We start from the raw sequence: 144,179 nt of genomic DNA on the forward strand, positions 1-144,179 counted from the left end.
ACAAGCATGTAGAGCAAGAAAAATTGAGCGATTTTCCTTTTCGGAGTGCCCTTAAATTCTTCCTAGATCAAGAGGTAGGACTTGATCAAGGTGGAGGGGCAAAAATGGATGAAGTGTGATGTGGCAGATGGGTGCACATGCAAAATGCACAATGTGCCCATGGAGAGGTAAGTGTGCTTGGTTGGCACTATGTGTAATGTGGCAGATGATGTGGCTACTAATGTGGGCTGATGATGTGGCCCTAATGATGTGGTAGCTGAGATGGCACTACTGACACCAACATCGTCTACACCTACAGTCATGCCATTGCCCGAGAATAGGCAGATTGGGATAACAAAGATAAGTATGCATATCATTTGATCAACAAAATGTGCAAGATGTCATGCTTGTACAAGTCAATACAATCAAGACATCAAAAGAATCATGGTATATGTTCACAGCTCTTTATGAGTCCAAGAACACTTCCAAGATTCTAACACTGAGAAACCAGATCAACTAGGAGAGGGATATGAGAATCTAGTCCAAAGTATTATCATTCAAAGGAAAGTTTTAACACTGAAAGAGATATAGTCACTGTTACTTGGTGAGGACTCAGGACGCAAGCCATTCAAACACTAAAAGGTCATTCCAATGATCAAGCATTCACAACCTCAAATAGAGGTAGAGTAAGAGGCAGAGGCAGAGGCAAAGGAGAGCATCTCACAAAAGTGGTCATCAGCAGCAGCAAACAAACTCAATATCCACATCAACATCAGTAGTAGCATCAGCATTCAAGAGGAAATCATTTCAATAGAGGGAGGTTTCAAGGAAAAGAGAATGCATCCATGTCAAACATTCAATGCAACTACTATCATAAGTTTGGACATTGTGAAAGAGATTGCTACTGCAAGAAGCATTATGACTAAGGAGATCAATCTAGCAGCAATAGAGGGAATTTCCATGGAAGAGGAAATCAATGTGGTGGACATCAAAGTCAATAATTATGCCAATGAACCTCACACAATGTATCTTGCAAGTGAGGACATGCAGAAGACACAATGTATCTTGACATTGATTGTCATTCCAAGAGAGAATGCAACAATCAAGTTGATCATACTAATCAAGGTCCTTAAACATCAACAATGGTGCATTATCTCACATGACAAGGCATCAAGAATAGTTTACAAAGATGAAGCCATTAGAAGGGCTGAAGAATATTATCTACATTGCAAATAACATACCAAATCCAGTTCAAGGGAAAGGCACGTCCCTATGAACAATTTCATTGGTATAAAAGCATTGATGAAAGATGTCCTCTATGTACCAAAGCTCAGCAAGAACCTCGTCGTTGGACAAATAACAGAACATAAGTACGAGTCTTCAATGGAGATGCATGCACAATCAAAGAAAAATCCAGAGGATATCAGCTAGTGGAAAAAGCAGTCAAATAAGGATGCTTGTTCAGAATGATAGCTTCAGTTCCAGACTTGCATGCCATGTCATCTTAACATCAGCCAATGCCACTTTCCGCAATATGACACAAGAGATATTGTCATGTCAATTTCAAAAGCTTGATGCAATTGAGAAACCATAATATGACACTTGGAATTCCTAAACTACAGGTTCTTGGAAAATTTTACGAAGCATGTTGCTTCGAAAAACAAAAAAGAGCCAACTTTGGGAGAAGCACCGCTCGAGTAAGAGGAATTATTGATTTGATTCATACAAATGTATGGGCTTATGAACAGACCCATAGCATTAATGGTTCACTCTACTATTTGACTTTCATTGACGACTAAAATAGATATTGTTGAGATTTCAAGCCATGATAGAGAACCAAACAAACAGAAAGATTAAAGTCGTCAAATCAGATAGAGGAGGTGAATACATATCTGCAGCATTCATGAACTTTTATAGAAGTAATGGCATTCGAAGACGATTCACATGTATAGATACTCCTCAATAAAATGCAATAGCTTAAAGGAAGAACGGGACTTTAGCAAATGGTGCTAGAGCAATGCTCAATGAGAAGCATCTTTTGAATCAATATTGACAGAGCAATACCCACTGCAAACTACTTGCTTATTCAGCTTCCAACCAAACCAATTCAAGGTATGACACCTTATGAGGCATTCACTGGATACAAGCCACACATTAGGCATCTCTGCATATTTGGTTGCATAGCATATGCCCACATACATGACGATCATCGCAAAAAGTTAGAAGTTAAGTCACACAAATGTACCATAGTTGGCTACAGTGAAGATAGAAAAGCATACAAGTTGTATGATCCCATCAGCCGAAAGGTCATAATCTCCCAAGACGTAATTTTTTATGAAGAATCGAAATGGAAAACATCAAATACATAGGAGATGGTCACACTGACTACTTAATCACTTACAAAGAATGTTGATGAAGAAGAGCAAGTATTGCCAAAGAATCCACCAGAAAAGCAGCAACTTAGATGGTCTACCAAAGAAAGTAGGCCACTAGCAAGGTTGACATATGCTCAGACAGGCAAAGCAATTCAGATTGAAACTACTAATTATGCTCTTATGACTACCATCATGGCTATAAAAGAGCTAGTGTACTTTGAGAATGCAATTGCTAAGCCAAAATGGCAAGCTACTATGAATGAAAAGATGAGAACTTTGTACAAAAATAACACTTGGAATTTATGTGACCTTCCACTAGGAAAGAAGGCCATTGCAAACAAATGGGTTTACAGAGTACAATCCATATTGCAACACTAAAAGATACAAGGCCAGACTAGTTGCACAAGGTTTCTGCACAGCAATATGGTCAAGATTATGATGAGACTCATGCTCCATCAGAGCAAAGATGGATTCCATAAGATTTTGGTATAACATAATCAACAACTATTTTGGTAATCTAAGATACATCAAATCCATGCAAATCATACCCTTTACTATAAAGTTCAAGGGAAAAATATTACTTTTGCACTTTTGTATGTAAATGATCTGATTGTTAGGAAGCGATGATAGCTTCATTAACAAGTTGAAACAAGACTTATCTACAGAGTTCAACATGAAAGATCTTGGTCTTATGCATTATTTTCTTGGTATTGAGTTCTGGAGAGACTCAGGCAGCACCTTCATGAACCAGCAAAAATATGTGGATAGTCTCTTGAAGAAGTTTTCTATGGAAAATTGCAAGATTGTAGCCACTCCCATGGAGCAGAGTTTGAAACTTACAGAAGATCTAGAAAGCATAAAGTCAATATTAGCAACTCATTAGATCTCTTAAATATCTGACTATCACAAGGCCAGATATTTGTTATATAGTCAGCTCACTTGCACAGTTAATGGTAAATCCAAAACAGTCTCACTGGAATGCAGCCAAGAGAGTCTTAAGATAATCAGAGGTACAAGAGAGTCTTAAGGTACATCAAAGATACAAGACAATTTGGAATAGAAGATAGAGGAATGTAGCTAAGAGAGTCTTAAGGTACATCAGAGATACAAGACAGTTTGGAATATAATACACCATCCAAGGTTGCATGGATACTGTGACAATGACTATGCAAGAGATCATGAGACTAGGAGATCCACACAAAGAAATGCATTTTTCCTTGGTCAGGGTGATATATCATGTTTATTAAACAAGTAGCCAACTGTTTCTTTGTCTTCAACTAAAGAAGAATAAAGGGCACTCACAACAGGTGCATGTGAGGCTATATGGCTCAAAAGACTATTGTCAGAAATAGATTACTTTGATGAGTCAAAGCCAACAACAATATAATGTGATAATCAATCGACTCAAGCATTAGCCAAGAACCTAGTCTATAACTCTAGGACAAAGCACTTTGATGAGTCAAAGCCAACAACAATATACTGTGATAATCAATCGACTCAAGCATTAGCCAAGAATCCAGTATATAACTCTAGGACAAAGCACATTGATGTCAAAGAGCACTCCATCAAAGAAAGAGTGTAACTTGGTGACATCACATTGCAACATTGCGACAGCAAGAAGAATGTTGTAGATGTCTTTACCAAACCGCTTGGGAAAGAGCTTTTGAAGAAACACTGTCAACCTCTTTGTTTGAATCAAAGGAAAGACATTCCCATTAAAGGAGTGTGATGGAATATAATGCTCAAACCTCCTTTCATTCCCCATAATCATCATCTTGAGGGAAGGCCTACTTCTTGATGTTGATCTTGAGAGATTATATTGAGGATTCATCTCAACATCATGTGTTAATATGTGCATAGCACTAACACAAAGAGTACTAAAAAGGCACAAGGGTTGAAAACCCTAATCCTAACCCTAAAGGAGTTTGTAAATATTGATTCTAATCTAGTATATAGTTAGTCATTTTGTAGTGTGCTCTCTAGATGTTCCCTCTCTCCTCATCTCCACTCTTCTCCTCTCCCTCTCCATGTTTGCTCAAGATGTGTGCATTAACGGAAGCAAGGACATACTTCTTGACAAGAGCAAGGGCTTACACTCTCATAATGGAAAGAGCATGAGCGGCTCTGATACCATGTTGGAGGATCGAGGGGAGAGAGTGGAGTGCACAAGATAGTTAATTATACACTATGTTGTATACATGAATCTCTTAGGGTTAGGGTTGAAATTTTACTGTATGTCCTTGAGGCAATTTACAACCATCCTTAACGAGCCATTCAATCTAGTGCCCCAACATGGTAGGACTTCTGAAATGTGTTGCCTCGTTGTATTGTTTCGCATTTGCAAATGAACACTCGGCTACTTAGGTAGGACCTTTGAGCTGCAAGATCAGAAAAACACCGTCCTTTTGTAAAATAGCTTTTAGATCTTGTGTGGACTCCCTTAGGAATCCTGCTATCATTTTTTTCAAGACCTAATAGTAAGGTTGCAATGCAAGTCAACTCACAGAGCACCGTCCACCATTACCATATATGCCAAAACGCGGTTTGGGAAGGAACAAGTCTAAATAAAACACAGCTAGAGATGTGAAGAGTAATACGAGTTACAACCGAAACTCAATCATTTTAGTGAAGTGTTCAACCAGAGGCCAGAGAATTTGTACATAAGCGACACCTAAACCAAACCAACGATTGGCTCATCGGCCCCTGTTTCCCTTGTCGACTGCTCAATCAAGTCAGCACAAACGGCATTATCTTGGCAGATTGCCTCTCGCTTGCACGCTGTTCAACTCAATTTATAAGTTGAGTCAATACACAGTGATATACCACTTTTGTTTATCTACTCTATTTTTGAAAATTATTCTCTCCCAGTTTCAAAATTGTTGGTAACAACCTAGTTGCACAAGGATGCCGTTCATTGCATATTTCATAGCTTCGTCGAACTTTGGAGCCCTCAATTGACTGTTTTGTTTCTTTCTTTCTGGGTTGCTAGACCAAGAAGGACGGGCTTTGTTTTTGGGACGACTGCCCTACATGCATGTGACCGGGTCGTTCATGGAGCGCGACTTGTTTGTGGACTTCATGAGGTGCCTCAACATACTTGCCCGTTTATAAATATGGCTTCCCTGCTCATGCTGCAATTTGAATCTGTTGCTGTGGGTGTTGATCACATAGAGCAACGATTTGACGAGCTTGAGGGGTAGCCAGAGGAGGGATGCTACCCAAGTCCATCCTACCAAGGTACATCTTAAAGGGATGCTACCCAAGTCCATACTACCAAGGTACATCTTAAACAACATGAGGGCTAGACTTTTCAATTGCTTAACTATGTTTACCTTCTTCAAAACACTCTTAGAGGAGGTGTAGCCTTTTACACTCAACTAGTGCAACAATATGTCCCGATGATTGACGAAAGAGTAAGAAAGGAGGAGGATCTCAAGCACCGAACAAGCTAGGCCAATAAAGTACACTTCTTAGTTGCAAATGCATCTTTGGGGGGAGGAGGGAGCAAAACTATTACACAAGCTGCAAACCATTTTAGAGTGGGCAACTCAACGATAATTGTAGGCCTAAAACATGCCTTTGAATTTCATGCCCCAAGGTGCGTGCATACATGCATGCACATGCACATGCACGTGTGAATCGATGCGAGTTATCAAACCTTCTCCAATTCTACTTTCTCTTATTAATTTCAGCAAGCTTGATAGCCTTGATTTTTCCAACTATAACAGATACTTGGCTTAGGACTTGTTGCATACGGACAAGTTTTAGTCATGCTCTCTTTCTCGTATTGCCTCTTCTTCTGACATTTAAAGATAAGATCCTCCCTATATCTCAAGGAGAAAAGGTTGCTTTGAGTAACTCCATAAAATCCTTCCATTCTTTTATAGATTGCTTTTGGGTTTGGCAAACAAACCACCTTTACACGGCATCTTTTTCAAGATGTAAGGTTGCCAAGGCAAGCATCTCTTGGTCTGCTTTGGTTATTTGAGGAAAATTTACGTCAAGTGCCTCACCCAATTAGGAAGCTCTTCCCGATCTCTACTTCCATCATATTTGGGAAATTTATCTTATCTTTTGGTTTCCAAACTTACGCTTTTTGGAGGTAAAGGATCCACAGATAATTCGTGTTTGGTATACATATTTCTCTTGAAGATTGTTCAACAACACTCAGAATCTTTGGGCCAGCAGAGCAACCGATGCAAGAAAAAGTAGAACTTGAATACGTAATGGATCATGAAGTACAGTCTCTACCTCTGCTTGACCGCCCAAGCAGAGATGGTTGAGAATGGTGGGAGTCACCGGTATGTGGGAAGGTGTCACTTCTTCACGAATCCCTACTGCAGAGTATTCAAATGGCTCACTAATATATCAAACTGATCACTCTCATGAGGTGGAGATGATACACTCGGTGGTGGTTCAAGAGACAAGGGAGGCACACTAGAAGGAGGTTCGGCACAGAATTAGAACATGATCATTTGTAAAGCCTTCCACACTATGAAGGGGTTTACCTTCATTATTATTCCCATCCATCCCTTCCCTGGATGCCATTGCGATGTGCGCTTGTGTAATACAACTAAACATCCATAGACAAAACAACGAGCCATGTAGGAAAACGACGCAGCAAGACCCCACGCACAAGCAAGCAAGCAAAAAAGAAAACATATCAAGCAGTAACAGTGAAGCAAAACTCAAAAACTAAGATGAAAAACAGCAAACGCAAATGGTCCGAGATGGCCTCCCCCCATTAGTGAAGAGCAAAATCAGGAATGGCTAAGTGGCAGACACCACCCCTTCACATCTAATTACAACCAAAAACCTAGTAGACTTATTGTAGAGACAGATAGGGTCTTCTCAAAAAAGCCATGGAAACCAACCTGAACTCGCAGCTATCTAGAACGGTCAGCAAGTTCACTCGTCTCTACAATCCGTCCAACAGCTGACCACTCTACAGTTCATCTGCAACGTTGAGTAACCAAAACTACAATAGATCTCCAACCCAGAACAAGACAAATGCAGAGCGAGACACTCAATTGACCCAAACTCTTGTCAAAAACACCTTGAAACTAAAAACAAGGTAAAGACCAATTTTAGCTACAGACACAATGATGTACAAACACAAGACAAAACCCAAGACACTGATAGCCGAACAAACCAGAAAGAAAAATCAAAGAACAAAACACTCAACTACACAATACCTACACAACACATTCTTAAGCATAAACATGAGCAAGCCAAAGATTGTGAAAATGCACACCCAGACGACTTTTTTTTTTTTTTTTTAAAGACCAGACCTAGCTATATCAACAGCTATTATTGATTAGCATCTTCTTCAAAATTAAAACACAAGTGGAAAATTCCCAAACCCACATCCAAGTCCCCACTAAAGCAGTCCCTTGAAGAGGAGGTGCAGAGTGACACAGAGAGAGAGAGAGAGAGAGAGATTAAGTTATTTATTACAATAACAGCAACACTTACATACACACAAGGGATTCCCATGCCCCTAAAGACCCAAAACTGATCCAAAATATGTAACGGCTACAATGCAAAACACAGACGACTTTCTTCATTACTTTTTTCAAATTCTAGCCCATACAAAGAAGATTGATCAATTGCAAATTTGAGACATAAAAGCAATTTTTCCAATACAAAGAGAGAATTTATAAAATCGAGAAATAATCACTCCATACTTAGCCATATAAAAAAAGGTTTGTATTCATGTGAGCCATTCTTATGATATTATAGGTAGTATACACAGACCATTGCCGTTTAACATATGATATCAACCTTTAGACCCAAAGAAAACAACTTGACATGCAGCCTTTGCCTACATTCTCCAACTCACTCAATACATCTCTCACTAAGTAGATAGCCTCTGAATAACTCTCCTCACATGGCACCTTTTACTTCATCATTAGATCTTCTACTTTTACTGGGCAATCCTCATTAGATCTCCTACTTTTTTGGGCGAACCTCATCGCCCATTCTACTTTTTTTGGGCAATCCTCATTCCCCCTACTGCATCACCACCAACCATTCAACTTATCCGTGTGAGAAACAGGCACTTCAACTTTGCTAAAAGCCATTCCCCAAGAAAGCTTGCTTTCAGACAACTCGCGTACACCATAGATACCTCACATCAATTCAAAACTATCAGAAATCCCACCCATTCTACGTAAGCCCATAACCCTAAACGTGAATTGAATTTGTAGCATAGTGCTGATTCAACACCTTTCTTAAAGTCTGTGCACTATCAAAATCTTTAAAAAAATCCTTGCAAACTTCACATTCCTTTATCAATGTACATGTGGAGGAAATAGGGAGCATCAAAAAGTGCCAAAAAATGCAGGAACTTATTCTTATGGAGTGTAATAGCACGTATATTCTCCTTTATTGAATCTCCATGAAATAAAAAACTACTCATCAGTGTCCAGGACACATTTAAGGCTACCTCTGAATAAAATGTCGTGGACATTTCATCTTCTGAAATGTGTATCAAAGACACTGGGCTTTTGCCTTAAAAGCAAAAAAGCATGGACTCCCCCACAGGGGTGCAGCTGGAATTACATTATCCTGGATTTTATACAGCCTGGACTTTTTAAAAAATGTTCATCACTTGATAATCCAACACTGAAGTACAAACTACCATGCTGGGCATCTCTTGGTGTCTTACTAATGGAAGACAGCTGCATAATGTTAGCGAGGACCAGACATATACCCAATGCTTACAGTCTGCATGAATACTAAATCCATGGGTCTGAATTCAAAGCCCTATTTGTATCAAAACTGAAATACGTCTATACTTTAGACACATTTTTGGCCCAAAAACCAATTTAATTGTAAAACCAGCGCTGTGCAAACCCCAAGGGGCTTTCTAAAAAGGGAAGGTATCGATGAATTATAGGATTTACTCTCATCCCAATCCTCGTCCAGGTGCTTCTATGAGAGGAGGCTGTTGTTGGCGCATGATACATGAGCTTGAGCAGCTAGCCAAGGAGAACAAGATAGAGAAGCATTAATGAAACAGCAGAGAATATTGAGAAAATTTCTGTAGACATAAATTGTAAATGTTGGAAGAAAAGAAATGCTGTATCTAAACATCGAGTTAAAGTTTCAAAGCAAATTATATCCTTGCAGACTTATTGCATTCATGTCCTCCTTCAAATTTCCTGTGAGATAAATTACACAAGCAGAGCCACAAAAACGATAACCCTAAATAGCAAGCTTTATCCAAAGAGTGGTATGATGTGATGTGACACGACAGAGTCAGGGCTAAAGGGTAGTGTGGTTTGCTGTATTAAGGGGTAGGGGCCAAGGAGAAAAGGCTTACCTGCCAATATACCAAAAGCTGTATCAAGTTTCTCTGTGGTCTGCATGATCAATTAACATTACATATCAGTAAACTTTTACAATCTTCCCCCGCCCCCTCTTTTCGCTCCTCCTCCATTTTAATATTTTCTCTTCCCCCAAGCTGAGAAAAAAAAGACCAAAAAAAAGGATGTTCTGCCTTTAGGTCTCAGTTGTTTGATGATTGGGAAATACTTCCTTTCAAAGTCTCAGATAATGATGAGCAGCTCATAGATGAAAAACTGTAGAAATGTGGTGATGCCTATGGACCTATCTGCAATGATTCATTGATGATTTTGACATTAAATCGATATTGGTATCCTACCCTAGTGGTTACAGGTATCTGGAAGATGACTTTTGCATGTGGGAACTGCAGAGAAGGAGATGTTGAAGGTGGAGTTGTAGCAGATCTGCAAATCATCACTGAATTTCTAGCTCTGGTAGAGTTTTATCTCGTCTGGGCTAAGATTGGTGATTCTTGGCATTAGTTCTTAGTGAAGTACATAAATAATTGTCCTGTTTAAAGAGTCATACTCACTTCGTATCTCCTATGTGGGATGAAGGATAGCAATACACCAAGGTTCATCCTTGGAGGGAAACGTGGGAGAGGGTCCACACCCCATCTAGAGCACTATCCTTTCTCTACACTATCCTTTCTCTAACCCTATACTTTTGTGTGGTTTATCTTTTGTAAGATTTTATATCTCCCTTCAGTCATGGCAAAATATAGGATTAATCGTTTTAAATTCTAAGTATTGTGAAAACAAATAACCTACACACGACGTTGTACCCTCTGACAATATCAATGCTCTTTGGGTTCTAGGTCAGTCCTTAGTTTCTCAATCTGTAAGGCCCCTGTGTGAGGAGAAGCCAATGAATGTAAAGATTAGCTCGGAAAACTATCTTGGGGGCACATCAACAATTATGCTTCTCTGGATTCACACCTTGGGAGTTCTGTATGCTACAAACCTCTAGTCTTGAGAGAGTGTCTTGGGCAGGCATTCAGCCTGCTTTGCAGCAGCACCTCACTAGAAAATAGATCTACTCTCGTTGATGCATTATTTGCTTCCACTTTACGCATATGTGCATGCTGATTCTCACATATTGTGAGACAAGAATTACAGAATATGAACATTTATCCATTATGTTCTAAGTATTTGTAGAGCAGCCCACTAAATTAATGCTTGATGTACTCAGAGTTCTCCATAGGTCAGTCCTTAGTTTCTCAATCTGTAAGGCCCCTGTGTGAGGAGAAGCCAATGAATGTAAAGATTAGCTCGGAAAACTATCTTGGGGGCACATCAACAATTATGCTTCTCTGGATTCACACCTTGGGAGTTCTGTATGCTACAAACCTCTAGTCTTGAGAGAGTGTCTTGGGCAGGCATTCAGCCTGCTTTGCAGCAGCACCTCACAAGAAAATAGATCTACTCTCGTTGATGCATTATTTGCTTCCACTTTACGCATATGTGCATGCTGATTCTCACATATTGTGAGACAAGAATTACAGAATATGAACATTTATCCATTATGTTCTAAGTATTTGTAGAGCAGCCCACTAAATTAATGCTTGATGTACTCAGAGTTCTCCAATATCACGCATCACATTATATTCTCCTGTTATCAACATGAGGTAGTGAGAATGAAAGCTAAAACCAGCCTAAAGGTATTTCACTTGTGAATGTAAGTACCACATCCACGGGACCTGTTTTACTAACTGCCATCCATATTTCAAAGTAGAGGGCATCATTCTCATATCTACCCTTTATGGATTACAGAGTAGGAGATTGAATACATCTCATAAACCAATCAATCATAGGCAACCAGGCAACAACATCTGCCACCAATCTATAGTTATATTTCAATATCTAAATTGGAAATCAAGGTCTTGCATTGATTCAGCCCACCTTGCTTTCTAAACTTAACACATAACACAGAATTAAACTTTCGTAATCGTAGACAACCAGCTGACAACGTGTGCCACCACATCAAAGTTACACTTTCAATGTCCTCACATAAAGTCAAGCTCTTGCATTGATTCACCTCACTTAACTTTCTGAACTTATCACACAGCCACATGAAACTTGCATAACCGATGAAAACCTCCCTTCCCCATGCAGTCCATCGATAAAACCATGGTCTCCAACTAAAAGACTTACGTGAGTAAAAGGAATAGCAGAAGAAAGCCCAGCCCTATTTCACAATTTGCACTTAGTAAACGTAGTGTCCCATTGTTGGTCACCAACCAGCGACAAGGCTTCTCCAAATACTTCCTGTTTGAAAATGGGGAGTTTTTTTAAATAAAAGATCAACGATTAGGAAACAAAAAGCAATTAATGTTCAGAATGCACAAATTAGGACACTGGCAATGCTGCAAGCCCCACTGTCTAGCTTATACTATAACACAAAAAAACATTTCAATGATTTAAAAATAAGCCATGCCCTAGGCAGCCTCAATAATAAACAAACAATTATAATGGGAGAAATAACAAAGATAAACTTTGGTCCCAATTGTCAACCCTTCATCAAAGAGAACCAAAATCTTTAAAGCATCAGAGAGAATCTTCCAGAAGGAGGAGGTTGGGGAGGCTATCTCACATATATAGGCTGTAGAGGTATCCCCCCATAGGACTCACTCGTTCAAAGGGACCAGCAACAGAACCAGAAAAGGTACAAAAAGAGGGGTATCAACTGGACAGACCAAATTTTCATTCGGTTGTCCGCAACTGAAATGCTTCCTCATAAGCATCCAGGATTTCAGGACACTCCTGAAATGTAGCTCTGTCCACCCATTGGGCATCGGTGGATGGGAGCCCTCTGAACTTCAAAAGGTACATTTTGCGAGTCGTGCCTCGACGTCCCGTAGTGAAGTTATGCAAAATAATTTGCTCTGGGATCAACAAGATCTCAGTGTCCTCTACTTCAGGTGCATCGTCCAGTGTGGGCTCTTGAGGTGGTTCCCCAATGAAGGGTTTCACCAAGCTTACGTGGAAGACATTGTGGATCTTCCAATGCTCTGGAAGTCTCAATCGGACTGAGACATCATTTATTACCTGCAACACCTGAAAAGGACCATAATATCGAAAGGATAGCTTGAAGTAGATGCGCTTTTTGCCCACTTTGGTTTTTAACCGGGCTTTTTCAAATTTCAATAAGACCCATTGGCCTTCTTTCACTGCAAACGCCCTCCGTCTTTTATTTGCAGCTGCTCTTTGTTTCTCCTGTGCCTTTTGAATGGCTGCTCGAACCGTGGCATAAGCAGAGTCATAATCCTCCACGAATTGATCAGCGGCAAAGATTTTCTCTTTTGTTTGCATGAGTGGAGTTGGTAAAGATCTACCATATACAATTTCGAAAGGAGCTTTTCCAGTGGAGGAATGAATTGTGTTGTTATAAGCAAACTCCACAAGAGGAAGGAATTTCTCCCAAAAGGTTTGCTGGTCATGCACATAAAATTTCAGCAAATCCAAGAGTGTACTATTCGTAACTTCAGTTTGGCCATCCGTTTGAGGATGAAAAGCTGAGGAGAAACTTAGAAGAGTTCCAAGGTTCTCAAACAAAGCCTGCCAGAAGTTACTAGTGAACTTTGAGTCTCTATCTGATACTATAGACTTGGGCATGCCGTGGTGTCTAAAGATGTGTCTAATAAATAAATGGGCAGCTTCAGGTGCCTTGAGATTCTTTCTGCAAGGAATGAAGTGGGCTTGCTTGCTGAATCGATCTACTATCACCCAAATCATGTCATGATTTTGATTGGTCCTGGGAATTCCTGTAATGAAGTCCATGGTGATGTGTTCCCATGGTCTCTCAGGAATGGGTAGGGGCTGAAGTAAACCCTTGGGTTTTCCTCTCTCATACTTAGCTTTTTGACATGCGAGACAAGCTGAAATGTAGGCAGCAGTGTCCTTTTTCATATTAGGCCAGTAAAAAAATTTATCCATGGCTGAAAAAGTGGCCACAATACCCCTATGACCAGCATAGGGTGGGTTATGGCTTTCCTCCATCACTTTAGATCTAAGCTGCTTTGTGATACATAGTTTGTTCTCCATGAATAAATAGCCATCCCTGATGTGGTAGGCATGATGGGTGCCTCCATCTTTCAAATGTGCCCATGGCTGAGCAAAATCAGCATCTCCCTCAGAATTCTTTGAGGGCTGTTAGCTCATCATGATAGGGAACTGAAATATGGTGAAGCCGTGGTCTACGAGAAAGGGCATCAGCCACTACATTCTCTTTTCCAGGAGTATATTGTATCTGAAAATGAAATGATTGCAGAAAGGTAGACCATTTCATATGTCTCTCTCTGATCAGAGGTTGAGTTAGAAAATATTTAAGACTTTCATGATCAGTTTTTACAAGAAAATCTATCCCTAAAAGATAATGTTTCCAAAGTTTGAGAGCATGAATTACAGCTAAGAGTTCTTTTTCATAAATATCATAATGAAGTTCAGCATCTCTTAGTCGTCGGCTTTCAAAGGCCACAGCATGACCATCCTGGGTAAGAGAAGCCCCAAGGCAATCACCACTGGCATCAGCTGCTACTAGGAATGGTTTCCTTAAGTCAGGAATGATAAGTACAGGAGCTGTAGTCAGGGCATGCTTTAGAGCATTAAAAGAGTTCTTTTCTTTTTGGGTCCATCTGAACTTCAGATTTTTCTTAGTGAGATCATGTAGAGGGGCTGCAAGTTCAGCAAAATGCCAAATAAACCTTCGGTAATATGAGCATAGGCCTAGAAAAGACCTTACCTCATGGGCATTCTTCAAGTCAGGCCACTCTACAATTGTCTGTATCTTGGCTGGGTCCATACGGACACCTTCTCGTGAGATAATGTGACCAAGATAGTGAATCTCAGGAAGAAAGAACTCACTTTTCTTCTCATTGATGTGAAGAGCATTTTCAGCTAAGATTTGAAATACAATCTTTAGATGTTCCTTATGCTCTTCCTCATTCTTGCTGAAAATGAGGATGCCATCAAAGAAGACGGCAGTGAACTGTCTATAGTTCCTGAACAACTGTTCCATCAGTCGATTGAACGTGGCTGGGGCATTAGTAAGGCCAAATGGCATTACCATATATTCATACAGCCCAAATGTGGTTCGGAAGGCTGTTTTATGAATGTCCTCAGGTACAACTCGTACCTGATGGTAGCCACTCTTAAGATCTATACGGCTGAAAATTTCAAATCCTCCTAAACGATCAAAGATATCGTCTATACGAGGAATTGGGAAACGATTCTTAACCGTCTGTTTGTTTAAGGCTCTATAGTCTATGCACATCCTGAAGGTTTTATCCTTCTTTTGGACTAGTAAGACAGGAGAGCAAAAAGAAGAACTACTGGGTTGGATCAATCCCTTGTCCAAGAGTTCTTGGACTTGCTTGAAGATTTCATCTTGTTGAGATTGACTAACTCTATATGGGGGTCTATTTGGAGGTGAAGACCCTGGAACTATGTCAATTTTGTGATCCTCTGGTCTCTCAGGAGGGAGGTAACTAGGAAGTTCCTGAGAGAAGCAACTAGAGAATTCCTGAAGGAAATCTAATCTTTCTTTTGTGAGAGGATCTGACTTTTCTTCACTTGGTTGCTTATCGCGTACAAACACTAGAAAAGAACATACTCCTTTCTTAAGCAAATTGGGAGATCGTGCATGACTTACCATAGGAATGGTGTTTCCTGAAACTCCCGCTGTAATGCTCACATCTCTACCCTTATGTTGGAGGGTTAGAATATTCTTCACATAATCGATTCGGGGGTTGACTTGCTTATGCCAGGGCATGCCGAGAATTACATCTGATCCTTGAAGTGGTGCCACCATGAAGGATAGATGATCCAAGTACCCCTGGATGTGTACCCGAAGCTTGCTGATGATGGGGTACACCTTCTCTTCTTGGTTCTTGAAGGCTGCACCAAGGCTTCTCCTTTATCCTCTGGGGCTATCCCGAGGTTCTGTGCCATCTCATGAGAAATAAAGTTGTGAGTAGCTCCACTATCGAACAAAAACAAAGCAGATTGATCCTTTACCTGACCCCATGTTTTCAACAAACTATGGGTGTCGTTTACAGCTCCCTTTTCTGGAGGTGCTTCCACCTTGTTGACTACCAAAACTGGCTTTTTGAGGGCTGCTTCTTTGTTGCTGCTGTTTTTGGCAGCTTGAGGGCATTCGTAGAAGTTGTGGCCTTGATCGCCACACTTGAAACACCGCCCTTCGGAGTAATACTTTTGCTTCTGTTGTGGAGACAATGAGCTGAAAGTGCGGGCTGCTTTCTTCGAAGGAGGCTGGCTGGCTGACTTTTGCTCTTTTGGTGCGTCCTTTGCTGTCTCCTTACCCTTTTGTTCCTTGGAAGAGGTTCCCTGGGACTTCCGCTTGTTGTTGCTGCCATTCCGCTTGTTGGAGAAAGATTGTTTCTTCTCCACCTTCAAGGCGATCTTGATGGTGTCTTCGAGAGAAGTAGGAGTGGCAATGTCCACCTCATGCTGAACGATATACCGTAGGCCAGCAAAGAACTTCCTTTGCTGCTCTTTTTTATCCTTCCTACTGAATGCTTGAACTTTTAACAAAGTATCCCAAAAACGATCAACATACTCACTGACTTTCTCTTCTTGGCGTTGGCGGAGGATGTCCCACTGCACCATTGTATCTCTCTTAAACTCCTTAGGCAGGAAGTGCCTCATCAAGTTCTTCTTGAAGTGCTTCCAGGTGTGGGCTTGCTGTCCAGTGTTGACCATAGCTGCCCACCAGAGTGAAGCACAGTCTTGCATGTGCAGGACGGCAAACCGGATCTTCGCCTTGTCTTCATACTCGTCCCCCTCAAAGAAATACTCGAGGTCTTGGATCCAGGCCAGCAAGACCTCGGGCTTGTCCTCTCCCTTGTACTTGGTAAACTTGAAGAGCTTATCTCCAAGAGGTACCTTATGCTTTGCATACCTTCGTCTCCGTGGACGTCTCGAAGGAGATGGACTCCGATGACGCCGTCTACCTCAAGGAGGGGAAGAAGAGGATGATCTTCCCTCCTTGTTGGAGTTGGTGTTGTCCGCACGGCCTCTTCCTTGGGATTGGGGCCCTATGTCATGAGTTCCTGCTTGGCTGCTTTCCAGCACTTGAACCTGTTGAGCAATGTTTGCCAAGAGAGCACTCAACTCATGCAGGTTAGGAGGAGGGTCAGGTCCATTGGCTGCCATGATGACAAGATAACTCAATGAAGGAGAGACTCAACAAGAGAAAGCACAGAGTACAGGACCACTGCCTAAGCTCTGATACCAATGTAAACTACTCGGTGCTTTCTATCAATTCAAACAACGGATTTTGCAGAGGCATTTGAATGAGATGATTGCGAGTTGCCAAACACATATACTTGAACTTAAGAGTTTGCAATTAAGCTGGAATTAAGACTTATACAGCTTAAACACAAAGTGACATCATTGGAGAATGCAATATGATTGAGGGGCCAAGACGGGGCCCCCCCCCCTTATCCAGGCTCACTTTATTCTTGAAAATGGAGATACAAGACCAAGGTGCAATGCACCTTCCAAACTGATGAACTCAGTGAAAACCTAGGACCTAGATACAAGACTCAAGAGCATATGTACAAGGTAGACAACAAAAAGGAGGACTCCAAGCTCAGGTTTCAGCTCTTGGCTTGCCCAATCCACAAGGAAGAAGCCTGCAACAATCACCACTTACATCCAACATTAGAGACAAGCACTAGTTTCTAGAAAGATAGTAGAAACAACATGAAATAGTGCTGTAAATGAGATAAACTTGACAATACAGGCTCCCTTCGTGACTTGGCCCTTTTGTAGATGAAGTCCTTGATGCCTCTGAAGCTACCTTGGGTGAGGAGAGTGTGGAAATGGGGCTGGAATGAGAACAGCTTAGAAAAACAGCCTGTAGGCTAGAGAGAGAAAGACTTTATGGAGTGATAGCTGTAGAGAGAGAGTGCCTATGCTGATCCCAAGGGAGGAGATGTAAGAGAGGAGCTGCTGCTGTTCCAGAGGTGCACAGAAAGGCAGATTTCTGCAAGGGAAATGGGCTGGAACAGTAGAGAGAGAAATTCTGCAGTAGAGAGAGAAAGACTGCAGCAGGAGAGAGAAAGGGGCTGTGGCTGCTCCAGGCTAGGTGAAGCAGAGAGGATGCTGCTGCTGTTCCAGAAGAGCTGAGAGGGGGCAGATTTCTGGAGAGGAGGGGCTGGAACTGTAGAGAGAGAATGTGCTGTTGTAGAGAGAGAAAGTGCTGCTGAGGTGAGAGAATGGCCTGGGGAGAAGCTGGCTGCACCCAAGGAGCTGGAGAGGTTCTGCTGCATCATCTAAAAGGAGGGAGAAGAAAAGTGACGAAATTTTCATGTGTGGAATGAAGGGGAGAGGCCTTCTTTTATAGGCTCAGCCCCCCCCCCTAGGCCTAGAGTGGAAGGTGGACACTTGTCCCAGATTTTTGGTGGGCTGCAGTCCCAAAGAGGACAGCCCACAACCTGCCCCAAATCTACCAGATTTGGGGCCAAACACTTGGCCTGCATGCCCTGCCACTTGCCATGCATGCTGCCACATGTGTGGGACAGGTGGACTGACCTGCCAGCTCAGATTCCATGTGGCAGTCTGCCACATGTCAGCTGCCACGTCACTCCCAAAAACCCTAAAATTTCAAAGTTGTCAGAATTTAATTCTGATCGCACCCACGGGTTCCTAACAGCTTAGACTATCTATTGACGTACTCTAAGGTCATAACTGAGCCATACTGAGCTCATTTGTTTGTCGTCTTATCTTGTATCTCCATTACTCTTGGCATGCTGCCAGGCCCACACCCAAAGCTCAGGGAACATTCTCTTGAATGGTTCCTAGGTCGGTATGCAATCTGTGCATTTGATTGGTCCCATGTTTGGGTACTCAGGTGGGGTGTGGTTCCTAGATGTTCCTCTCAAAGAGAGGCCATCACTCTTGTGGGTCACTAATGCCCATAACCCCAAGCAAGGGGGTCCACCCTCAAATGCTAGACCTAGTCCCCATTGTCCGTAACTGAACAGAAGGAAAACATTTCATTCCTTAATAAGCATACTATTGAAAAACAAAAAGAAATAGTACCAAGCAAGTGGATACATGTTGAAGCAGGATGACACAAATCTAGGCTGTGGCAAAATAGCAAGGGAATGGAAGGGGAACGTCACCGCAGTAGAGTTCCAAGAAAAGAAGACCGAGCAAGCTCCAGGACCAAGGAAGCTCCAGAAGTCCAAGCAAAGCCTAGCTTGGCTAAGCAACAAGCAAATGCATCACCAAGTACTGCAAAGGATCCGAAGCTGAGTCAAGGAGAAGAACCAAGCAAAGAAGCATCAAAGGCAGGAAAATATTCAAAGACCTGAAGTTCATTTTAACATTGGAGCAGCTATTGCAGCTAGCTGCATATTGAGGAGAGTTCACCTACCAATGCAAATCCTGCTGGTCATACAGAGGCCTAGCCGAGAGGGGCATTAGCACGGTGGGGTGTACGCATGCATGTCTGAGAGAGGGGCTTGCACGGCTTGGTACGCACGCATATCTAGATGGTTTGCCAGATAGACCGCCTCCCCCCCCCCCCCCCCCCTCTAGTACAGCTTGGATGCCCCTAATCACCTGATCTTGCGTGATGAGATCAACTGTATCATACGATTGAATCTACTCCAGCTCTATACATTACGGAGGAGTTTCCCACCAAGTACCAACCTCGGTAGTCTCCAACTAGGTAAGGCCCAGACCCTGTGAAGATATGTCACCGTCGGAAAGATGGCATAAATCTAAAGTGGTGTCATGGCAAACTCTGCCTGTATGATCTGATGGGACGATCTCCATCGCCAAGGTTGACTGTCAAGTCTCTCTCTCTGCAAAACACATATAGGCCTCTAGATGTCTCTGTAAGCTTGCTGCTGAAGAGGATAAGAGGATTATGGCACCTGCGTACAACAATATCTGTATCATCAGACTGGCCAACAATGATCCCTCATCTCCTAGGCATTCAATGAAGGTCGTGATCTCATCAATGTATAGCACGAATAGAGTCAGTAAGAGAGGGCACCCAATCTAAGAGGCCTCCAGGGGCACATACTCGCCTTCTGACTAACTCATACAAACTCATCACCCCCCAAATCATGTTTCTTGGGATATGCATCTCATGAAATCATCTAATCATGTGGGATCATAGGACTGAGTTGAAGGCCTTCTGAAAGACTATAAAGTAAGCAAAGACTTTCTAGGATCTCAATCTCATCTCCTCGATGAGGGCCCGTAGTGTGAAGATATGATCAAGAATGGAATGCTGCCTCCGGAATCCAACCTGTCCCAAAGTCCATTGTCTATGTGTCTCTGTGTAGGAGCTAATCTCTCTCTCTAGTATTGACCCATAAACCTTGGCCAACAAGAAACAGGCCTTCGGTTTCCTAAAGGGAAGTAAATCATAACTAACTTGCATACATTTCAATTACAGCCATGTTAATACTTACTACAGCCACTGAGAAATCGATCCAGCAAAGCCAAGCACATACTGAAACAATATTCAAGAGCTAGATTGTACCTAAGCGCAACACCAGATTGGCCCCAAAATCGGCCATGGTTGCTGCTTTGCTTAGTTTGCTGCAGCCTAGTATAGCCGCTATTGATAAGAGGGAGGACACTAGTTGTAGCAAACGGCTCATTGGCGCCCCTTTCGGTATTTCTTTAATTTATTCAAAAGGCAACCAATACAACAAGGTCACTAACTTGCACTTATCCAAAGCAGCAAACCGAATCTTATCTTGGCACGCATTCAACAACCTGCAATCCCTGGCTTACAAAGGCATCCAGCCTCAATGCATAATTCCATAGCACAAGGCATCCAAAATCCAGCACATATCCAAGTGCATAATCTATGGCCAAACTCGCAACCATAAGCAAAACAAGTTCTCTGGCAAGTTGACATCCAAATCAGCAAATATTCTCTGGCAAGCTGCTCCAGGAATCCACATGAACAAACTAGGCATTGTCCAGCATCAATCCCTCTGGCACAGAAAGTTTGCGCACAACCCGGAGCTGTTTCCAACAACTAGCCTCAACAACACAACTCTACCCAGGCTAATACCCATGCCAATCCTTTGCTGTCCAGCTGTGGATATTATAGCTGACCGGAATACAGAAGGAGATCCAGCAGTAGTGGGAGTAGAAACTGCAAGTGCATCATCTACTCTTTTCTCAAAAACATCAAGCTGAAAAAGACCACGAAACAACATGCCAGATAGTCTCAAGGAATAATCATCTTCCCTATCTCAGACTGCACACTTGTCATCTTCAAAGACAACCTGAAATCATCGTTTATTGAGAGAGGACACTGAAAGTAAATTCTTCTTGATTCCAGGTACATAAAGCACATCATGAATTCTAAAATTTGTGCCATCTGTGGTTGTAAGTACAATCTCACCAATACCACGATCTGAATAGGAAGAATCATTTGCACAAGACACCCTTTTTCCAACGGGTGATGGATACAGAGAATCAAACAAACACTTCCTAGAAGTGATATGTTTGGTGGCACCACTATCAAAGTACCAATTATTCAATGTCTCATTGACATTGAAAGCATATGAATCCTTAGAAGGATCATAACTGCAAGTCAGAAAAGCATAAGAGTCATCCTCAGACCTGGCTGTAATACCTGGAGCAACCACCTGAAAATTAGGACTGCAAGTCAAAAAGGCACTCTTCTTCCACTAAGTTGGCTGAAGCATCGCCACCATCATGTCCATGCAAGTCAAAAAGGCACTCTTCTTCCACTAAGTTGGCTGAAGCATCGCCACCATCATGTCCATGAGGAGCTGAATCTGTGACAGCCATAGCTGAATCCTTTTTCTTTTCCTTGGCAATTCTTTTCTTGCATTCTCTTATGTAGTGACTAGGCCTCTTGCAATAATGACAAACTCCCTTTCTCTTGGGCTTCTCTACATCATTATTCATTCCTTAGCAGAGAGGCAACGACAATAACTAGAGGCTACCTCGAACATGGATCTCCACTCGGTCACTGCAATGTCTCCGTGAATAGAAAGCCAGAAGAAGAGTGATTTTCTGAGGGATTTCCAAGGTCTCTTCCGAAAGGATTTCTGCAAGTCTACAAAAATCTAGAAATTCTCCCAATGAGGAGCTCTAGTGGGCTTCTAGCTTCTAAGGCTGAGCTGAAATCTCCAAGCATTACTGACCATATTGTGAGAGAAGGGGAGGCTCTTCTATCAATGCCTTGCATCAATCCACTCCCCTCCCACTCCCACTCTCTCACTCCACGGGATCCCACTCCAAATACTTTATGGGAACACCTCCATAGAGCAAAATCCTCCATGAACCCAAGTGAATGTGATCTAGGTTAGGGTCTAGATACCATCCTGAAGCCAAGAAACACTGGCCCAAAAACCCTAACAGGCTCAAAAACAACGTCCACAAGGATATCATCATCTCTAGACCTGTACAACCTGCCCCTAAAGTGAACATAAAAAACCAAGATCCCCATCTGAACCTCATTGTAATCCTATGATTTTTGAAAAGGAATACTTGACCTCATAAAATCCCCAAGTCAAGTAGAGCAATAGTGAGGCATGTCACTTTTATCAACCCAATCCAAGGGTATGGCTGCATCAATATGGTCAATTCTCTTTGCATTTCCCTATGAGGTACTTACTAATTGTTGTTTACTGTCATCTAGAAGGTTTTTGAAACCTTTCCAAGAGCCCATTGAGGAAGCGAGGCATCTCTCACATCTAGACCACTGCATATACTGAGAAGTACCAGAGTGGTCTGCCATGATCATCAAGTATATTGTCATTCCACATGACAGGCAGCCTACTTTATCTTCTAGAGAGGAAGGGGGAACTCTCTGAAGAGTACTCTTGAACTTGCCCTAAGCTTTCAGGATAGTAGCCATAAGAGGGGACGAAGGAACCTTGAGAGGAGATGGAGTGAAGATCCACCCAATGCTATCTATCCAATCCTCACCTACAGAAGGAGAACAAGATTGTCTGCAACGGAAAAAAAACCTTCCAATATTCTTGTCCTGGCAAAAGCCCCCTAACCACCACCTTGCATAGCAAGGCCTTGCACTGCAAGTCTAGATCAATGATACTAAGGCCCCCTTCGTGCATGGGGAGAATCAAGGTCTCCCAAGCCAGCCTGGCTCTGGTGTTGTCTCCCGAACCATCTAGCTTGCTCCATAGAAATTCCTGATAGGCCTTTTGAGTTGAGAGATGCAATCCTAAGAGTCTCACCAACAAGAGCAAATAAACCATACTGTAGCCAGGAGTAGCTAGTTATCAACCCTTGGAAGTTTGACTAAACTCCAAAAGAGTTTCTCCTGATACTTAAACATAGGAGCAAAGTATTGTTGTGGAGAGATACCCACGCCAACCTGGCAGCCCAAGTACCTGATAGAGACTCCCCTGTGAATCCAAGTAAAACTATAATCATCAAGCCAATCTAGAGTGTCGTCATCTAAGCCATTGGATTTATTCCAATTGATATTTGCCCTAGTCGCTGAACAAAATCGATCCCAGACTGCCCTAAAAGAATTGAGTTTGTGGAGTGGCATCCAAAAATATAGCAGTGTCATCCACAAGCTCATGTCCAAGACCTCCTCATCTTGTCCCAGGGGAAGTCTTAGCCCAATAATGCCAGCTTGAGATGTCAAAGAGATGCTCATTGCTTCATCCATAAAGAAATGCAGGAAAGGGACGAGAGGCCATTCTTGTCTGACTGCTCTAGAAATCAGAAAACTCTCTCCTTTGTCCCTCTGATAAGCACCTGGCTGTGGGCTAATTTGTACAAAGGAGAGACCCCTCTGATCCAAGCATCTAAGAATCCAAAATATAAAAGGTAGCCTTCAAGAAACTCCAATCTACTCTGTGACAAGATTTCTCGAAATCCAAGGCTAGAATGGCTAGCCTCTAGCCACTTTGCAGAAGCCTTGCAAAATAAAAAGATCATGTGGCCATGCACAAAGCCCATCTACATAATGAATGAGGTTTGGAAGATTAGGCTGCAAACAAAAACTGATAGCTTTGGCCAAAATCTTATTAAAGGTGCCCAAATGTGTGATTGGCCTCCATTAGGAAGTCAAACTTTTGCAACACACCTTTGGGTGAGCCCAGGTGCCCTTATGGAGAGTAAGAAGTGCAGTCCTAAATTCCAATTGGTGAAAGATGCATCAATGTCAAACTCCCATCTAAGAATCTCATGTCTCCCGGTACCAGTGACAATGGTATGATAGAAATCACTAAAACCAGAAAGGGCTGCTGCCACATGTGAAGGAGATGGCACTCCACCTTGCATACGAGACACCCAAATCTGTAAGACATTCTTTTTTGGACCCTTATCTGCATGCAAAGCATCTCGAATCCTAATACTAGCAAAACAACGTCTCAAACGAGGCCCTTGAATCATCATAACCACCGTGAAGTGATCCAAGGTGGAAACTCCTAGTCAAATGTATACTAAGCCACCTTGACCAATGCCCAACCATTACCTCGAAATTTGTCTATTCGTACATTCATGGGCATCTGTCATCTCTTGTTCGACCATGAGAACAAGAGTGAATAAGGTGAAGTGTGAAAGGCATCATCTGACAAAGCATCTCTCCACCACCTCTTCCTCTTATTTTGTCCAAGGGCAACTTCACCATGTTGAAGTCCCTTTTACCAAACCGGATTACCTTACCTACCTATCGTATTTGGCATACAGTAACACTTTTTTTTTTAACTTACGGCTCCCCACCAGGGAGATATCCCTTTGGGCTGCTGAAGGATTTGGCATGGGGGTGTGCAATGGGACCCCGGGGAATGGGAGAGGTTGATGCAAGAAACCATAGGAAGAGTCTCCAGTTTTTTCATTACACTGTTAGCAATGCCAGGAGATTCCAGCTTGTGTTAGAAGTCGGAAGCCATCCAGAGCCTCTCACTGGGACAAGTTTCAAATTTTTGCAGATTTGCAAAAATGTTTTGAGAAAAGGCTCTGGAAATCTCTTGGAGTAGAAAAATTACTCTTTCCTTTTGTGCTTCTATTCACAAAAGGATTGCAGTAAATCAGTAGAGGTCCAAGCTTGGGCTTCCTCTTCTTGTCCACCTTGCCTCTCTGTTGAGGAGTACATTCAGCATTGCCTTAAGAATCAAATAGGCCAGGATTCTTTGGAAGGACATTGTGAAACCCTTATGCTCTTTTCAGTTTGTACTAGGTTCTCTATTGACCCGTTTTGGGTGGTCTTTTTCTTCATGCCATGCATGATGTACTTCCGCTTCGAGCTTGCTCTTGCGGGCTTTTTTTTCATACTTAAAGAAGTCTTTTGCATGGGGAAAAAAACCATTGTGCAAATTTGTTTCCTCTCCCTTTTCCATCACATGAGGCTGAATGGCTTGGCTCTCCCTGGCTGGGCCTCACAAGTTTTATGAGACGCATAGCTCCCCTTGGGCTTTCTCAATTCAACGTCATTTTGTTGAAATGACTCTTATCCCCTACTCTCCCTACAATCTCGGTGGTGTTACAATTAAGAGATAGAGAAGCTAATGAGGAATATAGAAAGAGAGACAAGATGTCACAAAGCAACACAAAGTTTCTATTGTTCACAAAGGTGTCTTACACACTCATGTACAAGACCTTAAATAGACAAATGGAAGAATCCACTTGTTCTAAGTGTCTCACATGCAAGAAGGTGATTCCGACTTGTTGCCACATAGCACTATATGTGTCATAAGCCTAGCATACAACTAGAACCGTAGACAACCCACTCCCAGTTAGGTACACATCGCCCAATTGGTATTGGATGCTATGATCATCTATTTCTCAACACCCTCTCTTGATCAAGCATCCTTCACTAAAAACAAAAAGCCCACTAGCTAAAGAGAATGTTTACAAAATAATCACACGAATGTATATCAGTATGTTGCCACTCATGCCATGTCGATAAGGAGCCACCAAGATTTCGCACAAAGCCAATGTAGTCCACCAGGTTGGGTTCACACTTAGAACCATGCAGAGCGCACACACATTTGCCCATGTTTCCACAAGTTGTCGATGATAAAAGTAATTTCATCTCACACATGGAATATGTAAAGTCACCATAAGATCATCAAGAAACAAAGAAGGATGCATAAGATACATCCTTACGAAGATTTCAATGCTTTGTGTTCTTTCCAACAAAATACTTTCCCTCAGGAGCCATTGAACCTTCACAAAGATGATGCTTGCTGCAAGTAAAGGAAACAGAGCTGAAGCTGCGCTCAATACTCAATGAGTTGAACTACTCGGGTTAGACTTGCAGTTAGAACATAACCATCACCAGGAGAAAATGGCCTTTGCTTCTGCGATTTGTATTCACATAGAAATGCACAATTGCTGCAAATAACATAGTCAAGAATCTCAATAATACCAGCTCTTTCAAGTGAAAAGTGGACCAAACATTTGGCCATATAAAGTCAATGCTCTTGTTTGACCAGTTTTAGACCTTTGAGAAGGGAAAAGGGCTAAAAAATCAAGGTAACAAGTGTCATACAGAAACGCCTTATCTCTCACTTTGGAAAAACTTCAGAGAACCTTTGTTGAGATTTCTTCACGTCGCGCTTCTTTGGAAAATCTCCACGTACAATTCTCTCACAGAAACAAGGATTGCAGATAGAAAGAAAGGGTTTTGGACCCTTTTGAATTTCATGAAACAGACAGATTTTGAAACAGAGGCCTCTTGAGTTCATCTCCTGCACACGGCTTGAAGAGGCTCCCTGTTCTGTCACTCTATTGCTTGCTCCTTTACCTCAATGCGCTCTCTCTGTTTCACTTTGTTTGACTTTCTCTGGCTTTCTCTCTTTGCTTTATGCTTCTTGATAGTCTCAAATACATCCAAGGAGAAACGTGATAAAGGAAAATGAAGTGACATTCAGGAGGCAGATTTGACAGAATCTGATAGAAAACTCAGATTGAAGCGATGTAGAGCAAAAATATAGCTCTTGAAGTCCTCTATAACTTCCATGAAGACTCCAAGTCAAGATCCTGCCTCGAACTCCAAAGATCAAGAAGACTGCATTACAATCTGCAACTTGACTTATGCACTCTGACCACCAAGAATAGAGAATAGGCTCCTCTCTCTCAACTAGAAACTACACTCCCAACACAATCAGCCTAGCAAAGGAATCTCTCTCTCTCTCTCTCTCTCTCTCTCTCTCTCTCCCCCCCCCCGCCCTCCTCCTCCTCCTCCTCCTCCTCCTCCCTCCTTCAGTCCTCCTCCTCTACCCTCTCACTCTCCGTACAGCCGCTCAGTACCGTACAGCCCGTCCGTAACCTTTGTCGCACCTCCATCCGTACCTTCGTCGTCACTACCATAGCGCATCGTCCGTACCCTCCATCCATACCTTCATCGTCCGTACCACAGCCCGGAGCCGTACCTCCCTACCTCCCCCGTCAACAACTCTCCATACCTCCCGTCTGTACCTAGTCCTAGTCCTCCCGTCCGTACCTCTCCCCCGTCCGTACAACCCGTTAGCAGCAGCCCGTACCTTACAATCCATCAGTAGCAGCCCGTACCTCCGTACCCGTTAGAAGCAACCAAACTAACCCTAACCCCGAGTTGGGCTAAACCCCCAACCCAACCCAGGGGTTAGGTTAAGCTAGGGGGTTCAATAGACAGCCAATTATGAACTGGCCTACGCTCTCCTCCAAGTCCCCCTCAACTCCCTCAACTCCTTCAACATCCATCAATACTTGGTACTCCACAATTGCAGCCACGACACCCTCTCCATATGCACAGAATTACCAACAAGAAGGCTCAAAACGACCCATCCTCAGGCAACAGGATCAGATTTTTTATCTACAACAGGAAGTGAGAGAGCTATGATTGGAGCTGGCAAAAGTAAAGGCCCGACTTCACATTCCGGAAGGGCCTGGTAAACAGGCAATAAGTGATGAGGCTGTAAAACCTTGTAAGGATTCCCCCGCTACCCCGCAGCTAGTCTCTACAGTTAAAGATCTTGTTCACACTAAATTACAAACTGCTAAGAAGGAAGTGATTGTGGAAGTGGACAACAAAGCAAGTTTGATATTCAAGCAGAGATTAAAGAACACGAAGCTAGATGTGATAATGCGCTGAAGATTAGAATAGAGGGACTCCTAGAAGATTGGTACAAAGAGGAGCACGCATATAGTGAAATATTGGCAAAGATCAAAGCAAGCTTGCCCAACATCCAATGGGTGAATGATGATGAGCAGGATGATGACAACAACTCCAAGCCAGCTTCTATTTTGCACTATAAAGGTCATGCAATCCTTACATTCAAGTCAAAAGATATGCGGATTAAGCTTCTTCGACAATCTTACAAGCTGAAGCGCACCAAAGTATGGATAGCAGAGGAGCTTACACAAGCTCAACTCAAGATTAAGGCAACTAAATTAGCTAAAGTCAGGGCTGCCAGAAAGGATGGAAAATGGACAATTTACCGTAAGGCGTAGCACTAATCAGAGAGTTTAAATCAAAACCAAAAGGCTCTCCGTCTTAAACTGATGTATGGATGTTTACTCTTCCAGACTATCGTGTAGGTACTCATGTTTACTCTTCCAGAATCTCTCTCTCTCTCTCTCTCTCTCTCTCTCTCTCTCTCTCTCTCTCTAACACCACTTCACATCAATGCCATCTTTCAAACAGTGACTTTTATGCATAGAGTCTGGCTACCCAGCTAGAGATTGTCGAGAATAGCATTTTATATGCGCCTGCCCAGACTAATATGAGATCCGGGGACGATACCACTGCCGCTTCCAAGAGGGACAGGGCTTTGGTCTACTCGCGCGCGACACATCCAATTTCAAGACCAAGTCTCTATTGGGCTATACCTGATGGAGATGCGACTCTGAGAGATCCTACTGCGACAGATCAGAGAGCAACAAGAGATGGCCATGCCACAGGATACTGAGGCAGACCGAGCACAAAGGCAGGTCACATATTTCTATGCATTTGAGTCAGCTCCAAGGCACAATGGAGTGGAGGAGGAGGAGATAGTTGATATGAGGCCAATAGGGATCAAGGGAGAGAGCAAAAACGATGCCACCAAGTGATGTGCACATAGACTGACACGGAGTGGGACCAAAGCACGCACGATCGAGGTATGACCTATCTCAACTCTCCTCAGAGGAGATCACTAGAGACGAGGCATCACCCTTGATATAGCACATCGGATTAAGCAATCAAGGAGACCACGTCCTCCTCCACAGCGCGAGACAACCCGACAAATACCGATCTGAGAGATCTTCGCAGCACATCGAAGAGCTACCACGGCGCTGGGTTTTGGTTTCTGAGTCTCAAACCTCAACTCAAATTTGAGGTTGTCTTTGAGTTTCTTTGTTTGAGCTTTTGGCTCCATATTTTAGCATAGCATTCAGCAAAAGGGCCTTAGCATAGCCTTTGCTTTTGCTTCAGCCCCGTGAGGCTTGTATGAGCTATCTTTTTTTTTGTGTACTTTATCCCATAGGCCCACAAGGTCTTCCGAGGACGTTAATATATCTTTCTTTCTTTCTTTCTCTCGAGCAAGAGAGGGACAAAGAAAAGCTCGAACGGTGAGCCTCAACCCTGGCTCTCATACCATGTTACAGTTGAGAGAGAAGTGCATGTAGAATGTAGAAAGAGAGGCAATATGTCACAAGTAACACAAAGTTCTTATTGTTCACAGAGAGAATACAAGTCACGAAGGTGTCTCACACACTCATGCACAAGACCTTAAATCGACAAATGGAAGAGTTCACTTGTTCTACTCTAAGCACTCCACCTCCAAGTGTCTCACTTGCAAGGAGGTGATTACAACCTGTTGGCACATAGCACCTATGTGTGTCATAAGCCTAGCATACAACTAGAACATTCGACAACCCACTTTACTTAGGTACACATAGTCCAATTGGTATTGGATGCTATGATCATCTATTTCTTAACAGTGGACACTTGGTCGGGGATTGTATTGAGCATTTAAGCCTTACAAATTTGGAGATCCAAATGCACAGAGGCCCTCTCCACTCACACCACGGCTAGTATATGGACAGACATTGGACACACTTTGATTGTCATATGATAAGTATGCAAGGCTGCTTCTGCAAGGAGAACTTTCTTCCTTAGAGTGGAAAGGCTGTCCCTTTTTTTCCGAGAGTTCTACAAGTTTGAGGTGGCACTTTCAATCTTAGTGCTTTTCTTTTGTTGAGTGGGGTTCTAACCCTCCATAGTTTTCCTCATGCTATACATGATGTACTCTTACCTTGAGAGCATTTTTCTCTTGGGGCTTTTTCATAATTAATAGAGGTCGTTTTCAAGGGGGGGTTGGGTGGTGGTGGTGGTTGGGGGGGGGGGGGGGGAGGGGATGCTGGGGGGGGGGGGGCTCAATAGGCAAAATATAGATGGTCCATGTATCATAAGTTTCATTACATATAGCTAGGCTGTTAGAGTCTAGAAAACCTTTGTCTAATCATAGTCCTCTCTAGACTCAAGGGCCTAGGTGAAAGCCTAGACTCTAGACCCACAGCCTACTCCAAGGTCTATTGTAGCACTATAATCAGATGTTCTCTCCTTTGAATAAAAGATGGAAAAATTTTCCTCCTCAGACCAATCCTTGGCTCCCATGTTGGCAGTATCAGTATATTAAGGCAATGCCAATGTAGTAGTTAATTAGCAGGTTTGGGCACTTTTTCCCTTATCTAAGGTTTTTTCTCCACTTAGTTGAGTGATGCTTCAGCAGTCTGGTATTTTGACCCCTAGACACATCACTGCTAACATCTACAGCCTGCTCCACTTGGCAAGAGAGTATCTTATGCCAATAATTCTTCATACCGTGTGAACAGACTTGGAAACATTTTGCTATCATCAATTAATGGGCCTGATTTATGCCTTTCAGATCGTCTTTATGTGCCATGGATTAAGAGGACGTTACTATCAGCTCCCTCTTTTGGGAGAAGAGGTTACGCTTGGACAAACATGACAGCAGCCTGTCAAAATGCATGTGTGGCAACAGTTACTTCTGCAATAAAAACTGCAGAATTATGGCATGCAAGATTTGGCCATGTGAACTATGGAAGTTTACAGTTATTGCAGAGACATAGGATGATACAAAATATGCCTTCATTGAAGACTCTTGCCATGTTCAGAAGGGTGCATTCTGGGAAAGATGCACAAGAACACCTTTCCGAGAGATGGATCCATTAAAATTGAAACAAAATTGCAGCTCATGCACACTGATCTGTGTGGTCCTACCAGGACACTATCTTTGGGACAGCATTTGTATTCTGTGACCTTCATAGATGATTTTTCAAGGTTCTCAAGGTTTTGTCCTTTAAAAGAAAAATCTGATGTGTTCCAATGCTATGGTTGAGAATGAGTCACGACGCAAAGTGCAGACTTTGAGAACAACAGAAAATCAGATGCCTTCAAAGATTTCTAAAAGTAGAGAGGGCAGTTAGCATCTATGTAAAGCTCCATATATACCTCAGCAAAATGGTGTTGTGAAAAGAAAAGAAGGTCTCTCAGGGAAATGGCAGATGCATGATTAAGGACACACATTTGGGACGGAGGCAATAATGTGTGCAGCACACATTTCGAATAAACCAAGGTCTTAGAAACCATTACTTCGTTTGAGGCTTGGTATGACAAAAAACCCAAGGTTGACTACCTCAATTTGTTTGGCTGCACAGCCTATGCACATATGCCTAGTCAGTCGAGAAGCAAGTGCACCTCGCCTTTGATCCCCTTTATACACCTCTAACTGGCAACAACCCCAACATTGGCCACAATATCAAGACTGGGCCACGCAAACAGCATGGATCGCACCCAGTCCGATAGTGCCGAGTGCAACCATCAGACAACCAGAAGCGCCTCAGACCAAGGCATTGCACTGTGCTGTAGACAACACAGAAGACAGACTACTTGCGCAAAGAGGCGTAGACCTGCGCTGAGATCTCCCCCATCTTGGATTGCCTTCGATTGCAGTAGACGCAATCAAATCACACCGGATACCTAGAGTTAGGGTCATCGTTGATGATCCGAACATATCTGATGACAATATCATGCTACAATGCCCAAATGGTTCCTCTTTTCGACAAAGAGTTGAAATATCGGGCAGACAGGATTAGTGTAGGATCTGTAGAACCTTTGGGCACTCCGCTAGAGATTGTCCCAGAAAGAAGAAGAGGCCAAAAAAGCCTTCTCGTACAGCTCCTCCTCGACCTCCTCAGAGTGCTCCACCACGACAGAGTGCTGGTACCCCTCCTCCTAGATAGAGTGCTCCTCCAGCACCGACCTCACTACACAATCAACACCTATGGCACCTGTGGTCCTTCGATGGGCTCTGTTCTCAATCCGAGCTCCACCACCGACAGATTAGATGACTGTTGTTTCACGGCCACTCCGTTGGAGACCATGGACATTCCCGTTCTGGTGGATGGTCCCAATGAGGCTACTGTTCATGTTCATGTTGGGACCTCCATTGCTACTTCTTCTGCAGTTCCAGAGGCTATTGCTCAGGAGGCTGCCCAAACTTCAGTCCCCCTCCCAGTGGTACCTTAGGTTACCCCTTTGCTTACCTCAGGATTCTGCTCCAGATGCTGTCCCGATTGCAGCTCCCTCACCTGACCCTATTGCTCGTAGTCAAGGTTCTCAGGAGCAAGCTCATCCTTCTTCCACGTCTTCCTTTCTGAATAGAGGGAAGGGGGTTGCATCCACAATCTCTCCAATTTCAACTGCAGGCATCTTACGTACCCTGATGCCAAACTTGAACCTCATGGATTCTTTTTTCGGCCTAGCAAACCTTCCGAATGAGGATTTTGATTTCGTGCCTTCCACCTTCGATAAGGCAGTGGTTGGCATTCCTTTTGATCCCGGGTTGACTCCCTCCCCAAGTGGAAGGGTTCATTCACTCATGGGTTTTCCTCCGCCTACTTCTCCTCGAGCAGGAGGTCTTCCCCCATTGAGGGGTTTGTTTCCGCCACCACATCGGGTAAGGCGTTCCACACTACTTCATACCGCCGCCGATGAGGATTGTTAGTTGGAACATACAGGGCCTCGGTGGCATACTTCATCGCCGTTGTAGGCATCTTATCCGTACTCAGCTCGGTGTTACACCGGGCTCTATTGACATTCTTCTCATTCAAGAGCACAAGATGGATGCCACAAATTGTTCTAAGTCAGGGAAATTCCTTTCACGTCACACGTTTTGATTACCTGCCTTGGGTACTAGGGGGGCAGTCGGGACATGCATTTCAGTTTCAGATCCCTTTCTCGCCTTAGTGGTTCGACACGGTATCATTGTTCCCTTCAAAGCTCAGTGCATCATTCTTTTGATTGGCGGACATAAGGTTGGTTTTCTCAATCTTTATGCCCCTAATAATCGAGGAGACCGTGTCCTTCTATGAAAGGAACTTCTTTCTTGGGACTCCATTGCAGATTCTTGGGTCATAAGGGGTGACTTCAACATGGTGGAGTTGCCTTCTGATAAGAAGGAGGGGGTAGAGAAGGAGGTATCCATTCCTTGGAGAGAGCAGCTTGGAATGCCTTTTTATTTCAGTTCAGTGATAGAGATGTTTGGTTGGATGATGCTTTCCACACTCCGTCACAGTCTCTCCAGTCCTCATGGTCGAACTGGAGACCTCAAATGCCCATACATGCACGCATTGACAGATTCTATGTTGACGATTGGACTTTGGATAAAGATGGTTTGACATGCATTGCTCTCGGGGTCCATATCTCAGACCACTTTCCAATGGTGTTGATGATTTTGGAGCCTCATAAGAGAGGTCGCTTTGCCAACAGTCTCAGGATTCCAGATGCCTTATATGCAAAGGAGGACCTCACCGAGGCAGTTTTACAGATTTGGGTTTCTCCTATGCAAGGTGCAGTGTCATCCCCTTCACATGTTGCAGCAACCTCTCTGGTATTAGTGACTTCTATCATTCGATCGCTAATACCAGAAAGTCTCATCCATCTCATTCCAAAGGGCCTTGCAGAAATTTCTTCATGGCTTGGCTTGCCCATCACCCTTTCTTCATGACCTCGGGTTCAGTTGCTTGGCTTTGTCTTTCAGGTCCTCAGAGAGGCGTGACTCTTCTTCTTCTTTTCCCTATAAGTCAAGAAAGAATAAAAGGGATTTGCTGATTGTCATCCTTTATATGGATGATATACTACTCACAGGCATGAGTGAAAACAAAATTGCAGATTTCAAGAATGATCTTGAAGCTTCATTTCAGTCCACAACTACATGTTATCATGCCATCATGTACCAACTCTAACGTACACTTACGAAGCATTGCAATCTTATAAAGGAACAACTAGCATAACCGAATGGACTAGATGATCTTGGTTACAAAGTAATGAAATTGGATGACCTTGGTTACTCGAAAAAAAAAAATGTGCACACCTTACCTAATTGAGTCTCGCTTTCAGCAGTCCACAATTACATGTTATCATGCCATCCAGTACCAACTTTAAATGTATACTTACAAAGCATTGCAGTCTTATTAAGAAACAAACACCATAAAGTTACACTGAAATACATATAGGAAGGAAATGCAGCTCACCGGTAAAGATAAGCATTATTGAAATTATCCTTCAGATATTGTGCCACATAACCAAGAGACAAACAGATCACTGGTATCATGGCAACTGCAAAGCATTAAAGACCATAAAGTAAACATTATGAGATCTCCCATATCCACCTTCTACATAGGAAGCATCATCGAAATGAACAGCAACATATCAACTAACTATAACAATAAAAAAGAGAAAATACAAGGGTTTGGAGGGGATAAAGAACGTGTTCCATTATTAACACATGACAGCTCTTTGTGAACATTGCTTACACTTTATGGGCATGAAAGTTGATACAAACACCAATGAATAGAGGATATACAGAAATTCCCTTCCAGCAACTGCGGATTGTAGCCAAATTTGAATGGCTTGCAAGTTCAAAGCGCTTGGTCGCTGCACATGAAAATTCCACAATTTCATGTTTAGTCTGTAGCTGATGTATAGAATTAGAGAAGGCTAAGACAAGTGCCATTAGGTCTATCAAAGCTTCTGCAAATTATTAAAAGTATTAGAGGCAAGAGCTAAAACAATTATAGCTATAATTCTCACAAACAATATAGCTATTATAGCTATAGTATTAGCTAAAACAAGTATAGCAATAATTCTCACAATCAACATTCATAGAGCAATTTCACATGCACATTTATAAACACAAAAGATAGAATTAACAAGAGTAAAATTGACAAATGATTTTTATGGTGCCCTTCTTTAGTACCCTAAACTACTTTTACTTAAAAAATGATTTTCATAGTGTCCCTTCTTTACTACTCTAAAGTGCTTTACTTAAAAAAGCATCATAAAGTCATAAAAATGCACCTCCCATGTGAAGGCCACCAAAAATTGGGAATTTCAGCTTGAAGAATATAAGATACAACCATATTAAGGAAAAGAAAGCACATTACACATGCTTGATGGGTCCCATAGGGTTTAAGCGGCATCCCATAGAATACAACTTGGAAACCTAGACCTTAAGACCCATTACAATCAAGCTGATGCCTTCAACCTTACAAGCTATGTATTGAACCAAAGGAGCGTCTACAACGGCATGAGTAACGTAACCATGATTCCAAAGGAATTGGGCATCGATAGATTCAGGTTTGGGCCCAAAAGAGTGCATAGAATTAGCACCTTCAAGAACAGGAGTTTGTAGCAGCAAATTTGATAGAGTTTGTTGGAAGCGAGAGTAAAAGGGATCATAGAAGAATAAATGCCTCCTCTTAACTAGCTACAAACACACAGTCGTCTTCTTAGATATGAGGCCCAACCCAGAGCGCTACCAAAAAGATGCAATCGTGATTATAAATCTCTAGCTGTTTCCAAGTATAATGTGTTTGCAAGAATTCATGTAGTTTAACATTAGCAAGGCATAAAAATGCATGCCATGTTACCTAAGCAAATTCATTAAGTTTTATTGACACTATTGCTTTTGTTTCTTTTTCCCAAGCACAATTGACACCTCCATGATGCCAAATTAAATGCCAAATTTTAGAATCAATTCTTTATATTGGTTGCCAAGGGAAAGAGGGATAAAAAAGCACGAAGTAACCTCGATGTATAATTTTTCCTTTCCATGCCAACATTTTCGCATCCTGGTCATGTAGAATTATCATGGTCAAGGAAATTATCAAATTAGTTTTCTCCTAAGAGAATGCTTCCCTACTTCTTGTCTTCACTATACAAACCTCTATTTATCATGGTGTAACCATGATGCATGGTTGTTCTTCCCAAGTCAATAAATTTCTCATAACGTTAGGATAGTGTAGCTTGCGCATGGAAAAGGCAATGATCAAATACATTTTCTTGTAGAGAAATTATTTTTTTCCCAAATCTATGGAACAATACTTTTATGCCTTGTAGTGCTACCAAATTAGTGATAAGAAATTGATTGCCTACTCGTATACAATGGCTTCTGCATGTTAAAGGAGTCCAAAACTACCAAAAACATGTGTTTCCTCTCCCCAAGGCTCTTAGAAAGGCAACACCAAGCAATCCTATACCATTAGGAGTAGATCAAGCTCTTCATAGAAATACTATTACAAGCTCTTTTAAAATGCTTCTAGTATAAAAAAGTGTCGGTTTAACAAATGGTCGATATTGACCTAGATAATTATCCCTCACATCCTATCTCTCGTTGCCATTTGCTCTCGTTTTCACCTCTCCTTCAAGGGTGAATCCCTCTGCTCGCATTCAAAGCCTTTTCCCCACTGTACTTTTGGGCTACATCATTAGGTAAGCCTTTGTTGCATTGGTTCTTTCCAATTTCTGCTTCATTTGCATTTTGGAAAGGCCCCGTGTTGCCTTGGAAGGCCTTTTGGGGATTTTTTGCAACAAGTACACCTTCGGACAGTAGAGTCTTTTGCAGTGATAAGCTTTGAAGCTTGAGCAGAATTTTGCCAATTGATTTAGAGAGGTTTCCTTCTCATTTGCTTTGCCAGTTGGTGCATTTGCCTTGAATATCAGCACCATGACTAGTGTCAAGGATGATTTGTTTGGGATGCTTGGGGCTGAGGACAAGCTTGATGGCACAAATTACCCCATGTGGTCATATATGATGGGGCATGTATTGGTTGCAACGAATTTGTGACACATTGTTTGAGGCTCTGAGGCCAAGCCTACACGCAATGCAGCTTTTGGTGCTACACCTACCGCCTCTCGTGCTATAGGTACTGCTTCAGGCTCATCAGATGATGGGTCTAATGCTACTTCTGGAGCAACTGCATCTTCTACTACAAGTACTTTGCCTCCTACACAAGAGCAGATTCAATGGGATGGTCGTGATGCCAAAGCACATGTCTTGATTGCTCTTTCGGTTAAAAGGGTCATTATCCCTCATATCCGGTCTTGCAAGACAACAAAGCAAGCGTGGGATCAGCTTGCATCCTTATATAAGGTGCAGAATGAGGTGAAGGTTGCCTATCTCCACGAGCAGTTGAAGGACTTGAAGCTTGAAGAGAGTGGTAACATGGATGCCTATCTTACCGATGTGAAAGATTTGAAAGAGAAATCGGCTAATATTGATGAAGTGGTGCCTGATTCTCAGCTTGTTTCTAATACCCTTGATGGGTTGCATGACTCTTATCAGGGCTTTGCTACTACATTGAGGTTGGTTGCAGCTGGAAATGCCAACCATTATTCTTTTGACTAGCTGGTTGCTCTTCTCCTTCAGGAGGAACAAAGCTGTGCAAATCGCAATACTTCTATGGCTAGTGAACAAGCCTTTGCTGCCCAGCACAAAAACAAAGGCAAAGGCAAAGTTCCAGCTGTTAAACCCCCTCATTCACATGCTGGTCACTCCCATGGTGCCTCTTCTTCGGGGGATAACAAGAAGAAGAAAAGATGCAACTACTGCAGGAAACTTGGGCATGATATCTCTAAATGCAAAAAGAGAATTGCATATGAAAAAAAGAAGAAAGAGTCTGGTCTTGCAGTATCTGGTTCTCGTAATCCAAAAGATCGACATGAGTCAGCTAAATTTTGCACAAGACCAACATTGGGCTTTCTTGGTTACATGTCAGTATAATCCTGATGTTCATGATGCATGCATGACAATTTCTGATGTATCTCATGCCTGGTTCTTTGATAGTGGTGCTAGCAAGCACATTACTTCCTACAGGAAGTTATTCAGCTCACTTAAGCATACATCTAAGGGGGAGAGCGTCACATGTGCCAATAATGCATCAGATAAAGTGAAAGGCGTTGGGCAAGTTGCTCTTACTTTTGTTTCTGGTGGTCTTGTCACTCTAGAGAATGTGCTTTATGTTCCAAGCATTCGCAAGAACCTTATCTCTATTTCAACCATAGCTACTTGTGGCTATTAGGTTCTTTTTTATGGTGTTCGATATGCAATGTATGAGGCTACACATGCCTTTACCATGGCCTTGACTAGGACATTGACTAGAGGACTGTATAGACTGGATGCCTATGACACATGCTTGGATGATGCTGGATTTGCAGATGCAAATGCCTTTGCTGTTGATTCCTCTACCATAGCATATACCAATTTGTGGCATGAGACGTTTGGACACCCCAACTTTGGGACTTTGGTGAAGTTACGTACGAATGGTATGGTTGTTGATCTTCCCAAAATGCATATGCCTTCAAAGCATGTTTGTGAACCTTGTTTGCTTGGTAAGATGCACCGTTCTACATTTCCCAAGGTTGGGAGAGTTAATGCCTCACGCAAGCTTTATTTGGTTCATAGTGATGTTTGTGGACCCATGTGGGTTGCAACTCATGGGGGATTCCATTATTTTGTCACATTTATTGATGACTTCACCAGGTACACGTGGATTTTTTCATTGAAATCCAAATCTGAAGTTTCTACATGCTTCATGCATTTTATTGCCTTGGCTGAGAATGAGAGTGGGCTCCAAATTGCTCACCTCAATACAGACAGGGGGGTGAATATATGTCAAAGAAGTTTGTTGTCTTTTTAGCTTCCCGTGGCATTCATCATCAGTGCACGGTACCTTACACTCCTCAACAAAATCCCGTGGCAAAATGCAAGAATAGATCAGTGATGCAAATGGGTAGGTGTATGTTGAAGGACAAGCACTTGCCTAACAAGTTGTGGTTGGATGCCCTTATGTGTGCTAATTACGTTTTGAAAGATGTCCCACAAAGGCATTGAAGACCATCACAACTTATGAGGCTTGGACAGGTCATAATGTCATGTGCACGGATTGGTATCTGACATGTACTGGGTACACAAGACTAGCTCAGGTAGCCTGGGGAGGCTTAGAGCTAGGCAGGCTTGATTCTCGAGTTGAGTGGCAAGGGTACGAATCAGTTAGAGCTCTTCGCTATTTTTGGCGCTTGGGGCCCGAGTCTATATAAGGGGCCCAGGGGTTCAGTTCTCAGTGAACTGATGGGAGCAAGTTTCGTTCCCAGGTGCTAGGTCTAATCCTGGATTGAGTCGCGGACGCGCGCCTGCATCATAGCGTAGCCCAAGGCCCAGTAGCAGATCCCAGGCTTCACAGCGCCACCTGGTGGTATGGGACACCAGGCTGGTTTGGATCTGGTTGGGAGTTCGTGCCAATAGCTCAGCTCGTGGCTCGGAGGGGACATCTCCTGATTCGGGATCACATCCCGTAGATGTCATGGTTGGGTGGTGAGCAGCCTGCTCAGTTTTCTCACGTTGTGTGTGTTCTTGTGTTTGTTTGCAGATCAGAGGTTTCAAGAGTGCTGGGATGTGTCAGTTGGTATCAGAGCCAGCTCCTGAGGTAGGAACTTCTGATGCAAAAATCTTGGACGATTTGATCCTCCAGGTATGCCCTAATTTCGAAATTTGTTGCTGCAAGATCTTGTTGGTTCATGGGTTATGGGAAGTGGTCAGGATTTAGGGAAAAGGTAGGAAGAAGGTGAGTGATGATTTTGAAATTACTGAAGGGAAAAGTGAGAGAGGGTGTGAGGCGTAGCTAGGTGAGAGTGGAGATGAATGGAGGAGAGGCGTGAGAAGAGCTGATTGGTAGGCGAGGGGATTCCGTGTGCTGGTCAGGGCTGCGCAGAGGTAGGTGACGCAGGTAGGAGAGGGTTTCGGCCAGGCAGGGAGGTGCGCCATAGGCTGGAGCAGGGGGCAGCCAGGCTGCTGATCGTGGAGGCTGATGCGAGAAAAGCACCACCCTCCAAGTTGGGGAGGGTGGGGCGAGAAAAGCATCGACCCTCCAAGTTGGGAGCGTGTGCATGCTAAAAAAAAGCATCAACCCTCCAAGTTTGGGAGGGTGAGCTTTTCTAGAAAGCATAGCTTCTAGAATAGCTGCACCGTCTCCTTTATAGCCTTGCGAGATCTCAAGCTCAGCCACAGCCTATGCTAGACTGCGCAAGAAGACCTCTCCACGCCTCTACCAGAAATTCGTCACCTAGGTACGGCTGCAACAGCAGCAGATTTCCGTACAGTACGGCCTGCAGCGGACCAGCAGAGGGAATCCGGGTTCACCTACGCAAGCTGATCGTCAGCTTCCAGCATCTTCTTTTCGGCCAGCTCCTCTTCTTTCGTCACCTCCTCTTGGGACGGTTTTTTTTCTCTGCTCCACTCTCCTTCCAGCTTCGATTCCCCCAGTTATTTCTCTCAGTTCGCTACTCTTTTCAGATCAGATTTCAGACATGGCTGATTCTGTAAATCCTGAGTTTGCCATGGGAGATCAGGATTTGGACTACCCTGCGGAGGAAGACCAGGGTCTTTACGACGATCTGATTATGAAGAAAGCCTTCAATGAATTCACCACTGCTCTTGATGGAAAGTTTGAGCAGGTTAATGCGAATCAAACGGGGTTGACACAGCAACTCCAAGGGATTCAGACTACTCTCACACTTCTGACTAGCACTGTGTAGGCACTCACGCATGTGGATGCCATGGCTTCAATGTTAGGTCCAAACATAACTCCAGATCCTTTTCCCGGAGATCAGAAGTCTCGAACCAAGGAGGTTGTTGACACTTGGTTGCACAAGTGGCAAGTACACTTCCAGTTCCACCCGTACCCAGATGACAAGAAAATACAGCTTGCAGCCGGCTTCATGTCAGGAAAGGCTTTGTTATGGTGAAAGGAACTCCAACCTAAGCCGGTAACATGGATAGATTTCGAAGGGGTCTTCAAGAAGGAGTTCCTGAAGAAGGATGACGACTATGATATCGTAGGCAAGCTTAAAGCCCTCGATATGTCTAAGCTGAACTTGACGTTTGAAGTTTATCTTCAAAGGTTTCGGGATCTGCAGACCAGAGCCACAAAGATGGATCCAGTGACCTTGTTAGGTTTCTTTGTGGATGGTTTGCCAGATTCGTACAAGTTACAGATCAACAACAACAAATGTACAACGTTGCAAGAGGCCATGAATTACGCGCGTATTTATGATGATACCATGGCCAGTGCAAAGGCAACTACAATTTCCGACACGAGTGGGAAGAACAAACAGAAGTTCTTCCAGTCTACCATTGGTACCGGGGAGACGAAGTCTATAGACAACGCCTCCAAGAAACACTTGACTCAGGCGAAGAATGGTCGAGCCCGTTTCCTTCGTATCTTGAAGCTTAAGAAGGAAGGACGTTGCTTCTACTGCGAGGAGCGGGGCCACACCAAGAATGAGTGTCCAAAGCGCAAGAATCAAAAGCAAGCGCTGGGACCGAAGCTCCAGGCGGGTCCGAGTACCAAAGCCAAGGGAGCGAACCAAGTTTCGATGACAGGTATTTCTGTAAATGTCATTACCTGCCCACTTTCTTGTAATTGCACTTTCAATACTTCGTTATTTGGTTCCTATGATGTTTTCCGAGTTTATGGAGAAGTTAGGGACCAAAGGGTTCACATTCTCTTTGACCCGGACAGCTCTCACAACTTTGTTAATTACAAATTTGTGCAGAAGATGGGGCTGTCCACGATACCTAGCGATCACACCTATGAGGTGCAGCTTCCAGCTGGGAAGCAGTTTTGGGATCGCAAGATTGAAGCGCTTCCTATCTGGATTCAAGAATACACAGGGGCTCTTACATGCTATGTTATGCACTTGGAGCATGTGGACTTGTTAATCGGAATAGAGTGGTTTAAAACCCACAATATTCGGATTGGATGGACAGAGCATACCCTTTCTTTTGTGGATAAGGTGTGGCGAGTGAGAGAGAGTGAGAAAAAAGAGAGAGAGCACACCGACACACAAGCAGGATGGACACAAGAGTATGGGGATAAGAAGTATGTGTGTACCTCCCCTAGCACACAGTCAACCTTTTATATGAAAGGATAAGGTTACAACACTAAGTACACCGTACTTAGTGTACTTAACAAATAAAAGTACTAACTGTACTTAAGTGTACTAACTGTACTTGGGTGGCCATAGTGCCTTTACCCCAACAACCTCCCACTTAAAGGCAATATGCCCTCAAGTAAAAATAAATGAGGCTCAACCTATACCCATCAACTGTCGGCAATGTGCAAACCGCTCTGCAGGCAAGCCTTTTGTCAACAAATCTGCTGGATTATCATCTGTGTGAATCTTGACAAGCTGAATCAGCTTATCATCTATTACCTCCCTGATGAAGTGATACTTCACATCAATGTGCTTAGTCTTTGCATGAAAGACAGGATTGTGTGCCAACTGAATAGCACTCTGACTATCACAATGCAACAATGGAATATCTCCTGTAATGCCCAAATCTCCCACTAGCCGAGATAACCATAAGGCCTCCTTGCATGCCTCTGTGGCTGCAATATATTCAGCTTCCGTGGTAGACAAGGCTATGCACTGCTGCATCCTTGACATCCATGACACGGCACCTCCAGTGAATGTATAAACATAACCGGTAGTAGACTTCCGGTTATCTAGATGACCAGCAAAATCTGAATCCACATAACCATGCACCTTTGCATCTCGCTTGCCAAAGCATATGCACAACTCCTGTGTGCCCTTCAGGCATCTCATGATACCTTTCACTGCATTCCAATGCTTCTTGCCTGGATTTGCCATATATCTGCTAACCACTCCCACTGCAAACGCAATATCAGGTCTGGTAGCAACCATGGCATACATGAGACTGCCACAAGCTGAAGCATACGGAACCTTGGCCATTTCAGCCCTATCATCATCTGAGTGTGGGATGTCCATTGCACTGAGTTTCACATATGGAGGCAATGGAGAACTAAGGGTCTTCCCCCCCTCCATATATAACCTGTGCAATACTTTGCCAATATATTCGGTCTGAGACAAATACAACAAACGCTGTCCCCTGTCTCTGCGTATCCGCATTCCCAGTATGTGATTTGCATCACCAAGGTCCTTCATATCAAAGGCCTCATGCAATCTTTTCTTAAGGTCATCAAGCTCCTCACGAGCTTTACCAGCAATAAGCATGTCATCCACATATAAAATGAGAATGATTAAGCTGCCATTTGCAGCCCTTTTGGTATATAAGCAGTGATCGTCATCACTTCTCCTGAAACCTTGGAACTTCATGAAGGTATCAAATTTCTTATACCACTCCCTTGGTGCCTGTTTCAGCCCGTAAAGGCTCTTCTTAAGCTTGCATACAAGTGACTCCTTCCCCTTGACTGCAAATCCTTCTGGCTGCTGCATGTAGATCTCCTCATGAAGATCACCGTGAAGAAAGGTGGTCTTCACATCCATTTGGCATAATTCCAAATTCTCACATGCAACCAAAGCAAGTACAATCCTGAGTGTGGTCATCTTAACCACTGGAGAAAAGATCTCATCAAAATCGACGCCATACTCCTGCTTAAAGCCCTTGGCAACCAACCTGGCTTTATACCTTGTCTTAGCTCTAAGTGTGACTTTCAATCTATACACCCACTTGCATGGCAGTACTTTCATGCCCTTAGGCAACTGCACCAATTCCCAAGTACCATTTTTATGGAGACTGTCCATTTCAGACTTCATGGCTAGTTCCCATAGCCTTTTATCATGCATTTGCACGGCTTCCTTGTAACAGGAAGGTTCTCCACAGTCTGTAAGCATAATAAAATCTGCTCCTGGAACAAATCTGTCTGGCGGTTTCATTTGTCGAGTGGACCTTCGGACCCATTGGTCTTGCTGTCCAACTTGCTGCTCACCTAAAACAGGTGGCTGTTCCAGTAAATCAGGCTGCAGAATTATGCCTGGGAGGTCTTCCAAAGGTGGCATGTCCCGTAGTACATCTTCTGCCACTGCGGGCTGTCCATTTGGACCTGCTGCAGCATCATGTATTGGCTGATTACGCTGCTGTGGTGGTTGATTTGCAGCCTGCCTGAATTGTACAGGATGTCCCGAGTCATCAATGTCAACCTCTGTAGCATCAGAAGGCTTATCTACTGCCTTAAACATACATGACTCATCAAATAAGACATCATTGCTGCGAATTAGCTTTTTATTCACAGGATCCCATAGGCGGTAACCCATCTCACCACTGTCACCATATCCAAGAAAAATGCATTTAAGAGACTTAGGATCAAGCTTGCTGCGATCTTCTCTGCGTATATGCACATACGCAGTGCAGCCAAAGACCCTCAAGTGCTTATAGGAAGGAGGTTTTCCTGTCCAAAGCTCCTCTGGCACTCTGCCATCTAGTCTTTTATTTGGTGACCTATTGATGAGGTGTACTGCTGTTTTTACAGCCTCAGCCCAAAATCCATGAGGTAAAGCAGCATGTGACATCATAGAGCGGGACTTTTCCTGTATGGTTCTATTCATACGCTCTGCAGTGCCGTTTTGCGCTGGACTGTAAGGAGCAGTGAGTTCTCTTTTAATACCTCTAGCATCACAAAATGCATTGAATGCATTAGACATATACTCCCCACCGTTATCTGACCGCAAAGCCTTCACTGTTCTGCCTGTTTGGTTCTCAACCATAGCAAGCCATTTCTGGAACACTGGAAAGACATCACTCTTCAATCGAAGAGGATACACCCACACCTTCCTTGTGGAATCATCTATAAATGTGACAAAGTACCGTGCACCTCCAAGTGAAGGACTAGGCATCTCACACACGTCTGTATGCACAAGCTCAAGTTGAGCATCTTTATGTCCTAATCTCCTTTTATGAGGACACTGTAACTGTCTACCATATATGCAGTGTTCACAAAACTTTAAATCAGAAAATTTAAGAGACGGTAAGTAGCCAACGCGAGCCAATTGCTCCATTCCACTTATGCTCATATGTCCCATCCGGCTATGCCACATAGAAATATTCGGCAGCTCGGTGGCATGAATATCAGCATGATTACATACTTTAGCATGAAGAGTATACATTGTGTCAACCTTAGAGCCTCTCGCAACAACCAGGGCACCTTTGGTGACCTTCCAGAAACCATGACCAAAGCTGGTCACAAAACCTTCGTCATCCAACATGCCAGTAGAAATCAGATTTTTCTTGACTTCGGGTACATGCTTGACATTGTGAAGCATAAGCTGAGTACCATCAGCAAATACAAGCCTGACATCTCCAACACCGACAATACTACATGCATGATTATCCCCTAGAAAAACGACTCCATTACTGCCTGTTGCATACCTTACAAACAATTCTCTGTAAGGTGTAACATGGAATGAGGCACCCGAGTCAATGATCCAAGAGTGCATGTCTGCAAAATCTCCTGCATGGAGAGAATGAGCATCCAAAGTAGAGAGAAATAGAACCTCTCCCTCACTGTCATAACCGTGTGTAGAATGAAGCTCTTCAATCTTCACACTGCTCTTGCCATTGCTTACTGGTACAATTGCCTTTGCATTTAACGCATCAGTGTTTTTGGCTTTGTCTCTCTTATCATTTTTCAGTTTAAAGCACTGCTTTTTGGTATGTCCCTTTTTGCCACAGTAGTAGCACTCAACATCCTTGTTGGAGCGGGACTTGCTCCTCCCTTTTCCCCTTTCCTGAGATTTGCCTCTTTGTTGACTTCTCCCCCTTGCATTTAAGGCATTGTTAGGCTTTACTGCATCTTGAGCTTTCAGCTTCTGCTCTTCTTGCAAAATCAGCCCTGTGATATCTGAAAAACTTATGAAAGTGTTTGCATTTGTTACAGCTGTGGTGAATGTATCCCAACTTTCAGGAAGAGAGATCAAGAGTGCCATACCCTTGTTTTCCTCATCCACCACATACTTTTGATTTGCAAGTTGAGTGACAATTGAATTAAACTCATTGAGATGTGCATCCATGGAGGTCCCTTCCTTCATCTTCAGATTGAAGAACTTGCGCAACCAATATATCTTTGTGGCTACACTTTGCTGCTCATATGTGTCTTGTAGCTTTTTCCACACACCCCAGGCTGTTTTTTCACCATCCACATTCCAAACAACACTCTCATGGAGTGACAATTCAATTATGGACTTTGCTGACAGATCAGCTAGTACCCAAGCATCATCAGATGTGCCAGTGGGCTTCACACCTTTGTGTATAATAGGAGCATGAAACTGCCTGAGAATTAGCACATTCAGGACCATCTTTTTCCACATCGGGTAGTTAGCAGCACCCTGCAACTTTTTAATATTGAGAAGAGAAGATTCCGAGGATGAAGCCATTACAATCAGCAAGAAATATAACCCACACTTGGGTGCCTGACTCCCTGCAAACCAAGTGCACACAGGCACTTGAACTGTGCTCAAAAAATTTAATTCCTGCAGCGGAACAACAGGAACTGCACCTGCAAATATTTCTCCCAATTAAACAGAAAATTATGACTGTTTACTGCTTGCTGCAGTATCCGAACAGCAACTGTGTTTGCATCATTAAATGCACTGTTGTACAATCAGCAATACTCTGATATTAAAGCAGCATCTGCCCTGCAATTACAGTGAAAAACAGCAGTGTATTTTGCACTCTGTACTTCTGTACAATGACTGTAATCAGCCCCACAGTTGACACAGAACAGTACCTGACTGTACCAGAAAGTACAGAATCAGTAAATGGCTGTTTGACTGTTCAAACCTATCAACTTCAAGCTTCAAGATACCATTAAAACTGTATAACACAGTTTAGAGTAGGATTTAGGCAAAAGCCCCTTGACTGGAGGCAAAATTCTCAGAATTTTGAGTGCATTTACTGCTTCACTGACCACGGTAAGGCATTTAAATTGCTTCCCCCAGCACTGATATGCATCCAATTGCAACACCCCCAATTTGACTGGCACATTCAGTGCTCAAGTCTACAATGTAGTACTCAATGTAGCTTCTACTGTCCCGTGGATCAACAAATGCATACGAATCCTGCAAGAATCAACTCCAAATAGGAGGATAAACGCAATGCGTGCATATACAAGCCAATACTTGGCACTGGCTACAAAAGCCCCTTGATTCTGCAATTCAATGTTGAGGATTTCCTCACACAGTAGGCATAGACAGTTATCTGTTTCCCCCAATACCAGTAATGCTCACGATGAGCTCGAAGGATGCACCTGTACCTATAACACTGCCGGAGCAGTTGAAGAAATTCTGACGAGAGCTCGTAGGCCTGGCGGGCTGTCTTGGATGTGCGTTGGAGGAGTCGCCTGTGTGGCGACTTGCCGGACCGCTGGTGGCGTCACCTATGCCACGAATTGGCGACCCGTTGAAGGCGTCGCCTGTATGGGCGACGCTGGGCCCTGAAGGCGTCGCCTATGTGGCGTTGCTGCTGGCGACGCCGCTGTTGGCGTCGCTGGTGGCGTCGCCTCTGTTGGCGTCGCTGCTGGCGTCGCCGGTAGCGATGCTGCTGGCGTCGCCACTTATGGCGTTGCTGGTAGCGTTGCTGCTGGCGACGGCTGGCCTCGATGGCTGATGGCGCTGGCAGCACTGAATGCTGCCGGCCCTGCTGAAAGCAGCAGATCGATGCTGCTACTGGCGCTGCTGCTGGACGGATGGGAGAGAAAGGTAGGCAGGCTCTGATACCACTTGTGGCGAAAGAGAGAGAGCACACCGACACACAAGCAGGATGGACACAAGAGTGTGGGGATAAGAAGTATGTGTGTACCTCCCCTAGCACACAGTCAACCTTTTATATGAAAGGATAAGGTTACAACACTAAGTACACCGTACTTAGTGTACTTAACAAATAAAAGTACTAACTGTACTTGGGTGGCCATAGTGCCTTTACCCCAACATAAGGACACCCAATTTTGCATTCAGTGTGATAATATTCCCTCTTCTCAGGGACCTATTGTATCTGCAATGCAACTTCGGAATATATTAAACACTTCTCATTATGATGTCTATCAGTGTGTTTTGATTCCACTTTCTTCATTTGTTGTCTCTGTAAATAACAAGAATGATTTAAGTGTGTTTGAACACCGTGAATTGAGAATGTTATTAGATGGTTTCAAGGATGTATTCCCTGCTCAACTACCGAAAGGTTTACCTCCAGAACGAGCAGTAGATCATCGCATAGACTACGTACCAGGGGCTCAACCTATTAGTGTACCACCTTATAGGATGAGCTAGCTTGAGGAGGATGAGTTAGCTACACAGCTACAGGATTACCTGAATATGGGCTATATTCGCCCAAGTAAATCACCTTGGGGAGCACCTGTCCTCTTAAGGAAGAAGAAAGATTCTACATGAAGAATGTGTATAGATTATAAACGATTGAATAAAGTGACAATTAAGAATCGATACCCTCTACCTCGTTCCGATGATCTGATAGACCGTTTGGCCGGAGCGAAGTATTTCACTAAGATTGATTTGCATACGGGTTATCACCAAATCCGTATCTATGCTAAACACATAGATAGAACCGCATTCCGAACTAGGTATGGCCACTACGAGTTTCTTGTATTACCTTTTGGTTTGACCAATGCTCCTGCCACCTTCCAGCAAATGATGAACGATTTGTTCCGAGATTTTTTGGGCAAATTCGTTGTAGTGTTCTTAGATGACATCTTGGTATATAGCCGAACGCTTGAGGATCACATAGGACACCTCCGGATTGTCTTAGTTATTCTAAGACAGCATAAGCTCTATGCCAAGATGAGTAAATGTGACTTCTTTATGAAGGAGATCATTTACTTAGGACACAAAATTTCTTCTGAAGGTATAAGCATTGATCTGGATCGTATCCATAAGGTTTTAGAACGGCCTATCCCTCAGACTGTGAAACAACTTCGTTCTTTCCTAGGATTTACGGTATTTCTACGGAAGTTTGTGCGTGATTATTCACATATCACGGCACCCTTGACAAACATATTGAAAGGTCGTGGATGCAGGTCTACCCAACCGATCTCTTGGAATGATGCATTGAATAAGGCTTTTGAAACCTTGAATTTTTCTATCAAGGAAGCACCCGTTCTTGCATTACCCGATCCTACCCGGCCTTATGTTTTAGAGGCCGATGCGAGTGATTTTGCGATTGGGGCAGCTCTATTCCAAGAGGGCAGACCTGTAGCTTTCGAGAGTAAGAAGCTAGACGACACCCAATATCGTTGGCCCACACTAGAAAAGGAACTTTATGCTGTAGTATATGCCCTTAAGGTTTGGAGACACTACTTGTATGGTTCAAAGTTTCTTGTATTGACTGATCATCAGTCAATTAAGTATGTCTGTGATGGGTCTGAATTAAGTATGTCTGTGATGGGTCTGAATTAAGTATGTCTGTGATGGGTCTGAATTGTGATGGAAAGCTAGATGGGCAGAATTAATGCAAGATTTTGATTTTAAAATACGTTATCGAAAGGGTTCGTTGAATAGTGTGGCGGATGCCTTAAGTCGAGTCAAGTTTGTAAATGCTACGTCATTTACGGAAATATCCTCAGACCTATTTCAATCCTTGAGAGGGCTTTACGCAACTGATAGTCATTTCAGTTCTTATTCGCAGAGAGTCCAGGATGGGAGCTCCATGGTTGACCAGGACTCAGGGATTGTGCCACCTACGGTACAGGCGGCGAGAGGTCAGTGGATGATTAGGAACGGCTTGCTGATTCCGAAATGGAAAGATTTGTGTGCCAGAAGTTCTGGAACTTAGATCCAAGATCTCTGGGAGTGTCATGATGCTCCTAGTGCTGGACATCTGGGTATACATCGCACTCTGTCTCTTGTGAAGCATACCTTTTATTGGCTTAAGATGCGTGCATTTATTGAGAACTATGTAGTAGGTTGCCGGGTTTGTCAGGTTACTAAGGCAGACTACTAAGGCAGAACGCCTTAGAAGCGCGGGTTTATTACAGCCATTACAGATTCCAGGTAATAAATGGGAAAGTATTTCCATGGATTTTATTACTGGTTTGCCTCGAACGCGCAAGAGTCATGACTCCATTTGGGTCATAGTCGACCGTCTGACAAAAATGGCTAGATTCTTACCTACTAGAACAACTATTTCAGCTGTTCAACTGGCTCACGAGTTTGTGGACCACTTGTTTAAGCTGTATGGTTTACCCTCTGACATAGTCAGTGACAGGGACTCAAAGTTTACAAGTAACTTTTGGACACTTGTTTTTGAGAAGTTAGAAACCACTCTAAGTATGAGTTCCTCAGATCATGCACAATCCGATGGCAGTACAGAGAAGGTTAACCAATTGGTTGAAGACATGCTTCGGGCATATGTATCTAAGAGACAGTCTTCATGGGAAGATTATCTACCTATGATAGAATATGCTTATAACAGTGCAAAGCATTCGAGTACTGGTTACAGTCCTTTTATGCTTATGTACGGGTTTCAACCTAAGTCACCAGTTATGGTTGGGTTAAAAGGGATTCAAAATGATGCTGCAAAGAACTTCTTGCAAGACATGCAGGAAATGTTGCAATTTGCCAAGGAGTCTATTAGAAGTGCCCAAGATTGGGACAAATTTTATGCTAATAGACATCGTTCACCTAGAGAGTTCTCTGAAGGAATGATGGTATATTTGCGAATTCCCAAGGAATCCAAGAGCCTAAGTACTGGTTTGGTTCCGAAATTATCCCCCAGATATTGTGGTCTGTTCAAGGTCATTAAAAGAATTGGACCAGTTGCATATCGACTACAATTGCCTCCCGATGTTAAAGTACATCCAGTCTTTCATGTCAGTAGACTGAAAGAAGTCTTGGGTGTGGATGATCAACTTGTTTCTCCTCAAGAGATAATAGAAGTTACAGATTTGACTTTTATTCCACACGAACCTAAGTGTATTCTTGAATTCCGTAACAGACAGATTCGTAATCGATCTATCACGGAATACAAGATCAAGTGGAAGGATCGTGTTGAGGAGGATGCAACATGGGAAACATTACAAAATCTCCAAAGAACATTTCCGGGTTTTTTAGCGAACTCATGAGTGAGTTCTTAGAGGAGGGGAAGTATGTCATGTGCACGGATTGGTATCTGACGTGTATCGGGTACACAAGACTAGCTCAGGTAGCCTGGGGAGGCTTAGAGCTAGGCTGGCTTGATTCTCGGGTTGAGTGGCAGGGTACGAACGAGTTAGAGGTCTTCGCTATTTTTGGCGCTTGGGGCCCGAGTCTATATAAGGGGCCCAGGGGTTCAGTTCTCAATGAGCCGATGGGAGCAAGTTTCGTTCCCAGGTGCTAGGTCTGATCCTGGATTGAGTCGCGGACGCGCGCCTGTATCATAGCGTAGCCCAAGGCCCAGTAGCAGATCCCAGGCTTCACAGCGCCACCTGGTGGTATGGGACACCAGGCTGGTTTGGATCTGGTTGGGAGTTCGTGCCAGTAGCTCAACTCGTGGCTCGGAGGGGACATCTCCTGATTCGGGATCACATCCCGTAGATGTCATGGTTGGGTGGTGAGCAGCCTGCTCAGTTTTCTCACATTGTGTGTGTTCTTGTGTTTGTTTGCAGATCAGAGGTTTCAGGAGTGCTGGGACGTGTCACATAAGCCCAAGATTTCTCACATGAGGACTTTTGGATGCTCGACATATGCCCATGTGCCTTCTCAGACATGCACAAAGTTGGATGATAAAGCTGTCAAATGCATTTTTATTGGGTGTAGTTCAGAGAGCAAGGAGTACAAGCTTTACCACCCCCGCACGGGCAAGTGTTTCGTCAGTAGGGATGTTGTATTTGATGAATCCTCTACCATGCCGCCTTTGCTGGACTGTCAAAAACAGCCCGTTGTAGATGCCCATATCTCTTTGACAGCTCGATGCCTTTGTTTGCGTCTCATGATGATGATCACATCTGAGGATGCTCCTCCTCCATCTGTTGGCTATTCACAGCCACATGTGCAGCATGATATTCAGCCTCATTTACAGCCTGATATGCCTCAGCTTGATCAAGACATTAAGCACAAGGCTCTTGACCAAGCAAGAGCTGAAATATAGTAGCCCAAAAAGGTCCCCCATTGGCTTCTTGACACATTAGAAGACAGCAAACAGGATACTCCTCTGCCAGTCCGTACTTAACATTTGTCCGGAAAGAGCAAGCTAATTTGGTTGCTTGTGCATTGGTTCCCTCAATCAAGAAAACATACGTGCTGCAATTACTCTTGCAAAATAGAGTATCCCACATCCCATTACGCAACATCGCCCCATGCATAGTCTCTATTGTTCACTGCTCTCACCAAGCATATCCTATGCAGGACTCTGCTTTGACCAGTCCCTGGCAAAAGGCATTTCTTTCTGTCCAACAGTAGGCACATCGCCCAAAAAACTATTACTAGCAGCCAACGTAGTCCTCCAAAGCTGCTACCGGTGCGTACAAGGCCTTTTATCTGCTTAGAGCAGAGAGAAAGAAAGATATATTCACGTCCTCGGAAGACCTCACGGGTCTATGGGACAAAGTACACACCAAAAAATTGCAGATACATCTGGATACCCAAAGAGTTGAGGGAGCGCTCAAGGCAGCTCAGCCCCAATTATTTAGATGCATGACTAAATACTAATTGTATCTTAGAAAAATGGCTTGGATAACATCAGTTTAAGACTGAGAGTCTTTGGATTTAGATTTGAAATCTCAAATCAAAACCTGTCCGTCCCGGTAGACTGCTCATTTACCTTCCTTGCGTGCTTCCTTCACTTTTGTGAGTTCGACGTGTCTTTGTTTGAGCTGGGTTGGAGTGAGCTCGAGGAGCCACAACTAAAGTTGGCTGAAGCTGAAAAACTTCCTGGTAAAGTCGCAACAACTGAGGTAAATCTGCCAGATCACCCTCTTCCAGCCACATCGCATGCAATGGTGAATAATTTCAAAATTTAACGAGTAGCATAGAAAACTCTATCTCTGGCTTTTCTTTCCTTATGTTAAAATTTGCTCTGGAATTAGGATCTCATCCGGCAAAAGGCATATCCTCTGGCACCTCCCCCTGGAAAGGCTTAAGAAGACTCACATGGAAAGCATTGTGAATCCTCCCATGATCTGGTAGCTTCAACCTGTAAGCTACATCATTAATCTTTTCTGGCACTTGAAAAGGCCCACTATACCTTAACGCTTAACTTGGGGCACAACCGGTCTTTGCCCCTCCTATTTTTCAGCCTGACCTTTTCAAACCGGAAAAGAACCCAATCACCCTCGGCAAACTCTAGTGCATGGCGATGCCAATCAGCTCCTTTTTTTTCTTAACCTAAGTCTTCTAGAGACCTTGCTTCACTTTCTGATATGCCACATCCATGCTCTCAGCATATTTATCAGCCTTAAAAATCTTATCCTTAGTATGCAAATAGGCAAGACTTTCTTCTCTCCTTCCAATATCTCAAATGGAGTCTTCCTAGTGGAAGTATGCACACTATTGTTATGAGCAAAGTCCACTAATGGCAAATACTACTCTCATTGTGTCTTATGCTCACACACATAACAATTCAGCAAATCAAGTATAGTGGAATTAGCCTCTTCGGACTGCCCATTTGTTTGAGAAGGAAAGAAAGTGAGAACTTCAAAGTAGTGCCCATATTCTCAAAAAGCCTTCTCCAAAATATACTCGTCATGCACTAATCTCTGTCACTAATGATAGACTGAGGCATCCCATGATATTTAAAGATGTTCTGCATGAAGAATCTTGCCATGTGATCCGTTGTTATTTTCTTCCTCATTGGAATGAAATGTGCCTGCTTGCTGAACCGGCATATAATAGTCCGTAGGCCATCATTCCCCATAGGTACCCTAGTAAGATCAAAAATAAAATCCATGGCAATGTTCTCCCACGGTCTATCTAGAATAGGCAATGGATGCAACAATCCACGTGCCTTCTATCGATCAAACTTGACTTCTGACAAATGATGCATGTTCTAACAAAGGCATCCACATCTGTTCTCAAAGCTGGCCAATCAAAAAAGAGCTCCACTGCCTTCACTGTGGCATCAATGCCTCTATGCCCTGCATGCAATGAAGCATGACTCTCTATCAAAACCTTAGGCCTTTGTGACACAAAGGAGACAAGAAAGCCATCCCTGAGAGTAGAGTGCTCATTCCTTGACCATTAGACAGCTGGTTATAAATTCTTGCAAAATCCCCTTTTTGAGCATACCGTTCCTTCATTGCATCCAACTCATGGTGGTATAAAATGGACACTACTGAAACCTACGGTTTCCTTGACAATGCATCGGCCACAATATTATTTTTACCCTCAACATGCAGATTTGTTTATTAAATATATTTTGTTTGCATGGATTACCCAGATCCATAGTGTCAGAGAGAGATGTTAAATTTACCAATCATTTTTGGACTGAAGTATTTGAGGCACTAAAGACTGAGTTGGTGGGAATCATCCTGAAACGGATGGTTAGACGGAAATAGTCAGCCAGACTTTAGAGGATATGCTTAGAGCATATGTTCCATTGAGGTAACATATGTGGCACAAGTGGTTGCCACTACTCAAATTTTCCTACAATGATAGAAAACATTCCTCTATAAGAATGAGTACGTTCGAGCTGGAGTCCGTTCGAGCTGAACTATGGTTGTAGACCACACATCAGAAAGTGCCTAGTGCCGCGAACTATGTGGTTCATATGCGGGAGATGCTAGCACTTGCAAGAGCTAACATCCGCCAAGCTATGGATAGAGCTAAAGCATATGCGGATGAAAATGAATCTTTTAGAGAGTTGAAAGAAGGAGAAAAAGTTTTTCTCAGAATTCCTTCACACTCCAAGTCTTTGACTTTAGGAGAGTGTGCTTAATTATCACCCCGATATTATGAGCTATTGTTAATTCTCAAAAGAATAGGCAAGTGGCCTATAAGTACAAATTACCACAAGGTTGTAAGGTGCACCCAGTGTTTCATGTTTCTCGTTTAAGAAGTTTTTGCGCCCAGTTGACTCACTAATCGAGGGTTTTGTTTCGTTTCAGGCGATAGAGGATAATGCAAGACGCAAACCAACAAGAATCCTGGACCGAGGAACCATGCATCAGAAGATACCCACGGTGTTGGTTGCGTGAGTCCTTGTACCAGATGCAGAGAGCATTCCTAGATTTTATCATCGAGGACGCTGATACCTAAAGAGGGAAGGAATGTTATGCTCAAGCCGAGATAACATGACCTTGGAAGGGTCGGTGGCATTTTCCTTTAGAGAACCAACTTTTGTATTATATTTCATTGTACTTCAAGTATATGGTTAAAGGAATCAATGTCAAGGTCCTTGGTAAGGGCGAATTAGCACTGACTAGATGGTTCTAAAGGTCAGGGGCCTAGGTGCACCAAAATTTGTGATTGCCAAGGGGCAAACAAAATTAAATGGTACTCCAAGAGAGGGATAAATGGTGCACCAAAGGATGTCCCTAGGAATGTGACATGTGGCATGTAGAACCATCTAGCGAATTGTGGGGCTTTGTGTATTGCATGCAAGAAGAATGCATGTGAGATATGATTTTGAGCTTGTGAACATAGGGATTGACTGGGTGTAACAAAAATCATGCCAATGCCCATGATTGCCAGGTAAAGGGGCTGATAGCCCAGTTCATCTCCTTACTGCGGACTGGTTTTGTTAGTCTAGAAGGACGGTTCATGGCGTATCTGCATAGATTATCGTGCCTTGAACAAGATTACAATCAACAATCGATTCCCCATTCCAAGAATTGATGATATCTTGGATCGGTTGGAGGGATCGATTGTTTTAAGTCGCATAGATTTGAAGAGTGGGTGTCACCAGATACGCATTCGATCGGAGGACGTGTCTAAGACAGCTTTTAGCACCTCCTTTGGGTTATATGAGTTCTTAGTGAGATGCCATTTGGGCTTACAAATGCTTCTGCCACCTTTCACTGAATGATGGATAGGATCTTTCATGAGCATAGATCCTTTGTGGATACTTCTTTGATGATACGATAGTGTACTCATGGGATGAGGCAGAGCATAAGAAGCATTTGGCCATAGTGTTTGCAAACTTAGATTCCATAGGCTGGTTATTAATGCAAATAAAAGTGAATTCTTTATGCTTGAGATTCACTTTCTAGGACACATTGTCTCCAAGGATGGAGTGCGTATGGATTTTGCTAAGACGGAAGCAATCCGCAGCAGCATTCGAGATGTTGAAAGAAAAGCTTATTTTGGATCAAGTGTTGATCTTTTCAGATCTCGGAAAAGCTTTTTGTGATGCATGTGGGAAGAGCGGCCTTGGAGTGGTTCTAATGCAGGATGAACGAGTTATTGCTTATGAGAGTAGAATCTTGCAAGATGTTGAAAGACGTTTGGGGATTAATGAGAAAGAGTTGCTAGCTGTAATTCATGCTCTTTCTATTTGGAAACACTATCTGCTCGGGGCTGATTTCACTGTGCAAACAGATCAACAATCTCTTAAATATTTCCTTACTCAAGTTCAAGTTGTCTAAGAAGCATATGCGTTGGGCCAACTTTTTATCATATGCGTTGGGCCAACTTTTTATCAAATTTTCACTTTCAGATTGTGCCACTTGCGGGGCACTAACAGACTCCCTAGTCGAAATAAAGTAAGTTTGGAATGCTTGCCGCTGAGAACAAGGTTGATAACATCAACTATCCCATGTGGTCGTAGTTGGTGCGCCACCAATTGGTATCTAGGAATTTCTCGGGTATTGTATCTGGATCCAAGACTAGACCCGTCTCTCCAGCATAGGCATCTGCTGCCCCTGTAGCCACTACCACTGTCACTTCTAGTTCATCTACCACTGCTCCCACAATGCTTGCCGCAGTGCCTCCCACACTTGAATAGATACGTTGGGATCACAGAAATGCACATGCCCATGCCCATGCCCATGCAATGATTGCTATGAATAGCAAGAGGGTAATTATACCTCACATTAGGTCTTGCAAGACAGCCAACTATCGGATTCAAAATAAGGTCAGGGTCTTGCCTATTTGCGCAGGCAGCTGGATAATGTTACAATGAACAAAGGGACAGCATGGATGCCTATCTCACACAAGTCAATCATCAATGTTGATGAGATTGTCCCGGATTCACAGGTAGTGTCCAAACACTTGATGGGCTCCCTGACTCATACCGACGATTTACTACGACATTGAACCTAGTGGCCATGAGTAATCCCAACAACTATTATTTCAATCAGCTTGTTTCCCTACTCCTGCGGGAGGAGTAGAATCGTCAAAACAGAGATGCTTCTAATCATGCAGATCAAGCCTTTGCCACTGATCATAGGAGCAAAGGCAAAGGAGGGAAGTGGGGGGTGGATTACAGCGAGTCCAAGCCTTCATCTGGCATCTTATCATCTTCCTCTCCTAGTGACGGGAGAAGAAGTGCTGTAATTATTGCAAGAAGCCTGTCCATGACATCTCTAAATGTCAGTTTGGAAAAGAAAGCAGCAGCAAGGTCTTGCAGTTACAAATGAGGCAGCAAACCTGGCTCAAGATGAGTGGGAAATTGTTGTGACCTGCAACTACGATCCGGAGATGCATGCTTCAGCTTTATCCATTTGAGATTCTTAGTCCCCTCCTAATATGAAGGGAAGTTGTGCCCATGCCAGATTTGAAATGCAGAGGCCACTGACCCCAAAGAACAGGAGCACGCAGTTGAGCAAAGTTTGAGGCACAGATGGGAGCAGTGAACCAGCTCACCATTGACCTTCCAAAGGCAGCAGTTGGCTACAGGTATAGGAAGTTTGTGGAAGCATCAAGTTGTAAGGTTTTGACGTGTTTTGAGGGATATAATTCGAGGTATTTTGGCAGTTCTACTGCTATCTATTATCTCAAAACTGAGTGTCCTTGAGAGTGATGCATATATCTATTGAAGTAGGATCTATATGAGCGATTCCAAGGTTCTTCTAATTTACATTTTTTCACTGTGTGGGAGGTCTAGCATTGTATCCAGGTCAATTACAACACATGCCTACATTCTCCAACAACAGGCCGCCTCATCTTGCACTGCAACAAAGTCGATTTGCTGTGCTTTGTGACTTCATGTTAAAAACATACGAGACACAAATGAATAGAATATTTAACAAAAGGACACCTAACAACAGCACGTTAAAGAAATCCACTCCAAATGGTGAGGAAAGCGCACACAATTTACAAAATAGGGATTTTTTTTAAGTAAATATTTTTCATCTCAAAATACATCGAATCTTACATATAGAGTTAACTATACGTACCCCATATCTGAGATACAAGGAGTGCCCACAGGCCAAGATTGTGCCCAGAAACGTAAATCTATAAGATCTATTGCTAAGTGCTAATGGGGTGAATGGGAAAATGGCCATTGATGCCATAACCACCACCTGCAAAGTGACAAATCCACCCAAATAGAAACAACCAAAAACCATCAGTTATTCTAAAAATTAGGTAAAACTAAATCAGAGACACGATATGAAATGCAATTACTATAATTCTAGTATATCTGCTTTGAATATATAGACAAACAATGTGAGAAACATGATACAAAAAGCAATTCTATACTAAGCCATGTGGACACACATACATGTGCAAGGAAGATCACAGCTCAGTTAAAGTATTTGTGATGGAGTAATGGATCCATACATTACACGCTTTCCTCAAACCCAACCATATGCCCTTTTGGCATGTGCATTCCAGCAGCATTTGGCAATCAGATTTAAAAAATATAAATGGACTCCACAACGAAACAATCTTACTACAAAACACCAGAGAATATTTGAGGCACAATGTAAGAATACAAAGAGTCTATCAAGCATCTCCAAAATAGGCCTGAACGAAATTCCATCTTCCCATTGCACAGAAAACTGATTAAATCCTTGCTTGTGATATCTCCACATATGATCATAGTTGCATATGAAACGCGTTTCATACAAGTATGAAACTCGTATGAAACATTTACATGTTTCATATGTTAGAAATGACCCAACAGAGGGTACGCACAGCGGAAGACTTATAGTAATGCCCAGGAGCTCACACAGTGTGCGTGTGGGGTGTGGAATCACAAACTTCTTTACTTAATGTGCGTCACATAGATTAAATGTGCAGACTCATCAATAGACAATGAACCAGCCAGATAGAGAAACAACCAAAATATTTCCGTCCAAAACGATGGACACAATACAAAAGATATAGATCCAGAGTCCCACCAATGGTGTGGTCCACTGATCTTACCACAAGGTCCTTCTCCTATCAGCCAGTTATCTCTAGACTCGAGTCCGCGTGCTCCACCTCGAGCTTCTGTAGACTATCCGTCCAGATCCCTTCCACCTTGCTGTCTTTGCACCAGCCTAGGTGGGCAGCTCCTTTGCTGGCCCAAGGGAAGCTCCTTTGCTGCTCCTATCTGCTGGCTGTTTGCTGCTGCAAGTGATGATGATCTCAGCACCTTGCTGCCCTAGAAGACAGCCAAGGTCCAGCCCTTCCTGGCTAAGTCTGCAGCCCTTGTTGCACTCTCTCACCTCCTGTAGATAGGCCCAGAGAGTAGGCTTCCTGCTGCTCCTTTCTGCCCTGGAACTGCTGGCTGCTGGATGATGAAATGAGGCAAGTGCCTCTCCTTTTATAGGCATAGGGGGCCTGTCAAAAAACCGACCAGCCTGCCCTAATCTGACTGACCAGACTGTGGCTGGTCCAGCCCTTTAAGGGCTCACAACCCGGGGCCTTTTGGCCCACACTTCTAGGGCTTTTCGCCCTCCAATCTAGGCAAGGGCCTAGCCTATATAAAGCATGCCACTGCCCACTGGCAGCCCCATTGCTGCTGCTGGTTCTGCCCTCTGCCAGGCTCTTCTCCAGCCACGTGTGCAGCACCATACTGAACCGTACTGCTGCTGACATCATCGCGCCCTGCCAGGTCAGATCTAGGGCTTGCTGTCCCCGCCTTCTGCTCCTTCCACAAGTTCCGTCCTTTGCAGCCATGCTTGTCTCTGTGAGGTGCTGCCCATGTAGCAGCCCGCCCTAGGTCTCCCTCCCCCACGCTCTCCTCATTTGGGGGCTTACAGATGGGGAGGTGACCTTTCCAACATCATACGTATGAAACCCGTTTCATACAGCCCCAATTATTGATAGACAATACTAGGAGGATTCAAGATCTTTGGATTCCACTTGTAGTTTGACCTTTTTACCTTCATGGTCCATGGAGGTCTTGGGAAGATCATTGATGACTCGTCTTTTTTACGATCAGTATTCAGTATGTATGATCATTCAATATGTATGTGTGATGATGATCATTGAATACTCTAGTATGTATGATCATTGATGACTAGCTTTTTGTATGATCAAGATTCAGGATGTATGGTGCTCATACTTGATATGTATGTTTTTTGTATCATGTCTGCACTATGGAGTCACTTGCAATCTTTATTTGCACATTTTTGTATATGGCATGATGCATACCCTAGGTATAAATGAACATATTTTCACATTCCGAATGAAACCCGATTCATTCATTTTTTGAAACCCATTTCAAACGTATGAAACCCGTTTGAAACCTCCCGTTTCAGAAACTCCTGGCAACTATGCATATGATATGTTCTGTCTTGATGCACATCAGAGTATCAAATACACGGACTATTTTCAAAAGAATGGATTATAACGAAAGTTCTCGGATACTCTCAAAAGCCTAGAAGGGCAGACTTTCCAGCCAAGTCTCAGAATGAGGCTGCCTTTTTCACGGTAAGCTTGATGGAGGTCTTGATTTTCCTAGCATTGGATAGCTGTCTGTATATTATCTAGTCAATAAATCTGGCTTTTGACAGAAATGCTTCGAAGTTGTGAGAGCGTGTCACAGCTGCTTAAAGCAAGAACCCTAGTTTAAATACAATTATGACATATAAAAACTAATGCAAGTTACAACCTTCGGGTGCAGCCTAAGGAGGCAGCCCTGCCACTCTTGGCAGACTGTCGCTTCTCCCCCCATGAGCCATCTACAGCCTCTTACCTCTCTACCTCACACCAGCCTGATGAGGGGCTGTCTGTTAGCACTTAGCCCTGATATGTGCCTTGTAGGTCAGGTCAACTCATAGAGTTGACTTTACTAGTCAAACATATGGTTGACTTGAGGGCCATACAAGCCACCCCATTGTACTTTCTCATTATCCATTTGCAACTACTCTCGAGTAAAAATACATGGAACAACCGTTTCCTCTTGCCTCAAAACAGGCGACTAAATCACAACCTGCCTAGTTGCTCTCTAGCACATTGGCAGCCCAACTATAGTGATGTCTCATCGGAGCGTACCTGGATTTTTGTCCAGCAAGTTCAACATTTCTTTCCCCCTTGGTTCTCTAAAATCGCTATTTCTGAAGGACTACATGAAGGACAATCCATCAAAAAAAGACATTAGTGACTTTAAGTGTAATTATGAGGAAGCCTTTGTTTGAGTACATCTTTCTCTCCCCCCAACTGCTTCCACTCATGTTAAGACCCTCACCTCTGGTAAGGTAGCACTTCACTTCAATGTGATTGAAGGCTTGGTGTACAACTACTTTGTTAAGCATAAGACTTTTCCTTCAAGGTAGGATCCCTTGTTTGTCTTTCTATCTTTTATACATTAGCTGCTCTATATCTATAAGACTAAGGTTTGTTGCACTCCTTAGATTACCCTACAAAAGATACATGTAATGTACTACTTGCTTCATCTGTTTAGTTCTTTGAGTTTCCATAAGCAGATGTGATAAGCTGACTAGTAGCATAGTTGATGGCTGTTATCTTAACCTTCTTTTAAGACTCCTATCATTGATGAGAAGCGAAAGTGATGCTGTTATTAACAATCAGAATTTCGAATATGCTGTCCCCCCAAAAAAGGTTCCCTCTTTGTTAAAGGAAATAAATATAATGGAATATAATTTGAGGAAAAGGCAAAGAATGGATTCACTATTATCTAAAATAAAATGGGCTAAGAGATGCTTGGAACATAGTCTACAATTAATCAAAGGCACAACAGCAACAAAAAGACATATTACTGAAAAGTACATACCCATGCATTTTCAAGGAACTGAATTGAAAGCCGGTCCATTCTTGGAGAATTATTGCTAGCACTCCTATTGCTTGCAGAACGAGTGGTGTTCCTAGCTGCATTGGCACGTTCATCTGCAATGGCATGGACTTAAAAGCACATTCTTCAGAAATTGAATACTTACATGTATGAGAGTACCGGTAAACTCTGCAAAACTCATGCAAACAACTTGACCAGACCCATATGATGTATGCCAGTCATAGTAAAGCTGATGTTGGAAACATGCAAAAGTAAACACTCTTCACCTGAGTTTACAGGTCGTCGACGTTCTGAACTTGCAGATGGGGATGCTGTGGTTGAGGTCCTTGAAGACAATGGCTCAACATGGAGATCAGGATCCTGCAAGTACGCGAGGTACCATGAGAATTGAAATTTCATGATGCCAATAACGAATGTGACAACAGGTGTAAACTGTCCTGGCTGAGCTTCCTTAAGAAGGTCGCTTTACATATGAGACATTCTATTAGTGTAAAGGTATTAGCTAATCGTTAGTAAGGTATAAGCTACTATTTTACTGTCCAAGGCTATGTCTCCAAGCATTCTTAATATTTTCAGCTTTTGGGCATGTGAGAATCAAACACGTTCATGTTTGGTGAGGGGCAGATAACCATTGATCAATTTAGCTCGAACTTCAATAGCTTTTTTTGTAATTTCATCCACCTATAGCTTTAGAAGCATATGTATTGGGAGCCAAGTGAAATTTTCCTTTCCAACTCATGAACCAGACATGACAAGGCTCCAAGCAGAAGTCATAGCAGTCTTCAAAGAGGGTTCTGGAGCATGAATCACATACAACCCAGTCCTTTCGTCAAATATATTTGTTTTAAAAGACATCATTCACTGCATTAAGCATAGCTGATGGGCCCAACGGAAGTCATATTCAGTTTATCGCCTTGAATCAATATGAGATCTCAGACCTTCATGAGCTGTTTCTATTCCTCATGTCCACAGATATTAATGTCTTGTGCATCCTCTGCAAGATCATGTGGTGTGACTAGCAGCCCTAGGGCTGCCATAGGTAGCCAAGAAAACCCATGCAGGCTGCCATGCGTGCAGCCATATGGAGCAGCAGCTGATGGAGGCTGTCATGGGACAGCCAAACAGCAGAAACAGTAGGTGGAATGTTTGTGTCAGCAAGGGATAGCAGCAGGACAGCTTGCACAGCCTACAGCAATGGCTTCCCCAAATAAGCTGAATACACTGCATGCATCCTTGCTACTGATGGATCCTATATTGCCCACACATACCTTGAGGATAGAGCCCAAGATGAGCAAAGGCTGATTGCTGCTTGTGGAAGTGCTGCTGAAGTGATTCTCCTGGAAGGCTTTGGAGCTCCTTGTGATGAAGAATGGGTGAGAATGAGCCCCCTCTGTAGGCCTCCCCTTGGTCCTCCTTCTCCCCCGACTTGTAGGTCTAGATAGCTTCATGCTTGAAGCCTCATTGTGCGCTTGTCCTTTGTAAAAATGAAATTAATTCCTTCATCAAACAAAACTCACCAAAAATGTATTTTTGTAGTCTTGGCACATACAAGACATTCTTTATGTATTTTATGTAGGATCGATGAATAGAAATAGAGAGAGAGCAAGGTACAAAGAGTCGATAGAGTCTATCTTCACGTCAACTAGGATAATGAAAAAAAGGAGTACAAGGTACAAGTACCTAGACCTAGGACTAAGTGTCCTAGGTGTCACATAGGACCAAGTGTCCTATGTGGCCTAAAAGGCACTAACACTACAAGTGCCTATATTTATGCCTATAAGGCACATACCATGGCCTATAGGGCATCACTAGAACCACCAGGAGATGGCCTACAAACCCCCCTCCATGGGATGGGCTGAAGTATTCTGGAAACATCTCAAAATACCTGGTATTTTCTGGTCATGGTGGCACATGTTCATCCAAAAGGATATAGCCACCTATGAATGTACAAGGGATGTCAGATCATGTAGCAAAGGGAACCAAGTGTAAAGCCTGTCGGAAGACTTCGAACTTGGGACGAGGAAGTGCCTTTGTAAACATATCTGCTATGTTGTCTTCTGTGGGAAGATAGGACAACTCTATGTCTCTTGCTAACAACCGCTCCCGAACATAATGATAGTGAACTTCAATATGCTTGGTACGCACATGAAACACTAGGTTACGCGCAATGGCCAAAGCACTCTGGCTGTCAGTGTAGACATTAACAACCTCAAAGCCTGGAGGTTGTGTGACATATACTTCTTCCTGCAGATCCCCATGAAGAAAAGCAGTCTTGATGTCAAGTTGGTGCACTTGCCAATGATGATGGGCTGCAATGGCAATGACACATCTAATGGTAGTAATCATGGATGTGGAAGCAAATGTCTCCTCAAAGTCAATGCCTTGTTGTTGGGCATACCCTTTTGCAACAAGACGGGCTTTGTATTGATCTATGCTGCCATCAAATTTCCTTTTTAATTTGTAGACCCACCGGGTACCAATGGCATGCTTGCCGGGAGGGAGATCTACTAATTCCCATGTGTCATTTTTAGCAAAGGAATGTAACTCAGCCCTCATTGCATCCATCCACTCTTTGCTATCAAAAGCATCTTTATGGCACAGAGGCTCTTCATTGCAAGCTGTAGCAAGGAGTGCAAACTCAAGAAAGTGACCATGCTGTCTATTCCCTGATCTTGTCCGGGCAGCAAAAGGCTGATCTTGTTTGCTGTCCCTCAATGTATCAAGAAGCCATCTGGGAACTTGCCTTTGCTGTCTATTGACAGCTCTTTCTTCAATGACTGCATCATGAATAGTGGGATCATTTTGTGCCGGAAGAGAAACCTGCAAATCAGCATGAGGTAGTGGCTGATTATTGCTTGGTGGAGGGCCTACAAGAGGCTCATGTTGCTGGTCAAAGTCCTCTTCTGAGGATGGCAGAGGACCAAGATTCAAAGGCATCAAACATGTCAACATCTGGCTTAGCTTTGCAGTCCACAAGAGGAGAAGCTGAATGTTCAGCAAAGATTACATCTCTACTGACAATAATCTTCCCAGTATTGTGTTGGTATAACCGATACCCTCTGCTCTCCTGGCTGTAACCAATAAATATGCATTTGATTGCCTTGTCATCAAGCTTATGTCTCACCTGAGATGGTATCAAGCTTATGTCTCACCTGAGATGGTACATGAACATATGCAAGACACCCAAAAACTCTCATGTGTGAAAGTGAAGGCTTCCTGCCTTTCCATGCTTCATAAGGTGTAACAGTCTGCAATGCCCGTGTAAGTGATCTATTCAGCACATAGTTGGCACACATCACTGCATCAAGCCAAAATTTATTGGGCAAATACTTGGCCTTAAGCATGCATCTGGCCATCTCCATTGTGGACCTGTTTTTCCTTTCAGAAACAGGATTCTGCTGAGGAGTGTAAGGAGTAGTACATGAGTGAATAATGCCCCGTGAAGGCAGAAATGCATCAAACTCCTTTGACATATACTCTCCCCCCCTATCTGTGTTGATCTGTGTTGAGGGTGACAAGCTTGCATCCTGATTCATTCTCAACCATATTCAGCCATCTCTGAAAGCATAAGAAAACTTCAGATTTGGCTTTTAAAGGATATATCCAGCAATATCTTGTGAAATCATCAATGAGAGTCATGAAATACTTGTACCCCCCAATGGCATTTGTCCTCATTGGACCACAGACATGACTGTGCACTAGCTGCAATTTCCTTTGTGAGAGTTTTGGACAATTCTTTTGAAAAGGAAATCGATGCATCTTACCCAAAAGACAACCCTCACACACATGTTTGGAAACTGTGTGAGTTTGAGGTACATCGTTTGCCATCTGCTGTGAATGTAGCTTTGCAAGAGCTCTATAATTGAGATGGCCCATTCTCTCATGCCAAAGATGAGTTTCAGCAAGCTGTGAATCTGAAATAGCCAATGCTTCAATATAAAGTGCAGCTGAGTGATGATCAAGGTGATAAAGCCCTTTTTGCAAAGTGCCAGTGAGAACTATGGCATTGTCATCACGAAGTTCATAAACTAGGCATCTGTAGCCATCAAAAATAACTCTGAAACCTGAAGTGGCAATTGCTGAAATTGAAATCAAGTTGACTTCAATTCCAGGCACAAAAAGAACATTTGTCAGAGTGACAAGATGGCTTGAAATGGATGTGAGCTGCACATCTCCAATTCCTTTTACAGCATATGAAGTATTATTAGCACATGTGACAGTCCCCCCTCGAGGTGCATCAACTAAAGAATGAAACAACTGTCTACAAGATGTGACATGCTTGGAAGCACCACTATCAAAGTACCAGGACTGAGCATCATTAGCAGTAAAGAATGTATCAGCTTTGGAGGGATCAAATGAGCAATGGACAGCCCATGCCCAATCATCCTGAAGAGCATGTGCAAGTGAAGCATCTTCTGGCTCATGGGATTCAATAGCATGAGAGGCATTAACTATCAATTCGGCTTTCTTTTTCTCCGAAGCAATGCGCTTCCTGCATTCTGAAATGTCATGTCCAGGCTTGCGACAATAGTTGCATCTTTTCTTCTTGGACTTATCTGCTGTATTTTTAGATGCATGGGAGGAATTGCAGCTGCTATGCGCAGATTTTGGCTTGCCCATAGGCTTGGAAGCCTTGCCTCTTCCTGTCTGCTGTGAAGCAAATGTATGATCAGGAAAAATGGCTTGTCTATTAGCTCTACTTTGCTCTTCTTGCAAAAGCAAAGTAACTAGCTGATCAAAAGAATAGTGGTTTGGATTACCCATGGCCACTAATCGAAGGGTCGTATAGCAAACCCTTGATATTTATCTTGCAATCCTCAGCTTGTGAATTTGGCACCACCTCATCAATGTTGGCAAGTTGTTCCATGAGGTCCTTGACCTTTGTCAGGTATCCATCCATAGAGTCACCTTCATTCATGCTGACTTCCTGTAATTGCCTTCTCAAATATGCAACACGTGCCTCATTGCGAATCTAATAGAGAGAAGCCAATTTATCCCAAGCATCCTTTGCTGTCCTGCAAGACTGGATGTGTGGAATAATGATTCTCTTGCATGATAAAGCAATACATGAATGTGCATTTGCATCTCTTGCATCCCATCTTGTCTGTTCTTGAGTTGGAAGAGTAGTAGCAGGAGTGCTAGAAGATGAGGCATCAGGAGGAGTACCCCCTGCAGAGGGACCAGCAGTAGAGGCAACCACTGTAGCATTGGCTGGCCTCAGATCAACCCCAGAAAAAATATTCCACAAATGCTTTGCAACTAGAATATGTTTCATAAGATAAGACCACATCGGATAGTTGGTGCCATCCAACTTATCATCTTCACGAAGAACGCCAAATAGATCTTGATTGTTCCCAGCCATAGCAAATGTGATACCCTGAAAAAGACCTAAAAACCCAAAAGCCTCAAGGCTATCACTGCAAAAAATGACAGCAAATATCTGCAAATTTCCAACCCAAATCAAAAGGGCAAATGCAGATCTGACCCCAATGTGACTGTGGCAGGCAATGTTCACTGCAAAAACAGCAAATCTGGCGAAAGCCCCAAATTTAATGAGGGCAAATAGGCCAAAAAGAGGGCAAATACAGAAAAGCCCCAAATTTTGCTGAGATCTTTGCAAAAGTGACCCAATGTATGATAATCTGACTCAATGTCCTTCAAAAAAGACTCAATGTCTGAAAATCCAACTCAATGTCCTGCAAAAGTGACTCAATGTCCTGCAATCTGACTCAAGTGTACTATCCAAGAGTATGGACCTCAAAATGTAGGCTTTCCAAACAAATCCTGGAACAAGTACTGTGCAGGTACAATGTACGGCGTAGGTACGAAACATATGTACGGAACAATAGGAATGTCAGTACCGAATCCAATGTACGGAGACATACGGCAACTGTGTGAATCTGTACGGTAGCCTGGTACGTGCACACTTGACTATACAGAGGCGCAAGTACGGAATACAGCTTACGACTGTACTGAGTGTACGACACCAATAACAAGACCTTCCGTACTTTTGTACAGAAGATGTACGACTGTACAACGACGCGGGTATGGATCTGTACAACTGCTCAGGTCAGAGCTGTACAGCGCAAATACGAAGCAGGTACGCTCCCACATGCAAGTACGACGATGTAGATACAGAATGCAGTACGGAACAGATACTAGATCTTCTGTACACTTGTATGGAGATATGTACGGCGCAGTATGATCGTCCTGTGTGCAGGCTGAGTACAATCGTCCGTACAGTCATACGGACTGTACGGAAAGGAGTGCAAGGAGAAATGAAGGTCCAAGGCAGAAAGACGAGTCAAATCTAGCTCTGATACCACTGTAGGATCAATGAATAGAAATAGAGAGAGAGCAAGGTACAAAGAGTCGATAGAGTCTGTCTTCACGTCAACTAGGATAATGAAAAAAAGGAGTACGAGGTACCAGTACCTAGACCTAGGACTAAGTGTCCTAGGTGTCACATAGGACTAAGTGTCCTATGTGGCCTGAAAGGCACTAACACTACAAGTGCCTATATTTATGCCTACAAGGCACATACCATGGCCTATGGGGCATCACTAGAACCACCAAGAGATGGCCTACATTTTACATCTTGTATGCTGCAAGCTTAGATACAGTAGCACTGCCTTGTACTTTGAGGCCACAAAAGCTATACTGACTTTTTTATTAAAACCGCTCTTTCTGCATCATTTGTATTTCTTTTAGCTCATAAGCAACCCTCATCTGCAACAAAATGGTGTTCTTCCCAGCATATCCTCATCAAAAGCATGAAGGATATCATTACCATAGTCACGAACCTGTATGTTATCTGGCAGCTCATCTTGGTGCTCTTCAGAGGCATCTAATGACACTGCATAGCTGTCCAACTTTCAAACGCATGGTCCACTGCTTGTGGCTGCAAATGCAAACCCCCTTTCTGAGATACACGTGAATCATGGGCAGACTGCTAAGCATGTGAAGCTGACAGTTCATTTGAAGGCATTGTTTGCTCTATCATTGAACTATAAAAAGATGTTCTGAGAAATAAACCCAAAAAGATGTTTTGAGAAATAACATGGCATGGCTGTCAACATGGCAGCTCTGCAGCCCACAAACAGGTACAGCCAGCAATACAGGAAATGACTGCCACACAAGCAGCCATACAGTCAACAGCTGTAGATAAGCTGTGAAACCGGCCTCAAGGCCAACATGTCACGGGGAAGTGATTTTTGTTGTGCAAATAAACCGTGGACACTGAAAAACCCCCAAGGTGCACCCACTAATTCCTAGGTGCACCCACTAGGCCCAAATGATAGGGGCAAGGCAAAGCTTAGAGGGGTCATAAAGTTGGGCCCAAGGGAACCCAAAGTGTGTCATTAGTAGGAGGCTTAGAGGCATTAATGAACCACATGGCAGTCCCAAGTGTGCATGTGATGGCAAGTGTGACCTTTCTCTCTCTACCTGGATTTTCTCTCTCTACCCTTAGACCTTGATTGCACCTTGGTGCATTAACGTTACCTATGGGGTTTCTCTCTTGCTCTCCGTGATCACCGTGCGGCGATTTCTCTCTCCCCAAGGGGGCCTGCAAGCATTCCAAGACCGTACTGTTTATTGGCACAAGATCAAGGCAGATGAAATGCATTGATTGCTGCTGTACAGCCTTCCATACAGGTTGTACAGACCATTCTTCCTGGTGTATGGACTGATTACCCGCAGTAGTTATCCCCTACGGACTGCTGCACGCATCCCAAGGCATCGCCCCTTGCTGTGCAAACAGATTTCACGTTTTTCAAGAAGCTTGGGCTGATTGTATGGTTGATCGCACGCTCCCCGGGGCATTTGCTGCTGTTGTACGGCCTATCCTTGCTGGCACGTGATCCTCTCTCTCTCTCTCTCTCTCTCTCTCTCTCTCTCTCTCTCTCTCTGATTCCAGCCCGTTCTCTTCCTTCTTCTCTCCTCCTAGCTGCTCATTCCTCCTGCTGGCCTTTGCTCTGAGATCAGCTGCCCTCTGGAGGTGAATCCTTCTTCATTTGCTCGTGATTGAGGGGCACCGTGCACTGCTGGGGGCATGGACAGGGGATAGGTGCAAGGGTAGAGCTTGCCCCTCTTCCAAGGACAGCGGGTACGGTCGTTCTGACGCTCTTTTGATTCTCCAACACAACTCCCCACAAAGAGCAATCAAAACAAGGCATGTGTGATCTCTTAACCAGCCCGGAGCTCAAACCAAGCTCATTTATGAGTTAATGCACACCCTGCAAGCTGAAACATTGTCACTCTGCCACGCTGATAGCAGCCCATATAAGTGCAACTGATTGGATACGTACAACCCCGTACTTCCACCTAGGCAACCGTACAATAGCTCACAGCCCGCACTCATCAAAGAGCCCATACAGCCTCAGTCAAAACTTTCCAGCCCGTAATTATTTAAAATAATTACATATGGATTGTCCGTACGGATCCGTATGGCAGTTCCGTACTGCTCCGTAATAGAGTATCCGTACAACAGCCGACCTGCTCTCTTATCCGTACAGCTGCGCCACCGCACGAATGCGGCTCTTAGTCTCTTCTCCCGTGAACTCCTTGTCGACCACCTACCGCCTTATGTGACGATTTTCCTAGGTTCTTCCACCAGCAACCTTGCTAATTGCATCCAAAGAATGGACACGCCACGTGGCATCCCCCCTCTTCACTTGCCCCCATTGCCTCCTCTAGTGGGGCAATTTTAAGAGCCTAACCAATTATTTGCCCATGCCCCCTCCAGTGGGGCATTTTTAAAATCAAACCAATGGCCAACTTGAATTTCTTAGGGTTCCTTTGCCCCCTCCAAGGCCCAAACCCCAAATTTACCTCCAAGGCATTAATTCCTCACATCCCATGGCCCTACCCACTTAGTCTTCCAAGGTCCTACCAACATGCAAGTACAAAACTTACGCCCTCAGGACATACACCTCTCTTGACACATGGCAAGCAACCTTGATTGCCTCTGGATGTTACAAGTATATGCAATAACTGAAATACATGTGAATATAGATCATAGAAGCATGTATTACAAACTGACATAGCATATATGATTGTTCAGAACCTAGGATAGCAATCCATATACACTGCAAAAACTATCTCATAGCGACTAGTACACTAATCATAGAAGTCCCAAGGCAAATATACTGTCAGCAAGCAGTACCTTGATTGAGCATACAATGTCATCAAGCAAACCCTAAATATCTGAGCCTATCCGTATAAAAGCAACAGAGCCTCTCTTGAGCATCAGGCAATGACCCAAACCTACGCTCTGCTAATCCTTAAGGAGCCACAACCCAAGTTGGCTCAAGTTGAAATGCTTCCAAGTAGAGCTGTAATGAGTGAGTTGTATCTGCCAGATCATTCTCTTCCAACCACTTTGCATGTAATGATAAATAGTTCCTAAATTTCACCAAGTAGCAACGGAAAACTCTACCTCTTATTTTCCTTTCCTTATGTGCCAAAATCTACTTGGAACTAGGATCACATCCAATTCCTCAACCTTTGGCTGCATCTCAAAAGGCATATCCTATGGCACATCTCCCTTGAAAGGCTTAAGGAGACTCACATGGAAAGCATTGTGAATCCTCCAATGCTCTGGTAGCTTCAACTTGTAAGCTACATCGCTGATCTTTCCTGAAATTTGAAAAGGCCCATAGTATCTCATATTGAGATTGGAAAACAATCAGTCTTTGCCCCTCTTCTTTTCCAGTCTTGCCTTTTCAAAACACAAAAGAACCCAATCACCTTCTTTAAATATTAGTTCACGGCGGTGACGATCAACTACCTCCTTTTGATTTGCATGAGTCCTTTGGAGAGCTTGCTTCACCTTCTGATATGCCTGTGGCATGCTCTCAACATACTTATCAGCCTCAAAAATATTATCCTTAGTATGCAAGATAGGCGGGACTTTCCTCTCTCCTTCCAATATTTCAAATGGAGCTTTCCCGGTGGAAGTATGCACAATATTGTTGTAAGCAAACTCCACTAAGGGCAAATTTTTGCTCCCACTGTGTCTTAAGCTCAGACACACAAAATTTCCACGAGGATGAAAAGGAGATGAAAACTTCAATGTAGTATCCATATCTCAAAGAGCCCTCTCCAAAATACACTTGTCATGCGTGGATCTCTGTCACTCACGATAGACTGGGGCATCCCATGATATTTAACATGAGCAATCTTGCCATGTGGAATGTTGTACCGGAATGAAATGTGCCTACTTGGTGAACCGGCATTTAATAGTCCAAAGGCCATCATTCCCCGTAGGTATCTTAGGAAGATCAAATATAAAGTCCATGGCAATGCTCTCCCAAGGTCTATCTGGGATTGGCCATGGCTGCAACAATCCAAGTGTCTTCTGCCGATCAAACTTGACCTTCTGGCACACGATGCATGTTCTCGCAAAGGCATCCACATCCCATCTCAAAGCTAGCAAATAAAAAAAGTGCTCCACCGCCTTCACTGTGACAGCAATGCCTCTATCCCCTGCATACGGTGGAGCATGAGTTTGTATCATGACCTTTGACCTCAATTGCTTTTGCCTAGAAGACGTGGGGGATGCACGCCTTTGAAATGCCATGACCTCGAACATCACACGGACACCTTAAGGCTACATCCGACATCCTTGTTTACCTTAAGAAAATCTTTTTAGTTTTGACTGGGAAAATTGAGAGTTGGGAAGCCACAAACTGGCATTGTTGAGTGAGAAAACACATGTGGACAAAGTCCTTGCTAACGCAAAGAAGCAAGGGGGAGAGGATTGGAGGAAGGATAAAAACAACAAGAAAAGTGGGAGAAAAACAGCGAGAAAGAGAAGGCTGAGTGGGAGTTGGAAAACCTAGTGTCACAAGAAACGTTTCGAGATCTTGACAAGCGTTTCGTCTAGAAACGTGTAAAATTAGTATATTTTGTATAAATTATTTTATATAAATGATAAAAATAGTGTATTTTATATAAATTATATTTCAAAAAACATTCCACGTTTCGCATGTTTCTTAAAAACGTTTCGGGCAGAAACGTTTCTTCACGTTTCTACTGCCCGAAACGCATTTTCAGGTTAAACTGGGAAAACCCAGCACCAAAGAAAAGATGCAAGCCATGGAAATGGAGCTGCAACAGCTCAAAGAAATGAAGGGGTCACCGAAGCTCGCATGCAAGACAATGAAGAAGCTAAGATCTCAGAATGAGAAGTGAGGAAGGAAATGGCAGCCGTGCATCGTACTATGCAGAGGAAGCACCAAGAAATCATGAAAATGATGGCCAGCAAGTATGCTGAATTTTTCAGCAAATCACTAAGGGAAAGGCAGAGATGTTAGAATGGAAGGAAATGGTCAAGAAGGGTGGGTACCTCAGCCCCAAAGAAAGAGTTCATATCCGATGCCTTGTAAATGTCCTTGTCAAAGGATTGGCAGTGGGGGACACCCGATGGCCAATGCTAAAGCATTAATTACCAAGATGGGTATTAATCTCACTTTTGAGACAACTTGGAGAGTGGGTAAGGACGATGCACCAACAAGGCCAATGGTGGTAAGATTCCATACTCGCAGAGGACAGATCCACTTTGGTGGGTATGGGGGCAACATTGAAGGGAGCCAAGATATACCTAGATAACGACCTCATGCTCATGCAGCAAGAGCATACAAGGGAGCGGATGATTGAAGTGTAACAAAGGGGTTAATCTAGTGACATTTTAACTGGCCTTATAGTTGGTATTTAGGCTGCTAGGAGATGCCAAGTGGCAGTTTTGGGGATAATACACAAAGTTGTAAAAGGCATGGCTGCCTTCGTACAGTATACTTGCTTTGGATCAATACACTATTATAATGGCAAATTGAATTCTCACAGCAAAGCTCTTGGCTCAAGCTGAAATTCAATAAGGAATTAATGTAAAATAGCCTACCTTAATCCTATAAAAGGCATGGCTGCCTTCGTACAGTGTACTTGCTTTTGATCAATACACTATTATAATGGCAAATTGAATTCTCACAGCAAACTCTTGGCTCAAGCTGAAATTCAATAAGGAATTAAGTTTCACCGTCCTCAGCCCCTCACAAGTCTCTGTTGTAAGACCAGCCCCTCACTCACTCTCTCAAAGCCATTGACACGACAGCTTAGACAAAGGGTTGACACGCAGATTACGATTGGGGACATCCCCTCCTTATTCAGAGTGGGAGCGCGACCGACAAGGGTCATTGTCCCCTTGTTAGACATTGTGTGCCTTCCTCTATCCCTCTATCTGTGGGCCTACTCCTTGCACCCTCTCTGGCTTCTGGACTGGCAGTTTCTCCCTTCGATGAGGATAATTGGGGGGAGAGGGGGAGAGGCTATCACTCTCTGTCTCTGAGTCTGGAGGCGGGTCTTGATGTGCCAGTCTCTGTGGTGCCTTGATCTTGGGCCTGGCCATGGGGGATGGAGAGAGTGTGCAAGAGAAAAGGTGAGGGTGCGAGACATAGGGTGGAAATGTTAGGGGCAAGTGGGAGGTGGTGTGGGAGTGGAGAGCTCTTTAAACAATGAAATGAAAATGAGGGCCCATTCTTTTATATACGGCCCAAAACCCTGATTTTTAAAAATACTTGTTTTAATAAAAACTCCAAAAAAAGTAAAATTGGTGCAACCTTGAGCTAAATAATTATAATTAACATCCAATAATTCAAATTTTCTAATTTGTACTACAACTAATGGCCATTATACATTGGCTTTCCTGCAAATCACATAACTAAAATTACAAAGAAATTATGAAACTTATGCATGGGCATCCACATTGGAAGAGTCTACACCAGGAGACAACACAAGACTGCGCCCGCGGGCAGCCAACAGCCTTCTATCTCTGATTTTATGCCGCGGGGGGAGACCAAAGCGACATTGGAGCATATTTCAATTTGTATTTTGTTGACCATTGATCTGATGATGAGGATATTGATGAAGTAGAGGACTATTATTCTGATATGACTATGTAGCATGTATTTCTTTTGGCTAATTGTATGGGTATTGATGCTCGGTTACTAGCTCCACCCTTTCACCTTGCTTGTATCTTGTTTCTCACAGTCTCATAGACCCATCGGTCTTCCAAAGACTTTAATAAACTTTCTTTCTTTCTTTCTTTCTTTCTCTCTCTGACTCTACAAGATACCTTCATGTTTACTTCAACAATGTACTCCCTGCTTCTAAATGGAAATGCTCTAGCCTAGGAAAGTATAAAGAAAGTTCTTGGAGACAAATAAAACAACACTGAAGACTAATGATAGCTGAAGAAGAAATATATATCACCAAAGGAACTCAATACAAGAGAAGGTATGAGAGAGAAGCTTTGGAGGGAGCAAACATCAGTCCTCCAGGGCAGCCAACTGTAGTGGACTTCTGCACTAGCTCCACAAGTTGGAACTGAACCAGATCTGGGACAGGAAACTGATGCAAGGGTTGCTGCAGATCTGGAGCAAAAAGAACAGTAGATGGAGCAGAAGTTGGGGCAGATCTGGAGCAGAAGTTGGGGCAGATCTGGAGCAGAAGTTGGGGGCAGATCTAGAGCAGAAGTAGGGGCAGATCTGAAGCAGAGGAGCAGAGCTGAAGCAGAGGAGCAGATCTGGAGAGGAGAGGTAGAACTGGAGCAGGCAGGGCTGTAGCAAAGGATGGCGGAGATGAGGAGCAGCTGCAGGTCCTGTCCTGTCCACTTGAGAGTGTGGGGGTGCGAAACGCAGTCCTCCGTGTAGCTTGATGATGACGAAGATGATGAAGGGCTAGAGCTGCCCTAGGAAATGGCTGAAAACCAGAATGCTCTGAGGAAGGAACCTTCAGGCTATCTGGAATAGCAACATGATGAAGAAAAGGAGCAGATCTGGAGCAGACGGGGCAGATCTGAAGCAGAGGAGCTGAGCTGAAGCAGAGGGGACAGATCTGGGGTAGAAGGGACAGAGCTGAAGCAGAGGGGACAGATCTGGGGCAGAAGGGACAGAGCTGAAGCAGAGGAGCAGATCTAGAGAGGAGAGGTAGAACTGGAGCAGGCAGGGCTGCAGCAAAGGATGGCGGAGATGAGGAGCAGCTGCAGGTCCTGTCCTGTCCACTTGAGAGTGTGGGGGTCTAGTGCCTTTATAGGCCTGACCTAGCTGGTCGGCCAGCTGGTCGGTGGGCCTGCCAACTGGTTGGTGGGCCTGCCAGCTGGTCGGTGGGCCTGCCAGCTGGTCGGTGGGTCTGCCAGCTGGTCGGCCATTTCTAGCCTTTCTGGCCACTGGTTTGGCCCAGCTGGCTGACCTTTTGGCTGGCCTGCCAGCTGGTATGTTTGCCCCAGAAATTGGGGATTGCTAGTTGCTTAATACCCCCTCTCAATTGCCAATTTGGAGGGGCAGACATTGTGTGCTTGGAGCTTCGTGTAGGGATGTCGATGGTGGTGGTGGCTATCCCTGTGAAATGCCCAAGAGATGATCACAAGAGGAGTGCCCTTGCAAGGGAATTGTTCACTTCCTCAAGTGTCTAAGTTACGCCTATGAGCCACCCCCTCTCACCGCCGAAAGGTGGAGGGAAAAGCAAAGGTAAAGAACAAATATGTTGTAGCAGCAATGATAATCCAGAGATGGTAGGATTGCACCAAAGGAAGAGGTCGGAGCTGAACAGTGATCCAATGTGTGCCTGATCTTGGACCTCGGGAGAGAGGTGTAGGAGGCAAAGTACCTGTAGTAGTAGATGCAGCTGCTGTAGAAGAAGCATTACACCCATCCCCTGAAGACCCATCACCTGAAGTAGTACCAGAGGCAAAAGGTGGAGCACTAGCAGCTGCATTACGTGTAGGTTTGGCCTTAGAACCTGAAACAATGTAGGATATGGAACGAATGGTGCTTCCCCAAGTGTAGAAGCAGGATCTTTAGATCACCAGAGATCCGGAGTCTTTAGATCACCATGGCTCTGATACCATATAGAGAAACGATAGGGTTTGCAGTGGAGCGATCAAAAAAAGACAATACTCAAACACAACTGAAGAACGGAACTCTGAAAACATAGTGCCTTTTGGTAATATGAAAAACTGAATACAAGAACCTCAAGCCGTCGTATCTCAAGGACCGTGGCTGAGGTGAATCAGAAAGATGATTCCATGTAGAGAAACACTAGGAAATATAGCAACAGAGGGAGCGAAACGCAGTCCTCCATGTAGCTTGATGATGACGAAGATGATGAAGGGCTAGAGCTGCCCTAGGAAATGGCTGAAAACCAGCATGCTCTGAGGAAGGAACCTTCAGGCTATCTGGAATAGCAACATGATGAAGAAAAGGAGCACATCTGGAGCAGAAGGGGCAGATCTGAAACAAGGGGCAGAGCTGAAGCAGAGGGGATAGATCTGGGGCAGAAGGGACAGAGCTGAAGCAGAGGGGACAGATCTGGGGCAGAAGGGACAGAGCTGAAGCAGAGGAGCAGATCTGGAGAGGAGAGGTAGAACTGGAGCAGGCGGGGCTGCAGCAAAGGATGGCGGAGATGAGGAGCAGCTGCAGGTCCTGTCCTGTCCACTTGAGAGTGTGGGGGTCTCAGCTGGCAGACCCACCGACCAGCTGGCCGACAAGCTAGGTCAGGCCTATAAAGGCACTGGTGGGCCTGCCAGCTGGTTGGCCATTTCTGGCCTTTCTGGCCACTGGTTTGGCCCTGCTGGCTGACCTTTTGGCTGGCCTGCCAGCTGGTATGTTTGCCCCAGAAATTGGGGATTGCTAGTTGCTTAATATATAGAAAGTTCTTTGCTCGTTCCTATGCCGGCTTTGAGCTTTGTACTTGTCCAGTGTTCCATCGGCTTTGAGCTATGTACTTGTCCAGTGTTCCATCGGCTTTGAGTTTTGTCATGTTGGCGTATCGGAGAAAAGCGTGGAGAAGTAGAAGCACGAGGTGTGCAGGTACCTGCTTCAAGTTCCTTCCATTTCTGAAATTCAGCAAATTCTTTAAAGAGTTTGGAGAGGTATTCATCACCTTCGATCCTTGCAGACTCTCTCTCGACATATGACGAGGGTGGTGGTTGAATAGAGGTCGATTCAGGCTGAGATCGCTTCGAGGAAGAAGGAGAAGACATCTTCAATTGATGATCTATCTTCCAAGCTTTCCAGGTCAAGGCTCAGGTGTCGATAGAGAAACGATAGGGTTTGCAATGGAGCCATCAAAAAAGACAATACTCAGACACAACTGAAGAACGGAACTCAGAAAACATAGTGCCTTTTGGTAATACGAAAAACTGAATACAAGAACCTCAAGCCGTCGTGCCTCAAGGACCGTGGCTGAGGTGAATCAGAAAGATGATTCCATGTAGAGAAACAGTAGAAAATATAGCAGCAGAGGGAGCGAAACGCAGTCCTCCATGTAGCTTGATGATGACGAAGATGATGAAGGGCTAGAGCTGCCCTAGGAAATGGCTGAAAACCAGCATGCTCTGAGGAAGGAACCTTCAGGCTATCTGGAATAGCAACGTGATGAAGAAAAGGAGCAGATCTGGAGCAGAAGGGGCAGATCTGAAGCAGAGGAGCAGAGCTGAAGCAAAGGGGACAGATCTGGGGCAGAAGGGACAGAGCTGAAGCAGAGGAGCAGATCTGGAGCAGAGGAGCAGAGTTGAAGCAGAGGAACGGATCTGGAGAGGAGAGGTAGAACTGGAGCAGGCGGGGCTGCAGCAAAGGATGGCGGAGATGAGGAGCAGCTGCAGGTCCTGTCCTGTCCACTTGAGAGTGTGGGGGTCTAGTGCCTTTATAGGCCTGACCTAGCTGGTCGGCCAGCTGGTCGGTGGGCCTGCCAGCTGGTCGGTGGGTCTGCCAGCTGGTCGGCCATTTCTGGCCTTTCTGGCCACTGGTTTGGCCCAGCTGGCTGACCTTTTGGCTGGCCTGCTAGCTGGTATGTTTGCCCCAGAAATTGGGGATTGCTAGTTGCTTAATACCCCCTCTCAATTGCCAATTTGGAGGGGCAGACATTGTGTGCTTGGAGCTTCGTGTAGGGATGTCGATGGTGGTGGTGGCTATCCCTATGAAATGCCCAAGAGATGATCACAAGAGGAGTGCCCTTGCAAGGGAATTGTTCACTTCCTCAAGTGTCTGAGTTACACGTATGATACCATATAGAAATAAGAACACTGTGAAGCTTGAGAGAATAAGCCACCCCCTCTCACCGCCGAAAGGTGGAGGGAAATGTTGGGGTAAAGGCACTGGCCACCCTATGTAAATAGTACTTTATGTTGTACTTTAGTGTAGGACACTTAAGTACACTAAGTACACATTTGTACTTAGATGTACTTAAGGGTTACTACCTTATCCATAATATATATGTGTGTACTTGGGGAGGTACCACTCACTCATTGTGATTATCCCCACTAGTGTGTGTGTGCAGTGAGTCTCCCTACTCCCTCACTCTCTCCCTCACAATCTATCAACTGGTATCAGAGCCAACGGGCTCTCTCTCTCTCCCTCCACTTCCTCTCCCTATCCTACCCCTTCCGTACGGACCGATCCGTACGGCCGTACGACGTCCGTACAACCGTACGAACGGATCGCGAAGGGCGCAGGCAACGCGCGAACGGCGGCTGCAAGCGCGGGTTGTACAGACGGATCGCGAAGGGCGCACGCAACGCTGCAACGGCGGCTGCAAGCGCGCAGGGCGCGGCTGCACGGCGCAGGCCAAGGCTGCAAGGCGCAGGCCACGGCTGCAAGGCACGGGGCAAGGGCTGCAAGGGCGCAAGCAAGGGCTGTAGGGCGCAGGCAAGGGCTGCAAGGCGCGGCTGCTAGGCACGGGCGTGAGCAAGCTGCTCACGGGCAGTCCCAGACCAGCCGCGCAACGGTGCGCTAACGCGCAGGTCGGCCAAACCGGCCGACACAGGTCGGCCAGACCACCCGCGCAACTGCGCGTTAACGCGCAGGTCGGCCAAACCGGCCGACACAGGTCGGCCAGACCAGACAAAACTGGCCCAGCTCCTCCTCTTCGTGGAATCCAGCATCGAAATCCAACCTCTACTTGCCCTGAAAAATGTGCTGAAGATATCTAGCAACAGCTGCGTGCACTCCAATCAAAGTAGGAACAAGTTCTCTGTCAACATTTCGAAGGTACTGTTTTGCACGAAAATCGAGTGCATAGTACATCAGCAAGTACACCGTACAAGTACAGCCAACAGGCAGGGTACCGTGCAAAGGTACGCAAGGTGTTCTACTTGGGGCAGGGCTTACACTCGCACTGAGGCATTATGCCGCAAACAGTGTTGAGACAGGTCTTATCACTTGGCCAGTGATTGTACACAGTGGTGGCACTGAGAGTATGCATTGGACAGATCTGTACTTGATACTTGCAGTGTATGCTTTGTTGGATGCAACTCAATGGATTTGCAGTCAAACGCCTTGTGTGAGCAGTAGCAGTTGATGCCATTTACTGTGTCAATGCACGGAATGTGCTGCCAATTCAAGGGGCTTTTGATGCTATTATGCTTGTGACAAATGCTTTAGCTTGTTGCTGAAAGTACAATCACATTTGGTACAGATTTGGTCGATTTTGACCAAGTTTGACTTTAGTCAAATTTGGGGCTTTTGTCGCCTGACCGGCAATTTGTCAAGTGGGAGCACTCTACATGCATCAGGCTATCTTGTGGAGCACTATTATGCTTTGAAAGTGCAAATTTGACTTACAGTGTTTGGTCAAAGGTCAATCTCTCAAATTGGAGGTCACATCCCTGATTTTCTTCATGCATTCAAAGGGCTTTTGAGCCACCTTACTTCCAAACTGCAAATTCAGTTGGGGGGGAAGTTTATGAATCATATGAAGGTCTAAAATCAGGGATTTTCATCAAAAATCAGAGATTTACAGTTACTGTTTTTTGACAGTCCGGGACTGTCAAACAGCAGGTTTGACCATATTTGACTATCAGAAAAGTCAAAAAGTACTGCTGTTTTTTTTATTATATCAGTTCTGGGATTTTCCTGAAGCGATTTGACGCAGCTGTACCGCACTTTCGCCAGCGAAAAAGACAGGAACAGCTTGCTGTACTGTTTCTGCAGCAAGTGGGAGAAAAAAATATTCAGTTGGTTTTGTGCCACTGAAACAGTACCAAGTTCACTTTTGATCGTACTTCCGCTGCGGGAGAATTTTTTCTTGGAGTGACTAGTGCTTAATTGCACACCTACAGGGAGTCTACTTTCTTTACTATGAGTTCTGGTAGCGACGTGTCGTCCTTGTTTCAGATAAAGAAGCTCGAAGGAGCTAAAAATTACAACATATGGAGGACACAATGCTACAATGTGCTGATGCAGAAGGACCAGTACAAGCCTATAAAGGAAAAGGGTGTTAAGCCCCCCAACGTTACTGATGAGCAGTGGGAGAAGATGGACGGCTTGGCCAGGTCGACCATTATGCTTACAGTTGTTGATTCACTGGTTGTAGGCATCAGGGATGAACCTACTGCGTGGGAGATGTGGCAACGTCTTGAGGATACTTATGCCAAGAAAAGTGCCACGGGAAAAGCTTACTGGCTAAAAAAGCTTGTTGGTCTTCAAATGAAGGAGGGGACAGCTATGTCCACTCATATTATTGAGTTTAACAGCATATTCAGCCAGGTGATCAACCAGGGGTTGAAGCTCGATGATGAGCTGAAAGCTACACTCATCCTATGTTCTCTACCTGAGTCATGGGACACATTCAGGACTTCTACCAGCAACTCAAAAGCCATTCTGTTATTTGCAGATGTGGAGAGTGCTCTTCTACAGGAAGAGATGAACAGAAAGAACAATGCTATTGGGAAGTCAAATGCTTTGAATGCACGCAGCAGGTCCAAAACACGTGGAAAAGACAAAGAAAGAGAGAGGAGCAAGTCCCGCTCTAAGAGTGATCTTGTATGCAACTATTGTGGCAAGAAGGGACATATTGAGAAAAAGTGTTTTCAAAAGAAGAATGACCAGAGAGCCAAAGAAGGCAAGGCTCAAGGCAAGTCTAAGGGTAAAGAAAAAGAGGAGCTGAATGTTACTTATGTTAGTGACAGTGACAGTGGACATGAGATATGTTTCACCTCTTCACTGGAGGCTCATACACTTCATGCTGGTGATGGATCAGATATGTTTTCCTGGATTATAGATTCAGGTGCTTCCTTTCATGTGACATCCTACAGAAATCTGTTTGTCAGATATGCAGGAGGGCAAAAGGGAGTGGTCTTTCTTGGTGATAACCATGCATGTTCTATCATTGGCATAGGTGATGTTAGGCTTGTGCTTGAAAATGGCCAGCAGTTAATGCTCAAAGGGGTCAGGCATGTTCCTGAGGTGAAGAAAAACTTGATTTCCACAGGGTTGTTGGATGACGATGGTTATCATACCACCTTTGGCAGTCAGAAATGGAAAATCAGCAAAGGGGCAATGGCTATTGCCAGGGGTCCTAAGGTTGATACTTTGTACTCACTTCATGCTGGACATTGTCCGCATTCTGATGTAAATGCCACCGAGCTGCCAAAGATTTCATTGTGGCATAGCCGGCTTGGCCATATGAGTATTAAGGGAATGGAGCAATTGGCTCATTTTGGTTACTTGCCGAGTCTAAAATATTCAGATTTAAAGAAATGTGAATTTTGTCTCTACGGTCGTCAAGTACAAATACCTCATAAGAGAAGGTCAGATCAGAAATTACAGCTCTTGGAGCTAGTACATACAGATGTGTGTGAGATGCCTACACTCTCTTTAGGAGGTTCAAAGTACATACTGTCATTCATAGATGACGCCACCCGCAAAGTGTGGGTTTACACTCTCAGAAAGAAGAGTGATACGTTCAAGGCTTTCACTAAGTTTGTTGCACTGGTCGAAAATGAGACAGGCAAAAAACTCAAAGCCTTACGCTCTGACAATGGTGGAGAGTATTTGTCCAAAGAATTTCAAGAATTCTGTGAGGCAAAGGGTATTCAAAGGGTGTTGTCTGCACCATATGATCCTCCACAGAATGGTACAGCTGAAAAAATGTTCAGGACCATTCAAGAGAAAGTCAGATCCATGTTGTCACATGCTGCATTGCCCCACACATTTTGGGCTGAAGCTGTAAAGACAGCTGTGCACCTTATTAACAGGTCACCAAACAAGAGACTATGTGGTGGTGTGCCTGAACAGGCATGGACGGGCAAGCCTCCGTCTTACAAACACCTACGGGTCTTTGGTTGTGTCGCGTATGTGCATGTACGCAGGGAGGACAGAACTAAACTAGATCCAAAGTCTCTTAAATGCATATTCCTAGGTTACGGTGACAAAGGTGAGATGGGCTACAGGATTTGGGATCCCAAGAACAGAAAACTTATACGCAGCAATGATGTCGTGTTTGATGAAACCATCATGTTCAAGGAACCTGTTGTACAGCAGGGACCTTTAAAAGTAACTATTGATGATAACAGGCATCATGGGCAACACGAACAGGCTGTAAATCAGCCACAACAGCAGCATAACCAGCCATTAAATGATGCTGCAGCAGGTCCTAATGGACAGCCAGGTATGGCAGAAGACATCCCAATGGATGAAGCACAGTTAGGTTATCTTCCTGACATGCAAATGCAGCCAGGAGACATGGGACAGCCACCTTATCAGGGTGATGAACAGGCTGGACAGCCAGCTCAAGACGATGGTCATTGGGTTAGAAGGTCAACTAGACCGACGCGGCAGCCAGAAAGATTTGTTCCAGGCATTGATTATTTGATGCTCACTGATTGTGGAGAACCTTCATGCTACAGAGAGGCTAGGCAGAGGGCAGACAAGGTTCAATGGGATCTTGCTATGAAGGCTGAAATGGACAGCCTTCACAAGAATGGCACTTGGGAATTGGTATCCTTGCCTACTGGTAAGAAGGTACTGCCATGCAAATGGGTTTATCGACTTAAGGTCACACCTGGTGAAAAGCCAAGGCATAAAGCCAGACTGGTTGCCAAGGGGTTCAAGCAGGAATATGGTGTTGACTTTGACGAGATATTCTCTCCTGTTGTTAAGATGACAACACTCAGAACTGTATTAGCATTGGTTGCACATGCAGATATGGACTTGGTCCAAATGGATGTCAAGACAGCATTTCTTCATGGTGATTTACATGAGGAAATTTTTATGCAGCAACCAGAGGGTTTTACAGTAAAGGGCAAAGAGAAGCTTGTATGCAAACTAAAGAAAAGTCTTTATGGTCTAAAGCAGGCACCCAGGGAATGGTATCATAAGTTTGATACATTCATGCGAACCCAGGGTTACAGGAGAAGTGACATTGATCACTGCTTGTATACCAAGAAAGCTTCAGATGGCAGTTTACTTATCCTCATTTTGTATGTGGATGACATGTTAATTGCTGGAAAATCTCATAATGAGATGAATGCCTTGAAAAAGAGATTGCACCAGACCTTTGATATGAAAGATCTTGGTGATGCCAACCATATATTGGGTATGCGGATACTTCGGGATCGGGAAAAGCGGTTGCTATACTTGTCTCAGAAGGAATATATTGGCAAGGTCTTGCAGAGATTTCACATGGAGGGGGGGAAGAGTATTGGTACTCCATTGCCTCCTTATGTGAAAATCAGTGCTTTGGACAGCCCTCAGACAGATGCTGAAAAAGCTGAGATGTCAAAGATTCCGTATGCATCAGCATGTGGCAGTCTCATGTATGCTATGGTTGCAACCAGGCCCGATATTGCATTTGCAGTGGAGTGGTTAGCAGATACATGGCTAAACCTGGCAAAAAGCATTGGAATGCAGTAAAAGGTGTCATGAGATACCTGAAGGGTACACAGGACTTGTGTATATGTTTCGACAGTCAAGATGCAAAAGTGCAAGGTTATACAGACTCTGATTATGCCGGTCACCCTGATACCCGGAAGTCTACTACCGGATACGTTTTCACTTTCACTGGAGGTGCAGTGTCGTGGGTATCTAGAATGCAGCAATGCGTTGCATTGTCTACCACAGAAGCAGAATATATTGCAGCCACTGAGGCATGCAAGGAGGCTATATGGCTATCTCGGTTAGTGGCAGATTTGGGTTATCCATTGGAGATTCCATTGTTGCATTGTGACAGTCAGAGTGCCATACAGTTGGCACGTAATCCTGTCTTTCATGCAAAGACGAAGCACATAGATGTGAAATATCACTTCATCAGGGAGGTGCTTGAAAACAAGCAAATTAAGCTTGTTAAGGTGCATACAGATGACAATCCGGCAGATCTGTTAACCAAAGGGTTAGCTGCAGAGAGGTTTGCACACTGCAGATCTCTTATGGGTATTGGTTGAGGCCAATATTCTTTCTCTCCTTGAGGGCACACTGCCTTTAAGTGGGAGGTTGTTGGGGTAAAGGCACTGGCCACCCTATGTAAATAGTACTTTATGTTGTACTTTAGTGTAGGACACTTAAGTACACTAAGTACACATTTGTACTTAGATGTACTTAAGGGTTACTACCTTATCCATAATATATATGTGTGTACTTGGGGAGGTACCACTCACTCATTGTGATTATCCCCACTAGTGTGTGTGTGCAGTGAGTCTCCCTACTCCCTCACTCTCTCCCTCACAATCTATCAGGAAAAGCAAAGGTAAAGAACAAATATGTTGTAGCAGCACTGATAATCCAGAGATGGTAGGATTGCACCAAAGGAAGAGGTCAGAGCTGAACAGTGATCCAGTGTGTGCCCGATCCTGGACCTCGGGAGAGAGGAGTCTATCCCCGCCTCCATGCATGTAGAAGATTTGAACAGAAACATCAAGACACATCTGAACAGAAACGGTCCCGCTTAGGGAGAACTTGTAGATCCTGGAATTCGATGTCAATGGAGATCTGGTAGAGATGAAGATCATGACCTCCTTGTTCGAAGGAATGGGGAGTGTCAAGCCTGAAACCGAAAAGGGAGGGAGGGATGAGTGTAGAAGATGGAGGTAAGAAAGGGAGGGAGGGATGGGAGTAGAAGATGGAGTTCTGAAAGGGAGGGAGGGATGGGAGTAGAAAATGGAGTTCTGAAAGGGAGGGAGGGATGGAGTTCTCTTCCTTAGTGCGCAGCGAAATGAAGAGGAAACTGATATGTTCATAGGAGTGATGCTCCCCGTACCTATGGCCTCCTTGAAGAAGCAGGATCTTTAGATCACCGGAGATCTGGGGTCTTTAGATCACCATGGCTCTGATACCATATAGAAAGTTCTTTACTCGTTCCTATGCCGGCTTTGAGCTTTGTACTTGTCCAGTGTTCCATCGGCTTTGAGCTTTGTACTTGTCCAGTGTTCCATCGGCTTTGAGTTTTGTCATGTTGGCGTATCGGAGAAAAACGTGGAGAAGTAGAAGCACGAGGTGTGCGGGTACCTGCTTCAAGTTCCTTCCATTTCTGAAATTCAGCAAATTCTTTAAAGAGTTTGGAGAGGTATTCATAACCTTCGCTCCTTGCAGACTCTCTCTCGACATATGACGAGGGTGGTGGTTGAATAGAGGTCGATTCAGGTTGAGATCGCTTCGGGGAAGAAGGAGAAGACATCTTCGGTTGATGATCTATCTTCCAAGCTTTCCAGGTCAAGGCTCAGGTGTCGATAGGCACACCTTGCTCTGATACCATATAAAGAAAGTTCTTGGAGACAAATAAAACAACACTGAAGACTAATGATAGCTGAAGAAGAAATATATATCACCAAAGGAACTCAATACAAGAGAAGGTATGAGAGAGAAGCTTTGGAGGGAGCAAACATCAGTCCTCCAGGGCAGCCAACTATAGTGGACTTCTGCACTAGCTCCACAAGTTGGAACTGAACCAGATCTGGGACAGCAAACTGATGCAAGGGTTGCTGCAGATCTGGAGCAAAAAGAACAGTAGATGGAGCAGAAGTTGGGGCAGAGAGGAGGCACGAGGGAGAGGCAGAGAGGAGGCAGCCAGGAGGCAGGAAGGAGAGGCAGAGAGGAGGCAGCCAGGAGGCAGGAGCTCAGGGTGTGCAGGGACCTCAGGAGCAGAGGTCTTGCTTGTATCTTGTTTCTCACAGTTTCATTAATGCTCGGTTACTAGCTCCACCCTTTCACCTTGCTTAAATCTTGTTTCTCACAGTCTCATAGACCCATCGGTCTTCCGAAGACTTTAATAAACTTTCTTTCTTTCTTTCTTTCTTTCTCTCTCCGACTCTACAAGATACCTTCATGTTTACTTCAACAATGTACTCCCTGCTTCTAAATGGAAATGCTCTAGCCTAGGAAAGTACTTCCTATCTGAGTTTCTTATTCTTGCTCTAGCGTTTGAGAAGGAGTAGTCTAGGACAGTCTAACTAGGCTGGAATAGATAGAGTTAGCCACAGTTAGGGCTAGTTCTGTTTCACTCATATCAAGATCATGGGAAAATGTGCAAAAACCATGTCCATTTCTTTTGAAATTTGGAGCATGTGTTCTTGAGCTTGTGACACCTATTTGATCGTGGAAAGTTGTCCCATGTCCCAATCTATGGTTGCCACATATAACTAGATGAATCCAGGAACATTCCCAAACTCATCCTCTAAAAACACAACATAGTGCAGTTTCAATCTCACGAAAGTCACTCATCAGATTGAAAACCATAAACTCCATCACGCATAGCAGGGACTAGCTACTATGACATCCCCACTGACGTCATCAGCGCCACATGTCAAAATGTAAGAGGGTTGAAGTTTCAAAGTTATCAAATTTGAACAATTTTTACATCATTATGACCGGGTTTGCATCTTGAATTAAAGCCCTCATGGATTGTTGCAAAAATCTTTGATCAAAGCTGTATTGTGCATAAAAAGGCTGGCAGGCAGTTTCTCAAATCTGCTTCAACTTCCTGCAAATCCTGCTTCACATCCAGTTTCGACACCACCATCTGAGTCGCAGTTGCTGCTAGAAGGGATGTGCAAAGAATGATTTCAATCAGAAGTGGTTTGCCCTGTTTTTGGAGCAAAGTGTCTTTCGGTCAGGCGCAATTGACAGATGTGCATAATTCCAGCTGATTTTCAGCAATCTTGGGATTCCTCTATTCTATTCTCTGCTTATGTTCGATTAAATCCTGTATATGTACGAAAATTGGAGAAATTTTTGAATTTTGGATCAAGTGGGATTATTGAATTCTGGAGTTCTCTGTTTCTGAAATGCCTTCAAGAAGCCTCTAAATCAGGTTAGAAAGCAAGCAATCAAGGATTCAGACCCTAGGATGGAGGGAGAAGCACTTGAAGACGTTGCAATTGTACGATTAGGCACAGTAGCAGGAGAGCAGGCTGAGAATTCACTTCGAAATCAGGATCCTGTGGGCAATAATTAAGTTTCTATAGAGGCTATTCATCAAAAGCAAAAGCAGTTGATTCAAGAACAATTGATTCATAGTTGTTGAGCCCTATGCTTCATGAGTTCAGAGAATTCACAAAAGAAATCAAGCTAAGTAATCAAAGGATTGATCAAAGGCTGCAGAACTTATCTGCCACAATGAACAGAGGATTTATCATCTTAAGAGAAGTCAGATTCAATGAGGAAGACAATTTCTGAAGCACCAGATCATATGACAAATTCTGAAGGGTTTATGGCATCAGCTAGGAGGACTCAACGCAGATATGAAGAGGCAGCAACTAAAGCAAAAGACCTTCCCAGGGTACAACTCAGAAAGTTGTTAGAGATCAATGACCGCACCTATGAGCCTCCAATTTGTGGGGACAAAGGGGCATGTGATCATAAAGGGGTGGGGGGGGATCTCAACTCAGTTTTGTGGGGGGAGGAAGGCTGCAACAAAGGCGCCTCCCTGAGGTTTTGCAGGCTGCAAAGGAGGAGCACATAAGAGCAGCCCGAAGCCTCTTTATAGGACTGCCTGGTCGGCCCAATGGCCTACATGTGGCTGGTCTAGGGCAGGGATCGTCCCCCTTCCTAGTCAGCCTGTTCTGCCCTCATAAGGGGCCTGTAAAAGGGCCCCCTCCCCTCCCTCATTTTGCAACAGCACTGAAGCAGACAAGCAGCGTGGAGCAGGATTAGGAGTGATTGCAGGCTTTAGGTATCCAGCCCTTTGCTGGTTTCTTGTGCTCATCTTGAGCTTGCCTTGCCCACTATTTGGTGGAGGAATACATCTCAGTTTCTCTCTCATATTCTCTCTCTTGTATATGCTGTCTATACTATGCTGTCTATACTCTATCATCTGAGTGAGGTTCTCTTGCGTGGTCTGCATCATTGAGTGAGTGAGACAGAGCTGTTCCTATTCCATAAAGGTTGTAGATTCTATCCTTGATTTCCAACATGGTATCAAAGCACAATTCTCAGCTCTGGACGCTCTCACTTCAGGAAAGCGACTCCAATTCGAATCAGATTTGCAGAGTTCTATTTCATCTACAGCATGCTCTATTTGGAGATTCTTTGCTGTGTGAAATTTACAGCATACATGTCGAAGTTAGAAGCCTCTTCAGCCACTACTATCACACTCCCTCCTCTAGTCATGTTCCCTCTTATACTATCCCTAACTTTGGAGAGTTTGGGAAGCTAGATGGGACAAATTACCCCATCTGGAAGGTAAAGACCAAAGTCCCCTAGTGGCTGAAGTTGTGGAAGCTCACAACGAGAGCGGACGCGAAGCCAGAGGATGTTGTAGACCACAAGGGCAGGATTCTGATGCTGGTGGACAAAGATGAACTCGGAGCATGGGACGATAGAGATGCTCATGCCCTAGCTTTAATCATAGGGACAACGGCGGACTTTGTGATTCCTCACATCCAGATGGCTAACACGTGAATGGAGGCGTGGACCAGTCTGAAGGACCTATACACACTTCTTGTATATTGACTCTCCAGCACCAACTCTTCGATATGCACATGGATGACGAAGAGATCGGTACATGACCACTTGACGAAAGTCACAGTGGTAAGAGATCAACCAGACTGCAATCAACTGGCATTGCTGACACTTGGGATATTACCGCGCAGCTTCAAGGGATTCGTCACACCACAATGACAGCAGGAGAAAGGACCAAGCTCTTGACATTCGAGCTTGGGCCCTTGTTACTACAGAAGGAAGCCCGGGAGAAGTTGTACAACAAGGACAATGACGAAGCACTTTTGGCAAAGCCTGGTAAGGGCAGGCCTAAGGACTCCAAATGCAAGGCCGACGACACAAAGCAGAAAAAGAAGGTAAAATGTTTCTACTGTGAATAGCTTGGTCATTATGTGAAAGATTGCAAGAAGAAGAAGGCGGATCAAAAGAAAAAGGAGTCCTCCCATAGCAAAGAGGAGCTTAAGACACACACAGCCAACGTCACTACTAGAGAACTTTTCGTGTGCATAGAGCAGTGTAGCAAAGAGGAGCTTAAGACACACACAGCCAACGTCACTACTAGAGAACTTTTCGTGTGCATAGAGCACTACTCTACTCATGTAGACCTTCTCAAGTTCCTAAGAAGCGGAACTGCCTCCAAATGTTTACCTACCTTGTAGTTAGCTTTACTTACCTTTTAGTTAGCTTTACTTAAGATACACGACGTATGGCACACCAAGAAGTCTCGTCTCTAGGAATTACGAGCAAGATTTCTGGTCTCTAGGAGTTAAGACCTATGCAACATAGAGAGTACAACGTCAATTGTATATATAGAGATGCGGATCTACCATTTCTTGCTTGGGGGGTCCGGGTGGGGGTTGGGAAAAGGGGGGAAGACTGGGAGGGGGGAGAATGATTTGCCAAAAAAGCATCCCCCATGACTTTACAGAAGAGGGGTGATTATGGTTACACTACAGCCATGCTTGGCCATTATTAGCTGGTTCAGTGAAAGCAGCAAATAGGGCTTATACTGTAATGCTGAATTTAGCTTTAATGTAGAGGACTCCGTACGACGCGGACGTGCACTTTTCTTTTCTTTTTTCTTTTTTTTTGGGGGGGGGTGGGGGGGGGGGGGATTGTTGTGTTTTGGAAAACACATTCAACAGCTTAATACGCTTCACCTACGGATATACAAGGATGACAATATACCAATAAAACCAAGAGGTCCTTTATGTAAAACGGGTGAAACACACACACAAAATGCATTCTGCTTAATAAGCTTCACCTACGGATGTACAATAATAATACTAGACGAATAACGCCAAGAGGTCCATTATGCAAAACCGTACAGACAATATATTAAGCCCACCAACGAGATCTAGGTTTGCCCGTTACACAGGATGACCCAGTGAAAGCGTGACCCTTATCCTTGAGTGCTCAAACAGCTAATAGACCCACAAGCTAGAGTTGAACTTTGAACATGAATTTCTGTTCTTGTACCAGGGATCGCAACACAGGTTAGCCGCAAAGACTTGAACACAGAATTCCGCGAGATCGAGGCCAGGAGAGTGGCATACAATGTGACGCTGGTAGAACTTGAATTTGAAATGACGTTCAACGTCGGATGTGGAAGCTAGGTGAGCTGGGAGAAGCACGTTGGACCAGTACTCGGCCCAGCGAGAGTCACTGTCGTAGTCGTAAGCGAGGGCGGCAGCCTTCTTCGTGACTTGAGCGTCTTGAGCCATGTCTTTGATGATGTAACCCTCAACAGCATCGCGCCTTATTATGTATCAAAGTAGTCAGCAATTCCCTCTTATTACAAGCTCAATTTTCCCTCTCTATTGGTTTTCAAGGCTTCCTAACAAGGTATCAGCTATTGTAGTGTTCTTCAAGTCCACCGTGATACTAGGACAAAAATCACAACTTGCTCAAGCATAACTTTCGTGTATATTGTCTCATAGAAACTTACTTTCAACAAATTGCATTTTCTAACAAACTTTTAAGTACGTGCTGATTCAAATCAATCCCTCACACTACTCCACAAATCAATTCGACAGCTATAGTGATAAGTGCTTTTTGGCGCTACTGCTTCAAATACTACCTTTATTAGTTTTGTTTTGCTTGCTTATGTGTTTTTCTAGGCCTTCGTGTCAGTAACTATTGTTTTTTTTCAAGCTCCAAAGCATTGGGTACATCTCACTCATGGCAACCAAGCCGGCCTTCTAAATGAGATGTCTTTCTAAATGGCCAAAACCATGATTTTGAGCTAGATTGATGACTATCTCCTACCTATTGCAACTGATTGTTTTATGGAGAACTACAGCCTTATGCATATTTAACTCGTTGCTACTTTGCATGATCACAATCTTTTGGCCCTCCATATGTAGTGTTGTATTTAGTATGGGTTTTCTTGTGTGCCATGCACTAATTGTAGAAGACACTCCTTGGCTCGTAGATCTTTCATGTACATTGTCACATGGTCGTATGGCTCCTCATGTTGCAAACCTATTGAGGAGATGTGTTGCCAGTAATGCATTATACCTTCCTAAGTGTTGACCATGCTTATAGAACCTTATTTGAAGGATAGTTAGTCTAAGTGTTTTTAATCTCACTGTGGTGGTAACAAGATTTAGCAAGGATGGACATCTATGTATGAGGTGTGCGGCTATTATTTGCAATTGATTAATTTGAACATTCCTTAGCTCCTACTTCTTGTGTTTATTGCATCCCCTTTGATTGTTTAACTATTCCATTGAGTGCATTCTTTCATGATTTGGGTCACTTTTTTCTCGTTTTAAATTTGCATTATTGCATGAACCTTGTTTTGCTTTACAGGTTGTGCTTTCATTGTAATGCCTTTCAATAGGCTTATTCATAAGCTCTCATTTATCAAGGCCAAGTTGAATCTCAAGCTTCTAAGCTCCCTCAAATGCCTACAGAGTGCCCCCTTTCTCTATGTACCAAACTTTGTTGAGCACAAGGGGCAACCTTGCCTAGCCAATATGAAGCAACACAAAGCTATTATGCAAAAAACATTGGATATTCTAGAGCTTGTAAAACACTACTTGTGACATTTCTTATAAGCTTTTGCGAGACATGTATACATTAGGCTACTACGTAAAGCAATTAAAATCATGTTGGAGTAAGCAAATGCATGAAGAAGTTGAGGTGCTAGATCATATACAAGAAATGCCTAGACTTTCACCTAGTTTTATTTGCAAAACGGGCATGTATTTTGAATTAAATGTGATGTTAAGTGTGAAGACCAAAAGTATACAATTATTCATCTATACAAATTGTCATCTTCAAGAAAGTTTTTTCCCTACTACTTCATTGCCACTTTCTAAGCGTGATTTGATTAACTCTAAATGTAATGCTTTTTAAATTAAACAATCATAAAAAATAGTTTTCCTTGTTCTCATCCTATACTCAGTAAAACTATTAGTGTGTTTCCTTGTTCTCATTCTATACTTAGTAAAACTACTAGCCCTCACCTAATTCTTCCATTAGTGTTTTCTCATGTAAACTTCCCATCTACCTATTATAAAGGACCTTAATATCAACAAATTATTCTATACAATAACTTGACATAAGCAGAATCATAATTGAAAAAGCCTTTCTTTTCCAACAGAAATCTTCAATTGATTTTTTGTGGAAGGATGGAGAAACCAACTAACCTAAGTCAAAGGGATAGATTCAAAATTGAATGCAAAGGGGAAACTTGAACTTAAGACATCCTTTACCCTAGATATGTAGTGGTTGGTGACAATGAGCTCAACATGTGGGCACAGTGACGTGAAGGATTTAGGCTATTAATGTGATACCTATGCATCTCATCCACATTCACCTATCACTTTTAGCATGCTTCTAGCTATTGTGTGTTTTTTTTTCTAGATTTTCTTTTCTATTCACAACCTCATAAATAAAAGGGGAGAGGCCTCCTACCCTCATAAAGAGAGGGACTTCCTCATTATCACTCCACTCTCTACCCCTCCAATTGCCTTTTTCACCCCCCCTCCTCCCTTTTGTTATGACCAATACATCTTTGAACTATTTTGAAGTGGGAGGGGGGCTATTTCTATCTTCTTCTTCTTCTTTCTTTTATTTGGGTATTATCTTTCTCCTTTATTTTTTGGAGAATGGTGATGCCCTAAAATGGACAGACACCTACTGTGAAAACCCCAATTGATATGTACTATAGTCCTCTTTCTCTATATATAAGAGGACACCTTTCCATTGCGCTTGCGTCTTTTGTGTGTGTTGTCTATCTCTTTCTCTTTCCAACCTCTCTTGATAGCCATGGTGCTTTAGCTAGTTCTTCCTTTCTATTTAAGCAATAGATTTGAGTGTTTTCATAGTCATAGAAGCTCACTTGTCTTGGTGTTTTCACCCTCACAAAATTTGAGGATCCTTCATCTTTAGTTAGTCCATAAATGACCACCTTCTATCAACCCTTTTCATTTTTATTAGGTATTCAGAGCCTCATGTGCGTGAATAGCCCTTGCATGCGTATGTATTTGAACCACCTCTTAGAGTACAGGTGAGTGTAAGCATGCTAGTAGTGCATGAATGTACTCCTATGAGTAGATACTATCATTTGTGTTGACATAATTGCTTATGTCATGTGTGATGTTAGTAGCCATGTAGATCTTTAAATCTTCTAAACTCCATAGCTGCACTTTGAACCAAGAGCTATGGGATGCCCTCTTCACCTACCATTTGATTTCTGCTAGATGTCCTAGATCTTTCAGCTTGCTGCTGCTGCTGTCATTTTTAGGGAAACCTTCCACTACATTCTATTAATTGTTGCCATCTTTTATTGGAGATTCTTGTGGAGCTTCTCTCAACATTGAACAAATTTTGCTACTTGCCATTTTTTGATCCATGTCTGGTTGATTATATATCAACCCATCCTATATCTCTCTTTGTATTGCTCCTTCATGCTTTAGAGTTGAAATTCCACGACGACTGCTACCACTTCTTTCTTTTTTTAGTTCTCTATGATGCCACCTATTTTGGAGGAATCACCCGCTTTTGCAATTCATAGTTGCTCCCACTCTGCTTGCCTGCATACCACTCATTGACACCTTTCCTTGTCATCAAGTGAGCCTCTTGCATATCATCTTACATAAAGTTGCACACTATGTAACCTTTTCTCAGAGATCCAGCTCTAACAACTATAAATGCTACTCAAGCTCGTCATTGACTCTTGTGGCTCTTGTAATCTAGTAATTGGCTACTTGCTGGTTCTACGAGGATTTCCCCACTATAAAATGACTTTTTATGGTTAGTGTGTTCTTTTGAATCAACAAACAAAGTTCCATATCTTCCACATTCCTGTTTTGTTGATTTGGCTGCTCAGGCCATAAGGACGGATTCACTTCGTTGGCTACCAATGTGAGTTTGAAATCTACCAACTACTCTATTCAGCCCAAAATATTTTTGCAATGGATAGAATTAAGAGCTATTCTAGATTCCATCAAACGGCTGAATGATTGCAATCCTCACATTGCTTGAGCTTCTATGTTGCTTTATATGGTGATTGAGCTTCTATGCTTCTTTTCACTTTGTCATCAATCACTGAGGTTTTTTCTATGATCATTAACAACCACAAGCATCAATTTGATTTAGAAGCAAGACCTTGGTCAATTGTTGAAGCAAAAGAGGATATTTCACTTCCACACATTGGGGTGACAATGGCTGCAATTGATCATGCCATACACGTTTTTTGGTGGAGGAGATGAGGAACAATTACCTTCAAAAGCCTTGGTTGTGAAATGGTGCATTTCCCCTTGGGCCTAAAATGATGCTGGGCATCTAGTGCCTCACACAGACAGTGGAAAAGTTACATATTGGCATCAAAGGGGGATATTACCTCTCCAAGTATCATTTCTTATGCTCTATATATGTTGGAGTCGGGTTCTCTTCCCAAGATGTCCCTAAAAGCGAACTTAATAATCATATGTTTTCCCATATGAGTTTCAATATTTGTAACAAGGGCCTTAATTTATAAAATGTTCCATGCCTTGTACCTAGCTAAGAGCTACGGGGGTTAGTTTGGAGAAAACAAAGTATATTGTTGCTATGGGTGGAGCTCCTAGAATGGGGCTTATAAGGGCATTTCTAAGATGTCAATGCCTTGGCCCCTTAGACCTTTGAGCCTATTAGCTATTCATCTTCATGGGTGATTAAGGTTAGAATTTAAAGATGGATCTTCTTATTGCAATTTGATTGGTCGTGACGAAGTATCTTGAGGTATTGTTATTGGTCCAATGTTGAGTCCATGTGAGTTATGCATGGGTGACGACATGGCTTCATTGCATGTATTCTCTCCTATGTAGTAGGAGGTCGTGGTGATTTGCCTTCATTCCACCAGTAAGCTCCAGAAGGTGGTTTTGAGAATTGACTCCCACAAGCTCAGGAAGGTGGTGTGACCTTTGGCTTCTATACAAAGTCGAGGGCAAGATAGCGTGCAGCTGGTCATGACCTCATGAGGCGGAAATTTATTGGCGGTGTTGGTAAATCAAAATTGTCTTGGTGGTCGATCGCGGGTGTGAATCATAGTAGTGTGCCTTTGTGGCTATCTCATATGCATTATAATGAGCAACAAGCCCCATAGGGATGAGCTCAGTGTTTGATAGTAACTTGAAGCATTTTCTACGAGAGTTGTTGAGTCATTTGATATCACATTTTTTTCTCCAGTTCATAAGCTAGTGATTTTAGTTGTGAGATGGACTATCTTGTTTAAATTCATTGCATGCATCAATTTGTTTGGGGCAATAAGCTATCAGTGGTATCAGAGCTTGATTATCATCACTTTGCCCTCATCATAAATTTTGTTGTGGTGCATGCATGTCTCGGACTTCTGCACGGCTCTAGTCGGGCATCAAAATTGTGAAGAGACATCGGAGCACATGAAGTGATCGAAGAAATCCCCTCCACATACTTGCTGAGACTTGATCCAAGTCCTTCTCAAGCCACAAAGACTGTGAGCATGGACTCATCCAAGAAGATAAGCATGGAGCTATCCTAGCCACCTTCAACGGCAAGAATTTTATGTCCTAGCAATTGGCCACTTGACTATTGTTCATGCAGAAAGGGTTATGAAGTATAGTCTCGGGCACAGAGAAGAAGTTTGTTTACTTGTGAAATCAATGTATGCCAATATATCAATGGATTTTTTTGTCAAGGATGTCCTTTGAACACCAGTAAGAGATTTACCTTACAAAAAGAAAAATTGAGGTTAGTGACACTGAGGGATAGTAATGTAATGGGGGAAACCACTAGAGAAGGTGGACATACTTACACCAAACATAACATACTATCCATTTTTCTATTAAAAATGGAAATGGGACAATATGTGTGTGTGTGAGGCCTATGGATCCACTCCAGGGAATAGGTAGTGGTTCTGCAATGTGGCATCCAAGTTAAAAATCATTTTTGCATTGGAATGAAATATAAAATACATAATCAGGAAGAAAACTATTTGTGTTTACAATCCTCATCTAAGAGGTGAAGAGTAGGAAGAGAATTGAAGGCATTGACCTTGTTAGCAGTCACACTGGAAATGTATTCTAATGTCGAGGAGTGTTACCTGCATCCATCCAAGAGAAGGTAATGTTAGAATATAAGCATCTTCTAGCTTGGGACTGCAAGTGTCATATACCCTGACTGGTTGTTATTGTAGTTTGGAATGTGAGTTGCCCAGCTCCCGCATAATGTTTGCATCACAAAAAAGTGAGGAACAGTAACCAAAAGGAGCCACCTCCTGAAACTTCTTGAATCAATGGTTAAATCCAGTTAAGGATAAGAGTAATGGAGTTAATAATGAGATTCCACAATGTAGAAGAGCCCATAGATATTTACAACTCTCACTAATTTCTTGATGATTTTATACAACCAAAAGATAGTGGAAAAGACATATTAGAAAAGAACTAAAAATAAATTGACAAAATTAAAGAAACTCTAAATAGGGGACATTAAAATATGGAGCCTAAAGAAGGACAGTGTAAGCTATCATGATGTATATAGGATAGAAGAGTATCTTGACTAATAAGGAAAACACAGGGCTACATTCGCTCAAGGAAGCTAGGACCAAAAGTGAGCCTAGCTTTCTGAAGTCAAACTACTATAAGAGGATAAAACATGTTAAGGGACTAGGTTCTAGTTTGAGATGCCATAGACAACAATTTCTAGGCAGGTTTTCCTGACACTAGTATACAAGTAACAAAGGAACAAAGTGGAGGGGTTTATCACACATCAATTCTTCAACATCATATATGTCTAACGAGCTCGGGTTGCAGCCTACCGAGTTCTTGGGTTCTTATAGTAATGTGCATTCCAAGGATTAACCACACAACAATTTGGTGGAGACACCCTAGATTGAGCATTTAAGAAATACATCGATTATTCTGACACTAGTATACAAGTAACGAAGGAACAAAGTGGAGGGGTTTATCACACATCAATTCTTCGACTGCATATCTATCTTATGAGGTCGGGTTGTAGCCTACTGGTTCTCATAGTAATGTGCATTCCAAGGATTAACCACACAACAATTTGGTGGAGACACCCTACATTGAACATTTAAACAATACATCAGTTAAAAGAGCTACATGAAGCCACCAAAGTGGTCCAACGATCACAATGAAGAACACAACGACTCGTGATACTTAGAGAATGGTGATCTTCCAACTACTACCAATGATGATTAGTAAATTCTGAGCTCACTCCTGATCCCAAATTTGCTATAGAGTCGATGGGACACTAAGGAGTACTGAAGATTTTGTAGGGGTAATGACTTGTATGATTGATGATGCCTACCCTATCGATCAGGTGAGGAGGCCTCTGATCCCATCCTGCATACACCTAGCCGATTTACTCTTGATCCATGGCATCCTGATATTTTTTGTTTCATTCATTTCTTTTGGGTTCCTTGTGAATAATTCAGGTTGTTATTCAATGGTTTAGGGCCTGCACATGTCGTAATGCATTTTGGTCCCTTGAATTGAGAGCACGATGGGACTCCATTCTTTAGCATGGTGTCCACAAATAGTCCAAAATGGGTGGAGACCCAGAATGCTTCCATGCTTAGCATGATTACATGAGCAACTTGCATAGAGGGAAGTGTACAAGGAGATGAGGGGAAGATCCAAAAAAGGGAGGGGATGGGAAGAATGAAAGTGATAGTGTGGTAAATTGAACAAGCGAGAGAGACAGTGGAGGTCGAGATCTAGTATAGAGGAAGGGCAATTGAGGATGAGCTCGCTTGAGAGAGCAAGGAGAGCCAAAGGAGAGATAAGGGAAAGAGCGATGAGCATAGGAGCGATAGGAATCCAATGCCATGCATCAATAGACCATAAATTTGTAAAGGGTGTATAGTTCCTCCACACTAATGAGGAAATAAATATTGCTTACCCACTATCAAGCATGTACCAAGGACTTTTACACATATGCCAGCTTTGCCTTACTAAATGTTTCTAGATTTTGCCTCCAAGGCTTTGGCCTAGTGGTTTGGACATTGGGCTTCCAACCCCCCAGGTCATGGGTTCAAATCTTGGAGGTTGGTGTCCTAGCATGTGATTGGGTGTGTGTGTGGGTGTGTGTGGTGTGTGTGAGTTGACCATAGTTGTGGACCTTGTGCCCACCGGTCCAAGGCATGTGTGTGAAAAATATATTTTTTTTAATAGATTCTTGCCATTATTCCATTGAGACCAAGGGGCTACTAGGGGAGGGACATCTTGGCTACTTATAATCAATGCCAATAGAGGTACCATGTAGCGTCAGCACATTTGATAGGGAAGCATGTTAACCATTAACAATGGATGCCACCTACAATGGGATACAAAATTTACCATGGTTCAATAGTAAGGACTCATAGTGGGACAAGGGATTAGACACCTACACCCACACCCACACCCAAACATGTTGCTAATTAGGCTAGGAGAGTATGTGTGTGCATAGGAGATCATGCGTAAAAATACCAAATTGTGGATACCATATTTGAATAAGCATGGGACAAAGAAATCAATAAAGCCATGCAACAAGAAAACCAATAGTGTACAACCACTTTACTCTTATACCGGATCACATGTGAGATTCTGGTTAAGAAAACAAGTGTGTGTGTGTGTGCGTGTATGTGTGCACGCGCGTGCACTACTTATTCAAGATCTATCCTATCTACAATTACTTTTCCATTCCTCCCAAGTGTCAAGGGCACATTTCAATAACCATGTATTCAACCTTATTATTCTTATGTGCCCTTGACCAGTTATAAAATTAGAACATAAGAAGGTGAGAAGGACCTAAAGGCCTATTGGAGGATACCCCTCCCCAACTTTGCATATCTATTTAGGCCATGATATTGGCAATTTTTGGCAGGAAGCATAGTGCAATCAATGGGAAATTCAAGCTCTAGTTGAGCCATGTGTTGCTCTATATTCAAAGTTCCATTGTTCTAATCTTTAGAGCTCGATTGCATATATTAAATAGTAGAGTACATGATGCACTTGAGAGCATTGCCTTCATTTTGTTATCTCAAATTTTTTTAATAAGTTTTGATGAAGTGAGTGATGTCCGTATTTATAATGTTCTTTCTGGGTGAGGTGGATATCATTCTTTTTTAAAATTATTATACAATAAATAAGAGATTTGTATATTCAATTTTATTTGGAAATTTATGTTTTGTTGTATGTGCAACATAAGTTTTTAGTGAAGGCATATTCGTATACAATGTATACTTAATGTAGGATATTTGTACCCATACTTCCATATGGATCTTTCTATGACTAGTAGTATATTATGAATATTTTAATGAACGTGTGAGTATCTTTTTTGAGAGTGTAGTGGTAGCATGCTTGTGTACAATGTAAACTGGAGAAATATTATCAGAATTTGAAGAAATATTAAATTTACAGCACACAACATTTGTTCAAATACGACAACACTTACACTTAAGACAATACCTACTAAAAGGTCGTATTATGAATGTCATGACGAACTTAGAAAGTGTGAGAAAGGGAGGCCGCTACCTATGGGGGGGAAGATTCAGCCGCGCCCTTGCTTGAGGCTTTGGGTCCGGGGTGAGATCTCGAAGAGGGATGGGAGGAGGACTAAACAATCTAAATCCCAACCACCAAACAATCTACATAAACATTGTAGAAAGTCTCCTCCTCTGGGTTATGTGGATGGTTTGTTGAGGTGTCCCCTCACTGCTTCCCTTGGGACTAGGGGGCTACATCCTGGTCTACCTTTGCACGCTCCCTAAATTTGGCCCATTTCCTATGACTCTTTAGAGCCTACTTCTTGGTCTTACTGCACTCTACCCTGGTCTAGGTCCCTTTAGAAGGCTCCACCCCAGGAGTCTAGGACTCCATCCTCTATTTGGCTCCACACTGCACTCACTCTAGGCAAGCAACCCCTCTGAAAATCATAAGCCGAGTGCCCCGTTTGCCTATGCCGTAAGCATTGGCCTAGAACCGCAAAGATCTCAATGCACTTTCTAAAATCCCACCATCAAGTGCCTCAAGAAAGATCTCCTTTGGAAGGGACTTTGGGATCTCCACTATCAGCTTCAGTCCAGGGACTCTGTCATTTGCTACCACTAATGCTGCTGTCTGAGGGGACAACTCCAACATCGTGCCAAAATCTCTCCCAATAAAGTATACTCTTTCACGAGTCCTGGAAAGTAAAGTAGCACCAAAATGTGAGGCACATGGTGAGTCACCTCCATGTTGTAATCTTTGAACCCATGGTACCAAGGATGAAGTAAATAAGGTACGGAACCATCAAGAGAGGGATCAATCCACAAGGGTCCTAGTGGTCTCCATGAGGAAGACCCCTTCCATAGATGGCAACCTCTTGTATGTGGTCTCTGTCTACTCCTAGAATTGTCTGGATCTATACATGCACTTAGCTCCTTGTAAGCATGAGTTTGTGACTATTCATCCCACGACAACTCTACAATTTCTTCACTTTTTGCTTGCCTTCTAGGGAGAGAAGAACCTTTATAGTTTGGGGAGTTGAGGATGCTGCCATCTGGGTTCCTCTAGATAGACTAAGGATCATTGCCAAGATTTAGTCCTTAGAATGAACACGAAATGAACAAACATAAACTCTTCATTACTGCTAAAAGGGAGGGAAGGAAGGGCAAAAAGAGAGGGGGGTAAAGTGAGGGAAAAAGAGCCTCAAGAGCCCTCCAAAAGGCTAGTTGGAAGGTCCTCCGACATGGGCCTCCAACACCACATCCTAAAAAGATATGGCATGCTCCCAAGTGGTCTGAGCAACACCTTCAAGGAAAACCTTGTAAAGAAGCTAAAAAAGGGAAAGCTACATGGCCAAAGCCCTTTGAAATAATGCTAGAGGGTGCTACATGAAAGCAATTTTGGCCACCAAGGGATCCCAATGCACCTAATGGTAGACTGGCCACAAAGCAATGCTAGCCACCTAATGGTAGAATATAGCCATCAAGGGATCCTAGTCCTTCAGAGAGGCCAAAATAGCCATGAGAAGGTCTCTGGGGTAGGGTGAGCCTAAGAGCTATTTTTGCCTTACATGATAATCCATGCGTCACTAAAGTGGGCTTGTGAGGCCTCCAGGAACTCCTAGATCTTGCAGAAAAATGACCGGTGGCTGCTAGAATCCTCGAGCTAGCAGGGAAACCATAAAAATTTGTTGGGAAGGCAATAGGGTGTACAAGAACAAGGAGTGCCGAGGGGTGGCCCTTGGCGTACAATGGCACAACACAAAAGCTACCCATAGGATAGCAAAAAGTTAGAGGTGGGTCAAAAGATAAAGGGCAATTAGCTACAAAGGGCACGGCGGGGAAGGAAGGAGGCAAGGTGAGGGAGAAAGGAGATGGTGGGGAGGAGGGCAACGAGTCAAATAGGGAGAAGATCCATTTTTTAGCTTGGTTTTTTCTTCTCTATGGATGATATTGTTGAGTCATTTGATGCATTCCTCCAATTTGTGGTTTGATGGCAAGGATGAAGACTTGGAGGTGCCATGTATGTGTAAAACAAGTCCATATATGACAAAATGACTAGAATATAAGTATTCTATTAATGCAAAGAAATAAAAGCAAAAGTAACATCAATTAATGTAAGTCAATATACTAAGACAAGTAGAATAGTTTAGTGCATGAAATGACCATAAGTATTTAGTGTAGGTTTCTTGTATGTATACAAGCATATACCATATTCTTGTAATCTTTTGGGTGATGCCAACATCACACACCAAACAAAACAAGAAACAACACTTATAATGATGCACATACTTGCATACATCTCATAGCTTGGACCATGCTAGCATCATATGATGAATTTAAAACAATGAAAAAGCCATGAATTTAAAACAATGAAAAAGCCATTTTGGTGCTACAAATTCCTACTCATGCAATCAATTGGGTGATGCTAGCATCACATAAAATTTTGCACATGCAATCATCTAGGTGATGCTAGTATCCCTACCTAAAGGATGAAAAGAAGCTTTGCATTCACAAGGTTGATGCTAGCATCAATGTACTATCACACAACAAAGAAAGGGTTTTAACATTCTCTAGGTAGATGCTAACATCAACCAAAAGAGTAAAAGCCCCTCAAAGCCTCATCTTGTATCCTTCGATCAGGAAGATAATTTATGAAAGAAAATGTTTTATATCGATGTTGTACAAACCTTCATAGAAATATGATTTACCATCTTGTTTTGCCTCAAAACAAGTGAAGATTTTGACCCATTTGCAAACTTTAGTATTTTACAAAATGTCAGTATTTCCTAATTTACTACTTCCTCATGTTCCACCTTAGAGAGACAAGATGGGTCCTTATTTATGGGCTTGCTTCCAAGATCCAAGACTAGAGCATGGTCAACATCTCTCTTCATGGGTAAATAATATGTCATGTCAACAAATTTGAAAGTGATTGTTGCATGTCACCATCTTGCACTACTACATTATTGAAGTTGTCATAGCGTACAACACCAATGCTTTTGCCTTTATGTACAAGATAGAGATTCATACATTTAGATAAACACTAAACTCCCCAAGTCAGTTCATCTAATCACATCCCAAAATAGTGTCCATGTCTAAAGCTCAGAATTTTCATGTAAAAATATAATCATGTGAGTCAAACTCATGAATCTTAGCAACATAGCATGCTCATCATGTGATGTCCATTATTAACCTCAACTCTCAACCTTGATCAATATTTGTACCTTCACACTTGGCTTGTTGGATTATGAGTAGTATGGCCCTTGGTATAGTTTTTTCTCCAATTAGGAGGTTTTCTCTTGTAGGATTAGTTTCCTTTATAGAGGATATATTCCTCCTTTTGGCTATTCTTTGTAACGTAAATCTTATATTCTCAATACAACTTCACATTTTGGTGTTCTCCTGTCTTTATTTGTGTAGTCTGGCGGTGACTCACGTGTTGTGGGGTTCTTGCCGATACACCAGTGATCTCTACTCCACTCTACTCTGGGTTGGGAGCAATGCAAGTGCTTGTCAATTGCTAGTGTCACTCTAACAGCTTGCGAATCATTGCAATAATGTGATTCCACAAGAAGGGAGTGGAGGGAAAAATGGGGAGAGAGGGAGAAGGAGTGCGAAGAAGAGGAAGGAGGGGAAGGAGAGGAAGAGGAAGTGGCAATCACAAAGGCATTACAAGGAAACAAGAGAACACTCGAAACAACCCACAGATAGAAAGGGAGCTTGTATTCCAAATGATGCAACAAAAAAGTGAAGACCAAAGTCAAACTTTTGGTCTTATATACATCTCACCATGGAGCTAATGGATGCCTCTATGAGGGAGTATCTGTCCAACTGTCAAGGCAAGATTTTGCAAAATTGGGATTGTGGCCTTTTAAAGTGAGTGTCGTGCATGTCTTCAAATGCTCGGATATGATAGCCATGCAAATTACAAACTCTGAGGTACATGTGTATGTCTTGCCCTTGTGTCAAACCCTCATTCATGTCGAACACAATCTTTGATTCGAGTTGAAGATGGCGCTCTTTTGCTATGGGTTCTTGATCAGGTATATCTCGGAGCAAAATAATAATAAACCTGAAGAAATGGACCTTGGTCACTAGAGCGGGATTGAGAACTATGCCATAAGAGTCGTTCAAATTTTGGAGCTGATAGGAGAGACTAGTTGTGGTGGTGACTTGGGGAAAGTCACTCTAGGCTGAGATACCTATGGGGGGGAAGATTCAGTGACGCCCTTGCTTGAGGCTTTGGGTCGGGGTGAGATTTTGAAGAGGGATGGGAGGAGGACTAAACAATCTAAATCCCAACCACCAAACAATCTACATAAACATTGTAGAAAGTCTCCTCCTCTGGGTTATGTGGATGGTTTGTCAAGGTGTCCCCCTACTACGTCCCTTGGGACTAGGGGGCTACATCTTGGTCTACCTTTGCATGCTCCCTAAATTTGGCCCATTTCCTATGACTCTTTAGAGCCTACTTGGTCTTATTGCACTCTACCCTTGTCTAGGTCCCTTCAGAAGGCTCCACCCGAGGAGTCTAGGACTCCATCCTCTATTTGGCTAAACACTATGCTCACTCTAGGCAAGCAACCCCTCTGACAATCATAAGCCGAGTGCCCCGTTTGCCTATGCCATATGCATTGGCCTAGAAGCACAAAGATCTCAATGAATTTTCTAAAATCCCACCATCAAGTGCCTCAAGAAAGATCTCCTTTGGACGGGACTTTGGGATCTCCACTAACAGCTTCAGTCCAGGGACTCTGTCATTTGCTACCACTAATGCTGTTGTCTGAGGGGACAACTCCAACATCGTGCCAAAATCTCTCCCAATAAAGTATACTCTTTCACGAGTCCTGGAAAGTAAAGTAGCACCAAAATGTGAGGCACATGGTGAGTCACCTCCATGTTGTAATCTTTGAACCCATGGTACCAAGGATGAAGTAAATAAGGTACGGGTCCATCAAGAGAGGGATCACTCCACAAGGGTCCTAGTGGTCTCCATGAGGAAGACCCCTTCCATAGATGGCAACCTCTTGTATGTGGTCTCCGTCTACTCCTAGAACTGTCTGGATCTATACACGCACTTAGCTCCTTGTAAGCATGAGTTTGTGACTATTCATCCCACGAGAACTCTACGATTTCTTCACTTTTTGCTTGTCTTCCAAGGAGAGAAGAACCTTTACAGTTTGGGGAGTTGAGGATGCTGCCATTTGGGTTCCTCTAGATAGACTAAGGATCATTGCCAAGATTTAGTCCTTAGAATGAATAGGGAATGAACAAACATAAACTCTTTAGTGCTAAAAGGGAGGGAAGGAAGGGCAAAAAAAGAGGGGCGAAAAGTGAGGGAAAAAGATACTCAAGAGCCCTCCAAAAGGCTAGTTGGAAGGTCCTCCAACATGGGCCTCCAACACCACATCCTAAAAAGAAGATATGGCATGCTCCCAAGTGATGTGAGCAACAGCTTCAAGGAGAACCTTGTAAAGAAGCTGAAAAAGGGAAAGCTCCATGGCCAGAGCCCTTTGAAATAATGCTAGAGGGTGCTACATGAAAGCAATTTTGGCCACCAAGGGATCCCAATGCACCTAATGGTAGGCTGGCCACAAAGCAATGCTAGCCAGCTAATGGTAGAATATAGCCATCAAGGGATCCTAGTCCTTCAGAGATGCCAAATAGCCATGAGAAGGTCTTTGGGGTAGGGTGAGCCTAAGAGCTATTTTTGCCTTACATGATAATCCATGCATCACTAAAGTGGGCTTGTGAGGCCTCCAGGAACTCCTAGATCTTGCAAAACAATGACCGGTGGCTGCTAGAATCCTCGAGCTAGCAGGGAAGCCATAAAAAATTGTTGGGAAGGCAACAGGGTGTACAAGAACAAGGAGTGCCGAGGGGTGGCCCTTGGCGTACAATGGCACAACACAAAAGCTACCCATAGGATAGCAAAAAGCTAGAGGTGGGTCAAAAGATAAAGGGCAACTAGCTACAAAGGGCACGGGGGGGAAAGGAAGGAGGCAAGGTGAGGGAGAAAGGAGATGGTGGGGAGGAGGGCAACAAGTCAAATAGGGAGAAGATCCATTTTTAGCTTGGTTTTTTCTTCTCTATGGATGATATTGTTGAGTCATTTGATGCATTCCTCCAATTTGTGGTCTGATGGCAAGGATGAAGACTTGGAGGTGCCATGTATGTGTAAAACAAGTCCATATATGACAAAATGACTAGAATATAAGTATTCTATTAATGCAAAGAAATAAAAGGAAAAGTAACATCAATTAATGTAAGTCAATATACTAAGACAAGTAGAATAGTTTAGTGCATGAAATGACCATAAGTATTTAGTGTAGGTTTCTTGTATGTATACAAGCATATACCATATTCTTGTAATCTTTTGGGTGATGCCAACATCACACACCAAACCACACAAGAAACAACACTTATAATGATGCACATACTTGCATACATCTAATAGCTTGGACCATGCTAGCATCATATGATGAATTTAAAACAATGAAAAAGCCATTTTAGTGTTACAAATTCCTACTCATGCAATCAATTGGGTGATGCTAGCATCACATAAAATTTTGCACATGCAATCATCTAGGTGATGCTAGTATCCCTACCTAAAGGATGAAAAGAAGCTTTGCATTCACAAGGTTGATGCCAGCATCAATGTACTATCACACAACAAAGAAAGGGTTTTAACATTCTCTAGGTAGATGCTAACATCAACCAAAAGAGTAAAAGCCCCTCAAAGCCTCATCCTGTATCCTTCGATGAGGAAGATAATTTATGAAAGAAAATGTTTTATATCGATGTTGTACAAAACTTCACAGAAATATGATTTACCATCTTGTTTTGCCTCAAAACAAGTGAAGATTTTGACCCATTTGCAAACTTTAGTATTTTACAAAATGTCAGTATTTCCTACTTTACTACTTCCTCATGTTCGAGACAAGATGGGTCCTTATTTATGGGCTTGCTTCCAAGATCCAAGACTAGAGCATGGTTAACATCTCTCTTCATGGGTAAATAATATGTCATGTCAACAAATTTGAAAGTGATTGTTGCATGTCACCATCTTGCACTACTACATTATTGAAGTTGTCATAGCCTACAACACCAATGCTTTTGCCTTTATGTACAAGATAGAGATTCATACATTTAGATCAACACTGAACTCCCGAAGTCAGTTCATCTAATCACATCCCAAAATAGTGTCCATGTCTAAAGCTCAGAATTTTCATGTAAAACTATAATCATGTGAGAGTCAAACTCGTGAATCTTAGCAACATAGCATGCTCATCATGTGATGTCCATTATTAACCTCAACTCTTAACCTTGATCAATATTTGTACCTTCACACTTGGCTTGTTGGATTATGAGTAGTATGGCCCTTGGTATAGTTTTTTATCCAATTAGTGGGTTTTCTCTTGTAGGATTAGTTTCCTTTATAGAGGATATATTCCTTCTTTTGGCTATTCTTTGTAACATAAATCTTATATTCTCAATACAACTTCACATTTTGGTGTTCTCCTCTCTTTATGTGTGTAGTTTGGTGGTGACTCACGTGTTGTGGGGTTCTTGCCGATACGCCAGTGATCTCTACTCCACTCTACTCTGGGTTGGGAGCAATGCAAGTGCTTGTCAATTGCTAGTGTCACTCTAACAGCTTCCGAACCATTGCGATGTGATTCCACAAGAAGGGAGTGGAGGGAAAAATGGGGAGAGAGGGAGAAGTAGTGCAAGAAGAGGAAGGAGGGGAAGGAGAGGAAGAGGAATTGGCAATCACAAAGGCATTACAAGGAAACAAGAGAACACTCGAAACAACCCATAGAGAGAAAGGGAGCTTGTATTCCAAATGATGCAACAAAAAAGTGAAGACCAAAGTCAAACTTTTGGTCTTATATACATCTCACCATGGAGCTAATGGATGCCTGTATGAGGGAGTATCTGTCCAACTGTCAAGGTAAGATTTTGCAAAATCGGGATTGTGGCCTTTGAAAGTGAGTGTCGTGCATGTCTTCAAACACTCGGATATGATAGCCATGCAAATTACAAACTCTGAGGTACATGCGTATGTCTTGCCCTTGTGTCAAACCCTCATCATTCATGTCGAACACAATCTCTGATTCGAGTTGAAGATGGCGCTCTTTTGCTATGGGTTCTTGATCAGGTATATCCCGGAGCAAAATAATAATAAACCTGAAGAAATGGACCTTGGTCACTAGAGTGGGATTGAGAACTATGCCATAAGTGTCGTTCAAATTTTGGAGCTGATAGGAGAGACTAGTTGTGGTGGTGACTTGGGGAAAGTCGCTCTAGGCTGAGATAGAAAACGTACGTACATCATTTTTACAAAGTGCTCACAAGCTCATTCTTTCTTGGCAACATGCCACTTGTCCAAATCCTAGACTAACTCTACTTACATGCCTTAAAGGGTAAATTCTGGGGTCTTTGTAGCACTGGGTCACGCGAACAACTCCTGGTCACTTGCTAGGCTCCATATCGCTTAGGCCTTTGATCCTTCTTGGTACCTACAACCATTAACTAAAGCACACAACCATGGCACCCATTAACGGTTATTAGCGCTTTGCATTGAAATAATAATATGTGGACTAATCGTAGGCAAACATGTGCACATAAATAGATAAATTACGGTTGATCGAAGACAACCCTTCTAGTTGTAATTAGGGACTTTGACCAAGGGTCAAGGCACCTTAATTAATGCCAGATTTCTTCGATCGGAGCCGGTAATAATCTAGGTTGACTAAGGTCAACCTACTTTGGCCAAAGCCAAGTCTTTTTGACCAAAGTCAACTCTTTCTGACCATAGTCAGAAGTTCTTTGGTTAACTGCAATTAACCCTCTTGGCATACGCCAAGTCTTTCTAACCGTGGTTCAGTATACTTAACCAAGGCTAACTATCTTTTACCGAAGTCAATACTCTGACCAATTAAAGATAACTATTTGAACATAATTAAATAAATGAGAGACTCTTTAATTATGATCAAATAAATGGTCAATTGAAACTTTGACTTTGGAGTATTTACTACTTGGTGACAGGTCCACCCGCCTTTTGCCAGCTCCTGCACAACCCAGTTTGTGGTACGGATGTTGTCAACCGACCTACTGCAGACATTGATTGTTGTATGTCATCCTCTGTGATTTGCTCCAAGTGCATTGTCCCTAACCTGATAGCTCTGTTGACTAGCTCTACTGCTAACGCTCAGCTCTAGCTCGAGGCGCCTTTCTCTGGCAACTTATTGTGCTGCTCTCCCGGACTGATGCAGGGTTGTCCAGCCCATTGCATGGACCAAGAAAAACTTCCATGAACCCTTTACTACTACACATGTGGCATATCTCACTACCTACATGGTAGCGTGTTGTTTGTTCTTTCTTCAGCATGGTCTCTCTCAGAACCCTCTCTTGCAGCGAGTCTACCTCCCCCATGTCTCACAGGTGGGCAGGTGACCACATAATCTCAACAAATCTGGCTCACGGGGCTACTTCCATAGGTGGCCAACCACACACCATGGGCTGTGGACACCCATGACAACTATAGTAAAGATGGTGTGAAGGGACACAATGAAAACCATGCTAGAGAGCTCCCGAAAGTAGATTATGGCCATTGACACTAGCCGATGTGTGAAGTCCTCTGACAATAGCCATTTACACAAGTAATCAATAGCATGTGCATGTAAAAAATATAAATGGAGTTCATGGAATAATAGAGGGTTGTAACAATCCCCTTGCCACCAAAGCAGTAGTCCTCAATTGACCACAAACCGCAAATCACACGTACTAATTAGTGTGGCTTACTCGTAAGTATGAAAACGATGAGGATAACAAAAATATCATAGTTATCAACCAACTTGGCATCTATAGTGAGATTGAGCTGAAATTTCAGCTAGTACTTTCACTCATTCCAACCTTCCCAAGTACATGTATCCTTATGCCAAGTATTTGCTCAAGTACAACAACTTTGTCTTTGTCAATTACCTTTGGTTATTTCTCATCCACATCAGATGGAGAAATAGGTCCAAACATGAAAAGTGCTATGCAACTTTCCAATGCAAAGGTAAGCACAAGGGAAAAAGAAACATCACTAATCCATAATCTAGGAGAGACCAAAGTATCTCAAACCAAGATTCACACACACTTTTAGTCCCCAAAGAGGAGACATGCAATTACAATATCCGAAGATTTCATTGTAATACGAGTAAACAGAGTAATCTATTTGGTGAACATACATGCATAAAGGGATTGCCTGAGTGACATCCGAAAATAGTGAAACATGGAAAAAATAGAATCTCCAAAGACTACGATTTATGTCTTTCCACAGAGTCCAGAGTGCCCAATATAGATTCACACACACACTTCTTCTTTTTTTTTTGGGGTAAAATCCAGTGCATTGTATTTATATTGTATAGATTCACACACACACACACACACAAACACACACACATGATTTTTTAAATCCAAGCATTACACAATCCCTCAGAGGTCATTGGTATTGCGTGGGAGGAGGTCGGAGAGAATGCCTAAACTCCAGTATCCTAAGTGGCTCTAAGTCTGTAGCATGTGTTCATCCTTGAGTCACAGAGGACAATAACCACCCTCAACGCGCACAATTATAAATGAGAATAAATCTACAAAGCATCTCTTTTGTCCACCCTTGGTCTATGTTCGAGATCACTGCCTCACCTGTGAGTCCCCAAATGAGGAGAACAAAGGCAAATGATAATTTGTTTGTGGTTTTCAGAGCAAAGCTAAGATTTAAGTCTGAATGAGTACTTTGGTCTTCAAAGCAAAGATGAATTACAATCGTTGAGTCCCCAAATGAGGAGAACAAAGGCAAATGATAATTTGTTTGTGGTTTTCCGAGCAAAGCTAAGATTTAAGTATGAATGAGTACTTTGGTCTTCAGAGCAAAGACGAATTACAATCGTCAAACTAGGTTTGATTGGCAAACCATTTGCCATATCATCAATTTGACTTATTCGACGAGTAGGGTTTGAATGAACATCAAATTGGGTTCGATCGGCAAACAATTGCCATGTCATTGATTCAGCACATTCTTTTTTTTCCCCCATAAAAAAGACTTCTATTAAGTATGAACAAAACCTGCGAGAGCAAAAGCTCAAGGCAGAAATACATCATGGGGTGCATGTTAGAAAACAACTAGGCTTAAGGCTGAACATGTCATCTCCACCCTGTAATAATCTCAGAGAAGAAAAGGGGAGCCCCCCTATTCTCTAAAAATATAGCTCTCCTAGCAGAGGCTCAAGATGAGTCATGTCTCTCATAGAAGACCAGTGGCCCCGAGAGAGAGAGCCAAGTAACTGAGCCCCAAGTCATGAAGAAGGGACGACAAATAAAGGTACTGAAAATCCTGGCTATCCCCTTCTAAATAATCCTGGTCTATTTGCAATCCCAAAGGTAATGTTGAACTGACTCCACAGCAAAAAGGCAGCAAGGACAAGTATGGTCGGCCCCGAACCTACCTGAATCTCCATAGGTTCACTTTAATCCTGCCATAACTAGAAAGCCCAAAAAATAGAGTGATTTTTCTATTACTACGGGATTTCTAGAGTCTCCTTCAGAAGTTCCTCTGCATGTCAACTGAAATATCATAACACTCCCAATGGGGTGCTCTGGAGGGCCGCGGGCCTCCAACCTCTACAGCTTAACTGGAATCTCCTGGAATTACTAACAATGTAACGAAAGAAGGAAAGGCTCTTCTCTCAATGCCGAATCCATTCCCATTCCCTGGGATCCCATTGCAAGTACTTTATGGGTTATTCAGCACATTTGACAATGAATAGCGTTCAACCAAATGGCACATATATCGACTAGATGTTGAGCAGATGCATAGAATTTCCAAAACCTATTCTAGAAGGCAAGAGTCCTAAATTGGATTCAAAAGATAGGCTGACCTGCAGGCATTTATGGCAACAAATCGGGAACCGACAATTTCTGCCATGAGTCACAACAAATCTCCCTAACCTCCACAGAAATTTGTGGCACCAGTGAGGAACTGGCGAAACCACCCCACCACTTCAAGACCAGCAAGGAAGAGAGCTTGCTCTATGGATAGCAACACACATTGAGTTGCGCTTATTAAAGTGAGAGTTTTGCACACACTCAAGCACTAGACACTTAGAGTTTATGGTTGGTCTACATTTTTTCAGAGGAATTTGGTGCTGCTTGACAAGGGTTTGTTGTGATTCCATTCATCACGGTGATTCATAATTTTGTGATTATTGCATACATTTAAAGGGTTTTTGTGTTGAGCTAGAACCATAAATCTGTTAGGCTCTAGCTCGGGATTATTGAATGTGAAAAGGTTTATTAGTCACGATGCCCTTACAGAAAGGGCCTCGTCATCAAGTTCAAAATTCTTGATTCATCGCAGGCACATATAGTCCAATCACAACAGCATGAACAAGGGTAAGACATCTTCACCCAAACCAAAAAAAACAAACCCATAGCATGAACATCATGGGCTCGATTGTTCAGGGCACCACCAGGACAAGGAAGAAAATAGTTCAGTGGCATGATGTTTCATGATTGGGACCTAAGAAGAGATAATTCAAAATGGGGAACATACCTAAAACGTGAGCATGGAGAGAATGAGCAATGGGACAAACCTGATGATCTGGTAAAAAAGAAGGCAGCTGAAATATCATAAGGGTAAGATTTCTGGAATAGTGACATAGTCAAATGCAAATAGAACTTCGTAGAATTTTCAAATCTGCAAGTAAGGGTTCTTGATTCTATGATGGTTAGGCTATAAAAGCCATTGCAGCCCTGAGACCCATTGAAGAAGGACAAACACCGGCGGAAGAGAGGGGTGTGTGCAGCAAGAGGATCTCTCTTGGTCTGAATGGTCTGAACATAGTGCAAAATAGATCTGAGTGGCCCCCACAATTGGAACCAAGAGGGTTGCCTCGAGAGCCTTTTCATGGAACAATACCAATCATTGCTAGCTGAGAACAGTTTCCAAGAAAGAGCTACCTGAAACTGGCCTTCAGTATCTACCAAAGGGCAGTACAGCAATAACTTGCAATTACAATTAACTTAACTCAGCAAATCAGCAAATAAAGTCACAGCAAAGGGAGCTAGATTGCTCCTGCACCAAAACAAAGACGCAAATTGGCCCCAAACCTTGGCGCCCCTTTCAGTATTTCTTTAATTGATTGGGAAAGACTACAGCCAGGTTACACAAAGATTACAATCCCTTTTGCATCATGAGCATTCTGCAACTCATTTGGCATCGTCAACCCATGCACTTCCTCTGCTGAATACTGCTCTCTCCAATCCTAGCAGTAGACATCCAATACTCATCCAGAACCTTGGCAACCAATCCTGGAAACTGTTACTAGCAGTCACACTTGACCACACAGTCCCCCATAGCGAATTCTAGTGTCCACTTGTCCACCAACCTGCCCGGACATGAAGAGAACCAGCATACACAGCCAGCATCAACGAAACATAAAGGGAGAAACAGTGATACTCTGCTGCGGAAAGGCATGCATCCAAGGACCAAGGGTTCCCGTGCGAGGTGAGTACTCCGCCCTATCCACCTGTCAGCCAAGATGTGCGACGAAGGAAGTTCCAGCCCTCAGCCAAAACTCGTGCGATACCTCATATGGTCCCTTCTCTATGTTTTGCCAAGAGCCATGCCAAAAGCTCCAGCAAATCGTGAGATCCAGGGACAACACCCATGCGATACCCCCCTGGAGCCGCCAAGAGCCACCGACGTGGAGCTCTGTGTTTCGCCTGAAAGCCATGCGACGTGAAGATCCTGGGTTTCACTAAAAATCATGCGATGTGAAGTGAAGACTCCAAGACCCACGCGACATGAAGCTGGAACACCCACATGACGTGAAGCTTCCAATTGTCATGCTCATCCCAATCCAGTAATGCACGTAGTGAATTCCTTGATTAGAATCCTGCCATGAGGCATATGTCCCATGCCCCCCTTTTACCACTCTATGAGCCTTCAAGGACAATAATCCACCCCAAGACACATTTAATTCCAAGGGGGCCTTTACCCACCTAACTACTATCCGAGGCCTTGCCCACATGCAGGCTAAAAGTATTCACACCTAACTCCTCATAGCACCTTCAAAACACTTCAGCCTGTGTTGCTATCCTAGAGCTTCTATGGGCTTCGTAGTGGTGCCCTGCAAACACACCTTCATTCTCCTCCAGTAGACAGCCCAATGTAAGGCAATGTCAGCTCATTTGAACCTTGACCTCCTTGCTTCTTACGTCTGCAGCCAATGGTGAGCAACAAGTCTCCAGTGCGGCAGCCCAACCTGAGGAACTTCTGCAAGTGTTCTGGACCTCCCTGCTGTGGTATGGCAGCCCAATGTGAGGCACCAAAGACCTGGCAAAGTAGAATGCTTATTGTTGAGCATCATGATTATGAACATGCTCTTGCATGCAAGACTGTTTTCTAGGGCTGTCATCCTGTGTCATGTGTCTTCTTGCTTCAGACAATACGAATCATGCCCTCTTGTATTGTTGAAATTTAATCTTGTTCTGTACTATACCTGCTTTCTTGTCCCAGCTGGATGGTATCTGGCCTCACTGCTCTCTATGACCCACAACTTCTTCGTGTTGAGCACGTGTTGCATCTTCAACTTCTAGTTGCCATAGCTGTTGTCAGCTAGCTTGCTATTAAACTGAAGGAAGCATCATGTTCTGACATTTTGTAATTTGCCTGACTTTTCAATCTTGGATACAACTTTACTGGCAGTGAAACACTCATTATACAAGTAAAGATTTTCCAAATCTGGGGAAGGTTACATCTTGAAAGGCAGGGAGAAGCACAAATGCTACAGCCGATTCCTCACCATGTCCACATGAGACAGCTTCGTCATGCACATCTGGATTGAGGTCTGATACTAAATCTACTTTTGGCAGGTATCCTTCCTCCTTCATGACATTTCTCAGACTATTTAATTTAAAATAGATTGCAATGATTTCTCGGTGAGTTTTGTCTGCCACAGAAAACTCATGTAACCGTCCATTATGTTCAATCCAGGCCCTCCCTGGTTTTTTCCATGCATTAGCAGATCTTCTCAGGTCTTGCATTTTCTGGACATCCTCCCACATCTGAGCATTTGCATATATCTTTGACATGAGTTCATAACCTGCTGCAACGCTCGGGTCCAGATGAATAATTTGATCAAAACACTTTTTTCCTAGAACAATGTTGCCGTGTTGTTTGCAGGATGTGAGCAATGACATCCATCCAGCAATGTCAGGCAGGATTGGCATGGTACAGAGCAATTTTTCTGCCTCATCCAAGCATCCTGCACGGCCAAGAAGATCAACCATGCAGTTCAAGTGATCATTAGTTGGTGTGATGCCATGAGCTTCTCTCATAAACTGAAAATAGTAATGACCTTCTTCTGATTTACCAGCAAAACAGCAAGAGGATAGAATAATTGCATAGGTTCTAGAATCTGGCTTTAAACCTTGTTGTTCCATGGCCTCCACACATTGCACAGCTTGCCTGAAGTTCCCATGCCGTGCATACCCAACAACCATTGCAGCCCACGATACAACATTCCACTTTGATAATCCATCAAACACTTGGCGTGCCTCATTTAGGCTGCCACATCTAGCATACATATCAACGAGGGCGGTCCCAACAACTACATCCAATTTCAATCCACATCTAACCATCTCACCATGTAACAACCTGCCCTTTCCTACAGCTCCCACAATGCCACATGCTTTCAAGCAGCAAACAAATGTAACTCTGTCCAGTTCCATTCTTTCCTTTTTCATAATCTCAAGAAGATGTAGAGCACGAAAACCATCTCCATGCTGTACATATCCAGCAATCATGGTGTTCCAAGACACAAAATCTCGACGTGACAGTCCATCAAACACTTTTTGTGCCTCTTCCAAACTCCCAGCTCTAATATATAAGCTAAGAAGAGTGTTTCCAATCACTACATCTGACTGAAATCCACCGCTAATAATTTGGCCATGTATTAGCCTGCCCTGTCCAAAAGCTCCTATGCTAGCACATGCCTTCAAGATGCATGTCAATGTGATTTCACTTGGCAGTACACGCTCACGTTGCATTTGCTCAAAAAGCTCCAGCGCATGCAGGCCACATCCCTTGTGCTCATAACCTGCAATTATTGCACCCCATGACACCACATTCTTATTCGGCAAAATTTCAAACACTTTGAATGCTTCCTCCAGACTCCCGCATTTTACATACATGTCAATAAGAGCATTTCCAATGTCCAAATCTGACTCAAGATCGTGCCTGATGGTCTGATCATGCATCAGCCTGCCCTGTCCTACAGCTCCTAAACTGCTACATGCTTTTAACATACATGGAAACAGGATTCTGCCTGACTTGATCCCCTCCTCCTGCATTTTCTTGAAAAGTTCAAGAGCAGGAAGGCCAAGCTCATGCTGGGCATAACCTGCAATGATGGCACTCCAAGACACGGCATCTCGACTTGGCATTTCATCAAACACTTTTTGTGCTTCCTCCAGGCTCCTACATTTGGCATACATGTCAATGAGTGTGTTCTCAATGGCCACATCTAATTTAAGTCCACTTCTCATGATCTGGTCATGTATCAGCCTGCCTGCCCTTAAGGCTTGTATACTGCCACATGCTTTTAAAAGAGACGAAAATGTGACTATGGTAGGTGTTATCCCCTTCCCTCGCATCTGCTCAAACAATTCAAGGGCATGAAAGCCGGGACCATGCTGGGCATAACCTGCAATCATTGCACTCCATGCAACTACATTTTGACTTGGCAATATTTCAAAAACTTCATGTGCTTCCTCTAGGCTCCCACATTTGGCATACATGTCAACCAGGGTACTACCGACAACCATGTCTGAGTCAAGCCCATCTCTGATAATTGAATCATGTATCAACCTGCCCTGTCCTATGGCTCCAATGCTGGCACTTGCTTTCAACATGCACACAAAAGTTACTTTGTCTGGCATTACGTTGTCCTGTTGCATTTTTTCAAAAAGGTCAAACGCAGGAAGGCCATGCCCATATTGGGCATACCCTCCAATCATTGCATTCCAAGCAATTCTGTCTCGTTTTGACATTTTATCAAATAGTCCACGTGCCTCTTCCAGGCTTCCACAATTAGCATACATGTCAATGAGGGTGGTCACAACGACAGGATCTGATTCAAGTCTGCTCTTTATTATCAGCTGATGAATGAGCCTGCCCTCATCTCTGGCTCCTACATTGCCACATGCTTTCAATATGGAGGAAATGATGACTTCATGAGGCCTCGTTTGCCATTCTCTTGTTTTGGTAGGAGCTTCAAAAATCGCAAAACGAGAATCTTCCCCATGCAGGGCATATCTTACAATTGTCGGACCCCATGAAAAAAGAAATTCATTCATCAACGTATTAAATACCTTGTGTGCATCCTGCAAGCTCCCACAGCTGACATACACATCAACAAGGGTGCTCCCAACCACCACATCAAATTGAACTTCACCTCGGATGACTTGGTGATGTATTATCATGCCTTGCACTAACGCACCTTCACTTGCACACGCTTTTAAAGCGTACACAAGCATCACTTTATCTGCCCTTACACCCTCCAGCTGCATTTTCTCAAAGAGCTCAAGAGCAAGAAGACCATGTCCATGTTGGACATATCCTGCAATCATTGCACTCCATGAGACCACATTCCGGCATGGCAACCCATCAAGTACTTTGTGAGCATCTTGTAGGCTCCCAAATGAAACGTACATGTCCACAAGGGTGGTTCCAATCTCTAGATCTGATTCGAGTTCACTTCCAATGATCTGACCATGTATAAGCCTTCCCTTCCCCATGGCTCCTATGGAGCCACATGCTTTCAAAATACACAAAAACGTTACTTTGTCTGGCCTTATACCATCCTGTTGCATTCTTTCATAAATTTGTAGTGCAGGAAGACCAAAGCCACGTTGGGCATACCCTGAAATAATTGCATTCCAAGTGACAGAATCGCCATTTGCTATATCATCAAAAATTTTGTGTGCTTCCTCAAGGGACCTGCATTTAGCATACATGTCAATAAGCGTATTTGCAACAGCGACTTCTGATTCAAGGTCAGTTCGGATGATATGGTCGTGTATCAACCTGCCTTGTTCTAAAGCTTGCATACTACTACATACCTTCAATATGCACAAGAATACGAACTTGCCTGGCTTTAAGCCTGCTTCTTGCATTCTGTAATATAACTCAAGAGCCCTCTGATTTTTCTGAAACATGGCATGTGCTGCAATGATAGCATGCCACGTATGAACAGTAGGTTTGGTAACTTGGTGGAAAACTAAGTTGGCTTCCAACAGGCTCCCACATGAGGCAAGAATGCGGATTAAGTGGTCCCCTAAAACAGCCACAGAAGCAAGTCCACTGCTAACCATAAGGTTATGTACAAGCCGGCTTGCTGGGAAATCATTGCTTTTTTTGAATACCTGCAATAGACAGTACATGGCATCCCTGGGTATGGGCAGGCCTTGTTGGTGCATAAGGTTCATGTTCTGAAGTGCCTCATCCGGGCAATCCGTGTTGTAAAGTTTGCCCACCGACCCAGAAGTTTGATCACTGACAGCCACCCTGAGTATGACCCCATATTAATGTTTGCGGATCAGAAGAATCCAAAAAGCAGGGATCTATAGCAGTATAAATTAAAAGCAGCAGAATCCACATCAAATTTATAACGGAAAGTAGTCCAACACCTAGCAGGGTTCCCTGTTCGAGTGAACGGCACAATGCCAAGAGAACCAACCGTCGTATGGGCAGCATTGAATTTGCGCATTATGTAAAGGCGAGTCGACCAAACATACATTCAATACGAGTTCGTTGTGCCACTGAAAAAAGAACCGGGAGTGTTGCATGAAGGGAAAGGAAAGATGACCCAAGACTGGAAAGACGAAGAACAAGCTGAAGCTGGATTTTGATGCCGCTGCCCTCATTTGTGATCGAACAGAGGTTTTGCAAATGCGCATGAAGCGAAGCGTCCACCGGTGGGTGGCGCCAACTGCGAAAGAGAGAGTATAGGCGATCCAAGGCACAAATTCCTGTCCTCCCCGTCATCAGGAGAAGACTGGATATTGGCTTCAAGCCCATCTGCGCGTTGGTTGCTAGCAACATGCAAGACCCTTGTTCGATCCTTGTTTTAAACTTCTTGTCAAGGGTCTTTAGACACCGTACAGATCATGAACTGGTATGATTGCTTACAGGTACCCGCAGATGAAATTTGCGGTCAATTAATTAATTTGTGGCGACCGGGGGGAGCATGAAAAATTAAGGGAAATAAAAAGCTCGATTAAATGGCGCCTTCTAGGCTCTACAAGGTTCGTAAAAAGAATATATTCCTGGCTGCTCTAAGCTGCTCTATAGACAGAAGGGAGGGGATATGGCTAAGCCAGAGAAAGCGGGGCTCTGAGCGGTGGGGAGAGTGGAGAGTGGTGCGATGAAGAGTGGGAGAGGGAGGAAGAGTGGGAGAGAGAGGAAGAGCGGTGGTGGAGAGGGAGGAAAAACGGTGAGGGAGAGTTGAGAAGAGCGGTGGAGAGGGAGGCAGTGACAAGGTATGGTAGAGGGAGGAAGAGTGGTGGAGAGGAAGGAAGAGCTGTGGAGAGAGAGGCAACGAGAGTGAGAAGAGCATTGGAGAGGGAGAGGCAAAGGGGAGAGCCTAGGGAGGCAATGAGAGGAGAGAGAATAGACTTAGGTTATTTAGTTCAATTAACTAATTAATATAGTGAAAATGAATTGTTTAATTGCAATTGAGGGCTTTTAGGGGGTGACATTGTAGCTCATGATGAAGCTGTCTTTAGTCAAATGGAAGAGATGCACGAGAAGATCAAGGGAGAGATCCAAGAGAATCTCAAAGAATAAGTAAAGAGCTCCTTAGATACACAGATGTCTACTCAACTATAGAAGGAAGTTAAAGAACAAGCCGATAGAATGTGCAACTCAAGAGTGCTCAGGATTGGAGGTTTACCAAACAACTAGTTCATAGCTGAAGACTCTTATGAAGAGACTCGTGAGAAAATCAGCAAAGCTTTATTAGGAGTTGAATGGGAAGACCTGGAGTTTAATATTGGAAAAGCAGGAGAGCATGTAATCCTTACCGTCGAGTCAAAAGATGAAAGAACTAAGGTTGTTAGACAATCGAATAAGCTAAAAGGATTAAGCATCTGGATGGCAGAGGAACTCACAAAAGCTCAGCTAAAGACTAAGACCTCGGAGCTTGCAAGTAAAGATGGCCAGAAAAGAAGGAAAATGGGCAGTCTTTCAAGATGGCAAGGCTTTGATCAGAGACTCCAAAGCCAAGAATAAAGACCCTCAGTCTATAACCGATGTATGATTTGCTTTTCGTTATGTCTTAGTTTCCTATTGTTCATCTTTTTTGTTGAACAAGTTGTATATGCTAGAAGTAATATAAAACCTCTTTTATTTTATTTTTAAAAAAAATGATGACTGGTTAGCTTGTTAGTATCCCCTATAAAGAGACTCCTATATGCATGTGATATGATAGGCATAAGTAGAGAATGATATATAAAAATATATCCGGCCAAAGAAACGTAGCTATTCAAGCATATTATAATGCTAAAGAGGAGGTTTTTTTGGTGCATCCTTTCTTTAAAAAGAAGTCATTCTAGTTGTAGAGGCTCCTCAAGGACATGCTACTCATGGAGCAACCAACAACAAGGAGCAAATTGAAGCTTACCATCTATACTATAGAAGATGAAAGGCAAGGAAGAACCCCCACCTACAAGAGGTCCTACACAAGTGGGAAGTGGAGGAGCAAGATGCTTCCATGACAATGGAAACTCAACACAAGGAGGGACAAAAGCACGAGATGGAAGCACACTTGCCAATGACACAAACAAAGAGTTATGAAGAGGAAATTCGCTCACCAATACCCCCTACTAGCTCTCACCTAGTTCTGCCATTAGTTTTATCATGAAGGCTTGCGATTAACCTATTCTAAAGGCTTTCACTTAGTAGAGGAAATTCGCTCACCAAAACCCACTAGTAGCTCTCACCTAGTTCCCCCATTAGTTTTCTCATCAAGACTTCCCATTAACCTATTTTAAAGGCCCTCAATCTCAACAAATTATTCCATACACATAACTTAACCCAAGAAGATAAGCAATTGAATAGGGCTTTATTTTTCAATTGAAATTCAATTGATTTCTTAGGTGAAGAGGTTGTTTAGAGGTGTGGTGCCATGAACGCAAGAATAGAGGCAAAGATATGATTAAAGGTATGAAGCCAAGAGCATACTGCTACTTTAGGAGGGTTACTACATGGAAACCACTCATATCTTGTGTGATTATGACGGTATTTGTAAATCCCTTTGTGAACCTTTTGCCTTATATAGACATCCCTTCTCTGACTTTTGAGGCTAATAGTAAATACATCTCTGTAAATGTAACAAAGAGATATGTAAACTTTTTAAACATCCTAATGTAGATGTTAAATTATGGTATAAAAGTATTTTAGAACAGTTTACTTCAAAACACAATGTCATCATTCCATAAAAGCCTATAGTCACTTCTCAAATTTGGCTCGATCATCCACTAGGTCATTCACCCAATTTCCCTCTTGGACAATCCCCACCATCAACTCAATTGTACCAATTGTTGATCAAAGATTAGATGAGAAGAGCAACATTCCGAATGTCGAAGAATGTAATTCATCAAAAGTTTCAACATAACAAAAGGTTTTTAATAAATACTATACAAAATCTTACTTGTATGCTTTATAAGGAAGAGCACTCGAGGAGTCACAATTCAAAGAGTAGAGAGCTCTGATCAAGAAAACTAAGCAAAAGCAAGGACAAATATCAATAGAGGGTTCCACATGCACAAGCAAGGGTAGCTCACCCTCATATTCATCTCAGAAGATTGTAATTCATCAAAAGTTTCAACATAACAAAAGGTTTTCCATAAATTCTATGCAAAATCTTACTTGTATACTCTATAAGGAGGAGCACTCGAGGAGTCACAATTCAAAGAGTAGAGAGCTCTAATCAAGAAAACTAAACAAAAGCAAGGACAAATATCAGTAGGAGGTTCCACACAAGCAAGGGTAGCTCACCCTTATAATCATCTCATACACATAGTAGTAGCCAAGAAATTGTTGGAAAATAGAAAATGACATTGGTCATTATGACACGCAATGTGTAATCCAACCAAAGACATGGTGATCATTGTACACATGATGCACATCATGCCATAAAGCACAAAAAGACAATAGAGTTGCGAACAATGCACACATGAGACTTTCTTGAATTGTGAAGTGATTAGACAGCCAACCCTAAGTCACAGTACAAACTCTAAGAATTTAGAGTTGTGTACTGGTGGTATGTCGTTCACATTGTGGACACATGTTGTCAAATCCAATGAAAGTGTGTATGCTAAGTCACCAACCTTGAGTTCACATTTGAAGCAAGTAGTGAGTCAGTTATGCTCTAGTCACATGCAAGAGGCATGCACTAAACTCAAGTTCTATTCTTCATCGATCATGGGAAACAATTCATGTTTTAGATGAGAACAACAGACACTGCATGACACTCAATCAGAGAGCTTACACAACCAACCTTTGTATCCTATGAGCTAGTTTCATATGCAGATGAGCCAATCCATGTTCAAATGCCAAATAAACTGATGATTGGCTAGCTTGATAGTGGTGCTACTTAACCAATAGGAAGGCCTAGTTTTTAAACCTCGACAAGACTAGCCTATGGGGATTAGACGTAGAATACCTATCAAATTTAGTCCTTTGGCACAACAAAACTACAAACATCAAGGTTAGCAAGTTTCTCTCCATCTCTCTCTTTTGAGTTTGAAAATTTAAATTTCTATGCATTGTTGCTTCCTATACCACACTGCTCCATTTGCAAAATCTTAGAAGCAAGCGCTTACTTTACCATTTAGAACATGCATTAGAACCCATGATGCAAACCTTCATATAACTAGAGTATATGTAATCTAATTATCAATTTAAAAGCCCCCCCTCCCACACACACATCCCCTTGGGACCCTTGCAATTCTTGAGTTTGTTAATGCTTTTATGACCCTTGCAAGCAATTTGGGTATAATGTAAAGGAGAAGAAGGAGCTTTCACTTTGTGAAGGACTTTATCACTTCATGTCTACTATAGTATTCCTCTATTAGACTTGCATCCCTTGGGTGGATGCTATTTCCAAGAATCTTAAAAGGGGATATAATGTTAAGCACTTAGTAGTTAGGAATATATCAAGGGGAATTTGGTAGATAGGATGCTTTTATATACTTTACCTTGCTCTATTGAGACTGAGAACAGGGGTAGGATTCCCACTTTACTCCTTCATGGACGATGGAGTACTCATATATGTGAAAGAGCATATTAAGAGGTATTTGATACCTTGATTCCGTTTAACTTTACCTTTAAAATTTTTTCTACTATGATTAATGTCTAGATCAATTTTTTGGATTTTATTTCTCCATTTTTAGGAGAAGATAGAATGATGAGGACTTGGTCATAGAAAATTACCATTATAAAGTATTGAATTATCCCATGCTAGTGGACCAGGGGCTACTTATGTGCCATGATTTGGACCCATCAGATATTGAGTCTGCTGGCATATGGATCTATGTCATTAATTAGTAGTGCATGGGTCATTTTATTTGTACATAAGATATATGTCTACTTAGGAATTATTCTAAGTATATAGCATAACGAAGCGAGTATTTGACTTATACCATAAGGAAGCAACCATTTGATTTGTATCTCATTATACACGTGGTTTATAATTCATAATGGATAAAGAATTTATGGAATGTATACGTTTTCCATTAGAAGCACTTCCATGGTTTTAATTTTCATTGAGGAAATATTTAGAAGAATAGACTTATAGTAGAGAAAAATCATTTGGTCCCCTAGAGAGACATTGCATTTGATGTATCTAAGACTATGGAACCATTGGACTAAATGCATTTTGACAACCTTTTATTTTAGCCCAATGGAATGAATCAGCTAATTAGCCCCTAATTTTGGCACTACTAAGGGTCTATCGAGAGATGGAGAGGTTTTTTGCTAGTCAGATTCACTGTTTAGAAGTTAGTTCATTTGGTCAAGTTGAACATGTAAATGGGTGTTTAGTGTTAGGATTAGTGGTAGTTTAGGCCACTTTAATGAGTTTTAGGTTTAAGCTTTTGTCTTTTTGTGAAGGTCCTAAATGAATTTTGTCACTTTGTGTGGAATAAGTTTTTGGCCTTACATGAGAGGTAGTGAATTATTTTATCATTTAGCTTTTATGACACCACCTTTATTAATCACCCTGTCTACTAGAAGATGCATAATTCCCTTGCTGCAATTTTCCATTCATGATGTCATTCTGCTTTTTATAGCAGGTCTCTTGGCAAAATGGCCAGGTCCCCACTCATATTTAATGGCCCATCCCTCTTTCTTCTATTTTCTCTCCTCTCTTTTCACTCATCTACCTTTCCCCATATTCATTCGTCTTTACTTGCATTTTTCTCTTTCCCTTTCATAGATCTTTCATTTCCATTTTATAATTTATTGGAAAATTTAATTGTAACATTTATCCAACCTACTTTTTATTTCTCTAAATGGTGACTTAGTGATTGTGCCACCTTGTTGAAAGTAAGGCCGTAGTGGTGACTTTAGCATAGATACCTCTCAAAAAACACCACAATCAACAAATCTAAAAACCCTCATGGACTACTTTTGCTTCAACTTAGAATTCAAGAACCAACAACTTAGTCATTCACATATTGGATAGACGATTGCGTCGCATACATTTGCACATAATGCACACTAACACTTACACCCACAATGACAATAAAAAAGGAAAGGCCTTAGTGGGATTCCCACTAGAGCACATTTGTAATGGACCCACTTATCCTCTATTATTTGCACTTGAATGTTGCAAGCACAAGAAATACTTTGATGGGACCACTAAGGATAATGGCAGTTAGAAATGCTACAAGTGGATGTACAATGACATGTTTTTTGGGGGAAGTATTTGTTTAGATGAAAATCTTGAACGGCAAGAAGAAAAAAGGACTCACAACTTCTTGCATGCACATGGAGGTAGACATAATGAAGGACTCAAAGCCTCACAAAAGAAATTTTATCTTCACCTATTTCTTAAAATACTGACCAACTAATCAAAGTCTTTTCTAAGAGTAGAGAAACATAGTAACTGCCCTCAGCTGAGAAACCTACTAATGAATACGATCTAAAGTGTTTTTCAAGTGTAGAGAAACATACTCATGATGAATACCATTGACTTGTTGGAGTAGCATGGAGACAAGATCGAGAGAGCAAGATGATGAAAAGGGAGAGAGTTCATTCATGAGAGATATGCCCAATATATAGGCACAAGTTACATCCAAGAGTGACATCATATGTGAGCTCAAGAGAGCATCTCTAGATCCACAATTATCTCTCAATCACACACCACACTCCTATATTCACTCAATCACACCTACTAACTGACACATCATCAATCACACCTAACTCAGGCACACCATGTGTTCACCAACTCACAACCATAGACCTTATGACCCTAGGTATGATCCCATTACATCAATTTGTCCTTCATTCCCCCCCACAAATTGATGACCTCATCCCTTAGCAATAGTACATGGGATGCTCCATGGCTTGCCCACCATTATGTGGCAACACACATGGCCCCAACCTGTGACTCACTCCTAGGATTCTTGGTTTACAAATGGGAGATAGACAATGACTATGCATGGGAATACCATTAGATCCAGCAAGGTAAAACATAATACTAACAATCATTTGAGGGGGACATCCCAAGGCAAAGAACCCTTATTGACCACATACACAAAAATTCTAAATTGAAGATGTGGGGAAATTCCCCCCTTTGATGGCATATCTTGTTCTTTTCCTCCTCCTCTTCCAAGCTACCATAGTGTGAGGTATATTGTCATTGGAGAGGTTCTTGGTGTAGCCCTTCTTCACTTTTCTTCTTGAATTTCATTAATGTAGATCATCAAGCAATCTTCCTTCTTGTGATTCTTCATAATTCCCTTGGAATGTCCAACCTTCTTGTACATTTGTTCATGTTGTAACTCAAGGAAAATATTCATGGAGAAAAGGGTCTTACCACTTGTCATTGCTACAAGGGCAGTGTCTACTCTTGTACAAAAGTAAGGCTCACATGACTCATAAGGCAATACATGAATGTAAGGCAAAATATGACCATCCAAGTGCAACTAGCCTTCAACTATCATGATAGAAACTACATTCATCATCATTGAGTCACCTTCAAGCATCAAATAGGCTACATCATTGTTGTCAATGAAGCTCATCATCCAAACATATACATAGTCAAACATAGTCAAACTGGACAGCAACCCAAAGATCAATCTTGAATCGATGCTAGAAGACATTATATGAGCAGATGACCAAAAGCAAAAGTGAAAAATGATAAACAAGGAAACTTTTGAGCATCTAGCCACTTGCAATGCTTCAGCCATGAAGGAGATTTGAGAGAAACCCCCAAATCGAGAAGAGCAAAGTTGGAGGCTAAAATTCATAGCAATGAGGGGGCTTTTGGGTGGAAATGAAAGCCCTTACTGAGGCCTACTAGTAGCACAAAGGATGGGCAAAATAGTGCGCACAGTAATCCGGCATTACATCTGGAAAGTCGACCAAAGAAATAATGATATCTCCCTTGTCTGTAGTCAGATTGAGCTCAAATTTTGGCAATAGCTAGCCCTAAGCGTTGTTCAAGTGAGGCTAATAGGGCAAGTCAAAATTGTGAATGTAGAGGCAGAATTTTGAGGAAGTTTGGCGACTAAAGAACAGGGTGGCACGGTAGCTCAGAGTATAATTCCGTCAATCCCAATGGTGGAAAGGTGCAACCTAGTGTGCAAAAGCTGGAGCTGAAAGAATTTTAAAAGTTAACGGTCATATGTGGAGAAATCAATGTTGCAAGATTTGAGCAAAATTATGGAAGAGGTGGAAGAAGGATGAAGAAGGTGATGAAGTGGCACTAGGACATGGGTGGAGGCTCAAGGAGGATGGAAAGGCTCTGATACCACATGTTGGAGTAGCATGGAGACAAGATGGAGAGAGCAAGATGAAAAGGGAGAGAGTTTATTCATGAGAGATATGCCCAATATATAGGCACAAGTTACATCCAAGAGTGACATCATATGTGAGCTCAAGAGAGCATCTCTAGATCCACAATTATCTCTCAATCACACACCACACTCCTATATTCACTCAATCACACCTACTAATTGACACATCATCAGTCACACCTAACTCAGGCACACCATGTGTTCACACACTCACAACCATCGACCTTATGGCCCTAGGTATGATCCCATTACATTAATTTGTCCTTCATGACTTAAGTTGAGAAAATTGATGAGAAAGGGTACTAATGCTCACACATAAGGCCCTGATCATTTTGAAGCTCCACTACATTCATAAGGGTCTCCACTAATTTTTTGCCGCTTTGATTTTCGACCTTCAAAGGTGTCCTTGGGTATTTTTATCCCAGCACATGAACGTTGTTTGTTGCTGCCCAACCTATATAACCCATGTTGATGTTCTCTGTTAGCTTTGACAACAAAAGGAAAGCTCCGTACTTCATCTGCTTCACTTCTGGATACTTGGTCAAAATGTCCACAATGTTATTTACCCCACCTACTACAAGTAAACGTGTCCCAAATCTATTGCATTGCAAGCTCTTATAAGAACCACTAGCAAATACCTTATCAAATTTGCATACTTGGCTACTATCACCAGAGGAGGCTCCCTTCTTGAATACCACATCCTTGGCATTCAATAGGCCATCGCTCATGCTTGCAAAGTACTTCAACTTATATCTATGTCGGCTTTCCTCCTTTTAATAGCCATTGCATTATATATACCATAATGATTTTAGCAATACAAGCATTCATTTAATACCAAAATGTAAAATATCTTGAGAGGCTTATAACATTTAGAAAGGTTGGAGCTGTAGTATTCATGGATGATAATGTGACGGCCAAGAGTACAATGCTTACAAAAACGAGCATCAGCTAGCCTACTATTATAGTGATTTTCAAGGAGATGATTGTGTATGCATGTATCCCATCTTGAACCTAATTTTTGAAGGGGTTTTGGATCAAAAGTGAAAGGATTTCTCATCACCACAAAAAATAACTATTGTATTGAGAGATCGATGAAACCCTACCCTCAAAGAGATATCTTGGAGTCTCCCCAATAGGCACTTCCACCATAGCTCTACTACAATTGAGAATGAAACGACAGGGAGGGTTGCCACCAAAATACCTTCGAAGGGAATTTAAAAAAAAAATGATCTAACACAAACAGACAATGGTAGTCCATGGATCAAACCCACATCAAAAAATAAAATGTATAATCACATACGAATAGGACAAGTCTATCAAGTCTTTCTATGAGTACGAGTCTCAATCTTATAACCTAATTAAAATTGAGTCTATCCTTATTTAGTCTAGCTATTCATCACATCTAAACTTAGGATTATATTTTGTTAGACACACCATAGATCATGAGCTACTCATGCTTGACATGGTATTATAGCCTCAATAGTCTATGAGAGATTCTAGCCTTCTTGTATATTTGTGTGTGAGATAGAGATTTCCTCTAATTCCTTGGCTTCTACATCGTTAACACTACCTTTAATCATTCAATCATCCAAAGGTAGTGAAATCCTTTAGGAGTAGATGCCCTGGATAAGGTTAGCTAAAGCGACAGCTACAATAAGGAAGCCACAATGAAAGACTAGCAATGTAGACTAAGCTTTGACTCAGTAGCTACTACACAAGAAAGCCACAATGAAAGACTAGTAATGTAGACTAAGCTTTGACTTAGTAGCTACTACACAAGGCTACAAGTAGGAAGGGCATGCATCACATTGTGATTTGTTAAAGTTTAAAGTTTAAAGTGGAAACATCATATGTACATATGCGACCTTAAATTGGATAATTTAGACGACCAAACTTTCATCAATTTAGAAGTTATGTGCAAGTATTGCAACACATTAAAAGTTTGATCTTGTAGATTTGCAATTGCCCTTGCAATTTAAGGCTTAATTTGTAGTGCTAGCCATCAAGATCATCTTAAAGAAACCTTAAGCTTAACCATCAAGCAATCACATGGCTTATTTTGCATAGCTCTTGCACTAGCTGTTGGCAGCTGCTCATTGCATCTTCTATGTGCTGGCTTCTTATACTACTAAGTCAGATTGCATTGGTTGCTTATGTTGTTAAGTGAGTATTTGCTAAGTCTTGTTGTTTTATTTCTTGCATCTCATATTTTGTCTAAGCTACTGTTTATGTGTTGTTTATGGGCATTTTTTGTTGGAATCATTGCTATTTGAAGCTTATTATTGCTCCATTCACACTTTAAGCTTATGTGGCGCTTGAGAATAAGATTATTTATAGACTGAATGGTGCTTGTAAACTGGGGGGCATTGTCAACAATGGGAGAGTAGGGTTTCCATGATGTGTGGCTAGCCCATTACACACTGAACGCTCAGGCTACAAACCTTCCTTTCTATGTGGATGCCACTTCATGCCGAGTGCCCTTCCATGGTAGCTAAGCTCGATTACTCAACTATAGGCACATGGTAGACTAGCCAATCATAAGCTATTCTAGGGTCCCTCCAGCAATGCAAGAGTCTTGGTGGGTGACAAGTCCATTACACACCAAACGCCCAATAAGCACTTCAAAATATATATGCAAGTTTGTGTGGTGTGTGTGTAAAGGGTTTACCAATGACAACTTGCCCATCCCATTTGTTTAGTTGCCCCAACAATGGGCTATTTTTTGGAAGCTTTTGGCAATTTATAAATAGCCTAATCCTCACCAGGGTCATTGCATCATATGCCCAATGTGGACCTCCACATGGGACCCTCGCTTTCTCAATGGAGCTCCAATGGGACCCTCACTCTCTCAATGGAGCTCCTTAATGGAAAAATGGGACCCTCACTTTCTCAATGGGACCCTCACTCTCTCAATGGAGCTCCATAATGTAAAAATGAGATCACAAAAATGGAAATTTGTTTCACCCTAATGTGAAGGTGAATTTTATCCACCATGACCCTCAAGATCTCCTCCTTAGCACCACTGACCTTATCAGACATCATGGATTTTGAAAACATTCTTTCTCTGTTGTGTACCTCTCTATATATCGACTAATTTTGTGCTTCTCCTTTGTTCCAAAGGTTTCTCTCCTATGTTCTGCATTGCACTTTCTTTCCATGTTGGGTGTGTAACAAAATGAACTTGGTTTGCTGTGCTTTGCACCTTCTTTTCACATCGGGCATACAGCTCATTAGGATTCTCCTAAGGCTCAAAAAATAATCATCGAAAGCCCTTACTACTAAGGGCAATCTAAAGCTTAAGGGAGATTGGACATTAAAATTTCCCAAAAATTATATCCATACCAAGATATTCAAATAAAATATGAATATTATGTTAGTTTAAATTGAAGGCAACCTCATTACATCGTATTATGCCTGTTTATCTTAGTTCATAAAATATGCATATTATGTTAGTTTAACTTCATTACATATGTTGCCCTTGCTGCTTGGAACTACAAACATCCTATCTTTTTCTTCCTTAGAGCTACTCCTCTCATTGGGAGCCTTGTAGTCCTCTTTGCCTCCTACAGTTACCAATTAGTGCACTTTATTCATGCCAATTCTTGTACCACCACATCTTACTATAGCTCTTATAGGTTCTGTACTTGATGCTGCGTCTCCCATATTTGTATATTGTGCTTAACCTTATCCTTATGATCATTGTCACCAAGTCTGTCATCTTGGCTCCTTCTAAGCATGAAAACTTCCTGAAACATCTAGTCAATTTGCAAGAGCATCCCATTAAGCTTTCTGAGACCGTTGACCACTTTGATGTTGAAAATTTAGGCCCTTAAAACAAGAGGAACATGTGGGGAGAGCATGTCGGGCATGGATGCAATTGTAGATGTGTTAGTTTGCACCTCTATCTCACAGATCTATTGGGAATGGTTGTACTTGACCAAATAAGAGCCTCTTTGTGTAGTCTTGACAATGACTCATGTGTCATGGGGAAGTCATATGCCGAGGGCACTCCCTCCTCAACTCCCATGATGAGGAGCAATGCAAAGGCTCGTCGTCCACTTGTGTCATATATGTAACTTCTGGATTGTTGTTGTGGTGTGATTCCCTAAGAGGAGGAGGGGGAGGGAAGAAGGGAGAAGAGAAGGGGAAGTGGAAGGGATGGGGGGAATGGAGAAGGGGGAGAGGCAGTGGCAATCACAAAGGCACTATGATAGGAAACAAGAAAATATTCAAAACAACTCATGGAAGAGAAAGATGGATTTTATTCCCAAATGTGTGCATACAACAATGAAGACCAAAGTCAAATCTTTGGTTTTTATACATTCCACCTTTTGAAGGGACGGCCAATCCTATTCTTTCTTAACCCCCCCTCCTCTCTCTCTCTCTCTCTCGTTTCTATAAGGCACTTGGGCCCATATAGCTCAAAGGCAAATTTTCATTGTCTTCCCTTCATCCTCTCCCTATTCTTGATGTTATCTTGCGTGATTAACGTCCCCTTCTTGTTCATGATCTATCTATTGATCGGATGTGGTACATAATATTGGACTTGAGGGCATTGCTCATTATCCTATGGCAGTCAAATAATCTTTGGAAGATGTAGCAAAATAGTTGAAGAGGGCCCAAAAGTGTGTGTCGTACATGTATTTGAAGGTCTAGATGGTTGACCATGAAGATACCTGACACGTAAGTCTTTTAAGCCACATAACTTGGGGGAATTGAGGGCTAGTGTTAAAAAAGTGCATGGTTGCCATGAGACGACTGGATCAGGAACTACAGCAAAAGTGGTATTATAACTCCTCCATCTATACGAAGAGAGTGTAAGCGGTAGCCACCTTTATAAAATTGAGCTGATGGAAGTTGTAGAGACGATGTTGGGATCCGAGGCCTTCAAGGCATCAAAGTCATTCCACATCCAACATCTTTGCAAAGGCATGTAAGCAGGGTCGACTCGTGGTGGGTCTTGCCTGGCCAGGCAATATGTTCACCAAAATGCCTCGTGCTTCAAAAATGGGAACCTCCATTCAAGTTGGAGCCTTGCTTCACTATCTATAGTTGGCACCTTGTTCATATCTGGGCAGATATAGCCATTGCATGTCTGCCCCCCCTATGCCATTTGCAAAAGCTTTTCTGTAGGAGCTCGGTGAGGGTGCGGACTTCCATTAAAACCTTCCACCTGAGTTGGAAATTTTGCAACTTCTCCTACCACCTATTGACATAGGAGATGTCTTCGAATGCCTAAAAGAATGAGATAGCCTAGTACCAAGTGCCGTGGTCACGGGTGGGGGTTCCTGCGGTAAGGTTTACTCTTTTGCTATAGGATTCTCATTCACCCCCTCATTATTTTCTTCATTGTGGGGACCCTTGACTTCCATGAAGAGCATGGGCTTTAAGATTTGGTACCATGATGTTGTGCTCAAATCTTATGAACCATCCAAACTAGTAGAATCGTGTAGTATTGTGCCGTGTTGTAGTGGCGTGCTATGAAGAGGTTGGTGCAATGGGTCCAAAGGTAGTGGTGGTAATAGGAGTTGGACCGACGGGTCATGTGGGGCCTTGGGTAATAGTGTTAGAGGTAGGGCAAATAGATTCAAAAATTTCCCATGCATTGTTAGTGTCTACTTCTTAGATATCAGTCAGGTAAGCCACATGCAAATAATCAAACTGGCTTAAACCATTTTCAAGCATTTTCTGTATGGCTTCCACAATCGTATTAAAAAGCACTATTATGGTGATAGACTGATTTTTTGTACTATTGTATGAAGCAAGGGATCTAGTAACATATTCAACTTCTTCCTGGCCATATTATTGCATCCACCCAAGACCTTTGGTTAAGGAATGTGGATTGTAGGGTATGTCCTACAAGTTGTTGTGCTTCAAAAGTTCTAAGATAGGCCTATCAGTTTGGAAAAGGGAGGAATCTCATAGTATCTGACAGTAAGCCATAAAATTGAAAATAATTGGGTGGGTGTCCAATGTGAGGATGTCCCAGTTGTCCTCCAAAAAAACATCCTCATGGAAGTAGTCCATGGCTATAATAGGGGACGTAGGCAAAAGTATGTTGGAGGAGGAGGTGGAAGGTGATAGAGGGGAGGGAGTTGGAGAAGTTAATATGCTGTTGTGTGGCAGTGGCGGTGGTGTGTGGAAGTAGTAGTCTTCAACTGTGCGTGGTGCAAGTGCGAGTGTGGTAGCATGTGTGGATGCTAACAAGAGTGCTCATTGGTGTGGGGTGGTATCGTGGCAGCTTGTCTGCTTTGGAGCTACTCCTTAAGTCAAAGAATTTGCTCATTCTTTTGATTGAGGAGGACATGGAGTCGCTTGATCTGGCAGGCCTACTATACCAGTTGATACTTTGTAGCCAAACTTTGATCTTGGCGTGCCTCATATTGCTCTTGATCCATGATGGCATGGCATTGAAGGGCCTCATATCGTGAGACCAAGGGCTCAACCCATGATCTTTTTGTAGAGAGGGCAAGCTTAGTTTCTTGAGGCTTGTTGTGAAGTGCTCGAGCTCAATCTAGTCCCACTCTAGTGCATTTAGTCTTGTAGCCTCAACGATTTTGTGATCCACTCGTTCTTTGTCTAGTTCTCCTGTTTGTTTTTCCTTTGAAGATGAGCTGCATGCACATTGAAGGCATGTTGCCCAGTGTACTCTTGCTTCCTAATGAGGAAGGTTTGGGTCGTTTGGGTCATAGAGACCAAGGTGTTCATAAATACTTTCTCCATCTTTGAGGCATCTCTATTTGTCTCCATGACGCAGACATACCACTCGAGAGAGAAAAAGTTGGTAGAGGAGCAATGGGCAAGGGCCTCCATCTAGGATACCCATTTATCTCCTATTTGTTGTTGTTTTGTAGCAGTTGTTGCTATTGGGCCTCCTCCTTTTGCTATTGCTTCTACTTTGCCCTGGCCATGGTAGTGATGATGAGGAGCTATTTAGTGGAGATGTTGATGGCTCGGCCTTCATTTCCTTGGCTTGCACTTGATAGATTGGGGAGAGCTGGGGCTTTCGAGTCATGGGAGAGGTCAATGAGAGGAGTTTTTGTAGGGGGTGGCAGCATCGTGGTTTTCAGCATCAATCAGTCTATGTTCCCTTTCTTTTTGTTGTTGGGTCTCATCCCCTACCTTTTGGATCACTTTGTTGGCTGCTTTGTAGCTTGGCATAAATCTCAGCTTGGGTTTCTTGAGCTTGGTGGCTAGACTACCCTTTGATCCTTTTCTTTAGAGAAGGGGTCGATTTTATGGGGGTAGGCCTTGCTGATGCTGGAGTTGACGGCAAGGAGTTGTCCTTTGCTGCATTGCCGTAAGTATCCATTGGCACAGTAGAGTTTTAGACAATTGTGCCATGATCTACATAAAGAGCATTAGATTGCCAACTTATTCAGTAGAGAGATCATTGTAGAAATGTTTGGCCCAGTTTGTGAGCTTGTGCTAGTACAGTTGGGATAGCAGATTGGGCTTTATAACATTGTGGGGCTCCATGAATGCAACCTAGGTTAGGAGATTCACCACCCTGGCGGCCTTAGCAATGCTGGGGTTCTAGATTGACTCAATAGGTATGCTACCCTTGTGCCTCTTTGTGGAGTAACCAACCAGTCCCATTAAGCTTTTCTCCATTTGGCACAACTGTACAAAGAGTATGCCCAGAATTCGGAGACTGAAGGCCAAGCGAATGGTATTGACTGTAAATCGATAGTGTTGCATGTTACTGGCTGCGTCTTCCCAACAGGAGGTAGTGTCGGTGGTGTCTTTGAAGTTGGCCATGAAATGGGCTACCATATTTAGATTCAGGTAGCACAAAAGGCTATCCACTATTGGCTGTAGGCCTAAGGCTTGGATGTAAGGAGCCACTTCGGGGTCGTTCAGGACCTGATAGCTGGCGGTGTTGTGGTACTACAACCAAAAATTAAAATGGTAGCAGTGCAACTGAGAATGAATAACTAACCCCCAAGTGTGTGCAACCACTTAGCACCAAGGGGTGAGAAGTTAGTGATCTGAACCCATGCTCTATGTAGGGTTTGATGGTCTCTACATTGGTGATGTGGCACTTCTTGATGGGCAAGAGTTGGACTATGAGCGGATTGCTTAGATTCGAGATTGGTGGGCTAGGGCTCAATGGGATCCTTGAGAGGGGATAGGGAGGGAAATGGTGTGGGAGCTCGAGGGCATTGGAGAAGGTGGAAACGAGGAGGAGGCTTCTATGCTAGGGATGTCTTTGTTGAAGCCAAATAATATTTCTTTGGTAGTGAAGAGGTCATTGGTGTCTAGGGAGCCTGAGGAGTTGAATGACATAGGGTGGATGTCAGGAAGCAATTTGAAGGGTTGCTAGATGTTGGGGAAATTTTATAGAAATTTTGGCAGAGTTTCTGTGCAACTATCAATGTAGCGACTGGGGGCTGGACTGGCTCCTTATATAGGAAATTTGCTAACTCAACGGGTTAGTATTATTATAGCAGTGAGTTAGCACTATTATAACAGTGAATCAACGTTATATTACAATGTGTCAGTGTTATATTGGAGCAGGTCAGTGCTATATTGCAATGGGTCAGTGTTATTGTTAAACCTACACTATCATATTAGCATTATTGCCCCATTTTGCCATATTAGCATTTATTGTGGCATTGCCTCAGTCATCATGTTATATCGCTATGAGTCACAACATTGGCCTTATCACAGCAGGCAGTTGAGTTATCAGTCCTGCTTTAGTAGTCGTACGTTAACCCTTAGTGCAGAGCTCATTTTTTGGGCATGTTGAGGGTTAGATTGGAATTTGGTCCTTCCTAGTTTTCACCTATGGAGTTGTGAGTGCATTTGGAAGGTTTGATGGCACTGTGCGACTAGTTTTTTGTGGATTACATGACACACCTTACATTGGGTGTGGCAGGGATGACCTAGGGACCCTAAAACTTGAACTGTGCATCGTGTTGCACCTAGTCACCTAAGTTGACACACGAGGTGGTGATTCACATGATATGGGCATGCAGTGCTTGAGTTGACATATGACCATTAGGAGGGTCTATTTACTTAATACTCAAAACTCTATTGTGCCGACTCTATTTTCACCTGTCCCTTAGACCTTCTATTTTCACTTGTCCCTTAGACCTTCTATTTTCACTACCCTATACCTCAAATATGAAAATCAAGATTGTGGGTATTTGGGGGCCTTGCTACTTTCCAAGCTGCATCCCATGCCATATGTGTAAAGAGCGCCTATAAGTAAGGGTGATAGAGGTGCCTTGGAGTTGTGAATGAATGGTGGGGCCAGCTCGACTTGTGTGGTATCAACATGAGCATCCACTGGAAGTATTGTGTCCTTGAGGTCTTGGGAGCCTAGTGGCTCAGCTTGGTCTTGTAGGGCCCCTGTGTGGACTAAATCTAGTACCTTCATAGTAAGTGCAGTAGTAGGTTCTTGTGGCACTACTCTCTTTTTAAGAGTAGGTTCTTTTAGCACTATCTAGCTAGATGTCAAAGTGGAATCAGAAGTGGAGGCAAAATTAAGTATTTGTACTTGGGACCATTAGGGCTCACCAATTTCCTTAGCTTATAACTTGTCTCATGATGCACTCTTATGGTTTTGATCCCCTTTTAGGAGCAAGCTCTTGTAGGACTGTTGGGATTGACATCCTCTTTGTAGCATAATAGTGATGTTGTCCATGACTTCGTTGGAGTGGTCCCTTCTTTTAATGGGTGGGCACGAGGTCCTCGTGGTATTGCCTCCTTTTAGAGGTAGGCTCTTGTGGGTCTATTGTCGTAGTGCCACTTGATGAGGCTAGATTTCGTTGTGCCATTTGGCCTCCATTCATGTTGTTATAGAGGGTAGGATTCTTGTGCCTAGGGGCAGCCAATGGGAGGCATGGTAGTCCTTAATGGTACCCAAATATAGGCATTACCTTCACAGTAGCCTTGAGCCTTCAGTAATAGTTTAGGGAGCCACCGTGGATTACTTCTTTCCCCTCAGGGCCTCGGTGCCCATCTTCTTCTTCTTTGAGGTTTCCTTTGTGTAGAGACTTGATTGGATTTGATGTAGATAATAAGGTTGGGAGCAAAGCTACATGTTGAGGCCCTTTCCCTGGATTCTGGATAGCATCGGGACCCATCGATATCCTTCCTTTTGGCTGTGCTTGTGACTCATCAAAGCATAGGATTGGGCCATAGATATTGTAGTTGTAGTAATTGGTGGCAGCATGGGATTTCCTTTTGGAGCCTTAGTAGCCTTGGGTATTGCCCTTAGAGGATGGAAGCACTGTTGTGATGTAGGCTATGCCACTTGGGGTAAGGTTTGTGGCATGGATGGAAGGAGTGGACACAGATGATGAAGACTCAGCCTTGCTAGGTGAGTTTCTAGTCATTTTGCAGATTTGGATGGATATTGTGTTAGCCTTGTGTACTAGAGTGATCTTTGACTCCATGACTTCTGAACATTAGACTAAAAAAGGGCCTCGTAAGGAGTTTTGAAAATCTAGTTTTGAATCCTCTCATGGCTCCATTGCAAGATTGCACCACCAAGCCACAAAAAAGCACCTTACACACTGAAGTTCCATTTGAGTATGCTATGACTCATCAATGAGGCGGCCACAAGGTTGTCGAAAAAGAAAAACTAAACCAACTATGACAACAAGGAGCAAGGCATGTTGACCCGTGGGGTGTTGGAAGAATCTATCCTTGATAGGTGCTCTTCTTATGTTTGAAAATTGGTCAAGTTTACTTCAATATGTGGGAGATGGTCTTCAAGGCTTGCTTGGGTATTGCAAACACATTGTCCATACTAGTGTTAAAGCCCAATTTGCCAAGGTTCACTTGTTTAGGATGGAAGGAGAGATTTAAAAACTTACAAATACTATGCACACTCTGCGTGAACAGATAACCCAAGAACAAATAGTAGGTTTGACTTTCAATAAAAACTTGCAATTTCTAAAATTGAGATGAAAAATTATATTGATGCAAAGGAAAGAAAAGAGGCAATTAAAAGTTGATTGACGAGAAGTCAAAATTGTTGAAAGAGCAAGTACTTGGTCTCTCCACCAGCTTGCTACAATGACTACAAAATTGGAGCAAATAAAAAAGAACCACTCTCAGTTGTAAGCATACGATCAAGGCTGTGCAACCAATGGAGAGCTTGGCATATGGTGGTGGAGCAAGGAAGCATAGGGTGCAAGCATGCAGTATGTGTATTTTGGACTATTTTGTAGTTGTGATGTTTTTCATATAATGTTGTAATGGTGTATTTTTCCAATCTCATCCATGCTTTTGGTAGGAATTTTATGGTGGAGGTTGTTGGAAGAGAAGCATCTAACAAACTTTATGCAATAAAGAGTATAGTGAAGAAGAGAGAATTGATTTCCATTGATAGGGATCCAAGTCATTGTGCATTGTGATGTAAAGAGTATAGTGAAGTAGAACTACTGAATGAATTTCAAGATGCTTTGCAACCTTCATTCTCATATAAGGGAGGATAGTATGGTGTGGTCTCTTGGTATAAAAGCTTCTTTCTAATGTAAATTGGATCCCAATCCCCATTTTGGTTTCCTTTCCTTATTTTCTTCCCTTCCCCTTTCCCTCTATGTTGTGTGTTACTCATATCCTTGGTCACTCTAAGTTGTTGCATGCAAAAGAGGAATGGGTATGTTGCATCGGCCCTCAATTCCACTCCAAACATGCAATTCAATGTTTTAATATCTCTTGACATGTGCCATTCAACTTGAAAGGATCCAAATCCTTCATCGTGAATCAACTCCCCTTTGGTTTGGGCATTACACTTGGAATTGGAGATGTACTAAACACCCACTTTAAGTAAGAGTGTGTCTCTTTTATAAGTTTGAATGCACTGAGCCACCAAATGTGCCTTTCTGACTGAACACTAAAATCTTCTTGAACATCCTTATTTTTGGCATGTTCAAGGGCTTTGTTTATCAATGTAAGAGTCACCCTCTCCAACTTGTTCCCTTTGACAACCCCACACTCATCCAAATTGATAATAAAAACAAGCTTCCCTCCATAATTTAAAAAAAATGATAAATTTATACCACTAAAAAATTTCTTAAATAAATTGCAACTCAACACATGAGCAAGTTCACTTACTCGTGCTTTTATGTTGTAATAGGCAACCATAGGAGCTTGGACCTTGTATACATCCAAAAAACATTGTTCATATATGTCTACACAAAGGTCCTTGGTCCTTTCTTTGCCCCCTTGGTTCTCTATGCTCAGAATATTAACTTGAAGAAAGACACCAAGCTTGTCAACGGTCTCAAATGAACCCAAAAAATGCAAAGCAGGTGAAGAAGGAGATAAACAAGATATTGAGGGTAGGATTCATTTACATTGTGTGTATAGTCACATGGCTATCACCCATTGTAATTATATCGAAGAAAAACAGGAAGCTTTGGATCTACACGGATTACATGAAGTTGAATGCAGTGATAATCATGGATCCATTTCCCTTACCTTCTGGTGATACAATGTTGGATGTAGTAGCAAGGCATGAAATGTACAATTTTTTGGATAGCTTTAGCAGATACAATTAGATATATATGGCCAAGGAAGATAAGGGCAAAAGAGCATTTATTACAGAATGGGGGGTGTACGCCAGCAATGTCATGACATTTGGATTGAAGAATGCACCATCAATGTTCCAATCATGGATTTAGAAGGTCTTTGAACCATATCTAACCACATGCATGTGGGTGTTCTTGGATGACTTAGCATGTTTGGGAAGAAAGCTGAGCACCTAGATCAGTTGCGGGTTGTGCTTTGAGAAGTGCAAAAGCGCCAGGTTAAAACAAAGTGTGCATTTGTACTAAAGAGAGGAGTGTTACTTGGTAACATTATTTCAGAAGAGGGAATGGCAATAGATCTTGGGAAGGTGGAAGCCATCCAGAAGACCAAGATCTCGCAAAATGTTAAGGTGTTATAGAGATTTGTGGGTTAGGTGAAGTGGCACAATCAGTTTTGGCGGTATCTTTCGTATGTTTGCCAGCCTCTCACAAAGCTACCCAAGAAGGATGCTCCTTTATTTGGGGACCAGAACATGAGAAATCGTTCTAGCAATGAAGAAGATCTTGGTAGTTGCCCCGATACTACAGTCCCCAGATCAAAGTCTAGACTTTCATGTGTTTGTGGATGCATCAAACATTGCCATTGGTGCAGTCTTGATGCAGAAATAATGCAAGGGATGGTATCAACCAGTGTACTATGCAAGCCAGACACTCATCGGTGCGGAAAGGAATTATTCAATTACGAAGAGAGAAGGTCTTGTAATGATTTAATCTCTTGGCAAATTCCATCATTATCTATTGGGAAACAAGATTGTCTTCCATGTAGATGATTAGACATTGTTGTACTTGGTAAACAAGGTGCACCCAACTAGGAGATTGGCACGATTGATACTTCTTTTGAAAGAATTTGGCTACATGATAGTGCATACACCTGGAAGCTAGCACTTCATGGCATATTACTTGAGTAGGTTGGTACCTTTGGAAGGCATTCCGATGATTTGCTAAACGTAGAGTTGTTTGCAATAGAGCCTATTTGGGGGATGTACTGGTATAATAACATGATACAATATTTGACAGATGGGGTTTTCCCAAAAGAGATGTCTCAGGGTCATAGGAAGAGGATGGCATTGAAGAGCCGACCGTTTGTGGTAATTGCCAGTATGTTATATCACTGAGGAGTAGATTAGGTGTTACACTGATGTGTTTTAGAGCATGAATAGAACAATGTGCTAATAGAAGCACATCAAGGGATATCTAGTGGCCATTTTGCAGGAGAAATTATGGCAAAAAAAATATTCCAAGCATGTTTGTGGTGGCCAAAAGTCATCAAAGATGCACATGAGTTTGCAAAGAAGTGTTGGTACTGTCAGAGGGATGGTCATCCAATAAATGCAGATAGGACGCCTTTGAACCCTGTTCTTCCATTGGAACCTTTTCAAAAGTGGGGCCAAGATTTTATGGGACCGTTTAAACCAGAACCTAGTATACTGAAAACAAATACATAATGATGGCTATAGACTACTCGACTAAATGGGTGGAGGTGCAGGCACTCAGGGATAATATGATAGCCAACACATCAAATTTTATATACAAAATTATCATCACAAAATTCAGATGCCCAATTGAATTAGTGTTGGATCAAGTAACTCATTTTCTAAATAGCACAGTGAAGCAACTGACAGAGGTGCACATGGTAGTACATAAAATGGCCCGATGTATCACTCACAAGGAAACGGAGAGGCAGAGAGTAGCAAAAAGACAATGAAGCAGATCTTGAAAATGACCAAATCAAAAAATTGAAAGGACTAGGATACGAAGCTTGATTCAGCATTGTGGGCATACAGAATGGCATTTAAAGTAACTACAAGCATGACACCATTCCGGTTGGTATATGGTCTAGAGGCGGTTGTCCCAATGGAGTTTATCACATCAAGTTGGTGGATTTTTTGCAAAAAAAATGACCCTAGAAGAATCCATTCAGTTCTGGCAAGAATAATTAGTTGCATGGAGGAAGACCAAATTGAGAGTCAATATATAGTTCACGTCATTCAAGAACGGCGTAAGGCATGAGTAAACCGGAACATCAAGTTCAAATTGTTTAGAGGGGGAGATCTAGTCTTGGTATACAATTCTAGATTTGGAAGATTCCCGACCAAGCTTAAATCGAGGTATCAGGGCCCATACCGGATTGTGGAGGACCTCAAACAGGGGAACTTTTTGGATCATGGATCTACATGGCAAACACCAGTTAATTGTTTCCACATGAAGCCATTTATAGGGAGGGGTATGGGAATCGATGACTCAATCGAAGGATTCGGAAGTAGAAATCCTGGTTGGGGCAATATTCGGGTATAATACAGAGGAGGCGGTGGCATGTATTCACTGGGGTGATAGTTTGCACGTGCAGGTCAAATCAAACGAATGGTTTAAATATCACACGATTGATTCTCTATATCAATTCACCATCATCTAAGTCTTGCCAATCGGTAGGAATGTGTGCACAATCTATTTCACTGATTAAAATGCAATATGCAAGGCCTCCTACGCATAAATAAACCATTTCCTATAGCAGACACTACAAGTGCTACGTCACAAGCTCAAGCAGATTCCCATTCTCAGATGCAGTCAAAAAGCATGGGAAAAAGAAAGGTGTCTTTTGGGCCATCCGAAACACTGTGTCCTAAAGCACAAGGTTGGAAGACCTCAAGGAGCAAGTGGTGGAGTCGAACCTGAAGCAGGCAAAGCAAGTAAGTTAGTATGATGTCGTTGAGTTGTCTCCATTTGTGGATGTCAAATTGTATCTAAATGACGATGTCCCCAAAAATCTAGTATGGTTAAGGAAAATGGAGCTAGAAGGGTATCATGATTTCCATTACTAGAGGTTGCAGATTAATACACACGCCAATGAGCAGTTTGCTTGATTATAGGAATTAGGGGGATATGTGGCACTAGGAGTACAAGTGACTGAGCAAGTGGTGTCATAGGTACATAACTTACCACGGTACCCAGAGGCACCTACGAGGCTAGAAATGAACACACTCCACAATAGATGGTTGCAGAATTCAATTATATGATTAAGACATGTAGAAATGCAATTCACCGGAAATAGTTTTTATGGTTTCTAGAGCGCATCATGTTTCTTATAATTTACAACTATATGTTGGAATCAAATTATTCACTTATTCATTTAGCCAAAAGCAGATGCAAGTACAACCAAGCGGGGATAGTACATGCAAGAATAACGCGGGAAGTTTTGGGCAAAGAAAAATGCATAAGTATCACACAATCAAAACTCAGATAGATGTTGGCAGGTCTTTTTGAGTATGGAAACATAGTTACACGGCCAGAACAACCTTTAAAAGAAGGGGATGCTACAAACAACCTAGATAGGATTCCACTCACAAAAGAGGAGAGGGCCAAGTTGAAAGCAATTGGATACACGGACAAGGATATTGAAGAATCCTACAAGAGGGTGAAAATTGTTGAGGATGTATTACCATCTCCACCTCGGAGTACCAATCCTACAAGGAGTTTAATGAAATTGAGGTTCAAATAAGGGAATGCAAAATCAAAAAAAAAGGAGGACAAGGGATTGGCAATCCCTGATTCACTAACTAAAGAAAAGGAGGTGTTGTTATTAGAGCAAGGAGCTAATAAAGAAAATGCAAATACAAATGGAGAGAAACCAGTGGGAGTGATGGGACAAGAGGAACCAGTTAAAAGGAAAGAGTTTAAAATAATGCCATCACTAAGAAGAGAAGAAGGGTAGTATCACCAGACCCCTATTCTGAATCTTCTAAAGGGAAGTAGTCAGAGTATGCCTTCAACATCAGGGAAGGAATTCTTGAGCAGCAGCCTAACTAGGCAGTGAGCCAAATTGTGTCTTCTGTTGATGTTTTAACCACATTCTATCAACAACAAAGAATGATCTCAGCAGGAATAGATGTTGCTGGAGGAATTGGAAATAGAAAGGTAGATGCA

At 42.9% G+C, this 144,179-nt stretch overlaps 2 protein-coding genes across 3 annotated transcripts; both read right to left on the bottom strand.

Moving 5' to 3' along the window:
- Positions 1-8,725: 8,725 nt before the first annotated feature.
- LOC147893373 (dihydroflavonol 4-reductase/flavanone protein) lies at positions 8,726-91,395 on the bottom strand. The gene is made up of 9 exons (XM_087385991.1): positions 91,166-91,395; positions 62,172-62,265; positions 61,888-62,000; positions 58,118-58,243; positions 34,520-34,640; positions 34,238-34,322; positions 11,858-11,971; positions 9,682-9,721; positions 8,726-9,337 (listed from the first exon to the last, which is right to left on the bottom strand). Exons 1-9 carry the CDS (start codon positions 91,331-91,333, stop codon positions 9,185-9,187), a joined length of 1,014 nt encoding a protein of 337 aa, XP_087242117.1. The 5' UTR covers positions 91,334-91,395; the 3' UTR covers positions 8,726-9,184.
- A 21,975-nt stretch (positions 91,396-113,370) lies between these two features.
- LOC147893374 (pentatricopeptide repeat-containing protein At3g53360, mitochondrial-like) lies at positions 113,371-120,091 on the bottom strand. Of its 2 annotated transcripts, none has more exons than XM_087385866.1 (2): positions 119,490-120,091; positions 113,371-119,188 (listed from the first exon to the last, which is right to left on the bottom strand). In XM_087385866.1, exons 1-2 carry the CDS (start codon positions 119,723-119,725, stop codon positions 115,339-115,341), a joined length of 4,086 nt encoding a protein of 1,361 aa, XP_087241992.1. In that variant the 5' UTR covers positions 119,726-120,091; the 3' UTR covers positions 113,371-115,338. The 2 variants fall into 2 exon arrangements, with proteins under 2 accessions (XP_087241992.1, XP_087241993.1); XM_087385867.1 differs by having other exon boundaries at positions 119,311-120,091.
- Between the last annotated feature and the right edge of the window lie 24,088 nt (positions 120,092-144,179).

The sequence above is a fragment of the Dipteris shenzhenensis genome, chromosome 15 (genome assembly GCF_047967505.1).
Source record: "Dipteris shenzhenensis isolate YYH24624 ecotype China chromosome 15, Dip_SZ_1.0, whole genome shotgun sequence".
Classification (NCBI taxonomy): Eukaryota; Viridiplantae; Streptophyta; class Polypodiopsida; order Gleicheniales; family Dipteridaceae; genus Dipteris; species Dipteris shenzhenensis.

What these genes read in the sequence shown, in the direction of transcription:
- LOC147893374 (XM_087385866.1), bottom strand. Translation starts at nt 119,725, where the DNA reads ATGTTGCTAGCAACCAACGCGCAGATGGGCTTGAAGCCAATATCCAGT. An exon ending in CTTCGTCTTTCCAGTCTTGG is followed by an intron (nt 119,189 to 119,489) that starts GTCATCTTTCCT and finishes GGTCATACTCAG; the next exon opens with GGTGGCTGTCAGTGATCAAA.
- LOC147893373 (XM_087385991.1), bottom strand. Translation starts at nt 91,333, where the DNA reads ATGGCTCAAGACGCTCAAGTCACGAAGAAGGCTGCCGCCCTCGCTTAC. An exon ending in AGTTCCTTGAAAATGCATGG is followed by an intron (nt 58,244 to 61,887) that starts GTATGTACTTTT and finishes GTCACTTTGCAG; the next exon opens with GTGGTGGTTATGGCATCAAT. An exon ending in CCTTGTATCTCAGATATGGG is followed by an intron (nt 34,641 to 58,117) that starts GTACGTATAGTT and finishes TTTCATGTGCAG; the next exon opens with CGACCAAGCGCTTTGAACTT.